This window comes from Onychostoma macrolepis, chromosome 04 (genome assembly GCF_012432095.1).
Source record: "Onychostoma macrolepis isolate SWU-2019 chromosome 04, ASM1243209v1, whole genome shotgun sequence".
In the NCBI taxonomy this organism is placed as follows: domain Eukaryota; kingdom Metazoa; phylum Chordata; class Actinopteri; order Cypriniformes; family Cyprinidae; genus Onychostoma; species Onychostoma macrolepis.
Genome location: NC_081158.1, coordinates 9,954,814 through 10,079,549, shown reverse-complemented (window position 1 = coordinate 10,079,549; position 124,736 = coordinate 9,954,814). Strand labels below are relative to the sequence as shown.

At 37.8% G+C, this 124,736-nt stretch overlaps 4 protein-coding genes and 4 long non-coding RNA genes across 15 annotated transcripts; 2 read left to right on the top strand and 6 right to left on the bottom strand.

Moving 5' to 3' along the window:
* Window positions 1-13,844: 13,844 nt before the first annotated feature.
* Window positions 13,845-17,869, top strand: LOC131538844 (uncharacterized). Of its 3 annotated transcripts, none has more exons than XR_009270701.1 (5): window positions 13,845-14,688; window positions 15,036-15,118; window positions 15,224-15,408; window positions 15,799-16,086; window positions 17,590-17,869. It is a non-coding gene; the product is annotated as an uncharacterized LOC131538844 (long non-coding RNA). The 3 variants fall into 3 exon arrangements; XR_009270700.1 differs by having other exon boundaries at window positions 13,845-14,713; XR_009270699.1 differs by having other exon boundaries at window positions 13,845-15,118.
* An 8,733-nt stretch (window positions 17,870-26,602) lies between these two features.
* LOC131538829 (uncharacterized) lies at window positions 26,603-30,652 on the bottom strand. The gene is made up of 10 exons (XM_058772978.1): window positions 29,776-30,652; window positions 29,576-29,688; window positions 29,374-29,484; window positions 29,234-29,284; window positions 29,120-29,146; window positions 28,926-29,003; window positions 28,817-28,834; window positions 28,665-28,733; window positions 27,925-27,990; window positions 26,603-27,774 (listed from the first exon to the last, which is right to left on the bottom strand). The coding sequence occupies exons 1-10, from the start codon at window positions 29,820-29,822 to the stop codon at window positions 27,734-27,736; spliced, it is 621 nt and encodes a 206-aa protein (XP_058628961.1). The 5' UTR covers window positions 29,823-30,652; the 3' UTR covers window positions 26,603-27,733.
* An 8,056-nt stretch (window positions 30,653-38,708) lies between these two features.
* LOC131538482 (uncharacterized) lies at window positions 38,709-44,320 on the bottom strand. Its single transcript, XM_058772354.1, has 5 exons — window positions 44,303-44,320; window positions 42,170-42,468; window positions 40,332-40,460; window positions 39,613-40,119; window positions 38,709-39,205 (listed from the first exon to the last, which is right to left on the bottom strand). Exons 1-5 carry the CDS (start codon window positions 44,318-44,320, stop codon window positions 38,815-38,817), a joined length of 1,344 nt encoding a protein of 447 aa, XP_058628337.1. The 3' UTR covers window positions 38,709-38,814.
* Window positions 40,877-46,376, bottom strand: LOC131538784 (uncharacterized). 5 transcript variants are annotated; one of them, XR_009270671.1, is made up of 4 exons: window positions 45,336-46,376; window positions 44,303-44,458; window positions 43,540-43,631; window positions 40,877-42,468 (listed from the first exon to the last, which is right to left on the bottom strand). XR_009270671.1 is itself a non-coding variant. In XM_058772902.1 (2 exons), exon 1 carries the CDS (start codon window positions 46,361-46,363, stop codon window positions 45,383-45,385), a length of 981 nt encoding a protein of 326 aa, XP_058628885.1. In that variant the 5' UTR covers window positions 46,364-46,376; the 3' UTR covers window positions 40,877-42,468; window positions 45,336-45,382. The 5 variants fall into 5 exon arrangements, 2 of the variants coding, with proteins under 2 accessions (XP_058628885.1, XP_058628884.1); XR_009270672.1 differs by having other exon boundaries at window positions 45,345-46,376; XR_009270673.1 differs by lacking the exon at window positions 43,540-43,631 and having other exon boundaries at window positions 44,412-44,458.
* Window positions 46,377-52,355: 5,979 nt separating this feature from the next.
* LOC131538840 (uncharacterized) lies at window positions 52,356-56,452 on the bottom strand. 2 transcript variants are annotated; one of them, XR_009270690.1, is made up of 4 exons: window positions 55,516-56,452; window positions 54,522-54,578; window positions 54,297-54,405; window positions 52,554-52,595 (listed from the first exon to the last, which is right to left on the bottom strand). It is a non-coding gene; the product is annotated as an uncharacterized LOC131538840 (long non-coding RNA). The 2 variants fall into 2 exon arrangements; XR_009270689.1 differs by having other exon boundaries at window positions 52,356-54,405.
* Window positions 56,453-57,617: 1,165 nt separating this feature from the next.
* LOC131538862 (uncharacterized) lies at window positions 57,618-63,811 on the bottom strand. Its single transcript, XR_009270723.1, has 3 exons — window positions 63,717-63,811; window positions 61,929-61,983; window positions 57,618-59,878 (listed from the first exon to the last, which is right to left on the bottom strand). It is a non-coding gene; the product is annotated as an uncharacterized LOC131538862 (long non-coding RNA).
* A 42,224-nt stretch (window positions 63,812-106,035) lies between these two features.
* On the top strand, window positions 106,036-107,382 carry LOC131538807 (cerebellin-4-like). Its single transcript, XM_058772942.1, has 4 exons — window positions 106,036-106,473; window positions 106,629-106,682; window positions 106,774-106,905; window positions 107,090-107,382. The coding sequence occupies exons 1-4, from the start codon at window positions 106,149-106,151 to the stop codon at window positions 107,380-107,382; spliced, it is 804 nt and encodes a 267-aa protein (XP_058628925.1). The 5' UTR covers window positions 106,036-106,148.
* A 3,323-nt stretch (window positions 107,383-110,705) lies between these two features.
* LOC131538863 (uncharacterized) lies at window positions 110,706-111,273 on the bottom strand. The gene is made up of 3 exons (XR_009270724.1): window positions 111,156-111,273; window positions 110,882-111,062; window positions 110,706-110,776 (listed from the first exon to the last, which is right to left on the bottom strand). It is a non-coding gene; the product is annotated as an uncharacterized LOC131538863 (long non-coding RNA).
* Between the last annotated feature and the right edge of the window lie 13,463 nt (window positions 111,274-124,736).

Here is a 124,736-nt window from a genome sequence, read left to right as displayed (position 1 = left end):
TCCTTGACTTATACACTTTATATTTTGATTTACTTTATTTATTGAACTATAAAGGGATCTACCCCTTTTCCCCATTGTTCCACTTAACTTGCCAATCTTTATTCACTTTATTCCAGATTTAAAACCTTAATCTCTGATTTACGTAATGGAACTTGTATCTATATTGTTTCTCTCTGTAATGCTTGCTTCTTCATTTCTTCTTATTCCTGTATGTGCTGCTGGGACCCATATAAAACTGACTGAGGTAACATTTTGAACAATTCTTACATGTATTTGTAGGATACTAAAGAGAATATCTTGGTGACTTGATTTAGATCTCAAACTCTTTAAGACTGCAACTGAGTCAGAACAAATTAAAACACGTAAACGAGTTGTATTGATTTCAACACTTTAAATATCTGAATAAAAGCGCTCAACTTTCTTCAGCCGAATCACAGACGCGGCGCAAAACCTTGTTATTACATTTAAAGGGCATATTCCAGGTTAGAGACTCCAGTGAGTCGATGTATAGAAAAATAATGTAGGAACTAGATTTTCTTTAAAATATACTTTAAAATAGTTATTAAGGCTTCTGGAGTCGGAACAAGAGGGAGAGCGGTCCATGTTAACCATTGGAAAATAATGGATCGCAATGATAGTTCGGACGCTGAAATTTTAAATGTTTATTTACACTCATATGACGGACCACAGATACAATTGTGAGCCTGTTATGCAGCCAAGAGAGCAGAGACAGGCCAGGATTAGACAGAACAATGGTCAGAGGAGACAGATTGAGTTGATGTGTGAGGAGAACAAGAGAGACCAGTGTTAGCTTACAGATATACACACGTTAGCTAACGATATGTAATCAAGCAATAGCAAAGCTAGTATTGGTCATCTATGAGTATTGATACTTACCAGTAACAGAAACTAATAAGCGTTGATCAGGCTTGTCACGCTCGTTAGAGAGAGAGATAAGCACGTTTTTGATTCATAGGTGTTTGTGTGGTAAATGCGAGGTATGGTCACAGCTGAGGAAAGTCAGTGCTGCAGGGAGTTACACACCGGGCTTTAGAGGAGAATGTGACCCGCACACTTGATGTGTAGTGCCTGACTCTGCTCCCAGGCTTTGAAGCTTGCTGTCTGAACCCATATGTGCTACAGATAAATACTAAATACTTGTATGTATACGGTAAATACATAGTATATTAAAGATTTGAAAACCATCTGAATAATTTAGTTTTCTTCCATTACAAGTTGCCTATATTTAGGTAACAACTACCTGTAAGTCACACTTTTTGATGCCATTGGTATATAAGACAATCAATATTGACAGCAGACAGACAAGTTGGGCCTGTGGTGTTCTGAGCAGCCCTTACCTGCACGTGTTGAGTCAGACATTAGAAGACAGTTTACAGAGGAAGGAGGACTTTATAAAGGTTTTGAATGGCCCCATTTTGTTGACCATCAATAAAAAATAATCACAATCACAAATTGTCTTAATGTATAAAAACTTGTTTATGAAGTTTACATTAGAAATATATCAAGCAGATCTGCATTTATGGTTAATTCAATTCAGTTAATAGCACTGTTAATAACCAACTCAAAACACAACATAGCAACTGTTAATTAATATATATATATGTATGTGTGTGTGTGTGTGTGTGTGTGTGTGTGGATGCACCAAACATATACTACCGAAAGAAAAATATACCATCTGACCCATTTAAAAACATTTAACAGTCTTTCAGTCTGGGTATCACACTAATGTGTTGTTAGTGTGTTAAATGGTGAATGCTGTGCTAGATACACGCCAGCAGCCTGATCTTGTTAGGGTTAGGATCTGGAGTGATCTGGAAAGAGGAGCAGGTGTAGTGGAAGACAGACAGTGCTGCGTTCTCGTGGAGCCTGTGGTGACCTGCAGTATTCCTCTCTCAGACGGGAGCAGCAAACACAAGTTTAGATCACATTCACTGCTGACCATGCTTCTCCACTTGGCCTCCATCACATCTCCGTCAGGAGTGAAGCTGCAGTCCAGCAGGCCTCCGCTGCTTCAGATCTTCACACTCCCGTCTTCCAAAGCCTTATAAACACACCACATGACAAAACATTACCAATTAGTTGTGCAAACAATGTTACTAAGCTGTCACTAGACTTGATGGTTATAATATTAGCAAACTGAGGTTAACTTACCAGCTATGTCTTCTCATATGGTAACGTTTTTACAAATATAACGATATTGCTAATGCTTACAAGTTAGCTGCGGTGCTTTACAACAACTTAACATTACATCTCGTTGTGTCTCATTATTTAAATAATTATGTTCACTGATTTGGTAGATAGCAACTGTTAAAAACAAGACTTGCGGTGCACAGTTGACATTTTCGTGGAACAGCATCTCTGACGGATCCGTGAGCATCATGTCTCCCGCCGGCGGCCGAACACAGGCGGACCGGGACCCGATGAAGGAACCAGCTCGGAGTCTCACTCGCTTCTTGCTTCGGTATCCCATGTTGAATTGCATCATATCGCCAGGATGATAATCTTCCGGTATAAAGTGATCGCACCACCGTGTTGTTTGAAGCAGATGCATCAGTGAACTCCCGTCTCTTCAGCTGCACAAACGCACCCAGGCCCGGAAGATACCGTTCTTGTTAGGAAACCTGTGGACTCGATGTCCTGACAGGCTGGAGTTTGTGCAACCTCCACATACACAATAATTTACCATGATGATGATAAATTGAAATAAAAATAACTACCGAAAACTAGTGGTGTACCGTGGGGTTTCAGTCAGGGCCTTCAGTAAGCAACTGTAAACTACATGTACACATCTTACACATCTATGTTACAGGTAACGCAGCAATATGCATATAATGCACATAATATGCCACACACAGGCTCTCAACAACAATGACGCTGATCAACAATTTCAACAGTAGGGTGGGTTAAATGCAGAGTAAATTTCCCTACATGGTCAGTAAAAGTAATCCGCCAATACACAGGTCACTATGCACATTCACGTCACTCTAAAATGACGACGCGCCCAAAGCAGCAAAACTGTACAAATGCTGGACATCCACACACCACACCACAGTATTATCAACGCACCACATACACCTCCATAACAATGTGCATGATACAATACTCATCAAATAATAAAGCACTCACCTGTCACTTGTAAATAAAGTCCATGGGTCTGTCATTCCATGTCCCTTTACTCGCATTAAAAAGTAAACATGGCCAACAAAATAACTTGTGCTCGGTGCTAGCTGTTAGCCACTCATAGCGCTCATAGTTGCAATCTTTGAAATGGTGCATAAAACCTCTGCTGGCCCTTGTTAGCAAATTCAGTTTATGTCTTCCTTTCTCAGTTATTCTCTTCCCAGATAGTACGTCTGCAAGATGTCTGTTAAAGATCTCTCCCACCCACTTGTTGAAAAGACGTCGAAAAGACGACAATGCCAGACGTCTAAACAACGTTAAAATCTGGTTGAAAAGTGAAAGGTGAAAAGACGTCTTTTTCGGGTCGTCGAAAAGACGTCTATAAAAAGACGTCCAAATTACATCTCAATGTGGTTGTAAAGTTAAAGTTGAAAAGACGTATTTTCAGGCCTAATTCCAACCGTGAATTCACAATTATATTTATATTTCATATTCATAATTACTGTCAAAATAAGACAATTCACAAAAGAGTACCAAAACATTTATTGACAGATTAAATACATCTTTCACGTAAAAGAAACACTTTCCTGATCACATCTTAAGCCTGCATTTGATTAAACATACAGTAAAAACAGTATTATTGTGAAATATAACTACAATATTAATTATTTTCTATATGAATGCATTGTAAAATGCAATGTATTCATGTGAACTAAATTTTCAGCATCATTACTCCAGTCTTCAGTGTCACATGATCCTTCAGAAATCATTCTAAGATGCTGATTTGCTGCTCAAGAAACATTTCTGATTATTATCAATGTGGAAAACAGTTGTACTGCCCAATATTTTTGTGGAAATCATGATATTTTTCAGTATTCTTTGGATAGAACTTTCAAAAGAGCAGTATTTATTTGAAACAGTTTATATATATATATATATATATATATATATATATATATAATTTAAGTGTTTCTTGTAACTTTTCATTAAATGAATCTCTTTTCTATATAAATATCATTTTTCAAAACAATAAATCTTTAAAATATTGAAAATGTTTATAAAACATAACAATGACCAATTATAACCACATTAGAACATATTTCACCCAAAATGTAAATTCTGTAATTAATTACTTAACCATGTCGCTCCAAACTCATAAGACCCTTTTGTGCAGAACACAAATGAAGATATTTTTAAAAAATGCCTTGTGTACACAAAAAAAGCAAAAAAAAAAAAAAAAGTATGTCTTTATTCACAAATTATGTGTCTCAAAATTATGTTTAACTTTATACTTATTTTGAACTGTACAGTATAACGTTACAGTGCTGACTTTGTAGCATATGTTTGACTGAACTGTTTGCTTTTGTCTTTATTTCCTCTTATATAAGCCTTTTATACTTTGTACTTATACTTTTATAATGGCTATTATTGTTAATTAAAACTGACATAAAAGAGGCAGAGTTGTGCTTATTCTCGCATTTTATCGTCGATCGCTGTTTTCCGGCATACACCACGCCTACCAAATAAGGGTACTATTGGCATTGGAAACGCAAGCCTGATCAGGGTTACCTGTACCGAATCGTACTGTACTGTACCGTACCGCTCAGTGGAAACGAGCCATAAGTGGACCTTGAGAGACAATGTTGAGATCTCCTGCAATATGTTCTGAACATGACAATTCAGAGAGGCAGGATGACTTCTAGATTGATGACTTACAACACTGGTGTCCAGTCCTGGGCATGAAGGACCAACGAGTTTCTGGTGATTCTTGATCAGCTGCTCAGGTCTGCTTAATTGGGGTTGGAGCTAAACTCTGAAAAGAGAAAGAAGACAACCAATATTATGATGTTAAAAAGTTAACCAAAGTTAAAGTTAAAAAATTTGATTCATAAATATGCACAACATCGGAAAATGCACAAAGATGAGAAGAAAGCAATGTGTTTAATGAGAACTTTCAACCCACTGAAAAATAAGAAGCAATATTAAGTCACAAATGCATTTTTATTTATTCTTATTATTAATCTTGAAATAAGTTACAATTACCTTGTGGTTTATCGATGATTTTCAGTCTCTGAAACAGAAAAGTTCTATCAGTTATGGATGGCATCATACATACATCATATGTAACGATATTTAATAAGATTTCTAACACCGTGTCTACACCGGACGGTGCAACAAAATACAATAGAACCTATTATAATCAGTGATGCTGTCTACACTGGATCCGGCACAGCAGGACACAACAAATCCCGACAGTAAACTGATGCCTCGTTCTATTTATGACGTACTGACACAAAGTTCAAATGATTTTCAACAGTCGCTTTGTTGTGTCCAGTGTAGACACGGTGTGAGATTGTGTAGCTTGGGTATAGAAAATGGGAATCTACGTCATTGTGCATTGCATTCTGGGTATACAATACAAATCACCAGAGGAAAAAATTACTATTTACGTCAATATTTTTAAGAACTTCTTGCACTTTATTAGAATAAATGGATTAATATTCGAATCCCTTGTGTTATTAAAGTTTGTTGTCAGTTTTTTATGTTTCTGAATTAAGTCTCATGCTCACCAAGAAAACTGAATCAAAATTTGGTTGGCTGATGATTTTGTCACTAATCAGATGTGACGTCTTTCAACAAAAGGGTAGCACTATAGTGCTGGCCGCAGACTTTTTTTATGTAGGATATTCCAGTTCAACCTCAACGAAACTAATCATAGGCAATTTTGTGAACACTACACAAATGAAAATGATACCTAAATAATCAATAAAAACATTTTTCACACAATTAAATGTTTTTATAGGGCCAGCAGAGAAGGCCCTGCTTCCCCTGACGGCCCACCACTGCCGAAAACACACTCGCGAACACGGCAAAAAAATGTTGAAAAAAAAAATTTGTGTCCTCACGCCTTGTAAAACATTTTCAAACCCTGCAATAATGGTTCATATCATATTTTCATACAAGGTTATATATTCATTTGAAAAAAATTGTAACCTGCAATATGCACTTTAACATCCAAGAACTTATAATTGTCAATAAACAAATCAACCAATGTAGGTATTACAGAAGAATATTGAAATATTCCTTTAATTAAATATCTCAAAGCTACAGGAATAGCTTTTGACAACTAAAAAAAAATTGTCTATATGAACAATCCTAATTAAATGATCATAACTAATGATCATAACTTAATATATTACCATCTTCATCCAAACTCCTTTGTCAAACCAGTCTTTATAAAATAAAGATTTCCTCTTCATGTAAAATACACCTGTTATTCCAAATTATAACATTATGTGGAGTAAAATTATTATAACATTTTCCAATATAATAACACCTGCACATAAAAATAAGATAACTTAATACTAAATGTTATGGTTTGCTATACTAATGAGGCGCACGACGAGGAGTGAAGTCCAATCAGAATCTTTTAATAAAAATCCAAATCAAGAAACAGAAATCATCCAGGAGCAAGGGGTAGCAAAACGCATAGAACAAATAATAGCAGACAAAGAAACAAGTTTGAACACAGGCTTTAAGTACAAAACGTAATCAAGGGGAAACAGGAACAGGTGAGGAGCTAATTAACTAATGAGGAGAACTAAGGAAACTGGGTCAAGCATGTGACATATCGCCCCCTCCCGGAACGGCGCGTCCCTGCGCCGACAAAAACAGTTCAACAGAGGAGGGAGGGTGGGGGTTCTGGAGGTGGGCATGGAGCAGGAGAAGGGCAGGCAATGGGGAAGGGCCAGGGTTGAGTCGATGGAGGAAGGAGCCAGGGAGGAGCTCGGAGCAGGAGGAGCCAGGTGGCAATCCAGAGACCAGCCAGAATGGCGGCCTACGGCGGAGTTGAGCTGCTGGAGGTGGAGACCCAGGTGGAACGGGGCAGACGGAGAGCTGGGGCGAAACTGAGGATCCGGATGGCCAAGGCAGAGCTGAAGGCTCAGGCGACTGAGGCGGAGGCGGGGATCCGGAAGACCGCGGTGGAGCCGGTGCGACTGAGGATGAAGGTGGAGCTGGAGGGAAGGAGGAGCCTGAAAGAGCCGGAGGGAAGGAGTGACAAGGCAAAGCCAGAGGAGTGGAGTCCCAAGGCAGTGGATGGTCGACGACTGATCAAGGCGGAGTCGGAGGGACGAGGGAGCCCAGTGGAGCCAGTGGGATGACGGGCAACGGTGGAGACGAGGGAGCTAGGAGCCGAGGCGGAGCCGATGGGTCGGAGGACCGAAGTGTAGTCCAAGGCTCGGAGGCTGGAAGTGGAGACAGGGGATCCGCATGTCTGGGCGGAGCTGGAGACTGGAAGTCCCGAGGCGGCAGAACAGAGCGCATGGCAGGCGCTGACTGAGGGTGAGCTGAGGGACTGACAGGTATCAGCGGAGCTGGAGACGAGGAACTAGCTAGTTTGAGAGGAGGCGGGAGAGAGAGGCTGGGAGGGTCCACAGGAGGACTTGAGCTGGACGGAACCAGCGGAGACACAGGAGATTCAGGGCTGGACGGAACCAGCGGAGACGCAGGAGATTGAGGAGCAAAGGGTAGTACTTCTCCAAACCAGTCTATCAGGTCCATCTGGAAGATGTCCATTAGTTCCTCTTCATAACTCCCAGAAACCAGATGTATCCCTCAGTCATAGGAGTGTGGGCGGGGCTTCCCTCCAAGCCCTCGTACACCACCAAAACTCCCTCGAAGACGGACGATGTTGCCGGCTCACGCACTTGGTCAGAGGATGGTTGAGGCTCAGTCGCAGCGGACTCAGGCTCTCTGTCTGCAGTGGGCTCAGGCAGTATCTCTGTATAGCGGGGTGACGGCTGGCTGGTCTCTGGTTCGGGAGTGGGGCTGGAGATATCCTCCTCTGAGGGGCTGACGGAGAAAAACAGTCCATTACTCTCCAGCACCCACTCCACACAAGCGGCGAAATCCTCTTTGGGACCGTTCGCTGGCAAGCGTGCCTTACACCGCTCGCTCAAGCTGGTGATGTAGAAGACGCATAGCGAGCGGTCAGGGAAGTGGGTAAGGCACGCCAGATCTAGAAAGTCCCTTGTATGGTCCTCCAGCGAACGGTCCATCTGCTCCAGGCACAGGAGTTGGACAGCTGGCAAGGCCATTCCGGGAGAGGAAAACAAAATAAACAGAAAGAAAAACGCAGCTTTAAAATAACTCACTTTTTCGGTATGCTATTCTGTTATGGTTTGCTATACTAATGAGGCACACGACGAGGAGTAAAGTCTTTTAATAAAAATCCAAATCAAGAAACAGAAAACATCCAGGAGCAAGGGGTAGCAAAACACATAGAACAAATAATAGCAGACAAAGAAACAAGGATGAACACAGGCTTTAAATACAAAACGTAATCAAGGGGAAACAGAAACAGGCAGTGATGGGAATAACGGCGTTATAAATAAATGGCGTTACTAACGGTGTTATTTTTTTCAGTAACAAGTAATCAAACGAATGACTGTTTCCCCCATTACAACACCGTTACCGTTACTGACAATAAAATGTGGCGTTACTATATTATATTATTAGAATTAAATTTTTCAGTTCATTTGAATGGATGCGCAGTGTGTAGCTGTATTTGACCATAAACTCTAGTGTGAAGGCGCACAACTCGCCATCGCTTTCTCTCACATACACGCACGCAAAGAAAGATACAGCGCAAGAGAGTCTTTCATAACATGCAGAAGTGACGCGCTACATGTAAACGATATTCTTTGTTGTATTTTCCTGTCAAAATAACGGAGTTCCTTTGGAATTCTTCAGCTTTTAAGAACTACTGCAGTCACGCCATCTACACCGAAAATTTTGTTGCGCGTCTACATGGCGTTGCGTTGTAGTGATAGCCGTGAAGCTTCCAAACATTTGCAAATCTTTTTTTTTTTTAAAGAGTGGGTTGAATCACTTATCAAACTGAAGCCGTCTGGATAATAATAAGCTGATAAAAAACACATTATACAGGCACTTCTTATTTAATGGTATTTTATTGTTTAATTGTATTTTGAAAAAATTCATAAACAAAAAATTCTAAAAAATAGTTTTCTGCAAATTCTTGTTATGCATCTTCCAAGTACCACAGTAGTAATTTTTTAATCATTTTTTTAAAATTGCATACCAAAGTCATGGCAAATGCTATTTACATTGCTATATAGACATATTTTAAAAATTCATACAAAAAATAAAATCAAATTGTTTTCTGCAAACTCCACCAGATTCTTGTTCTGCATCTCCTCAAGTACCACTGTGATGATTTTCATGTTGTTTTACTGTATCATTTTTTAATAATTGCATACCAAAGTCAAGAAAAATGCCATTTACATTGCTGTATGGACATATTTTAAAAATTCATAAAAATATAAAATAAAATAGTTTTCTGCAAACTCCACCAGATTCTTGTTCTGCATCTCCCCAAGTAACACTGTGATGATTTTCATGTTGTTTTACTGTATCATTTTTGAATAACTGCATACCAAAGTCATGACAAATGCTATTTATTACCTCACTGTATGTTATTTTAAAAATTCATAAAAACATTAAATCAAATTCTTTTCTGCAAACTCCACCAGATTCTTGTTCTGCATTTCAAGTACCACTGTGATGATTTTCATGTTGTTTTACTGTATCTTTTTTTTTTAAATTGCATACCAAGTCGACAAATGTTATTTATTACCTCACTATATCACATATTTTAAAAATTCCTAAACAATAAAAACAAATTGTTTTCTTCAAACTCCAAAAGATTTTTGTTCTGCATCTCCCCAAGTACCACTGTGATGATTTTCACGTTGTTTTACTGTATAATTTTTTAATAACTGCATACCAAAGTCATGACAAAAACAATTTACATTGCTGTATGGACATATTTAAAAAATTCATAAAAGTATAAAATCAAATCGTTTTCTGCAAACTCCACCAGATTATTGTTCTGCATCTCCTCAAGTACCACTGTAATGATTTTCACGATGTTTTATTGTATCATTTTTTAATAATTGCATACCAAATTCATGGCAAATGCTATTTACATTGCTGTATGGACATATTTTAAAAATTCATAAAAATATAAAATCTAATTGTTTTCTTCAAACTCCAAAAGATTTTTGTTCTACATCTCCCCAAGTACCGCTGTGATGATTTTCATGTTGTTTTACTGTATCTTTTTGTTTTTTTTAAATTGCATAACAAAGTCGACAAATGCTATTTATTACCTAACTATATCACATATTTTACACTTATACCCAAGGAATGGGTATGATGAATAAAGTCCAGGAGTCATAGATAAAAAATAAATTGAAGAAAAATTTACTGAAGAAAATAGTTTTTCACATGCAACATGTCTGCAACATGTTTCTCAGAAAGAGAGAAACGGAGAGAAATTAAGACCATATTTAGCTTTTTTTTTTTTTTTACGTACAGACCTAGAAAACCACATAAATGTTCTGAGTAAACGTAGGTCACATAGTCAAAAGGCCCCAATAACCTCTGTGACCTAGACAGTCACATTGAACCAGAGAGGAGAAAACATAAGTTCAACGTATGGAGAGGCCTGTTTCTCAAGGAAAAAGGCACATTCCATTCTTCAGGTTTCTCTGTTTCCAGCTACCCACAATGAATGTTATGAAACGGTGTTTGCCAGTTTGTTGATTATGTGTTATTATTATCTATGTATCTGTACCTGCCTCTCGCAGAAAATTATAAATTTTGTTGTTGTTCATTTTTACTGATGTCAGATTTTATATGTTTTGCTGGCTTTGAGATGACAAATAAGTTTAGATCTTTGACTGTTTTTATGTTTTATGTTTGGCTTAACACTTTGGTATTTCTCCTTTACTCTTATCTTATGTATTGCCTCTGCCTTGTGTGTGACATTCTTACTGTTTGTATTGTAACAATGTAGATATAGAGCAAAAAAACACTTTATGACTCTCTCTCCTCTCCACCTGTAGCTGGTGTGTGGTGAGCGCACTGGCGCCGTTGTCCTGTGGCTGCCATCGTATCATCCAAGTGGATGCTGCACACTGGTGGTGGTTGAGGAGAGACCCCCCACATGATTGTAAAGCGCTTTGGGTGTACGGCAATACACAATAAAGCGCTATATAAATGCATCATTCCTTCATTCATTCATTCAAAAAAATAATAATAATAGTGTTAAGAGTGTATTAGTGTCTTTAGTCTTGACTTTTGACTTCTGACTTTGCTGCACAAAAACACAGAGATAACAGTGCATATTTATGCAAAACAGGATCTCAACTACATTGAAAATCAGCAGAAAGTGATCAGGCTAAGGAATCTAACTTGCTATCCCTTCAAGGAGGCAGCAGGTCGGATGTCATTCTTTGAGTTGGAATGATGATGTGAAGCTGTGGAGCTTCAGAACCATGGACAGCAGCTGACCCAGAGCTCAGAGTATCAGTGGATGTGACAACTACCAAAGCAACAACAGGCATCCTTACATTCTTGTCATGACTTTATTGTTAGTTAACTGCTGCATTTTCTGAAATCTTGATATGGGAAATAAAAACAATTGCAACAATTAGTCATTAATCAATGTATGAAATTATCTCAAACTTATCAGCAATATCTATATCTATATCTCTATGTGTGTGTATATATATATATATATTGTGACAAGTCGGTTGCCCTCCTCCTTATTGTCATCACCACCCCGTCCCTTATTCGTCGCCCTTCAGTTTTATGTTTTGTAGTATTGTTTCTGGAGCCGATAACCTATTAAAACTTAACCTTCCTCGCTTAGCGTTGTTAAGTAAGCAACATTTATACGTTCTTGCGGTGTAATAACACTTGCTATGTAATAAGTTAGGTCAGCCAGATGAATATTGTTAAAACGGCTCTTTTCAAAACCGTTCTCGCAAGTAGATGACGTTAAATTTAATAAAGACGGGGCTTGCCATTGTAGTGTCACATAAGTTAATTGTTAGCCAGCAAATACGTGGAAACGGGATTTCTTGTGTGTTGTGAAGTGTTTTTGTTGAAATGCTTAAGTTCACTGATGAATCAGTATAAAGTGAAAACACCTGCTGCAGTTTTGGCTGGAATGAAAACTGCATGGTGAATCACAAAAGTGCGGGTTGTGTCACTCTTAACAGGTGCACTTCGTCCTGAATAGAGTACTTAATAATCTTACTGAAATATTACACCTTTAGAGAACATGACTCTTTTGGAAAGTGTTGTAAAGTGTTTTTGATCTGATGATGTGTGTAAAGATAAAATTCTTAATTTTTATTTGCTTCCAGCTTCATCCAACGGTTTGTAGGGAAGGTACATTAAAAAATCCAATTTCCAAAGGCCCAAACTACAAATGCCAGTTCTGCAGCAAAATAGGAGAGTATGCATATGTTGTGGCACATATGCAAACCCACGAGAAGACAGCTGTTAAACATGGAGGTATTTGGTGACCCTGCAATCCATACCCTGGCTCTCACATGCACACATTTCTGGAGGATAGTGAGAGAAGAATCCTTCCTGAAGGAAGCACATTTCTGCTGGCTTGACAGTAAGTTTTGTCTCTTTCCTCATGTCCTTCTATCTATCTATCTATCTATCTATCTTATATATCTTTATCTATCCATTTTATCTATCAGTCAATCAATCACTGGGTGCACTCAACTTGGACATGTAGGCTTGCTGCTTTTTATTTTGCATTATGTACACATCTATACATAGTAATATGTGAAAGTGCAACAGATTGTACATTTACAACAGATTAGTAGTGCAATAGATAGTTGCGCAAAGGTGCAACAGATTTTACATATGTAATGTCGTGGATGTGCATTGTATGGTATCCAGTGATAGCAGATAGGTTGTATTATTGCAGTGTGTGCATGTAGTCCGGTAGAACGGTGTTAAAGTGCAGTGCGTGGCATGTTGTGTGAGTGGGAGTGTGCTGTAGGGTGTATTAGTTCTGATTGTTTTGTTTGACAATAAGTGCTTATTGTAATTTCACACAAAAAAAATTACAGGGGTTCTACTCCGACAATGAATTTGCCGGATACTGTAGCGCTGACTGTTTTTATGAAGCCGGAGGCACATTGTAATAACTGTTGTTCTATTTGATGTGATTTTCTATTGTTATATGCCTGTTGGAAAGGCTCAGACTACATGCATTTCTACTTTTTAATTTTTTATTTATCTCAGTTCTGTAAATCTGAAAGCACTTTATATGCCAGTTAATTCAGTATCCAAAGAATCTATGCATTTTATCTACAGATATTGTGTGTTGTAGGTGTCTGTTTCAATAAATCTAAATGCAAAATGGGCTGTAAAGTGTTATTACTATAACAAAACCATTGTTATCATAGGCAATGTATGTTGACAGGCTTGTACTACGATTCACCATGGCAATAGGTAAATTAAAGGCAGAACCTTAATGGACACAGAGATATTAGATTAGATTAGAAATCTTTATTGTCCACACAAAAACATATACCACAAATACACTTGACTTCACAGTCTAATACAACAGACACACAGAACATACAAGAACGTCCTACCCCAAGAATCACAGACACATGAAACACAAAATAAGTATATAGAAATTAGGCCGATAGCACTAAACCTCAAATAGATAACTCAATAATATTAACAAACAACAGCAATTAGTTACATAATATACATAAACCTGATTATATATCATTTATTTAATAAAGTAACAGCAGATGGTATAAAAGATTTCTTGAAGATATTTCTTGTTGCTATGGGTACCCTGTATCGTCTGCCTGAAGGAAGTTTTTCAAATTCATTAATCCATGTTTATGTAGACAGTGGACATTTATCTTTAAAAAAAGACCCCGACTCAGAGCATGGAAAAGTTGTCAATAAGTTAAAGTCTTGAGTCTTGTTCATTAATTCGTCATTAACCAGACTTACATTTCCTTGGGGTGCATGTAGAACATCATATATTATTCATGAAAGTAAATAACACAAAGTCAGAATGCCGAGGAAAGTTATGTTTTTAGGTTACCAGCTCCAGAAACAATACTGCAAAACATAAAACTAAGTTATACACTTAAATTTAAACTATTATCTCGGGAAATATTGTTCTCATCGCTGTCTCTTTGCGAGCGGCCATCTTGCCAAAAAATATCTCGTTTGAACATCTCGCGTGGTTCTGTGTGATTTGGACAACTTCAAGTTACGCCTCCTGCTACACGTTACGCCCCCTTCAAGTTACGCCCCTCTCTTGCAGTCCGCAGATGCTATTGGAGCGTAGAGGGACTTCCGCGCCACCGGAGACGTGAGCCGCCGAACCCGCGGTCCGGAAGAAGCTGCACCCGTGGATGGTCGTCGAGCCAGGATGCCGGGCCGTACAAGTCCCGCCGGACTCCGCGGAAGCCGCCGCTATAATAAAGTCGCCGCCTCTCGCGTCCCAGACCCGAGTGGGAGCGCGTGCTTCCGCCGGACTCCGCCCCTTACCTGGACCCTCCCTTCCAGAACACTGCCCTCGTTCTTTTGGACACTTTTTCTCCTTGGACACTTTATTTTTATTATTTTTGTTTAATAAAAGCCTCTCCGAGGCCTGACGCCACACCCACAATAATTTAGGTGTACAGTTGTAATTGACCGAATAGTATGTTTTTCAGATGTCTTTAGTACTTTTGGACCATTGCTAGGCATGGACAAATAATGTCCATGTGGGTCAGTCAGCTCATCAGATGCTTGCTCCATAGCAAATATCAAAATCTATTAATCAGATACAAATGAAATTTGTTATGCAAATTAATTATTTAAGGGCCGTTGATTTGGTCAGTTTTGGTCTTATAACCTTTCCTCTGCTTTCACCATCAGGGCAAATTTTCAGCTTTGTACAGAGCTTGTGTTGTTCTAAGAAATGTGTCCTTAAACCATGACCAAACAAGATGTACAACTAATGTGTTATACTGTATCTACAGGAGACCTGGGCAAGCATGGTGAAGGACCCCCATACCAGCTATTCTCAAAGAAATTTTCAAAGATTTAGAAGAAAAAAACCCAGGTGTTGAATAATTTGAATGAATATATGCAATCTAATGGTTAAATTTTTGAACCTATTATTTAATTCTGTACTAAGATACTATAATCCTTTTTATTTTCTTATTAGAATTTCACAAAGGACAACAAGACACAAGCAATTATGGAAAAGAATCAGTGGGACTTGAAGAAAATTTGTTTTAAAGGAAGACGACTGACCAGACTTGACGACTTCATAAGGACCTACAGAGACACGCACACTGCACTTCTAAGGGAATTTAATGAGTCAACATTGTTGTATTTCAATGTGTCTTAGTAAGTGTTATGCTTCACACACACGTTAATATATCACAAAGTACAGACATACAAGAAATTACTCATTTGGTAAGACAGGCCTAAGGATGCATTTTCCATCCCTGCATCTGTCCAACTGTCTGTTCACCACCTTGCTGTAATGCAAAAAAAACAACAACAAAACAATCTTATTAGCTCATTACCATGACATTTGGCTAGTCAAATTACATCAAAGTAAACAGAAATTGTGGTCCTTTAGCTTAAATAAAATGAAAACCTATATTTCTAATAAATTTATCAAGAAATATATAAACATATGTAAGAAACGTACTAATGTTAAAGAATGTCTCTACCACACAAATTAATTTGTACAAATAAATAAGAAGTCCTACTATATATTTCATTTCATAGGAACACCATATCCTGAAGGAGAAGTGGAGGCAGCGAAAGCAAAATAGGAGAGGAGTCTGTTACCTCCATCAAAAAGCCATTCCATTTAAAAAAAAAAACAGCGGTCACATGAAGCACATTTGGATACATTACTTAACAAAGATTTAAAATACATTTCTAATTTCAAATGTCTTTCCTGAAATAAAGCAGGTGTCTGCAGCCCCACGGTCAACAAGCACACCTTCTCCTCACAGACAGATACCATTAGTAGCAGCAGAAGACCCAAAGACAGACAAAGATGCTTCTGAGGTGAACTTGAGTGTGCTGTCTTTTTATGTGCTCTTACAATTGCAATAGTTGGACAAAAGTATGGGTAACAGTTTAGAATACTGTTACATCATTAATAAGCAACTACACAAGAACACGTGAATAATGCAATATTAGCACTCTAGAAACTACTAGTAACTAACAATAAACTCTGAGTAATGAATTAGTAAGTAATAGTTCTTCATAAGAGATTACTACTTATTTGGATGGACACAGTGGTGGAAATTCTGGGGGGACTCTAGCTTGGAAAGGGGGCGGGGCGGGGCGGGGGTTAATAATGGTAATTTTAGATGACTTTTCGGATGTATTTAATTATAAAACACTTTATAATCCATAATAGCATTTATTAACAACGTATTTAATATTTTCTCTAAACTTTCTTGTATATTTAGACAAGCACCTGCAATTCTGGCCAAATTAAAGATACGTTGTGTGTGAATTTGCACATATTACTTTGCAAAAACGTTTGCAGTTAGTTTTTAATATTGCATTCTTGAGGACTCTATGCTTACATTTCTTTTCAGGAGCACTAGTGCTCCTACTTAAAAAAAATAAATAAATAAAAAATAGGAACAGACCTTCTGATCAATGACAGGAGGGTCATTCCTGGGATTCGGTAACATTTCAACTTGGAATATACATGTTTTTCAACTACATGTGATTCAACTTCTAAATACCCCACATCATTAGGCACATATCAAACCTCCAACAAATATTCATCATATTTTAATATATCATATTCAAAATATCATTTTCCCACCTCGGGCATTAAAGACCTTTTTTCAATTTGAGTTTTTTTCCAGCTTTTTTTTTTTTTTTTAACCCCGTAACGGACAAAATGGGATTGGTTTAATAAGGATTTTACACAGAAATCTTTATAAAACAAACATCTACCTACTGCTCGTGTCCCTGATAACAATTTAATGATAACAAATGTAACATTTATCATCATTTTCACAATTTTATAGGACTGAAGCTAAAAATACACAAATTGTGTGTTTACAGTCTCTTTATTTTTGTAAAAAATATTTTTAATTTAAAATTTTAACTAAAACCACAATTTTATTGTTTTAGCCCTTAACATGTCAGATGGTAATCAGCAATAAATACTTTTCTTAATTGTCTTCCCTATATTTTTCTAAAAATATTAATGTGACAAGGTGTAATGGGGTTGGAGACTGTAACACATTTGAAGGGATACATTGCCTTAAATTTAAATTTTTGGTTTTGTTTCTCTCTCATATTGTCCCCTTGTTTCTGGGTCAACATATCTGCATGGCCAACATTGTCTTTCTGCTGCAAATGTGGGCACAATTTCTGATGTATGATGCTTGTCCACGTTTAAGTCAGAGGTCGCGTTAACCGAAAATCCGTCATTGACGGAATTTTTTTAGCAGTGACGGAAAAATCTGAAGGCCGTCTGTCACTTTGACAGATTACACAAACTGAGGGTGATCTATTGTAATTAATAACTGTAATTCCCAGCCCTGTCCAGTTGGTGGCGAGTGCGCTCCAGTGAGGCAGCAGAGCGCGCGATCGTCTCCAGAACAAAAATAAAGGTATTTTGCTGTCTTTGATTACTCACAGGCGAATATAGTAAAGCGAATCGCTTGATCTGAGGTGTCTACAGCGATCTATCACGCCACATTAAAGAGCGCCAAAACGGTATTTATTGCTTGAATTTCCTAATAAAATGGACAGAATTTGAAACCTGAGACTGCATTTCATATCAAAAGTAACACACAAAGTTTAGCCGATTGTCTAACGTTACTGTGCATTCATCAAATGAAAACAGGATCGTGAGTTAAGAAATGATCATAAAAATAAGAATCTATTTTTTTTTATCCAGCACTAGCATATTTTGTTGTTTTAAGTGTCCTCCGCTGTCACTGACGCAGTCTCTGTTCATCTGTTCTCTTCATAAATAAATAAATGCATAAGCCAATATCCCAGCAAACAGGGGACGTCCCCCGGACGTTCCGAACTTCCGTTTAGGTCCGCAGTACGTCCGCTTTGTAACGTTCGCGGGCGGACGTTCGGAGGACGTCCGGATTTGGTCCGCTTTGTAACGTTCGCTGGCGGACGTTTTGAGGACGTTCACTTACGTCCGCGTTTGGTCCTCTTTTTGACGTTCGCTGGCGGACGTTCTGAGGACGTCCGGTTTTGGTCCGCTGTGTAACGTTCGCTGGCGGACGTTTTGAGGACGTCCGCATTTGGTCTTCTTTTTTGACGTTCGGAGGACATTCGTCCGAGCCAGTTTGCGAACGTCCCTGTTTCGTCCCTCATCTGCCATTACCATAACAACACTTGAAAAATCCAGTCGCCCATGCGTGGGCTTTTATCAGACCTGACACCTTGCAACTCAGACAAAGAGAGCTGACAAATTTGAACTAAAATATAAACTCAAATTGGATTTTAAAGCTTAGGGTGAAGTCAGCTAAAATGGGCTATCAGGTAAAATGGGTCAAATATTGTAGTTATCTCTTAAAGGGGTCATATAATGGTACATGCACTTTTAAAAGTTGATTGTACTGAAATGTGTGTTAGCAGTGCCTGTACACAACCATCATAAAATGATAAAAATCCATCCAGTGTTTTTTTTTTAATCTCCTTATTTGTTTTACCCTGTCTCAAATCAAGCCGTTCGACCGTGTGACGCCACACGGTCGGACGCCCCTCCCACGATGGTTGATTGACAGCAGTGTTTCAACACAGACCCGCCCTTACTCGTGAGCAAGCTTTCAATCATAGTCCGCGCGTCATTGTTGATATACGCTGGAGCTGTCTATGAGCAGAATGGCGTCTAAGCGATTGTGGTGTTCTGTTCTCGGGTGCAATAATGAACACAGCAGTCATTTTGATGTTCCTAAGTCCGAACCGCTGAAGACACAGTGGCTGAGTTTCGCTTTTGAAGGGAATATTCCCCACGAGCAACGTCAATGTTTTCATGTTTGCGCGAATCATTTTTCACCAGACTGCTTTATAAATGAAGGTCAGTATAAAGCTGGTTTTGCTAAGAAGCTGCCCCTGAAAAAAGAATCGGTACCAACTATTCGTGTTCCTGCTGAACCTCCAGAAGAAGTGAGTGTAACGTTTAATTAACCTTTATATTAATCTTTATATTAATCTTTGCAAATCGCTAGCACGCTTCACGGTGTATGTGGCTAATGTTTACATTCAGGGTACATGCATGTTTTCTATTTACGACGTTCTCAATATAATTAATAATCCCACGTTTATAATGAACAAAACGTTATACGTTCAAAATATACCCTCAACTGTTGTCAAGGCAACACTCCACATGTGTTGTGTCAAAAACGCCCCACAGAACAGAGGGGCGGGGCAAGCAAAGCTCATTAGCATTTAAAAACACGCACTAAAACTGTGTGCTGAAAACAGAGCTGTTTTTGAGCAGGTAAAATGAGTGTTTTATTACAATACTAATGAGAATTTTTAATTAAAGTATATTACAAACTTTCAATTTAGACCCTAAAGAATCATATTAGCTTGTACAAAAATGGCATTATATGACCCCTTTAATTTTTATAGCCAGTCATAATAACTGATCTTGTATTGTTTCTTCAACTTGTTGACATGTAACAATAATTTAGATTGGTCTGAGTTTCTTAAGGCGGGCTGATGTACATGAAGTGTTACATGAAGCTTGTCAGAGAAATTGTAAGGTAAGTGAGCCACATAGTACATTTCATTCATCACTAATAAGGGTACTAAAGCAATTATAAGTATGCTTACCAACAAAGCAAAGGTTTTTGAACAATGTTTTGACATGCCCTTTCAAATAAAAAAAAAGTTTAATTCAATAAAAGAAACTTAAGTTTTTGTGAAAAGGGTCATTTTAGAAATGGCTGGTTAAGCTAAAATGGGCTGCACACACATTTTTTACACAGAAATTGAAGGTGAAAATAGGTTTATAGGCCTAGATATGTATGCACACAAAATCTAGTCTTAAAAAAATACATACACATAAACTACCAGTCAAAAGTTTTTGAACAGTGAGATTTTTAATGTTTTTAAAGAAGTCTCTTCTGTTCACCAAGCCTGCATTTATTTGATCCAAAGTACAGCAAAAACAGTAAAATTGTAAAATATTTTTGCTATTTAAAATAACTGTTTTCTATTTGAATATATTTTAAAATGTAATTTATTCCTGTGATCAAAGCTAAATTTTCAGCATCGTTACTCTAGTCACATGATCCTTCAGAAATCATTCTAATATGTGACCCTGGACCACAAAACCAGTCATAAGTGTCAATTTTTCAATATTCAGCTTTCAGATGATGTGTAAATCTCAATTAATAAGCTTTCCATTTGTTAGGATCGGACAATATTTGGCTGAGATACAACTGTTTGAAAATCTGGAATCTGAGGGTGCAAAAAAATCAAAATATTGAGAAAATCGCCTTTAAAGTTGTCCAAATGAAGTCCTTAGCAATGCATATACTCAAATGAAGTTTTGACATATTTACAATAGGACATTTACAAAATATATTCATGGAACATGATCTTTACTTAATGTCCTAATGATTTTTGGCTTAAAAAAATGTTAAAAAATAAATAAAAAAATAAATAATTTTGACCCATACACAGCAAAAATCAGAGTGTTCAATGTACTCTATAGGAGTACATTGAACACCGGTTTCGGTGTATATATAGGTCCAAGAGTTCGGTGTTCAATAAACACTGTAAAAAGTGTAAAATATACACTCTCTAAACAGAGTTACATTTATACACCTGGAGAGTAAAAATGTACTCTTATAACTACCACTTATTGACACCGTTTCAGTGCTTTTGAACACTTGCAGTGTAAACCTAGAACCCTCAGTAAGAAAAAGAATTACTCCAATGTCAGTGCTTTTGGCGCACTTTGCAGAGCTCATTATTTAACACTTGTAGAGTACAAATGTACTCTAAAGCTTTTCTCTTTTTTTTTTACCATGTTTCAATAGTTTCCAACACCTGCAGTGTAAACCTAGAACTCTTAGTGAGTGAAAAATACTCCAAGTCAGTGCTTTTTATGTATTTTATTTAACAATTGGAGTGAAAATGTACTCCACAGGTCATTTGTGTCACAGTTTTAACACTTTCAAACTTCAGTGTACATTTCAAATCTTGAAAACATGTTTTATATTCAACAATATTTGACACAAAATGACTATTGTGAAAAACAATGTTCACAGATGTTCAAAAACCACACCTCATACAAACAAATGTACAGGAACCACATATTGGTCATCTGTCAAAACCATAAGTAGTTTGCGGATCAAATGGCTTTTTTTTTTGAAGCAGAAACATTAACTTGTTAACATTAACTCCCTGAGAAATTCTGGATATGATGCTCCATTGAGTTTGATGTACTTCTTCTTTCCTTGGTACTGTACTTTGAAAAGCATTGCTGTAGTTTTCCTCACATGTTACTACAACATAAAAATGCAATTTGTTTATTGCACACGCACAATACCAAATGTAAGTTAGTGCAAAAAAAAAAATCAGACTCAATCATTTCAAATAATTAACGTTATGTTAGGCTAGCTTTAGCTAGCCAATTTGGCCTGCACGCGGCCCGAGATTGGGAAAGAGAGGCAGCTAAGTAACAAATGAATGCTGCATTTTCATTTTGAATTAACGTTATCACTAAAAAATCAGTTTTACCAGATTAAACATTCACAATTACTTTAGCTGCCATTAGTATAGTAAATTATCTAGCCAGACGTCACGCCTCTTCACTTCTACATTAGCGTTTTTAGTGTTTTAGTTATTATGAGAATTAAAACAAGAAGATAAACAGGAATATTCGGCATTATTCACTTGATGGTTTCTTAACTTACCTATAACGTAGCTCTGCGGAGTCAAAATGTCGACGTCTTTGGATGCGTCAGTTGGAAACTGGTCTCCACGAGGCTGCTTCATGATTCAACCAATGACAACGCGTAGTCGATCTGATGACGTATCGAAACCTAAACTCATGTGCGGACGGGACAGATTGACTCTCAAAGAGTTCATCATCCCACCATAAACACCACAACAGCTCCACATCAACACTACTCTGACACTACCAATAACCTAACTCTAGAGAGAGTTTCTGGTGAAACCTGATAAGTGTACTTTAAGCCCATTGTACTCCAAAGTGTATAAATTATACTCTGGTCATCACAACTCTGGGATTGTAACACTCTGACATTTGCTGTGTACAATGTATTTTTGGCTATTTCTACAAATATACCCCAGCGACTTAAGACTGGTTTTGTGGTCCAGGGTCACATATTCTGATTTGCTGTTCAAGAAACTTTTTTTATTCAGTTGAGTATTTTTTTTCAGGATTCTTTGATGAATAGAAAGATCCAAAGATCAGCATTTATCTGAAATAAAAAGCTTTTGTACCATTCAAAAGCTTGGAGTCGGTAGTAAATAGTGAAAATATTTCAAAATATTACTGTTTTTGCTGTACTTTCAATCAAATAAATGCAGGCTTGGTGAACAGAAGAGACTTCTTTACTGTTCAAAAACTTTTGACTGGTAGTGTACATGCACACAAAAGGCACCACTGCACAGAAACACACACCTATACAACATGATCAGTTCATTTTAATTGCATTGTTTAATGAAATATTCATTCAACTTTCTATTTAATGAAATGCATATGGTGCTGTTGCTATGGCACACTAAAGACCATAGGTAATTTCGGCTGAAATCATTTTATTTTTAATAGTAAATTGACACGGTGTTGTTCTCTTTTTATATTGGCCCATTTTAACTTAATGTTGTGCCGTGGCTCAAGAATATATACCTGCTGATACTCTAACTCTCTTAATTTTAAAACAATTATACTTTTTGACATTTTAAAAATATATACATATTTAAGAGACCCATGCTAATTTATAAAAATATCATTAGTTCTTATGCATTGCTTATTTGATGGTATTATAAGTCATTTACCAAAACGAGGCCCATTTCAGCTGACTTCACCCTATTCCTTAAAACAAAATCTTTTTTAACTGTGATAATAGAATGCAAAAAATAAAACAAATTTTTGTTTTGCAGATTGATATTATTATTACGTTTACCTTTTTAAACGTTTGCTGAAGTTGTCTGTCATGTACGGCTGCTCGTTAGGCTGTGAACACTTTCGAAGCTAACATTAGCATGTAAAGCTGAAATGATTAAACGTATGTAATATTGACAGATATTGAACTTAAATATTGAATCTTCATATGGTAAAAATACACACTGAGACGCCTATATGAGCAAAAAAGCCCATTTGGGACAGCCTATCTTCATATGTGCGCTAAATTTCGGACCGCTTGGTCTAAATCCAAATTGTCAACAACAACGTTGCAAATCTTTTTTCAATGGATAAATGGTAGTCCTAGACATATTAAATCAATCATAACACTAATGAATTTGTTATAAAACAACGGGAAGAATTGCCATCGGACTAAACCCACAGCTGACAACCAGAGACGCAGACACACACACACACGGAAAGAGCACCGCAACTTTACAATTGTTCAATTAAAATAAACGTATTTTGCTCCATATAACGTGTCTGTTGTCTTTGATTAGCCTAAAAGTAAAATAAAATGACATTCAGAGTACTTAAAGCGAAAGTCCCCTAAACGTCCCGAATGGCCGCTGCACGTCCTGTGAATGTCCGGAGGACGTCTTAACGAACGTCCGCTCGACGTCAAGGAGACCCTACACGCTGACGTCCGGGGGACGTTCGCAGAGGCCGTTTAGGGGACGTCCTGGGGACCTTTTTTTGTTAGCTGGGATGCTCGTCCTTTAGGTTCATTATTAAAATGAAAACGTGAACAAAAATAAAAGCAATTAAATGGGTTATTATAATTATAATACGAAAATTAAAATGACGGGTAATAATAGATTATAACGGAATTTTTACGACCCTGTCCGTCAAAATAACGGATAATATTAAAGTCTAACGCAACCTCTGGTTTAAGTGGACATATTACGTCAAATATTCTATTTAATGATTTTGGAGTATATATATTTACTGAAACCATGACTATTTTATATTTTTTCATTAAAATTATTAATAAATTAAGCAAATAACTCAACCCTGTCACAAGTTTACAACCCTGTAACAATGAGAAATACGTATATTTGTGATGGGGTTGAGTGTGACGGGGTTGTGGCCACTACTGCGTAGCATAGGAGAGTACACCATATATGGCAGCAATAAAATAAACACATTCAATATACTTATAAATTAAAATAAAAAGTTGTAAATGTTGTAAAAGTAATAATTTTCCATCTTAATTTTATATGACGGGTTGAGTTGTTTGACAGCTTGACAGTACCCTCCTGCTATCGGGCCCTGCGGGGTTTATTAAGTTAATTTAGAAAAAACGTTTTGAGCATTTTTTTGTTCGTTAAATAAGTTTATTGTTTCTTAAAGTAATGACCAAGCAGCCAGCGACAGACTGATCATAGCCATGTTTGAACAATTTAGCCTTCTCAAATCATCATGACTTGCCTATAATACAATCTATAGATATACTAAAACAGTTCAAGCATATAACAATGTTTAAACATTAAACCTAGATAAATGTGCGCTGTATCCAGTAGTTTGCGCGGAGAGTCGAAGCTAAAGCGCAGGACGTGGAGGCGCCAGCGCAGTCAATTGCATTGTTTTCAATGGAAACAACTTACGCCGTAATTTTTGCTCATAAAGGTAAGAGTAATACATCATTCGTGTATTGCGTGTATTTGAAGCAGAACTCTTCATCTGCGCTGACGGCACGCTCTCTGCTGCTGCGGGACTCTAAACACCGTCGAGCCGCTCTTCACAGTTGCGGCACGGTCTCATGTTGTTTCCACCGGCGCGGCAATTTTTTTCATCACTAATTGATGGATGTCTAAAATATAAAAATAAGGAGAGGCCCAAAAAGAGGCCCAGCCCGCGTCTGAACTATGACGTGAAAATTGGCCCGATCGAAGCCCAGGGAATGCAGGTCTCTAGCGTTCCCCTCGGTAGAAATCACGTTTCCCCATCGTCGGGCCCTTAGAATCGTCCTAACTCCCCCCCCCCCCCCTGACTATAACATGCCTCAGAAATATGAACAAAAAGTATGATACTACGAACCATTTTCTGCAGCACTATTAAAGAGACCTGAATGAAGTCACATATGAGTGGAGACTGAATTATGGGCGTAGAATGGTTAGTGTGACAGGGTTGAGTTCAGACTGAGAGACATAACTTTAAAGTCTGTTTTTTATCAAATATTTTGCTTTTTTTTTTTAGAAAAATAGTTTTTTACAAGAAAGGAACACAAGTAAATGCTTACATTGTTGCCAAAAATCACAGACAATCACAAATAATTTTCTAAGTAAAAACTCAGGGACATTACAAAATGCTTGGTTCAAGATAGATAAGACATTATTTTATGTTAAAAATATAAAAATGCAATAATTATTTTTATTAATTATAATGGACATCCCAAAGTTTTATGAAAAGCTTCTAACAATTCATTTTGGTGAACCACTTTAGAAACTCTGGGGGACTGAAATATTACCGAATCCCAGGAATGACCCAGAAATTAACCTTCCTATTGTTATTTGACTCCTTAAAGTTTTTTTTTTTTGTTTTTTTTCTTTGTAATGCCATTTTTCTAATTTTATTAAATGTATGTCATCTTTTGTTCCAAAAAATTTAGATGTATAAACTTTTGTCAAAAATGTTTAACTAAACAATAAATTCAATTAAAATAATAAGATATAACAATAACAATCAGGAAGAATAAGTTTCCAGTCAAATGAAATCAGCATCAACAAAGGAATATTTACAGAATTTAAGACATTTTTTGACAAGACTCAGAGGTGGCATTAATGCATCTCATAATAACAATGTTATGAGATTAATGTTTTAAATATATAAATTTAAATGACTCAATTTATACTTTAAAAATTAGACAGAAACTGCCAGTAGGTGGCATCAAGTCACTGTCTTTGTCACTGAATCATCCCAGCCAACATTCTATCATGGGGCCCATGTGGGCCCCATACGGGCTGTAAATATGGGCCCTACATGGGTTTGTCCATGGGTTCCATGTGGGCCCCATCTGAATCAGCCCATATGAATCTCATATGGGGCCTGACTGGGGCTAAAGTGGGGCCCAAATGGGAAACACATACAAGACCCATATTGGTCCCACTTATGAAGCACATGTGGGATATACTAGGGCCCAGTATGGGTACTGGACTGGCCCCACATAGTGTATATGAGTGTTTTGATTAGGGTTTTTTTGAGGCATCTCACCTGGACAGTATAATTATAAATAATTATTTACTATATTGATAAAAGCAACATCAGTATTTCAGTTAGGTAAATGTTAGTTTTCTGCATGAACATTCCACTCTTTATTAATTTACAAACTCGCAAAACATGAAAGAGTGCAATTTGAAAAATCATATATTAAAATGTTGTACAGGTTCAATATAATACTTTATTATCATTTTCTGACACATTTGTTATACTTTAACATGAACATTTTGATAAGCCAACAGGGTCATACCATCTCAACTGGTCTTATGTAACTAATCTTACATAACATAAAAATTGACAGTTAACAGTTAAAAGCTTAATTCACCCAAAAATTAAAATTAAAACGTCATTGTCCGCTGATCAGCGTTTATATGTGCACAAAAGCATAAATTATATCTGTTCATTTAAAGTAACTGTCTCTTCAGAAGACTTGGATTAAACAGCTCAATTCAAATGGATTTTTTGTACGATCTTTTTAAGAACATTTAAAAGTGTCAGTTTTGGGATTAGACTTTTAATGGAGGGCCAGAAACCTCTAAAAATATCTTCATTTGTGTTCCAGAGATGAATGAATGTCTTATGGGTTTGGAACAAGTAAATGAGGGAGAGTAAATGATGACAGAATATTCACGTTTGGGTGAACTATCCCTTTAAGGAACATCAGTGCTCTTCTAAATTTGACACTGACACAATGAAGAAACACAAAAACAACAAACTCACCTGAACTTACAGTATAATAATAAAATATGTGACCCTGGACCACAAAACCATATAAGGGTAAATTGTTCGAAATTGCGATTTATACATCACCTGAAAGCTGAATAAATAAGTAAATAATCTTTCCATTGATGTATGGTTTGTTATGATAGGACCATATTTGGCTGAGATACAACTATTTGAAAATCTGGAATCTGAGGGTGCAAAAAAAAATTAATCAAAATATTGAGAAAATCGCCTTTAAAGTTGTCAAAATGAAGTTCTTAGCAATGCATATTACTTATCAAAAATGAAGTTTTTATATATTTACGGTAGGAAATTTAAAAATATCTTCATGGAACATGAACTTTACTTAATATCCTAATGATTTTTGGCATAAAAGAAAAATCAGTAATTTTGACCCATACAATGTATTTTTGGCTATTGCTACAAATATACCCCAGCGACTTAAGACTGGTTTTGTGGTCCAGGGTCACATATTCTATCTCAAAAACTACACAATTTAGAAACAAACAAGAAAACAACACAAACTGATAACACTCCTGGAAACGGTCTTTCTCGTGCTGTTCTCTGGTCCCAGTACACCACTTGGAACCTTTTCTGCCTCCTGCTTCACATCATTAATCGTAGTACTGTATTCTTCCTCAGTCCACCTGTAAAAGCATAAATTTAGATATAAATGTCCAGCTGCATATTTGGGTTACACTTTATACTGAGTACTTAAATTTGGCCCGCTGTTCCAATGTTGGAAATATTTCTGTTTTAAACCATGAAGGTGATAATAATAGCATTTTCCTTTGTACCTTGAAACTGCTGATTTGTGGAACTGGAATGATGTGTCTCTGACTGGAATGTTGAAACAGAAGGAACTGTAAACACATCACAAAAAAACAAAACAAAACAAGAATATCCATTACAAAACTGTTGGCACAGACTAGCTGGCTATTCAGTTAGTTAACACATTTGATCTATGCCATGGATAACATGAAAATTAATTACCCACCTATTTTCTATAGCCACCTGAAGAACGTGTTATCAGCTAGAGTTTTTGTTTTCGAAAAGTCTCTGATTCTGTATTTATTGGTGTATTTATAAATCAAACTGTTTACTTAAGAGTCATACAGTTTTATACAAGGAATTATACAAGCTTCTGGAGCACCAGCACAATCAGGCATGCTTCGCTCTTTCACAGCACAAACTCCGTCACCCCTGAGCATTATGGGAAATGCATTCTTAAAGCTGAACAATAAATAGCATTATATACTGTTTATGTTGCTATTACTGAAGACAATTAAACATTCATGACTATTATTAATATTTATTTGTTCAGAAATAAAGTCAAACAGTAATATTTTGAAATATTATTAAAATTTAAATAACAGATTTCTATTTAATATATTTAAAATGTAACTTATTCCTGTGATGGCTAAAGCATTCTAATATGTTGATTTGCAGCTTAAGAAACAATTATAATTATTATCAACAGTTAATGAACCCAAACTTCTAAACTATATAAAAATTATATTTAAAAAAATGTACTCACAAGAAGGAGCACTGGGCAACATCAAACTAGATCCTTTTGATTTTTTTCTCTTTGGCTGCAGCTCCTCATCTAACACAGGAAAATACTTGAGTAAAAAATATATCACATCCATTAAAAGCTATGAAAACTAAAAAAAAAAACATTGGCCTTACCTTCATCATCGTCCTCAGCTGAAAACAACAACAATAACAAAAAGAGTAACAGTGATTATGCAAGCATTTGTGACATCTCTAAATGCATAAACCTTGTTTTCCTACTTACTCGCAGGTGCAGGTGCAGTTAATCTTGATCTTTTCTTTTGTTTAGTTCTCTTTGCATGTAAGCTGGTAATTTCATTTTCTGGGTCAAAGGGAATAGTTTAGAAACAAATAATGTTATATACTTCAGAAACACTAGATGCAAAAGTAGTCTTGCTTCTGTTTTGAATCATTCATTATCCTTTTAAAAAACTTCACCTTGAGATGATTCACTGTTCTCATGAACTGCAAAACAAAATAATATTTATAGAAAACATGAATTTTGGCTTTCCCTGATTATTTTAACATCATTTAGTTTATGTGCATACTTACACCTTCCAGCCTGTTTTGCACATCTGGATTGGCTGAGCCAAACCTCTTCTTCTGCAAGAAATAAAAGTTAGTATTAATACTACCTATCATAATAAATTAGCAAGGAAGCTTACGATTTTTATTACAGCAGCTATTAATACCTCTAAATCGTCTTGGAGGAATGACTTTTCTCCCCCCGTTTCCATCAGAGTCCTCAACATGTGACGTTTCCTGGGCTTTTCTTGCCCGGAATCTTGCCATATCATAACTATCTGCTCACAAAGAAATGCAACTTATTATAGAAATCTTTACAATTTTTTATTTAGCTTAAAGAGAATGTATGGATTATTTTGCATATTTCACCTGTGTCAGAAAATATTCGGACGGCATATTTAGTCCACAGCTGCTTGTCTGGCATGGCACATTTTTTTGGCCAAGAAACCAGTATTTGAGTGAGGCCAATAGCAATACAACACCTTTCAGACATTTAACAAATGCATTTGTTTTCATATATGTATTCATATATCATAATATTTTTCATATTATTATTATTATCGTCTTACCTCTTCATTCCACTCCAACCATCTAGATAGTGCCACCTCAACTTCATTGTGCTCAATAAAATGGATCACAACATAACACAGATAATCCTGTTTGAAAAACAGAAAAAAAAAGTTGAATTGCTGAAATGTCATTTGAAATGTAGTAATTAACTGCTAATAGATGGCCATAGGTCACTTGTGCTAACCTCGTGATTAAATCACACATTTGGCATTTTGTTATTGTCCATGCTCCTTTTCTTCCTGTAGGATCCAGCTAGCTCAGATTTGATGTTACATCATTTCAGTTTTATGGTATAAAAAAAGTTCTTCTCCAGACAGGCTTACGTATTGTGATGCAATTGTTGATTTGGTTATAATTCGTCATGTCTGTAAATTTAATTAATTAATAACTATGCACATCTTCTCAGAGCCTACAGTGTATGAAGGAGGGACACCACAATTCTGATTCCATGGTGTTCCTCCACCATGAATGCCCTCCTTTCAAGTGCCTTTCTGTCAAGGTGTTGCATTTGTGAGTGCCTAACGTTAGCAGCATATGTCCCGTAAACACGGGAATCACATGGTGTCATCAGAAATGGCTGTAAATGGTTGAACACTCGGCATAACACTGTGTTGTCCCCTTCTTCTGAAACCACCTCACAACATTCTTCAGAGCTTAAAACAAACACATTGTTCGGGCCTTTCAGTGACAGTGCTTTTTCTTTGTTTCCTAGCTTCAACTTTGATGTTTCCTCCAGACGATTTGCTATTTGAGTTAAGACATTTTTTCCAGAGCGGACCATTTTCTTAATCTGATGAAGATAGCTTTCAAACTTAAATGCACTGCAGTTGTCAAGGCAGCCAAAGTTTTGAGCATCTTCTGAAAGGTGCAGCAATGAATGGACGTTGTACACTAAAAATGTCTCCCATACAGCTCCGTCCTTTCTCCACGAAGTATTTCAGTATTTGGCTGGCATAAGGCCCTTGTTCTTTTGTAAGTTCTGGGTTCACTAAAATGCACAGAGCAGTACTGAAACACAAGAAGTGTTCATACAGGTGATCTTGTAGTGCTCCCTTCAGAACAATCTTCGCTGTGTATAAAGCAAACTGTCTGAACTCTGTTGCTTTCCAACGTTCAATTTCTTGCAACCCCCTTGGCTTTCTGGCAAAGCAGTCAGGAATCGATTTCTTCAGTGTCACCAGCCTCTCGCTTACACGGGCCACATCTCCTGATGACATCCGGTACTCTGACCTACCTCTTGTCACAATAGCAGCATCTTTTTCATGACCCCAAGACAGCTCTGATGCATATAGTCTATGGGGAACAATTTGACCATGTCAATTGGGAGGGCAGAACAAGGTGAAATCTTCTCCTCATGATGGTGTTCTGGTTGCTGGCACTCCCTGAATGATTGGTCTGTCCTCAAGGTCAGATTGTCAACTTCAGGATAGGTCATCCGACCCTCCCAGGATCCCCTCTGGGTGCATCCGTCACATCCATAGTAACCAGAGAACTGTTTCACACACTTGACCATGGCTTTGGCTGGAGCATCACAGGTAACACATCTTAGTTGGATGTTCAAACACTTGCCTTTCCAGGTCAGACCATTCTGCATTAGTTCTGCCAATTCCTGAACAGTGTCACTGACAAAGTCTGGTGTTTTGGGTTTGGATGCAGCAGTGGAGAGGCAGAGGGGGAAGATGCATGCTGGTGTTAAGTTAATGGAACAAAGAACTGGCCAGAGGGATAGGTTTGAGCTTTTAAATAATGGCAGTCCATCAATGTTTAAAGATAGGTCAAGTGACTGCAGATGCTCTGTTCGAGCTGTGGGATATTTGCTCAGGTGTTTTGAGAGCTGATCTGATACGGTCAGTTTTATTATGTCAACACCATCTCTGGTGTTAACTTCATATTTATTTGACCTGTCAAAGAGAGTTCTTGCAGTTTGTGGGAGGTCTGCATGTCCATGTCTTTTGAGGATGGTTAGGAGAGCATCAATGGCATTGTGTTTTACATGAAACATGCTGGCCCATTCTGAAAGTTCTTCCTTAAGCATGGGTGTCATATCTTCTTCGCTTTCAGAACTTGTCAGGGCTGTGTCAGACACCATGTTGATGTCCTCCTCCTCAATGGGCTGGTTGAGGCTAAAGCCCTCACTTCCAGCAGTACTGCCCACCTCAAACAAGGTGTTGCTTTCTCTGGTGGCTGCAATCTTCGTGCCCTAGACACTTTTGCCCAGACTTTGTCATATTGCCTTTACGGTCTTTGGATGTCATCCAGCTACTGTACTGGTGTCTCTGTCAAAAAGTTAAACACTTATTTTCCAATAAATGACTACTGCATCCTTTTCTTTAAAGCTGCAGTCCGTAAGTTTTGCATCTTTGTCGCCATCTCTGTTTGTAAACCTGGAATTGCAGCTGCTTGCGGAATTATCTTGGATGCTTCCACATAGACTGCGAACATGAGAAAGTGTCCGACTTGACGTCTTCATCTTGATGTCTTTTAATTACGCCCCGACTGCAAGTGGCTACTCTCGCCAGCCAGTGGCAGGCTAGTTCATCTCGAACAAGCCTAATAACTAGAGAGCATTAGCATCAGTGGTTCACGGCTCAATCGCGAGTTACTGTCATTACCATTAGTTACTACAGCCTACAGTTTGCTAGCCAGCTATGCCTAAATACCTGGTTGCGATCATTTACAAAACAGCTCGGTCTCCTTATTAAAATAAGCTGCTAGAGGAAGACAGTTGAGAGAGACGGCAGCTTTTCTGCGAGTGGGCGTGGTTAATAACACATTTTTCTGTGGTGTGACAAACTCAGAACACACATTTAATATTGACTTTTTTTATATTGATAATAATATTGATATTAATATTGGTGATCTGAAGAGCACAGTCCATTTTCTTCCACGAGTGTTTATGAGTCAGAGCTCGTTCACTCTAGACCTGTCAATCACGTAATCATATCTCTTGCACTTCCGGATATAAAAAAAGAGAAACATTTTTCTACACATGAAATATGAAAGAAAATAGACCAAGAATTATGAAGATAGGTTTTCTGTATATGCAGGGTCAATATACCGCTACAATAATCCTCTGCTGGCCAAATGGGTATTGTTGTGACTGTATTGCTGTGTTTCTGTGGCTCAGTGGTAGAGCATTGCGTTGGCAGCGCAAAAGATCGTGGGTTCAATTCCCAGGGAACACACATACTGATACAAAAAAATGTATAGCCTGAATGCACTGTAAGTCGCTTTGGATAAAAGCGTCTGCTAAATGTGTAAGTGTAAGTGTCCCCTCTCTCAAAATTATAGAAGTAAAAAAAATATATATATATTATATATATAGGGGTCAAAATAGAACTTTAATAAAATATAAAAGTAAATCAATAAATTGTAATTAAATTGTATTATTTACAAATTACAATTGTAGCTCTAAACAGTTACCCATGGCTATAATTTTATTAATACAGTTGCCTGATTTTATGGTCTCAAGCATTCAGAAATCATACAATATAATACAATAAAACCATGGTTAATTTTTGTAAGAGTTGTGATGTTCACGTTTGAAGAAATTAGAGGCTGTGTCATCTCACAAAAAGGTGGCCAAAAATGAAAGATTAAGTGGATATCTGAATTAAATGTTTGGTCAGTAGGGATTAAACAAAGATTTGATTGTCCTAAGTGTAATAACAGAAATTAGGCCTTTGGCTCCCTTGGCAGGCATTTGTAATAACATGGTAATGTACATAAATTGTTTATTTTGTATTAAATTATGTATTTTAACAGTGTTATTCAGTGAAACCATATTATTAATTATTGCCTCATTGTTTTTATGTAATGCATTTTAAGTCATGTAATTTAATTTCATTCACATGTGTTTCATAAACACATAATCCTTTCTGGATTACAATCCACCATCAAAACGATACATTTAATTATTCTAGCTGCTGTGAGAAAAGGCTATAAATGATCTGCCACCTGCAGGATCCTCACATGTGATAGCCTAGTAGCCAGGACAACTTCTTTATGTTTACAGATGTGACGTAATGACGCAGTGCCATGCTCGAATTTCCTGTGAAAACCTACCCATACCACTCAAATTAGAAAACATTATTATAAGTTAACCGTTGTGAATCGGGCTAAAGTAAGGCAATAGTTTTGAACACTGGCTGGTTATGTACTTGCTCAAATATTGATTTCGGATCATTTTTAACCAAAAAAAGTTACGGACTGCAGCTTCAAGTATGAAAATGGTTCCTGCTTTTTGCCACGCTATTGCAATAAATTGATGTGTTCTATACCCATTATCAAACGTATAATTGAACTTACCTTTTTGGAGGACATAACTGCCAGATGGTCTAAAAAAAACAAATAAACAAAAGTTAATGATACACATCTATAGTAGTGGCAAAATAAACTACTGCTGAATTAGTCGGTTCATTAGTATTTTAAATTAAATTAGTATTATTTAAATAACAAAAAAAATGTATGTGATGCTTTGCAACATATGCAAAATATGCAAGACAAATGCAAATTTCAAAGTCACAATAGTGAACGGCACCTTAAGGTGAAGTCTGTAAAGATAATACAAATGATCACCACTGAACATATTTACTTTACTTAGTTTTGTTGTCATCATAGCATTATGCTTTAAATGCCCATTAACTTGTGGGCATTTGTGGGGAATGTGATAATAAACTGTGGCAAAAGGATCATTTTGTGGAGGTAACAATATCTTTATGTCATGGCCAAGTGTGTAGTCATTGCTTCAAGATCCTACATTGGGAAAACAATATCCTTTTCTCATGGCCACAAGTTTAATACATAAACAAACCTGCTTGACCATAGCAACCTGGGATTTTCAGAAATGGATATTAATAAATACATTAAACTCTAAGACTGATGATAAAAAGTTGCCTGGCAAAATTGCTCAAAAATGTGCCCCGTGTATAATCAGCCTAAGCCACAAGAAAAGGATATTGTTCCATCAACATCTCGAGGTCATGACTTCACACGTGACCACGATGTAAAGATGTTGTTTACTTGACAAAATGATCTCGTGGCCACAATGTACCTTCACATTCCTACAGGTTAATATGTTTTGTCCTAAACAATATTAACTAAACCGAACATGATCCTTCCTGCTCACCATGTAAACATAATGGAACTGCTAAAATGCAGTCTAAACTTATATGCAATTATATCAATAACTTTATTGATTTTTTCAATTTCAATCATCTGAAAACAAAAAATACTTTTTTAGTTGTGTTGACAAGAAAATAACTTAATTTAAGTCAGAAAATAATAAACAAAAGTTGTGCTTAAACACAGCCTGTGCCCAGATAGCTATGTTTTAAAAAATAAAACAGAGGTACAATGCAGATATACCCTGATGATGACTACATGAATAATAATAATAATAAAACTGACTTCATAAAATGACTGGATATTTCAATATTGAATATTACATATCTCTTTATTGACTGACATGTGCAGAAGGTTTTAAAGAATCATTGCAGAAAAATGTATCTTTGACAAATGAACAGTTTATGAACATGTCAAATATGAACCGGTGGTACAACTATCCCTTCAATGTCTTTATTAAGAAATAAAAGACTCTGACTTGCTGCATGATGTAACTTTAATTGATATACTGTAAGCCCAAATACTGAGAAGGTGTCTGACAGTCAGTCAAAACATATACTTACAAAGCCAAAGACGCTCTGTGTTGGGGTGTATGTAGCTGCTGTTGACACAAGCAAAAGAAATCAGAAGAAGAAACATCACTGAATATGTTGTGTGTCTGTAAATTAAAATGTGCCCATTGTTCATCAATGATTATTAACTATAATCAGTGTGTTATGAGCATGGCAAATCACAGATGCAGGATGCTTGATTGGTTATTACAACAATTATCCAATTAATGTCTTAAGACATTACGGATGACTAACTTGCTGCATGATGTTGATATAAACACAAATGCTAAGAAGATGTCTGACAGTCAGTCAAAGCATACTTACAAAGCCAAAGACGCTCTGTGCTGTGGCTCTTAAAAGAGCCTTTGGGGTGTATGTAGCTGCTGCTGACACACAAGCAAAATATATCCAAAGAAAAAACATCACTGAATATGGCCGAGTTGTGTCTGTTCAAATTAAAATGTGCCCATTGTCCATCCATGATCATTGATTAATTAGTAGGCTATGTTATAAACATGGCAAAACACATGCAGTATGCTTGATTGTTTATTACAAAACTATCCCATTAATAGGTGAAGTGTCGCGCCCCGCAGTTCGAAGAATGAAACAAAGACTTGGAGTTTTGATTCTAGAAAAATTAGATTTTATTCGGCCGATATAACACCGAAGCTCTCTCTTCAGAAAAGCTTCTCGACTGTTCTTTGTCTCTGGTTTATATACAAGCCATTTAAGGCGGATTCTAAGGTTAAGTCATATGCATACATTTCACTTGTGTATGTAACTCTATCTGTCCCAGAGGAGAAGAGACCCTCTAGAATTTGTTATGGGGAGAAAGCCCCCTCCTCATTTCTTCCAGATGTGCTTTGCCACGTACACATTTTGACACCGAGGCCTTCAGAATATATTGGAAGATTCAACAGATACCTTATAAGCAAAATTCACCTTGATTATGTCTAAATAATTCTGATTAATATCCATAAAAATCTTCTACATAGGTTATTAAGCCATTACTGATTACTTTAACTTGCTGCATGATGTAACATAAATTGACCTAAACCCAAATAATGAGAAGGTGTCTGAAAGGCAGTCAAACCATATACTTACAAAGCCAAAGACAAAGAAGATGTGGCTCTTAAAAGAGCCGTTGTGGTGTATAGGTGCTGCTGACACAAGCAAAAGAGAAAGAAAGAAACATCACTGAATATGTGAGATATTGCAAATGTCTGAAGAATTAAAATGGATTCAGTTTCCATCAATCATTATTGACTACTCAGTGTTATGAACCTGGCAAATCACAGATGTAGAGAATGACTGCTGGATTAATCACTTACACCAATCAGATGGTAATCAAAACTAGAAAAAAAAGAAAAACAAATCATTTTCATTGTATAATTTCGCAAAGCTCTAATAAAGCTATTATACATATACATCAAACATTGTCAGCTGTCAGTAATAACAATTTTACAAGCAATAACAAATGTTTTTCAGATATGTCTAACAATATTCTGGTACACTGAATAATCAAATGTAAAATGCCAGCCTTGATTGAGTTCATTAAAGATTAATCCTTGTTAAAGCTACACAATTGATCCAGAGATGTGAGGGACTTTCTCTTTAAAGTAATGATTGTCATTTGACAAACCTTCGTGTCGATAGGCAGTCCTTAATTGTTACAAAATCACATGGGTGGCTGATGTTATTATTGAGCTCTCATCTTTGATACACATGCTCGCTCTCTCTCTCTCTCTCTCTCTCGTAAAGGCCCTTTCACACAGGACACGGAATGCGCTACGCTGCGCTATGAAACCCATTAATTTCAATGGCTTGCGCGGCGCGAAGGCGGTCAAAGTTCAAAATAGTTCAACTTTTGCCGCTGCGCTCTGTGACGTTTCCCCGCGCAGCCAATAGAAACGGGGCATCCAAACAAGCGCCAAACTCAAAATGGATGAACAGCTGATTCTCTGTGTGTCTGAATTTCCAGAGCTATACAATACAAGTTTGCGGTCGTATAGGGACATCGGGAGAAAAGCTGTGTCATGGAGACACATCTCTATTCAAGTTGGCATGTCAGGTGTGTTTAAAGTCAGGTAGCTTATTGTAGGTAGGCAGTATGCGTCAGTTTGTTACGTGAAATAGACACGGGCAGCAGCAGCACTGTGTTAAAAGCCATTCCTCCTCTAGCCTCCACCACTACTTTGTTGAAATAAAACTCTGTTGTTATCGAAAATGTGGTATTATAAATAAAGTATACACGTTTCTTAAATGGTGTAGAGGTATAGTTTTCAAATGTGTTCTTACAAAAAAAAAGGTAACATTTTCTCCACTTATTTAGAGGATGAGTGTAAAAGGCGATGGAAAAACTCAGGGACAGATATATTAAGGAGAGAAAGACAATGAGGGAGAAGAAGAGTGGCGCAGGGGCAGAACAGAAGACCACATGGAGGTATTTCTCCAGTATGAGTTTCTTGGAGCCTCATGTCAGAAAGAGGGCCACTTCCTCCAATATGTCTCTGTCCCTAGAAGAGAGATCCTCTAGCCCCCAGGTTACCTCATCACCTCTGGCTGCTCAATCAGCACCACCTGGAACCACAACTGAAACCTTTACCCTTTACCTGACCGATGTATCTCCCAGCTCCCTGTCTACTCCTGCAGTTCTGGCCGCTGAGTCTTCTGAGACTCTGTCTGACCCTCCTGGTGTATCCTCGGAGCCCACATCCATCTCAGCACCCCATGTATCCCATGTCCCTGCAGCATCCAGCACTTCACAGGCTATGCCAGCACCGCAGGGATCAGTGAAGACCAAAAAAAGGCAGGGGCAGAAGGATGAGTTTGAGAAGCAATTAATGAATGTGCTCAACCAGTCTCCAGATGAGGAGGAGCTTTTTCTTTTAAGTCTGGCCCCACGTCTCAGAAAACTGTCACGTGAAAAAGAAGTGAAGTACAAATCGAGTTCTTGGCTGCTTTACACAGGGCTGAGTTTTCGTGAGAAATAAATTCTTATATATCGTTTGTTCCTCGGTGTCAGTTTTTATGTTCAAGTACTTTAATGTTCTTTTTCTGAAAAACAGACACATTCTAAAAACTAACTAAATGTTCCTCTGTACATTATTTTGTAACAGAATTGAGTTCATGATTCGTGTTTTGATTCAGATGTTACAGTGATTAATCTTTGTTCAATGTATGAACTATGCAGTTAAAAATGTTTTTTCAAACAATTAAAAGACATGGCAAATGAAACGTGTATGTTTAATCAGGAATCAGATCTTTTAAGAATAAGTGAGTGGCTCTTAAAAGAGCCTTTGTTTTATGTTGAAGAGGAAAAGCAGCAGCAGGTGAGGGGTGCAGAGACAACAGGTGGGCACATCAGGCTATGTTGTGTTGCCAGGGCACTACACCAGCGGCAGAGGAAAAGTAGCTGGTGAAGGACTCCCGTACAGCTACGGCCTCTCGGGTGGAGTTGTTGGTGCTCACTCTCCTTAAGCGTGAAAGTGCAGGGAAGTGCTGTTCTTCCTGTGGGGCAGGGGCTTCTACTGTGGAGTTCCACCTCTGGAAGTTATGAAGGGCCACTGTTGCTTTCACAATGGCATCCACATTTGCAGGGCTCACTCCAATCACCCGGTGGTAGATTCTCCACTGTGCAGCAAGAATCCCAAAGGCATTCTCAACTACTCTTCTGGCTCGTAAAAGGCGGTAGTTGAAGATCCTCTGTGGTTGGGAGAGGTTTCTTCCAGGATAAGGCCTCAGCACATTCCTCCTTGTAATAAAATGAGAATAAAAAAGATATATGTATAGATACAGGCTACAACTGAATATAAACCAATAATAAAACATTTAAAAGTTTAAAGGGATAGTTTAAATGGCGCTAGGGTGAAGCGGAGGAGAAGAATTGGTGAATAAATGTTTTTTTTTTGTGCACAAAAAGTATTTTCGTAGCTGCATAAAATAAAACCACTGATGTCAAAAATAATGTAAAAACTAGGGACTTTTCCTGTTCAGAGTTAAACTCAAGATCCAAGATAAAACAAATTATATATAAATGTATTGTATAACAAAGAATAATTTATTATAATAAATAATAATTTATTATAAACAAATTTTATATATATATATACACACACACATACAGGCACTAGACCATTAGGTGCAATCAATATAACTTACCTGAGGGGAAAAGCCTCATCTCCCACAAAGACATGAGGCATGGGCCCCAGGTGATCAGTGCCTGGGAGAGGAGCATCTTCTGGGAGATGCAGCTTCTCTTCCCACAGGGCTTGTCCAAAAGCGGAGGCAGCAAGGGTCCCTCCATCACTGTTCCGACCAAAAGCTCCAACATCCACCACCCTAAAAAGATACCTTGCATCCACAACCGCCAGAAGTACAACAGAGTATGTTCCCTTGTAATTAAAATCCTGGGAACCTGAATTATGTGGTGCCTGGATTACCACATGCTTCCCATCCATTGCACCCACACAATTGGGGAAGTTCCACCTCTCCTTGAAGCCAAGGGCGATCTCCTGCCAATCAGCAGTCTCTGGTACAGGCAGAAATTCATCCACCAGACTGTCCCAAATGGCCTTGGACACATCTGGCACAATGCCTGCCACAGTGGAGATGCCTACTCGGTAACTAGAAGCAATGGTGGTGTAGGAGTCACCAGTTGCCAGGTATCTGAAATTAATGACATTATAATGTTCAGTAAAATCTAACTATCAGTACAAATAAAACAGCAAAACTTTTAACCACCTCCAATTAAGAAACTGATGTGTGGGTTGGAGTGGGGTAAAGACATGTATGGGGTATATAGCCTACTGTGTGTGTAGCCTATGAAATAAAATATATATATTTTTTTATTACATTTTATTTCAATATAAATCACCCACCTCAGACAAATTGCCAGATGCTCCATTGAAGAAACTGGCTCTCTGTAATTTGTATGGATCCTTGAGATTCTAGGTCCGACTCTGCTCAACAAGCTGTCGAACTGCTCCCTACTGAGCCGAAAGTACACACTGAAAAAAAAACTTGTTGGATTAACATAAAAGAAATATGTACATCGGTTGCACATATTAAAGTTATGTTTACTCAACATGATTTATATATGCTAAATGAACATGATTTATATATGTTCAAGCTACATAATTTAGGTTTGTTAAATGAACATGATCCATACATGTTAAAGCTACATAATCTGTTATATAAACATATTTATGTTTTTCATTCATGTATGCAATGGTTTCAATAAAACTCACCTGGTTCTAATTTTTTTATAATACCATAGGCTGACTTTCCTCAAATGTATTTTGTACATCTACTGTACTTGTCTTAGCTACAACATTACTACTGTAGTTTAAAAAAGTAATAAGACAAAGAAAACATTTCTTGAATTACTGTATTTTTAACATTACAATTAATTTTTCACAGAGTATTGGATACAGAAATACAGCCTTCTCTGTGTGAAGTTAAAAATAGCATAAATTTCATGAACAATAACAACATATCCACTGTCAGAGTACAAAATGAGACGCCATCAAACAGGTGTAGTGGAAAAGGCAAACAGTAATGATGAGCATGAAGTAGTCCAAAGCTTCCCTTGACGATTTTGTTTTCAGTTTTAAAAGCAGTAAGACAAATCAAATCACTGTATATTTTTAACAGTACAATTAATTTTTCAGAGTATGGGATGAATGGATGACTATGAACTGACATTTCCTGTCAATAGACCAGATCAGATACAGTAAAATGCAACAATTCACCATCAAATAGGTGTAGTGAAAAAGATGAACAGTATTAAGTAACTAGTCCAAAGCTTCCAAGCAAGACAAATCACTGTTATTTTTAACAGAAATTAATTTTTCAGAGTATGGGCTACAAAAAAAATAAGCTTTCTCTGTGATGTTAAAAAAAAAGCTTAAATTCAATGAATAAGAAAAACAACACCCTCCTATTATTAAGTAAAAGACGAGACACCATCAAACAGGTGTAGTGGAAAAGGCGACATTTCCTGTCAATAGACCAGATCAGATACAGTAAAAATGCAACAATTCACCATCAAACAGGTGTAGTGAAAAAGATGAACAGTCATAAGTAACAAGTAGTCCAAAGCTTCCAAGCTTCACTTGATGTTTTTTTTACTTTTTTCTCAGTTTTAAAAGTAGTAAGGCAAGACAAATCACTGTTATTTTTAACAGAAAAATAAATTTTTCACAGAGTATGGGCTACCAAAAAATAAGCTTTCTGTGTGAAGTAAAAAAAAAAAAAAAAGCTTAAATTCAATGAACTAATTAAGAAAAACAACATTTCCTCTATCATTAAGTAAAAGACGAGACACCATCAAACAGGTGTAGTGCAAGAGGTGAACAGCAATGAAGAGCATGAAGTAGTCCAAAGCTTCCCTTAATTTTGTTTTCAGTTTTAAAAGCAGTTAAGACGAGTCAAATCACTGTAGCTTCAAGTATTTTTCAGTTCTGGGTGGAGGTCCTTTTAACCAATCAAATTTGACCAAGGGAGAATAAAAAACAACAAACAAAAAAAACAAAACAAACAAACATCCAAACCACAAAATAAAGTGGCCAACCTACATTGTTTAACCGTTTACGCTGTATGTGTGATGTAGGTTCTCTTTGCGAGTGTGTGATATGAAAAACAAAAAATGGTCCTCATTCCAAGAGGCAGGAAACTACCTTGCATGTCTTCCTGCCGTCCCATGGAAACACCTCACTCAAAGAGTCTGTTTCTGAGAACTTGAGCTTTCACTGATAACGTGCAGCCTTCCAGCTCCATGACGATCTTCTGAAGTACTTCAAAGGTAAATTTCATTTCAGGTGGGTAGTTCAGATTAAGTGCATACATTAGACCAAAAAGCATTGCTGTAGCTAATGCAAAGTTGTCCAAGCCTTGTAAGACTTTCTGGCCTTCGAGGACAATCCCAATGTCCTCAGATCTGTCCTGAGATTTTAGAATGTAGATTCCCACTGTGGTTTCCTCAATGGAATTTTGGATGAAGGCTTCATCAGCAGCCTGCAGAATGCACAGACAAAATGAGATTCAACATAACACTGGGCACAGCTCTGGGAATATTATAACATGCAATTTCTAAAATTTAATAATTAAAAATATGATGGCCTTAAAGGCATTATCGAGGACTGTGAAGACATTTCACTGGAACTTGGTTTTCATTTTACCTATCTATTTTGTGTTTTACTTCCTTATGTATTTATTCATGTTCAGTGTCAACTGTATTTTTTATATATAAAGCTAATAACTTACCTGAGCACTGTCATTTGCGCTACAATTTCAAATGTCAAGTATGTAATTTACATAACATGCTTTTTTTTTTTTTTTTTTTAAATGTAAAACCATATTAGAGGCTACAAGTCACTACAAAACCAGGGGTTTATTCCAGAAAGCATGTAACGTGGCATACCTGGGTATGTTTAAGGGCAAGTAAGTGGATAACCTCAACTTTTGGGTTACAAAAACAGAGGTAACTTTCAGGGTAAGTAAGCAGCCACAGCAACTTGCTCTCTGAAGATAACCTGCTCCGACCGGAGTAGGTTCTGTTTTAAGGTTTATTTTACTTCAGAGCTATTAGCACATGCGTGATCTACTGAGCAGACTCCAGTGGGCATGACAGATTGCACACAATATTATATATTACAATAAAGTTATATATTACACTTTCCAGCAACCTGCCAAAATAAAGATAAACAAATAAATAAAGGGCAAAAAAATATTAAAATGTAAACGTTATAATTGTTATAATCTTTTAAGCATATTGTAAAAAATATTTAAGACTAATTTTTTTGTTTTAAAACTTTTGAATTTAGCAACCTTTTATCTAAAGAGTGAATTTTTTACTGCAAAACAAGAAATGCCACAAATTTTGAGAAAAAGCTGCTGCACATTCAGTCATTCTAGGCCACAGAAATCAGGGGGAAAAAAGCCCTGTAAATTCCTGGAGGGACTGATCAATTATCTAATTAGTGGGTTGGTTTGTTAATGACCAATGTTTTGTATGAAAGAAATGTAATGAGCAATGTTTTAATGAAAGAAATATCTAAATTAATGAACCTTTATAATTGTACTCACCACATACTCTTTCACCAAATTGCCCAGGTCCTCATTGAGGTATACGAGAGCCCCTTGATAATACACTCTCGCCCAACATCGACGCCATCATCCTGGGCAAGGGTGACAAGAGCAGCACAGTTTGTGTTAAATACTAAATCTTTCCCCCAGATCTATATAAATGACTGGACTGCTCATGGAATTCTAAACTCCGGTAGGTAAGAATTTAGAAACTGTTGCTTCGTAAAGTGTTACCCAAAAATCTATTGCCTTGAAATAAAACAAACGAATGCCTAAATAATGCAAACAAGTCATTGGACCTGGCACTAAATAAAATAGTTAAGTTCGCTTGTGCAGCCACTCACTGCAAGTTGGAATATGTTAGTCATGAAGATATAACTGTGTATGCGTTTTTCCCATAATGCGCTGAAACATGCCATTCTTTTATAGTCATGTTCACATTACAATTTTATGTAGCCTATATGGCAGATCTGTTTTGCACATGATGCCCTTAATGGCACCTTCATTTTCAATGTGATTTAAGCAATTCAAAACCATCGTGGCCGTACGCTGCTTTCTGTCTCAGCAGGAAGCAGGGTAGGCCAAGGAGTATCGCAGTACATACCGTGGGTGGTGTATTGTTTTTCCGATTCAGTTTGAATATCGTTACATCCCTAGTGTCCAGATGATGCAACTGGCCTCAGTTCTCTAATAAAGATCAGTGTTTTCCCCAATAAAAAAAATATTATACATACACACACCACAGACAAAAACTCTAACATACTTGAGCCATGGGTTCCATGATGCTCTGCAGTCTTCTTCCTATTTGCCCTCCTCGCTTCTGAAATACCTTTAAAAGTTTGTCAGACAGCATATCGATCTGTGATAAAAACCTGGACTGCAGGGCCACGGTGGTAATGCGCTTAAACTCAGCATTTATCTGAAAAAATAAATAAATAAAAATACTTGTAAAAATACAGCCATACCCAGAGAAAGTGTTAAAAACTATTATCATTAAATTAGTAATTTCAAAATTAAACTAGAATATTATTTGTAATACAACTCTTCTTATGACTTTCCAAGTAACCCAACTCTATTTTTGTTTTGCTGTTAGAACTACCGGTAGTTAACACTTTACATTTACATAACATGAACTAACAATTAACAATACTTTTCTAGCATTTATTAATCTTAAAGTTAATTTCAACATGTACTAACACATTAAAATCAAATTGTATCTGTTGACTGGAGATACAAATACAACCGCATTCCTGACCATTCCTATCACCTGATGGGTTCCTTGCCACTACTCAATATTCAACAATATTATTCATCTCACTACACTAATATTTTCAGAGAATGAAATTAGGCTGGATGACCCCACTTGAAGCACTTTAAAGCATGCATATGCGTTGTGATACTCTAAGACAGTAACTCAGGGGAGAAGAATTGTTGAATAAAGTTATTTTTGTTTTCTTTGCGCACAAAAAGTATTCTCGTAGCTTTCCAAACTGAAGTTGAGCCACTGATGTCACATGGACTGTTTTACCGATGTCCTTGCTACGTTTCTAGACCTAGGAACATTGCAGTTGCATTGCTGTCTATGGAGGGTCAGAGAGCTCTCAGATTTCATAAAAAATATCCTAATGTGTTCACAAAGATCTCGTGGGTTTGGAGCGACATGAGGGTGAGTAATTGTCATTTTTGGATGAACTATACCTTCAATACATTAATGTTAACAAATGCAACCTTATTGTAAAGCAGGGGTTCCCAACCATCCACCCCCCCAACCCACCAAAATTTGTTAAATGACATACCTCGCTTACATCAAAGAGAGCCGGCCATCTTGCCTTGAAGTCTTGGATCATGGGTGTGTCACGAACCACTTCATATCTTCTATGGGAAAATGTCTTCTCATTTTCATCCTAATCACCTCCCTGTTGTTGTTTTTCTTCACCTCTGAAAGAAGTGCCACTCTCAGATTCTCAAGGCTCTCATCAGATTCTCCGGTGGGATGAGGGGGGCAGTAGTTTACTTCAGAACGCCGTGGTTTTTTGATGGCAGCAGCAGCATTTGCTTTGTCTGCTGGTTTGTGCTTCACAGAATTTACAAGTACCTCAGGGCATCCCAGTTTTCTCAAGTGAGTGCGGTAAATTGCGAGTTTATTCTTTAAGCTAGCTTTCCAACCAGCATATCCTGTCAGGGAGCCTTTTTCGGTGAGACAAGGATGTTTAGAGATAAGGGCCTCCCCAACGATGTTGAACTCCTTATCAGTGGCATAAACTTTGTATTTGACAATTTCTTGAACCAGGCCTTCAAGAATGTTTGACTTCAGTTTAGGATCTGGAATAAGAAATGTACCCTTCTCTTTGTATGCTGCATTGCCTCGCTCAAGTTTCAGCTCTGCATCAAAGGAAAACTGAGGGACATGGAAGAAGGTGGGCCAAAATTGTCTAGAGCTGGATGTCTCAAAAACTGTTGTGGAGAGTGTGTCAGTGTCAACACACACACTAGACATGGATGAGGTTTCATCCACTGAGGGATTGCATAAAGCAGTCTCTGAAGTTGAAGGGATATCAGCACACTGTGGAGCCGAGGCCTGTGTTATGGGGATTAGTTTGACGGTCCCTCTGTCCTGTATTTCATTAACTGAAGTGAGGTTCAGGAACTCATTTCCAAATAGTGCATCCATAAACTGAAGCCTAAAGTTAGTGTTAATGCCACACTGTCTTTGTACCTCGGTAACAAGTTCACTGACAGAATCTGGAAGTCCATTTTGAAAGTTCAGTCTTTGACTGCTGTTATCTCCCAGGATCACTTTAATAATGGCTGGAGCATGCGTCATTATGCGTCTCAATCTGTGAAGATGGAGAGAAAAAAATAAAAATAATACATTTTATATATATATATATATATATATATATATATATATATATATATATATATATATATATATTTTGTGTTAGTGGCTGAAAAATGCAAGATAGAAACATGGCCTACAAGGAAGTTAGTAAATAAGAGTTAAATTGATGTTAGACAATAACTCAAAATCAATATGCAACAATGATACTGAGAACGTAAAGTGGCATGCTCATAGAAAGTCAAGCAAGTCAATAACAGAATAAGACAGCTCTTGAAAGTAGTTATGTTAGCATGCACAATACCTTGACTTTGTACTTCAAGGCCAAACTTCACCAAAATATTGCATAGATGTATAAAAATAAAAATAAATTGCCACTCTGTTAACCAACCTTTTATAAGGATATGCCTTTTCAGGGTCACCATCCGGTTTGATCCAACCATGTAATCAGCCAATGGATAGGTGTCAGCGAGTTCACTGAGTGCCAAAAGCTTGACTTCTCTTGAAGGTGACACGTTCAGCTCAAAGGCTCTATAGTGTTCATTGTACCACCCTGACAGCACTTTCACAATGAAGAACAAGTTCTCATTGATGATACAAATCTGAATAATTTCAGCAAACTCCGCTAAGCCACCTGCTGATCCATGAGCAACTACCATACCTTTGCTGTAAGTTATGCCACTAATTGATGCATTCTTTGCAAGATACACTTCACATGCGTTTGGGTATTTAGACCTAATAGCCCGAGCCACTTCCTCTTTCAGTACATCAACTGGGACTGTGGACACATTAGGTACATCTAGGCTAGATTTACCATAGGATGGTGAGTTGATGTGGAAAGCGATCATCAGCTGATGTTTCGAAGCCAAAGTCAAAGGTACATTCTTAAAGCAACTAGTGTGTTTCATAATCTTCTTAAAGAAACCATGCTTGGCTTCGAATCGCATTGTCCAGACAGCCGTTAGAGGGCCAAAATACCTCAACATCTGAGGGTAATGTTCAAGATAGTGGTGCTTTGGTAGAAGTCTGACATCAGGGAACAGTTCTAGGTACCTCTGTCTGTGTTCAACTATTTTACTTTCAAGGTATGAGATGGATTCATCATTATGCACAGGAGCAACCACTAGCTCAACAATATCTTTTAAATGCATCAATACAAGCCATGCTGGTTCATTTTCTGGCACATATTGTCCAATCAGAAATGGGAGCAACATCAGCAAGCTCCAATTCTCATGGGCATTGCCTCCAATGGTCTTCGAGCTAAGAAACTCTTTGGTACAATGTGTGGCTTATTTGTCTTGTCTGACCATTTATAGGGGAATGACAATATAGCTTTATTTAGGTCATCGAGTGCGAATAATTTCTTTGATATCAATAATGCCAAGCAGTAAGCCAGTTCAACTGGCACAATGCCCTCAAATAAATCGTGAGCAATGTCAGGGGGAAAGCCAGTGGCAACGTGAAAATGATTTAGATTTTGGTAAAACACACTCGTTTAACTCCAAAACACTGTTTGCTGTTCTCATAAGCTATTTTAACATGGTCTGCGTGGACCTCTTTAGTTCTTGGGCTAAAAACCAGATGCAACACAGTGAGACCTAATATCACAACTTTTTGCTGTGCAAAACCGACATATGTAATCACCAGAAAAGCTCTCAGTGAAGCCAGCAATACTGTGCGCGCCTAAATTATCTGCCACAACACTGTGCACTGTACCTTTAAGAGATGAACCTAGCAAAGGGACATACACACCATGGTCCTCCAGAGTTTTAAGATCATTCAGAAGAGGTTCCAAAACTGTCATAACCATATGTTTTACATCATCACTTTTGCAAAGCACGGCAAGATTAATAGATGATAAAGTTGAGTGAGAGCCTGGTGGAAGGTTTGCTAATATCCAATAAACACCACAAAGTTTGTGTTTTTTCCTAGAAGTGCCTAAGGGATTGCAAGTCTCAAAATCATCAATGTACAGACAAAGTAAGATTCGTAACTCATCATCATTCAAGAAGCAGTTCTTCTTAAAATGCCAACCATCTTTAGGGGACCTGTATTCATAAGATGGGTCAAAATTAATGTCTTCCTTTCCTCTATGATTTTCAATTACCTTGTCAAGAATGAATTTTCTATTCAAAATTTGCTGTATTGATTTTAACAGCGGGACATATGGAAAGGACCGTTTGGTTTTATGATCAAGTATGTAGGTAACTGGTTCCACAACACTAAATTTTTCTTTGTAATATTGTTTGCGTTGATACGAAGTGGCAAGAGGGCCACCTTTTTCAATAGCTTTGGGAACAGGGTTAGAAGAACAAATTACAGTATACCAATTCCATGCAAATGTCAACCTTGCCATGAAAAAAAATTTTTTTTACCAAAATAACAAAACCCTTTCAAAGTTGTCCTTTAAGGTCTGTATTTTATTGTATTGATGTGCTGTCATGGAAATTTTAAGGAAATTGCTTTGTTTATTCACCACATATGAGGTTTGCACAAAAAGAAAAGTTACATTTTCAGTCAACTATAATTCATGCTTTCAAAAGAGGGATCAAATACTCCCTTTTTTATACTTTATGTTAACAGTAAGCATTTTGCAGAAAGATGGGGGCATGCATGAGAAATAAATACAGTCACTTTGTTATGACAGCACTGCCTTGTAAATTTATAAGCGATATATTTAGGAAGTCATGACGCTTCAGTGCTGTGTCACGTCCGTAACGATTTAAATATAAAGTTTATACTGTATAATAAATATTAATACAAATAATGTCAAACTTCATATACAAAGCCAAAATATGTCCATGCTAATTATGATGGACAATTCATCTCACTTACTCGCTCTTAACAACCTTAATTATGCGTTACGGACGTGACCGTTACGGACGCTTCATATTAAATCATGCAATTGACCAGCTTGTATTTGTTCACCATGCTGTTGCTATTAAAATCACTGGCTCATATTAAATTTATCTCTGTTACTGTAGGCTATATCAGAACATTTCAGAAACCAATTCATTCTAGTAACATTTATAAAAAACAAAAAAAACAAATTTAAATACATTTTTAATAAAGAGAACACATTACATTTTTAATAGAAACAACATAATTAAGATTTACATATCGCCATAATTAAATTATAAATATTATAATTATTACAGTATTTAATAGAGAGAGACGAATAGACGTGAGCAAATGTTTACTCAGCTGATCGCCTGCGTCCTACTGTACCGTAAAGGACACGCCTCTCGTGGTGACGCGTTTTCCCTTTTCCCTCATTTTCTTTCCCGCGCGCGCCCTCTGTTGACCAAGAGGAGTTATTTCTGAGGTGAATGCAGATCGAACTATTTCTGGATAAATATCTACTTTATTTGAAGTAAATGGTAAGTAATTTGATATTTACATGTACATTTTAATTTTGATAAAAGTGTATAAATTACAATAATAAATAAAATATCTTGAACACACTGTTGCCTGTGTATAATGAAAATCAGTTTCAGTTTTAAAAATGTTTTTTATTACACAATATCAATGTTAATAAAAGTAATTAATATAATACAACAACCAATAAAACGATATACAATAACGAACAAAGAAACAACAACAAAGTGTAATTATACTATATAACTCATCCTATAGCGCAATGGCAAAAACTAATACTGAAAGACAAAGGGAATTCAGAGAGAGGAAGAGGAATAATGAAAATTTCAAGGAAAAGGAGAAGAAAAGAAAAAGCAGAAAGAAAGAAACGCAATCAAAACAAGAGTCAGAGAGAGTCAGGAGCTTGCTAGAGAAAGACAGAGGAAAAGGCGTTTGCTGAAGAGGTCACAAGTTCCTGCTTTACTCCAGGAGTCACCACAGAATTCGCCGTTTAAAACAAGACAGTCTCTAGGCAAGGCACTAAACGAGCACTCCGAGCTTTACCTAGCAGCCCTCGAAAAAATGTACAGTTATAAAAAGATTGCAACATCACTGTGCCTTCTTCCAGAGAAAAACAAAATGAATCATGTGACCGCCACCACTACTACATATGATCATGTCAGGGAATACTATGAGAGAGATGACATCTCAAGGCAAGCAGCAGGAATGAGGGATGTGGTCACAGTCAGAGAGGAGGAGTGAAAAGAAAATCCAGAAACGGCATTTAACAATGTCTATTCTAGAGGCCTACCGCTACTTCAAAAATGAACATCCGGAGTCTATAATTGGAAAATCTAAATTTGCTGAGCTTCGACCATCTCATGTGCTCCGGTCTTCAGACACTCCAAGAAATGTGTGTCTCTGCCGATATCATGAAAATGTCAAGTTAGCCCTGGACTGTCTTCAACATGTCATCCCAAGGCAGGTATTCCAGAGCACACAGGATTTTATAGAAGCTGTGGCCTGTAATACAGATAGTCCCCTCTGCATGTTAGGACAGTGTGCTGAATGCAGGAATGGCAAGCTCTTCGAAATGCGTACCCTCTGTAACATCCCAGAAGAAGACAAACAAATTAAGGTGACCTGGTACGCATGGGAAACAACAGAGGGGCTGCCAAATAAGGTTCAAAAGAGTGGCACACTAGGTGATGTACTTGATTTTCTGAAGACAGCGGCAACAAAATTTGTGCATCACTGTTTTGTTAAAAAACAGCAAAGTGGATTTTTCCAGGCCAAAAGACTACAGGCAAAAACAGACCAGGAAACTGTGGTGCTGCAAGTAGACTTTGCTGAAAATTACACCGCTGCCTACCAAGACCAGATCCAGTCAGCGCACTGGCATCAGAAGCAGGTCACAGTGTTTCCCTCAGTCCTGTGGTCTGATGGAGATCCTGAGTCATGTGCCATCGTGAGTGACAGCCTGGAGCACGACAAGAGGTCTGTGGCAACCTTCCTCTCCAAGATTGTGGAGGACATTAAAATGAAACATCCTGCAATAAAAGAGATTCACATATTTAGTGATGGAGCTGCTTCTCAGTTTAAGAACAAGTTCATCTGGTGTTTCATGTCAACTACATTCAGGGAGTTGTTTCCAGCTTTAAGTGTACAGTGGCACTTCTTTGCCACGAGCCACGGCAAAGGTGCAGTGGATGGTGTTGGAGCAACTGTGAAGCGTGCAGTTAACACTGATGTCCTCTGCAGACAGGCAGTCCTTGTGACAGATGCTGCTTCATTTGTAGCTTCTGCAAGGAAGAGTTGCCCAAACATCAACATCAAACTCATTACAGCCAACGAAATCACAGATTTTATACAGCATCATAGGCTAAATGAGAGATGGGCCATTACCTCAGCTGTTCCGGCACTCAGTCAGTACATCACATGCAGCCAGTCTCCTGGGGAGAAGTACGTCACAAAATCTACTCCGAGGCAGAACAGTCAGGTGTCCATACATTTCTGCTCTCCACATCTGCTGAAAGTCCCGAACACCAGTCCTCTGAGCATCAGTCAACAGCTGCAAACAACATCAAAACTGGAGACTGTGTCTTGGTCCAATTCAAGGCAAACAAGTCATCCAGGCAGTTTGTTGGTCTTGTTAATAACCGAGAGCAGGAGGCACTGGAAATAAGGTTCTTAAGAAGGAATGACAGCGCTGGATTTGTGTACATCTTACCTGTGATGGAAGATAAAGCTTGGGTGACACCTGACCAAGTGATTGAGACTTTCATCCCAAAAGTAGACAACAGAGGGAGGTATCACTTTGCAGAATAGAAAGAGAAACATTTTTTTGAAGTCATCCAATTAATCACATTTGTACTAATTTATTTTATATTTTGCATGTTTGTTTTGCCTTGATTGATGTTTTACATTTGATAATTTCATCTTTACAATATTTAATAACATGTAAAAAGTACAGACTGACTATACAATTAATTAATTAAATTTTATTTTATGTCTACAGTGAATTAACTAAATTAATATTTTGTAAGTTTCTTATTCACAATGATTCATGCTCATAACAGTGATCAATATACTCACCTTGCTCACCTTTTTTGGACATCTATTTTACAGAGCTATTGTTGCTACAAAATCCTCAACGCTAGTCAGTTACTAATGTTGACCTATGTAAAAAAGTTCATGTTGTTAATTATTTATCTTTCAAGTATTTCTTAAAGATGTTCACATTAAACATTAAATGAAAATACTGTAAGTACTTTATGCTCACCTTTTTTTGCACATCTGTTTCACACAGATCGTTTTGCTGCGTCTTAATCTTCTTAACATCCAAATGCCAGCCATTAAACTTGGTAAAACACAACTACTAATTAAGTAATCTTTAGAGACTATAAATAATATATTCTAAAGCATTGGCTTACACTGCAACTATTTTGACAAACATAATGCAGCTATTTAGAATCACGATTGCGCATTTAGCAACGCAAACTGGGAATAAACATTGCCATCAAACATACTATTGCGATCATTGTGACACGATTGTATTTTGCATACCACTCTTCACACAGACACAGGCCTACACAGTACACACTAACAAGCGGACAATTCACCGAAGCTTGTTCTGAGTGGACACCGCGGCGACCTCCGGGACTTGGTAAACATTTATTATAGCTGATGATGTATATTAGCAAATTCTATATTATTCGGGGTCTAAAGTAAACACCACATTAGCAAATAATCATGATTGAATTCAGTTTTGAACACATCCGCACTGGTTACATTTTAACACCACACTCGCGCAAACACAAGCTGATCTACAACGCGATGATTTCAGTTTGAACGTTACTAATTGCGCAACCTTACCATGTCTCAGAGGGAAATGTTTGTTGGTTTAAATACCCAACAGAGACCCAGAAATAGATCTCGGTTAAAGTTTTTAAAGCATTTTATCTGATTTGACAGAGTCAGACAAGTGACAATTTCAGATCTGTCACGTCCGTAACGGAGAGACGTCACGTCCGTAACAATGGTTTTTCCTCATAAAAGCAAAAATGAAAAACAAAATAAAATAAATAATTTATGTTCCATGGAGAGACAACCCTTATCCTTTCGGCTGGTATTATTTATTTTGGCTTGTGCATTTGAATTCGCAGAATTTCTACAAAGTATGTCGACTCCCAAAAACTCAAGTCCTTTTTTGTCACGTCCGTAACGCATGCATATTTGCCCGATTTAAAATATAAAACACGTGCACGACTTTTTTTTTTCTGATATCAAAACTCTATGGTTAGGGGTTTAGAAAAATATAAACAGATGTTTCAGTATATTGTTAACATTTACATTCTCTGATCATTTATATTTCAAGTTTTTACTGCAAATGTCACGTCCATAACGCTGGAATTGACCAGTAACGATTTCTTCAACTACAGAATCGTCAATTTGGAGGTTGTGGCTCTTTAAGATGTCGGTTACAAAACCTCTAGATACTGGGACTGATGCAGAGCTTAGCAAGTGGTAAACTTCCTGTAAGAATTCATCAATAGCTGTGCCTGGCACATGAACCAAATATTCTAACTTCAGTAAGGCTGCTGCAAGCTGCTGCTCAATATCACTTGAGAGTGCCTTGTCCTCATTATTCCAATCCAGGGATGTACCAGAGTCCTCCTCTATACACTCATCCAGACCATCAAGAAGTGAATGATCTAATGACAGAGATGCTACTGTAGTTGTTTTCACTATTCCTGGTTTAAAATCAGCTAGAGTGTGTGGTGTATGTTTCCGACTCTTGTGAGCTTTAAAGGTTCCATATATACAAGTGTGAAAACCACAACCAGCAAACATACAACTAACATTTTCATTTTTCTTCAGATGCAAATGGATATGAACAAAGTACTCCCTTTCATTTGACAAGTTTTTACATGAACATAAGTGGCAGCTAAAAACAGATAATTCTTTTAGTTTCTGATTAGCTTGTGTAGAGTGCACTCTGCTGTGATGTACTACTAAAGCATTCCATGTCTTAAATGTGCACGGCATTCTGAATACGTACATGGATACTGGCTTGTACGTCCAAAATGAGGATGCTTGACTCGATAATGGTTTAGTAGTGCCAATCTACTGGAAACTGCTACTGAGCACCCTTTGCACTGCCACATTCACTAGAGAGGGAGACAGAAAAAAAGAAAAAGAGAATTAATTTTTTAAAGAGAGGAATATTTTAAGTAAGAAACAAAAATAAGTCAAATATAATTGCAATATATTGAAAAATACTCACCACTAATATAGAGCCTTTGCCAATTAAATTGCATGTGAATAGATGAATATCCGATATCTGTAAAATATTAAAAACAATGCATTAGTTCTAAAGCATTAACATTTTCTCAGAGGTAGTTAAGGCACCCTAGAACGTTTACAAATGTAACTTTTCATTGAGTGGAGGTAATAAAATACATTAAAAATAAGCCAGTTATCAGGTCTTTCAATAGTAAAAATGACTGTAAATCAAGACTGTGCACTAACACAATGAATGGAAGAAAAGTGCAACATGCAAAATGGCAGAATTTGTCCGTCTTCTAAATAAAAAGGCCAATCATCGCTTTACGTAGTTGGAGGCTCCATTTGCCCGAGACACCGACCTGAAGCTTAACGCCATTTTAGCATAAGACACCACATCTTTAAGACAAAGCATGTAGGATTTTGGTACGGATTTAAAATACTAAAAATGGAGTGTTGGCGAGCATATTATAATATTTAAACGATGTGTAACATACCCTCCCCCAACTCAAATAAATTGGCGCCACCAGTCACTCCCTGACAGGATTTCCACATTCGTTGCAATTAAGGCCTTCCAGTGAAATAACTTGCCTTGAAAGAGAATTTGCAATAAACTCAGTCTACAGAATAACGAATATTTTCTTTACGATAAAATTTAAAAGATACCTCAGCCAGAGGGCATTTTAACTTTTGTACTTAGCATTCCCTCCCCCGCCTCAAATTAGTTGGCGCCACAAATCACTCGCTGACTCATCATACACAGACATTTTTTTTTTTATAACTGCTTGAATGATTGTACACAATTTAAAAAACAAAACGTTAATACACATCATGGTTAACCACCTTAACGTTAAACATTAGCAATAACTTTGCATCTCCATGGGATTGCTCGATACAATCAGTACATAAAAAATTTACCTCAGTGAAAAAAAAAAAAAAAAACCTTAAAAAGGACTAACATTAACAGCTGCATGTCAGTTCAAAGTTTTAATTACCGTTTCACACTGTTGAAATCCACCCCGACGCACCTTCCAGCTCCACAGCGAGAGAGAAAATGGCCTACTGGAGAGCAGTTAATTAGTTTTCCTCGCGCGTTCCAAGGGGGCGGAGTTTCCAGAGAAAACATAACTAAATTATTACATTTCAACATGATTAATTCTAAAAAGTTGAACATCCTTCAACATTAATTGGATGACACAAGACTAAAATATGTTTAGATGAGAAACATAAATTAATCATGTTGGAAATACTAAATGCATTTTTGCAAATTCAACAATCCCCCATTTTCATTTTTTTCAGTGCACCTGGAACCGGTCGCTGTGAGAACGGAGCTCCTTTGCAAGCCTGAATTCCCCAAACTGTTCTCTGGACCTCAGGGTTTCATGCACCCACAGCCTCTTCTTCCTTGCTGCTCTCTTTCTTCTTATTACTAACAGGGCTACTGCTATTGTTCGCTTCTTAGCACGGGACAGATACATGTTTTGCTGCTGACCGAAAGGTGGAACAACAATCCAATGACTAGACGTATAGAACTCCCGCTAAAAATTCTGAAAACTGCGCCTACTTCGCTCTGGCGAGCATAGCGCAAATCGCCTTGTATCTGAAGGGCTGCGCTGAACCCAGCGGCAGGCGCAGCTCGTGCCGCGTCCTGTGTGAAAGCCCCTTTATGCAGCGCGCGCGTGTGAGAGAGCGGCAGCTCGCGCTATTAACGGTCGCAATTATTTCCAAAGATAATTTTAATAGTATTAGTATTAAATAATTCCTTTTTAGATGAAGTTAACATGATAGACGTGATTTTGAAACAAGTGCTTCTCTCAATCTGAGCACATTTGCTCAAATGTCCAAATGAGCGCAAATGACGTCACACACAGGCTATTTAACGGCTTTTAAAGGAAATGGTAGGAAAAAAGACGGAAAACCATTTTTGTGTCAACAAAGAGGCAGTAGGCTACCTCAACCTTTTCACATTTTAACGAGTTCGTATGAGAAAACGTCTGTTATTTTTGTGTTAAAATGACTTTACCTGAGAAAAACGAACTTTTCCCTCACATATGTCCTATAATTATTTTATTATTAACTTTCGTCATATTTTGAAATATAATTGACATTTGTAGCCTAGTTTTACGTGTAATATAAATAAATTGTGTGTGTGTGTTTGGGGTTGGGGGATTACCTCGCAGTCCAGAAAAGGCGCAGTCCACTGTGGCGATCCAGTCAGAAGTGAGTCCGCAGTGCGCGCGCCGGGCATTGGCTGCAGCTTATGCCTCTGCCAGGTTCTTTCGCGGGCTTGGCACGCGAGTGAGAATTTAAATCTTGTGATGGACAGATGTCCAAATACATTTTCTCGATTTAAAAAAAAAATAAATAAAATATGTATACTTAATCATGCCTTGCATTACAGTACCCTGTCATCAAATGACAAATATAACATAAAATAAAATAAAATTGAGGTGGCACTTTTTATCCCATATTCGGGTAAGGGCTCAGCCCCATTAGACAAAAGGCTCCCATTATTGATACCAATACTTTGTTTGCATAATATCGAAGTTAAAACTTCAACACAATCACTTAAGTAGGGTTTGCAGCATATTCTGTTTATTTTAATAATTTCTTTTTTAAATTAAGTATACAGTGCAATTAAATTGAAAAATATATTATCATATTAACAATACAGTTTTTAAATAATAATAAAAAAAAAATCTGAAAGTGTCAAACTTGATTCAGTCAAGAGATATAAGGGACTTTCTCTTTGTCTTTTGTCACATGCAGGATTGCAAATGACAAACCTTAGTGTCAATGGGCCATTTAGGCAGTCCTTGTCGAGCCCTGCATTGTTATTATTAATATTTGTATTATTGTTGTTGTTATTACATGTGGGTGGCTGATTTCATTATAGAGCTACCATTGATACATATGCTCTCTCTCTCTCTCTCTCTCTCTCTCTCAATTCAATTCAATTTAATTCGATTCAATTCAAGTGAGCTTCATGGCATGACTTGCACAGTATTGCCAAAGCATTGACCATTGCTTGAACAAATGATTATATAATACATAAAAACAAGATCTAGAAATCAGTAAACATAATTAAATGAATATTTTTTAAATAAACAAGAAATAAAAAACTCTGTACAACAGGTGTAGATGTAAAATAAAAAAAATATCTGCTTTAGTCTCTCTCTCTCTCTCTCTCTCTGTGCACAAGCAGCTCGCACGCTCGCAAAGCCTGTGAGAAAACACGGTTCTTTCCTTACAAAGATTAATTGTAATAATTTTTGTAAAGTTTTTAGTAAAGTTTGTAAAATATTCTATTTTAATTTTAATAATTTAATTTAGTTTTATTCAATAAATATGTGCAATTAAAATACAGAATAATATTAATTAAAAAAATATCTTGAATGAGATATTGTTTTTCCAAAATGCTTGGACTCATTTCTTGAAACAGTCTTCACTATAAACTATCATAGACTAAAATGACTGGATCATTTTGCATGAATCAAAAATAACTAAATAAAATTAAGAGAACATACTTGTAGCCTACTGAAATAGGCCTACACACTGAAATACACACACACACACACACACACACAACCTACATGGCAAACATTACAAAACAAACCTCGGAGCGTCAGGCAGAGAACATTACAAAGTGGACCAAATGCAATAACTAAAATAATAATTTTCCTAAATAACTTTTCTTGTCGGCTTACCAACAGTTTAATATGTAAATGGAAATAATTAATTTATTTGTCTTACCTGTGTTATTTTCCACTTTTCTTTTCTTCATGTTTTCCTTGGCTGCATTCACTACTCTATACATTTTTTTTAGAGCTCCTGGGATGCAACCTTATTTTCTTCATGTATGGGGAATGCATAAACCTAATTGTAGCCTATATGTTCAATTATATTATTGAAGGGTATCATGATTTTGAGGTTTAAATGCTGAAAACAGACTCCTGATTTGATGACATTTTTAATTACAGAAGTTACTCCTATTTTCTTTTTCAAGAAATTAAAATTATTAATTTAACATTAACTTCATTTTACAATGAATTCAAATAATACTATAGTAAATAATAATAATATCAATCTGCAATTTGCATTCAATCACAGTTAAAACAAGAGATTTTGTTTTAAGGAATAGGGTGAAGTCAGCTAAAATGGGCCACATTTTGGTAAATGACTTATAATACCATCAAATAAACTATGTATGAGAACTAATGATAATTTTATAAATTAGCATGGGTCTCTTAAATATGTATATATTTTTTAAATGTCAAAAAGTATAATTGTTTTAAAATTAAGAGAGTTAGAGTATCAGCAGGTACCTTCTTGAGCCACGGCACAACATTCAGGTAAAATGCACTCAAAAAAATGAAACCTTGAGTTTAATTAATTTTTTCTTGTCAACAGGTTCCACAATTTAATTATGAAAGTTGAAAACAAATATTTCAAGGTTATCTAACTTAATGGAGTTGTTTTAGGGAGAAATAATATTTTTGACTCAAGCCAACTATTATCACTAATTTTTGCTCAACAAGAGACAACTAAAATCAGTTATGTTATATGGACTAACAAAATTTGTTTAGAAGTTGCATATTACATATTTGTCTATTCAAAGTAAGCTAATGATTTTACAACAAAACATTCAATTCAAGCGTAATTAATCAAAATAAAATGCTTTCACTAAATTTAATTTTTACTAGTTAAATTGAATTAACTCTAGTTTGTCAACAGGTTCCACACAAATTACTTCAGTAAACTCAACTCAACATTTGTTAGTTCCTTTATTCAACAACACAAGAGTTCATCAACAATACAACACAACTGTTTATCAAAGACAAAAAAAAAAACGGTTAAACATACCCATGAATGGGAGCATTTAAAGTTCTTTACCTTTATAAAAAAAAATAATAATAATAATAATAATTCACAACTCTGGACACACTTTACATGCATGTAACAAAAAAAGAAAAAAAAGGTATATAATCTTTCAAGTGATTTTCAATTAAATGGTTTCAAGTGCAAAGCAGGCCTTCATGTTAAACGCCACAAGCTCAGTGTTGGCTCACTCATACAGTTTGTTTTTAATCATCTGTACCTTGGTTGAGAGTAGCATCCAGCTGGAGGAAGATTTTCTGAAGCACCTCAAAGAACGTTTTCAGTTCAGGTTCATTGCATATATGACACCCATTAAGAGTGCACATGCAGAAGCGTTGTCTCCCAAGTCGTGAAGCACTTCAACACCCTCAATCACTATTCCAACATCAACTGGAGTGGTGGTGGCATCACCTCCCTCAGCATTAATGCTGTAGATGCCAAAGACAACTTGTTCAAGGTCCCTCTGGGCAGCACAGCCATCTGAATTCCACACACAAAAAAAGGACAACAATGAAATCACCAGCCAATTACATAATTCCAAAGAGCTCATTTGCATTGCATTTTTCACCGTAAATGTTTTAAAATAGTGCTTGATTACTAACTTTTGATCCAATCTGATTCCTCACAATTTGTACACTCACTGGCCACTTTATTAAGAACACCTGTATGATCTGATATCATCTAATATAGCAGCCCTGCCATAAGTACTACTTTTATAAGATAATTTTTCAATTTTTTAAGATTAAATGATCAGAAACATGATTTTTGGTCTAGACCAAAATTGCCATTCCTACAAGCCATATCCCACAATGTTAAATGGATATTGTGATATTCTCTGGCCCTCTTCGTTTAGGAGTCACACTTGCCTCCTTCACGGTCAAAAGTGACCGAAGCCTTGAAATGTAACTTTTTTTTTCCTCAGGAAAATCAATGTAATATATTTTTGTTCAATAATATTTTTTGATTATCATTTATAATTTTTAGGGAATTTTATGATGCTATGCAATATTTATACAATTTTAATGAGCTATTTTCTCCATTAGAATTATTATTATCTATTTCATTCTAAATAGAAAAAAAGCAGCATCAACATACATACTACAAACCTATTACACTTGTATAATTATGTGAAATGGGTGAAGCTTTAAAAGTAGGTACATGTACAATGACCATTTACTTATACAAACATTATCAATGATTATGCAATTGGTCAATTACAGAGTACACTCAAGTAGGGCTGTCACGATAACTACTTTTTGTTGTGCGATATATTGAACCAAAATTAATTGCGATAAATGAAATTATTGCCATTTTAAGACCATTTTATGCCACTGAATTCATATAAACTGTATAATGATAAAATAGCATAATAATGCAAGTACTCTCTTTCAAAGAACATTTTATTCTTAAGAATATTTAGATACTGGAATGAGAAATGTGAACAAATACACTGAACAAAATTATAAATGCAACACTTTTGCATGCCAGTTGCATGCTCCCTCAAAACTTGCGACATCTGTGGCATTGTGCTGTGTGATAAAACTGCACATTTTAGAGTGGCCTTTTATTGTGGCCAGCCTAAGGCACACCTGTGCAATAATCATGCTGTCTAATCAGCATCTTGATATGCCACACCTGTGAGGTGGATGAATTATCTCGGCAAAGGAGAAGTGCTCGCTAACACAGATTTAGACAGATTTGTGAACAATATTTGAGAGAAATAGGCCTTTTGTGTACATAGAAAAAGTCTTAGATCTTTGAGATCAGCTCATGAAAAATGGGGGCAAAAACAAAAGTGTTGCGTTTATAATTTTGTTCAGTGTATATCTTATCCTATAATAGATAAAAATAAATAAAACACCTTTGTTAACAAAAACGTGCACAGTAACAAGAACTAGGACAAAACAAAGTAACATTAATGGTCAGCAGTTTATTTAGTGTTTGGTCAAGCTCATAAATGGGGTCATATTTGAGCTTGACCACATATAATAATTTCTTTGGCATCTGAATGTAGCCAATGATGATGTTCGCTGAGATGAGTCTCTGTTATGGACTCCACAGAGGTGTGATCTAAGTGCATTCCATGACTTGAAGGTACATGGACAACTAGTATATGGGCAAGGATATGGGTGCCTACGCCCATATTGAGGATGTTTTAACCTATAATATTTCAGTAACTGACATCTAGTTGAGGTCTTTGAACCGCAACCTTTACAGTGCCACCTTCAATATCTGTAACAAGCACAAACACCACCAAAAAAATACAACAACAAAAAAAAACCCACCAGTGATTTCAGTTAAAAGAAACTTGACTTGCAAGAAAAAAATTCTCAGAAGAGTTTTACAAATAACATACCATATGACTTAAAATAATAATTTAAAACATTTATATAATCCGTTAACTGAAATTATCAATTGCTACTGATAATTAAAAGTAAACAGGATACAAACAGAAACAAGCTACTCAGAACTAACAAATGAAATGGTCACACGAAACAGTATTCACATTAGTAGATGTTGCAGATCTTACCTATTGTGAGTAAAGCACCTTGGCAGGAACACAAAACACACCTTTCATTAAGGACCTGAAAAATTGCAAAGAATAAAACAAAAACAAAAAAAACAATTAGATAAAGATTGTGAAATTGAATTAATCTGAATTGAAAAACTACAAACCAATAAAATAAATCACACTTTGTAATTTTTATTGAAAGTATCACAACAAATTGGAAAAAAAAACAGAAGTTTCAAACCAAGTTTTAACCCCTGTTAATTTTGACAGAAGATTTTAGTTTAGTTTTAGTCGCATGGACACCTAGTGGTTGAAATTAGTATTGCAGTTTCAATGGAGAATGACTGCAGCATTGTTTTTCAAATTGACATGTATGTTAACTTAGTACGTTTCTTAAATATATCCGCAAACTTATTATTGTATTTTTATGCTTTAGTAGAGTCAAAAACTTACAACAACTTAAATGTTACAGTCAGAAAAATGACAGGGAAGTTACACACTTCAGGTATACATTTTGACATTGTGTAATTCTATTTATTAAACGTGTAGAACAATTTCCAAAACATTACATATAGCATTATAAATGTTGCGTTCAGGCGTTCATGATATAAAAAATAAACATACTAGTATAAGTTTTAAAATGGAGTGAACACGGAGCAGTTTTTCAGTGAGCGGGAACGGAAAACCCGGAGTGGATCCCGAGCGGAGTGAATACAGAACCCTTAGAACAGAGAGAAGAATCCACTCCAGGCTTTGATCACATCCCCCTCAGCAGGCTGAACACACCGCGTCTTTTCAAATTAAAATCAAGACATTTATTACACTATTTGAGAAATGTAATCCTATTTACAGCCTTAAAATGATGAAAAGTGAATATAAGACATTAAGAACAGACAAGAACCCTGCAATTGACGGAAAAAAAATCCGTCGTAGACTCGCTCCAGTTAACGGAAATCCACCGTAGCGACGGAGAACTTTAATCCATGAACTACCTCTTATTACTTATCTTTTCGCACAAATAATGGAAATATGCAGCGGACCAAACTGCGCCACCTGGCTAAGCTAGCGTGCTAACTTCAGCATGTCTAAGGCCGTGTTCACACTTGGCGTCTTTTTTGACTAGAAAAAGTTGACGAGAGCGCTTTTTTAATGAAAAAAAAAGCTGGCAGCGTCTGTTACAAATAGCAGCCGAGAGCGTCTTTTGTTTCCATAGCAACAGCTGTAACGGTAGCTAGCGCTGTGTGCTGCAGAAACATCGGCTTTTGAAGTTAACGGGGAGGGTGTCGGTTCACAACGACGTTTGTGGGAGCGCAACATTATACGGGGAAGGAAACTGTATGGTGCTTCCAACAATTTAGTCCGGTTGGATGATGCACGGTTTCATACTGTTCCTTGTGCTCCGAAACTAGTACGATCTGTCTACCGGCTATCTAATCATTTTTTCTTGTTGTTTTTGTTGTTATGGAAACGACTCGCCACTCGCTTGTCATTGGTCAGCTGTCAAAAAGGCGCTTGACGTAGGGCGTTTTTTTCAGAAAAGTTAAACTTTTTTCAACTTGAAAAGACGCTCTGAGCTGCAGAAAAAGACGCCGGCGGTGGCGTTTTAAAAAGTGCTCAGGACTTTTTTGAAAACACGGTTTACTCCATAGGATTATAATGTAAAACAGACGCTGGCATCTTCAAAAAAGACGCCAAGTGTGAACACGGCCTAACTCTCTAAAACTAAAGCAGGCCAAAAATAAAGAACATATCTCTTATTACAAATAAAAAAGATCGATACTGATGGAAAAACAAATATCCTACTACCTTCACCAGCCGTTGAAAAGGTAAGACGTCCCTCTGTCAAAACCAATCGAAGAAAAACTTTGCAGGGGGTCACGCAGATGTGCAGAGAGTCAAATATCTTTGCGCGCGTGTAGTCCGACCAAGCGGCAACCTCCCGCTCCCTCTAGTGAAACCAACACGGAAGTGACTAAAACTGCAATTCATAGACTGGCCGCTGGAGGCTGGCTCCAAAAGGGAGTCAATCCCATAGACTCCCCATGTTAAAATGCCCAACTTTACAGCAGAAAAAAACATGTTTACAGCCTGGTACAAAAAATTATTTTGGTCTATATAGCTAATTTTGCCCTTCGTGACAACTGTGAGGGGGGTGAATTTTTTTATAACTCATCCGTTTAAATTATATTAAGCCTTAAAGTTCTGCATAATTAAGGCGTGGCCACTTGAGTGACAGGTGGACTGTCATGAGCTCTGCTCCAGAGTGTGAAACTCTCTAGTGCGAAACTTAGAAAACTGGCTTTAATGATTTGTATTTGTACAGAAAAAAATAATTATAGGTAGGACACTGGGAATCTGGCAATTAGATGTTTTTTAATCGTTATTGCTTACAGTGCTTTGTTATATGGAGCAGTTTGTTAGATCGTGATCTCTCATTTGTTTTCTAATGAAGTGCCAACAGATATAGAAGTACACAATAAACGCGGTAGACTTTAATGGACAGTAAAACAAAGGCAGAATACTGTATAACTCCAGGCCGGCACAGTATTGACGAACGAATGCAAACATATGCAGAGCACCGTAACTTATCTGAGCTTTCCAAAACAAAGTCAAAGCGCGGTAACTGATGTTATACTGTGTTCTGCCTTGGTTTCTCCGGGGCTTTTCTCCATGATACTTAAACACATGATAAAGGAGGTCATTAATGTCCCAAAATGATCAATAACTCATTTTCGACCAAAAACGAAGTTATGGTGTTTTGTCTTTGCACGGCAGCACTGCTGTCACTATAGAGGGGCGTGGTTTCAGCTCAGCTTCACCCACGCCCCGCCTTTTGCCCATTTTCGATCATCCGGGAGTGACGCGCGGTGACGCGCTTCCAAGATGGCGGCGGTCGGCTCCGCCCACTTTAGGCTTCAAAAACGCTTTACAGAAACCTACGGGTGACGTCACGGACACTACGTCCATTTTTTTTTTGTCTATGGCTGCGTCCGAAATCGCATACTACTTGTGTAGGTACTACATTTGAATTCGAACGTACTACTCGAACGTTAAAAAAGTACGTTCTATATAGTATGAATGAGGGTAGTATGAATGGAATTCGGACGTACTACATCCGCCATGTTGATGTCACGTGTCATGCGTCTTCACAACAGCGCGAAAATTTAAAGAGCCCACTTCACTGCGCGAACATCGTTAATGGTTTAAATTTTAACCTCTTAACGAACCATCTATTTAAAGAAAGCAGCGTAACAAGCTGATGTACTACATTGAGGTTAACGTAACTCCATCTGATTGGTAATGATTAGATATCTTATTACACCCAATTCACACAATCGTTTCATCTGTTTGTTTAACCCTCAACAAGTCAGTGGTTTATTTGGATGACATTAAACGAGTACAAGTTAACCACAATGAACATCAACAATGTTTTTCCCAATGTTTTTTTTAAAAGGTACTTTACACTTAAAGACAGCCAGCTTTCCGCCATTTTTCGAATATGACGCCGCCTCTCCCGCAGCCTCATGGGATAGTAAAGTGTCCATCGTATGCCTACTACAGAATTCGGAAGGAAGTAGTAGGTCATCTGGGTACTTCTCGCCTACTATTTTTCGAATACTATGAATTCGGACATACTACTCGCCTCGCATACTGTTTTTCGCATACTATATAGTAGGGAAGTATGCGATTTCGGACGCACCCTATGAGTCCGACGCGTCTTGCTCTTCTTCTTTGGGGTTTCATGGCAGTTGGCGTCGCATTATACTGCCACCCTCTGGATGTAAGAATTTTTTGCTCAACATAAATGGTTTGTGTTTAGACAACGCGTTAGGATTTTGTACAGTTAAGTTGAGACATAATTACGTGGACCTAAAAAAAAAAAAAAAACATTTCAAGTCAACAAAGACAATTATTATAAGTCAACTGAATATAAATACATTATGTAAAGAGCACAACCTTCCTTGTTCATTTTTTTGAGTGTGGGCCAATATAAAAAGAGAACAACACAGGTAATTTGGCTGAAATCATTTTATTTTTAACAGTAAATTGACAATATGGTCTTTAGTGTGCCATAGCAACAGCACCATATGCATTTCCTTAAATAGAAAGTTGAATGAGTATTTCATTAAACAATGCAATTAAAAATGAACTGATCATGATGTATAGGTGTGTTTTTCTGTGCATTGGTGCCTTTTGTGTGCATGTACACTACCAGTCAAAAGTTTTTGAACAGTAAGATTTTTAATGTTTTTTAAAGAAGTCTCTTCTGCTCACCAAGCCTGCATTTATTTGATTCAAAGTACAGCAAAAACAGTAACATTTTGAAATATTTTTACTATTTACTACCGACTCCAAGCTTTTGAATGGTATATTGTATAATGTTACAAAAGCTTTTTTATTTCAGATAAATGCTGATCTTTGGATCTTTCTATTCATCAAAGAATCCTGAAATGTACTCAAGTGAATAAAAAAAAAGTTTCTTGAACAGCAAATCAGAATTAGAATGATTTCTGAAGGATCATGTGACTAGAGTAACGGTGTAAGAGTGCTGAAAATTTAGATTTGATCACAGGAATAAATTACATTTTAAAATATATTCAAACAGAAAACAGTTATTTTAAATAGCAAAAGTATTTAAAAATTTTACTGTTTTTGCTATACTTTGGATCAAATAAATGCAGGCTTGGTGAACAGAAGAGACTTCTTTAATAACATTAAAAACCTCACTGTTCAAAAACCTTTGACTGGTAGTTTGTGTGTGTGTGTGTGTGTGTGTGAGTGTGTGTATATTATATATATATATATTTATATTAAGACTAGATTTTGTATGCATACATATCTAGGCCTATAAACCTATTTTCACCCTCAATTTCTGTGTAAAAGTGTGTGTGCGTATGCAGCCAATTTTAGCTGAAAATTGTGGCAAAACGTTACAAAGCGGACCAAACGCGGACGTTAGTGGACGTCCTCAAAACGTCCGCCAGCGAACGTTACACAGCGGACCAAATCGTCCGGGGCACGTCCCCTGTTTGCTGGGGAGCGTGTATGTGAGACCCATTTAAATTCTGGAATTTGTGATCGTCCCTGCTAAAATGTGTAGGCTACAGTAAAAGAAAACAAATACATTTTGATAAATGCATAAGCAGGCTAACATTGTAATATTGATAATTCAAACAAAATGAAACATCACAATAGAAAATAATGCATTTTCATTTAAAAAGTAGTTATATTGATCAGATCCATAAAATCTATATTCTTTGTTAAAAAGTGACTATTAACCAAAAAAATTAAAGGTATAAGGATGTATTTTAAGTGTGAAATAATTTTGCCCACATAGATCCCATAAAGGTCCCATATGTTCAAACCTATATGGGACCCACATTGTGAAACACACATGGGACCCACATAAATTGCCCATTTTCAGCCCATGCCCACATGGAACCCATGCTGCAATGCAGAATGAAAATTCTGTCATCATTTACCCTCAAGTTACACAAAACCTGTACATGACAGAATTTTCATTTTTGGGTGAACTATCATTTTAAAGCAAAACATTTACTCTGTATTATTTGTATTTCCTCCTGGAGTATAACATCGATCGAGCAACTGTGTGTAGCTTGTTGATAGAGGAGGCTGTTGGTAAGGAGAAACCTGAAGGAGTGGCTGATGTGGTGCTGAATGCTCCACATACTGGGAGAATGTAGGTGGGCCTTGAGGATAAGGTACTTGCTCCCTACACTGCGCAGACATGAACCTATCTTGTGCTTCATATAAAACTCTCATTATTGCTCGCCTAGTCTGCATTTTCTCTGTTGCATTTTTAATAAGACGCAATTCACTGGCTACTTGTTTGCCAAAAATGTCATCAGAATCTTCAGTGTTGCAAAAGACACTACTAGCAACTTGTTTAAGGATGTCCACCTTCTCCCTCTCGAGCTTGTCCTCCTCTCTCTGTTTTGGCTTTTGACTCTGCTTGCGCCAGATTGTGGAGCTTCTTGGTTGTGATGGTGAAGGATCATGCAAAGAGGACTCCGATGCAACTGTATCTGATTCCTCTTCCTCATTCAGCAGCACTTGGTCATCTCCACTGTCATACGTTTCATCCAGCTAGATGCAGAATTTTTAGAATTTTTATTTTATTTTTATAGAATCAGTGGTATGTGAAACTCATGTTTTAAAACAAGGCATGTAATCTCACCTGAAATTTGTATTTCCAGCGCTATCTCTCTCCAAGCCGCTTCCTTTTTAACCCTGTCATGGTAGAGCTGTGACGACACGTCATACAAGCACTCTTTTTCTCTCCATAGCTCAATAAATTTTTCTTCCTGTTGTACGGTCCACCTGACTCGTTTCGACATTTTCGTCGTTTGAAGTTGTCGCGCTAATTGCGTCATCAGGTTCGGCGCTCCTATTGGTTCTTGGTTTGACAGTCGGCGTAGGAGATGTCACACTGCAGGAAAGTGTCTGAAATCTTCTGACACTGCCAGAATTTAATCGGAGGAAAAAATTTAATCGCAACTGCCATTAATCGGCTGTCGGTGGACATGTCAAACCAGCGATCAAAGACAACCGATTTTAGCTAGGATTATAGGAATCTTTTAGGATTTTCAAAATTTGTCTCAGACGACCAAATCGTGGCCAAAATCGCACAGTGTGAGGCGGGCTTTAGTTAATAGTAGTTAGTACAATGTTAATAGTGCATTAGTCATTTGTTCCTGTGTAGTTATTCATTAATGATGGAACAGTATTGTAAAGTGTTGCCTAAGCATGTCAAATTAAATATTGTGATGTCCTCTGTTTTGTAATTAATAATAATAATATTCTAAACACAGATTTATCCAAAGATAACTTAACTGATACCATCCACAGCCCTAAATCTAGTAACAAAAGAGTGTTGTGCCAGAGGACTGAATATTCAAAGGGGAGGGGGAGTTGGAGATGCCTATTCAGGTCAATTAATTAATAAATAATAATAAAAATTTAGGCCTACTTAAGTTTTCACAGTAATAATTAGTCTACTGCAATGTCTTAAGTCCCAATTATAGGCTATACTTTGGAATTATGAACTGAAGGGATGTACATGCATACAAGGTGTTTAAGGATAAAACAATTAATATTAAAGCATATTCCAATTATTAACCCATGACAAAAAGAGACAAATCTAGCTTAATTTCTGTTAAAATGACCAGAAGGTACACGGACCTGGGAGAGTATCCTATAAAAATAAAATAAACAACAAAACTATTTACATCTCATTACATTTATTCGCCTACTTAATGACACCATAAACTAAAGCAAGCATTAATATGAGGGTAATATAGATTGTAATGCCTTGTTAAAATTGCCACCTTAACACGGCCAGAACGTGCGCGTTGAGAAACACGTTCAAATATGTCGTCTTAATGCGGTCAAACTGTGCATCTTTACACGCACCAAATAAACGCGGCAAAAATCGCCGCCTTAACACCGTTCACTATCATTGATTCTTTTCTATGAAATAAAATAAATTAATGGTGACTGAGACTATGCCACTCTCTCCTTTTGTGTTCCACAAAATAAAGACATATGGGTGAGAAGATGATTTATAAAGAATTATTACCCTTGAAAATAGAAGACAGAGGAACATAGCAGATCTATCAGTTTCCCTGCAATTAAAACTTAAGTTCTTAAAACGTAACCCACAATTGTAATATCAGTCATAGTGTCACGAATCTGGTCTGTGAACTTCCATTCACTCACCACCAGAGGTCACTCACTCACCACTGTATTCATTGCACTGATCACATTACTGTTGCACCTCACCATCTACTACATTTCCCATCATGCATCGCACAGATCACACAGCTGTCACAGATTACACATTGCACTGATTATACAGCGGTGTATAATGAATGCACAAAGATGAATAATGGAAAACAGTCTTTAATAAATCCATGGACACTCTTTATAAGCTTTGGACTTTCTCTCCCTCTCTGCTGAGTATTGTATGCATTATCGCTGCCCTACAGAGCCTTGTTAGTTTCCCTAGTCTTGCCTGTTTTGGATTGTGTTTTCCCCTGCCTGGACTTTTGCTTACGTGTTGGATTACCTCTCTTGTCAAGCCCCTTTTGATACTGTTCGCCGTCATTTTACCCACGCCCGTTTTAGATTACTCTTTGCATTGCCTATATATATACACCTGTCTGCCATTGTTCCTGTTATGACCACGTCTCTTGTCAATAAAAGCTTGCATATGGATCCGCACGTCTCACGTCTCGTTAGCCCCATATCACATAGACAATAAAGTTCATTTTTAATTGCTTTTTTTATACATGTAATATCACTCCATTATTACATTTTCTTTAAGAATGAGTTAGTAATAATGTGCACAACCTAGTCATTACATAATGGTGCATGTCATTACATCATGTAGATGTCTTTAAATTATTATCTAAAATATTAACATGCTTTTCTAAGATCTGATGATTTGAAAATTCACCTGCGGTTTAAAATGAGAGCAAAATTCAAAGGTAAAACAAACCTTTAATTTGACAAAACTCCTTAAAGCTTCAGAACACCTCACATCAAGATGTTTAAGTGAACCTGTATTTACATCAATCACAGCATAAAATGTTCAGTAGATTGTACTCTAAACAGGAAAAATGATAGCCAATATCTTTTATATGGAGTCCAAGGGCACCTGCTTACGTTTCTGACCAAGCGGTGAGTCCACTCTATGAGTGTGAGACAGGCCCGGATTGGCTAATCTGGATTGGAGCACCAGGAAAATACCCAGTGGGTTGGTCAGTTTTTTTTTGGTCGCGAGGGCAGTGTTGTTATTCCACTGGGTTGAAATATGAATGCTTTCCCTAAGCTGCCTGCACTCACAACAGCCCCACTTTTTTATTTATTATTTTACCGCAGCCCCACTCTTTTTTTTATTATTTTTCGCAGACCCACTCTTTTTATTTATTATTTTCTCGCTGCCCCACTTGCAGAGTGCAGCCTGCTGGTTAATGATGACGTAATTATTTTTTGACTCCCCAGACAGCGGCACCGAGTAAAAAAAATAAGAGATAAAGCATAATAGAGAGCGCAAAAGCAGTGCAGAAAAGGACAGAATAAAAAAACAGAAAGCTCTAGAAAAAATAAAATCAATTACGAGGCTGTTGTCACGGGTGCGGTGTATATTGAATGCACGAAGATGAATAATGGAAAACGGTCTTTAATAAATCCATAAAGATAGATGATTTAAATTGCAGCTTATTTACAGTTTTGTACAGTTGACCTTGACACTTCAGTTTACATGGTCGGTGCTTCAATCTGGTTTCTGCTAGCTTCACCACTAACTCAATGACTTTACTGTTCATATATATAAGTGTCGCGTCTCGAATTCAAATGGGCTTTTTTATCGCTCATATCATTTGGACTGAAATAGCAGAGACACTAAATATGGATTAATCTTTCTTGTGCGCTTGTGTCGAGAGCTAATGTAGGCTACATGAATCCTTTGGCTTTAATAACAGCAATATATGTAGGTGTGGTGGGGTTTCGGCAATCGGCACACCAAGAAAAGCTTGCGTGCTCCCGATGGCCAATCAATTCTAGGTCTACTTTTCCTTTCCTCCACAGCCAATCATGGGCCCCCTCAATCCGTTGGCCCTGGGGCTTCAGCCCCACCTAGCCCTTATGTTAATCCGGCCCTGCGCATAGCCTATGGCGTAAAGGCTACGGCGTAGGTCCGACGCAGGTCCGACGCAGAAGTATAAATCAGCCTTGAGTCCCAAGTCAGATGTACAAGCCACAAACATGTGTGATGAATTAAAATGGTCAGTTTTGGGTCACTACCATGATGAAGCAACACTTCTGCTGAAGCCCAGCACCCTGTGTCCTCAAAACACAATTTTCTCATAGAATAACACAGCTGTGACCTCACTCACTTCAGTGCACACTGGTAAAAACCACAGAAGCCTGCATATTTGCTCTGTAGCTGCACCTGCAAACAGCAAGACAGAGCCAGACAATGCATGCAAGGGCACAGCGGGGAACACAGATGAAGCTCAGTGGTAACTCTATTAAAGGGGTCATATGATGCGATTTAAAGTTTTCCTTTCTCTTTGGAGTGTTACAAGCTGTTTGTGCATAGATAAGATCCCTGAAGTTGCAAAGACTAAAGTCTCAAAACCAGAAAGATATTCTTTATAAAAGTTAAGACTCAACCACGCCCTCCTAAAACGGCTCATTCAAACACGCCCCCACATGTCTACGCCACTGTGTGGGAAGATTTGCACTGCCTAAATGTATACGCAAAGAAAGGGGACATGATTTTTATTCTTGCTGTAGTATTGTTGCTGCTGCCGGCACCATGTCCTGGAGACGCTGTGTTTCGTTGTGAAAGCGAAAGTACTTTGTTTGGGCTTCCAAAAGAGGACACAACTAGAAATCAGTGGTTAAGTTGTATTTACAACACTGTTCCAGAACAGTTCAACCCAAATATTAGAGTGTGTGCAGAGTATTTTACGGAGGACTATTTCCTGAACCTGGAATAGTAGCCTACAATGCTGGCTTGCACAAAGGCTGTTTCTATAATGTGGGGCAATTCCAAATTTGCAAGGACAATCTGGCGCTTCTGACTCACAGCCTGTAAGTACATTTTCTTATTTAAAGAATTTTCCACTGACGATTCAAGCGTGAGTTTTGAGCAGTGTAGGGTAGCGCTTGGTTGTTGTTTCTCCAATCACAAATACAGACATGGTAATGTTTACGTGGCGTGATGCAACGCGACGCGTAAAAAGATAGTATAAGTCATTATAATCAGTGATTATGTCCCCACTAGATGCAACGAATGCCTCGTTTATAATGGGTTTTATTGGTTTTGTGTCGTCGCGCCGGGACACGGCCTCACAACATCACAACAGGGGCGTAACATTTCCGCCTCATGCTTGAGGTATTCGGCCAATCACAACGCACTGGAGAGCTGGCCAATCAGAGCATGCCTCGCTTCTCAGAACGATGAGCTTTGTAAAAATCGTCGCGTTTCGGAAAGGCGGAGCAACAATAATGTACAGTATGTGAAAAATGTTTTTTTTTTTAACCTTAAACCGCATAAACACATTGCATTACACCAAATACACAAAATAATGTTCTTTTTAGTAACGTCATCTAACCCTTTTAAGATACAGTGCCCTCAACTAATATTGGCACCCTTGGTAAATATGAGAAAAGGTGTCTGTGAAAATAAATCTGCATTGCTTATCTGTTTGATCTTTCATTCAAAAAAATTCACAAAATTCTATCCTAACACTGAAGTAAAACAATTGAATGTGGGGAGGAAATCTCATGATGAAATAAATGCTTTTCTCCAATGCATGTTGGCCACAATTATTCGCACCCCTAGAAATTCTTATGAGTAAAATACCTCTGAAGTATATTCCCATTCATGTTTACATTTTGTAGCACACCAGGGTGACTAGGAGAATGAAATTGCCCAGCCTTGACTTCCTGTTCCACAGGATTATAAATATGAGGAGCACAAAGGCCAAATTTAGTTCATCGCAAGGAGTAAAACCTAAGAATATAGTTCTGATGTACAGAACAAGATTGTTGAGCTTCACAAAACAGAAAGTGTCTGTAAGAAAAGAGCTAAAGCATTGAAAACCCCTATTTCCACCATCAGGGTAATAATTAAGAAGTTCCAATCAACTAAAGATGTTACAAATCTGCCTGGAAGAGGACATGTATCTATATCGTCCTGATGCACGGTGAGGAGGAGAGTTTCAGTGGCCAAGACTCTCCAAGATCACAGCTGAAGAGATTAGTTTAGTCTTGGGGTCAGAAAGCCTAAAATCAAACAGCCCCTACATCACCATATTAACACACCACACCAAACTCCAGCATATTCAGTTGTCAGACAGGACTGGAACTTCAAATGGCACTGGCTTCTATGGTCAGATGAAACTTAAAAAAAAAAAAAAAAAAAAGAGCTGATGGGTTTAGTACAAACAGGGATAAAAAGTCCCCCATGCCCACGGTTAAATATACTGCTGGATCTTTAATGTTGTGGGCCTGTTTGTCTGCAGGAGGTCCTGGACGTCTTGTTCAGATACATGGCATCATGGATTCTATCAAATACCAACAGATAAAAAATCTAAACCTGTTTGCCTCTGTTAGAAATCTTATAATGGGTTGTGGTTGGATCTTCCATCAGGACAATAATCCAAAACAAACATCAAAATCAACACAAAAATGGGTCACTGAGCACAAAATGAAGCTTTTGCCATGGCCGTCCCAGTCCTCTTGACCTGAACCCTGTAGAAAATGAGTGGGGTGGACTGAAGAGAAGAAGTACTAACATGGAGCTGTAAATCTGAAGGATCTGGAGAGATTCTGGATGAAGGAATGGTCTCCGATTTCTTATCAGGTGTTCTCCAAACTCTTATTATAGGACAAAACTCAGAGCTGTTATCAAGGGAAAAGGATGTTGCAATAATTGGATGCCAATAATTGTTGCTAACATGAACTAGAGAAAGCATTTATCTCACAATGGGATCCCAAATGTAGGCTACTAAACAAAAGGAAAAAAAAATCTATTAACGCTTTTAAAGACATTAAAGTATTTTTTAAAGATATTTAAAAATGTTTGCTGCATTGCAAAAAAATGCTACTCTATAAAATTGCGTTTTGAGAGGGAAAAAAAAAAAGTTGCGTAGGCTCACATTGCATTTTATTAGGCTACATTCAGAAATAATGTGCTAAAACACCGGTAAAGCAAAATGTTTACAAACATTATAAACACCACAGATAGCCTATATATAGGTTACGTGTACATATCTAAACACGGTTATTGGTTTCCTTCTCCACAACAAATCCTCTAAAGTTAAGGCTATATAAAAACGTCAATCCAAAAACAAAGTAATTTAAGGTGAAACTGATGCCATCATCAGTGAATGTTATAATAAATGTATTAATATAGCTGTTGTAATTATTATTATTATCATTATTATTGTCTTACTTTTTAATTTTATTTTACAGAACAACAGTAAAATTACAATACCAACATTTAGGCTATGAATGTTGATGGAGCTTTTTTTGTTGTTGTTGTTGACAACAGCAGATTTATAAGTGATTGTCATTAAGATATTGGGAAGATGTTTGTTGCATGTATCACATTGTCACATCCATGCCTTGTAAAAATTCATAAAAATATTACTGAGCAACTGACGAGTAACTGTTTCAGCACAGATATTCCTTGCCCTTTGGACTTTGAACCCTGGTGACACGAGCTTGTGGAGCGCTGTTTGAATACTTGCAATTTGTGCGTGTATTAGAAAAAATAACGTTCTATGTTCTAATTTAATTGTTTAAGGCAATTTTGCAATTTCATTCATCATACAGTAACCAGCATCAACCACCTCTTCTTTCTCTCATGGAAGGCATGAGATGCAGCACTAAGCAGTTCTTTTTATTCTCATAATTGTTTTATTTTTCTCAAAATATTATCTTAGTTTTTTTTTTTTTTTTTACGTGGCGCTGTCATTCTCAAAATATTATGACTTTAATCTCATATTGCTGTGACTTTGGTGTTTAACTGCAAAATGTTAGTCTGGTAGGCTACATTTGCTGTTTAGTCATAGCCAATAAAGCATTACGTTTTATAATATTTTGGCCAAATGAAAGGAAAACTGTCAACGGTTTAAAGAAATTAAAGTTATATTAAAATGTTTGCTGCAATGTTAAAGAATACGCTACTATATATATATATATATATATATATATATATATATATATATATATATATATATATATATATAAAAGTCAAGTCACACATGTCAAATTTTGCATTTAGAAATCATTTTAACACTATAAACATATAGCTATAGGCTATATTTCCCTCACTACTCAAATTGTCTAAAAGTTTATATACAGGTGCATCTCAGTAAATTAGAATGTCGTGGAAAAGTTCATTTATTTCAGTAATTCAACTCAAATTGTGAAACTTGTGTATTAAATAAATTCAGTACACACAGACTGAAGTAGTTTAAGTCTTTGGTTCTTTTAATTGTGATGATTTTGGATCACATTTAACAAAAACCCACCAATTCACTATCTCAACAAATTAGAATATGGTGACATGCCAATCAGCTAATCAACTCAAAACACCTGCAAAGGTTTCCTGAGCCTTCAAAATGGTCTCTCAGTTTGGTTCCCTAGGCTACACAATAATGGGGAAGACTGCTGATCTGACAGTTGTCCAGAAGACAATCATTGACACCCTTCACAGGGAGGGTAAGCCACAAACATTCATTGCCAAAGAAGCTGGCTATTCACAGAGTGCTGTATCCAAGCATGTTAACAGAAAGTTGAGTGGAAGGAAAAAGTGTGGAAGAAAAAGATGCACAACCAACCGAGAAAACAGCAGCCTTATGAGGATTGTCAAGCAAAATCGATTCAAGAATTTGGATGAACTTCACAAGGAATGGACTGAGGCTGTGGTCAAGGCATCCAGAGCCACCACACACACGTGTCAAGGAATTTGGCTACAGTTGTCGTATTCCTCTTGTTAAGCCACTCCTGAACCACAGACAACGTCAGAGGTGTCTTACCTGGGCTAAGGAGAAGAAGAACTGGACTGTTGCCCAGTGGTCCAAAGTCCTCTTTTCAGATGAGAGCAAGTTTTGTATTTCATTTGGAAACCAAGGTCCTAGAGTCTGGAGGAAGGGTGGAGAAGCTCATAGCCCAAGTTGCTTGAAGTCCAGTGTTAAGTTTCCACAGTCTGTGATGATTTGGGGTGCAATGTCATCTGCTGGTGTTGGTCCATTGTGTTTTTTGAAAACCAAAGTCACTCGTTTACCAAGAAATGTTGGAGCACTTCATGCTTCCTTCTGCTGACCAGCTTTTTAAAGATGCTGATTTAATTTTCCAGCAGGATTTGGCACCTGCCCACACTGCCAAAAGCACCAAAAGTTGGTTAAATGACCATGGTGTTGGTGTGCTTGACTGGCCAGCAAACTCACCAGACCTGAACCCCATAGAGAATCTATGGGGTATTGTCAAGAGGAAAATGAGAAACAAGAGACCAAAAAATGCAGATGAGCTGAAGGCCACTGTCAAAGAAACCTGGGCTTCCATACCACCTCAGCGGTGCCACAAACTGATCACCTCCATGCCACGCCGAATTGAGGCAGTAATTAAAGCAAAAGGAGCCCCTACCAAGTATTGAGTACATATACAGTAAATGAAATTTTTTTGGTTTTTGTTAAATGTGAGCCAAAATCATCACAATTAAAATAACCAAAGACTTAAACTACTTCAGTCTGTGTCAGAGTCCTGCACGGGTCCTGTTTGATAAACCCGAACCCGCCCCGCACCCGCAGTAGTTAACCTAATACCCGACCCGTTATCTGACAGCAACACTAATTTAATTCCGAACCCGACCCGACCCGTTTGACATAAAAACCACGACCCGAACCGCACCCGCATTAAATCTACATAAGAGACAAAACACAAAACACCTTTATTTTATTTTTAATGTAACAAGCAATTAACAAGTCATTCTGAGTTAATGCGTTTAAAAATTAGTAATAACATTTAACACACGCAGCCCAACAAGTTGACAGAGAGAGAGAAAGCAACATTCAACGTGTAAACAATATAAAACTATTGCGTACATGTGAACAATCTATTGTAAACAGGTCTAAAGGGCTTAGATTAATAAGCCAAATATGAGCTTTTCCTTCATAACCTATAAAAACAATTAACTTTATAGGCTGCATAAAAATATGTAGGACTGGCAGCAGTGTCGAGAGAGAGAGCGCGCACAACATCCAACGTGTAAAAACAATATAAAACTATTGCGTACATGTGACCAATCTATTTTAAACAGGTCTAAAAGGCTAGCTGTCAATCAATGTCAATACAGCTGTCAATTGGCTACAGTGCTCAGTGTTTGCAAATCCCGCTGTAGAAGCAGGTCTTCAGACAGAGCACGCGAACACAAGGACGGGACAATTTGAAAGGAGCTGCCTATCAACGTGTACTGGATTAAGTCGAAATAGTCTTGGTTATAATTGTACCCGCAACCCGCCCGTGCCTGTCACCAGACCGACCCGCACCCGCACTGCACCCAACACATCAATTTTTGCGGTTCACCCGTCGGTGATATAAGGCAAGAGGAGAACTGAGATTTTTGCGCGCTTCTCCCCGGAGCTTACATTGCGCATTTCGCTGCGCCTACGTCACAATCTCAACCGCCTTGTCGGGAACGCGCCTGCTCGAGACAGGAAGCTGGACTAAACGGTTTATAAAGTTTTAAGAATCTACATTTTTCTTAAACTAATACATCGTTTCGCTTCAGAAGTCCTTTATTAACACCCCGGAGCCGTGTGGAGTAGTTTTGCGATGGATGGGTACTTTTTTTCGGATTCAGAAACGGGCACCATTCACTGCAATTATACAGATTGGAACAGACAGGACAATGTTGAATATAACTCCGAATGTGTTCATCTGAAATAGGAATATCAGACACGCCTAGGATGACCTGAGATTGAGTAAATCTTTGGCTAATTTTCATTTTTGGGTGAACTATCCCTTTAAGGCCACACACCCACCTTCCACCTTGCCCCGCCTCTCTCCTCCTCATTAGCATTTAAAGCTACAGACACAGGAATGGCACGTCCTAAGGAAAGCTCATTGTGGGACTGAAAATTCTGCACCAAGGCTGAATTTCGGGAAACAGACTTCAGATACAGTACTAGAGACCACTTAGGCCTATATAAAAGCATCCAAAAAGCAGCATGTCATGGGACCTTAAGCAGATGTACAACAAAAAAAAATCCTGAAAAATGTCATTATCTCTCAATTCTGGGCGTCTAGATGAAAAGCGGTCTGAAGGCGCGTTCCCTCTGTGTTGGTCCTGCAATTAATACGCACGCACCATAATTTCAATCGCAGCTGGCTTGACCGCAGTTAAGATGCAAATGCATGGGGGTTTGCAGGTTACGTCACAATACTGGAAATATTTCTGTTTTAAACTATGAAGGCGAGCCAATGGATATCACACAAGCAACGTGCAAACTTTGCGCAATACTTATGCTGGTGAACGTCTTAACTTCAGTCATACAGAAAGTGAAAGTAAAAGAACTAGAGTTTTAGAGTGTGTGTGTGTCTAACGCTGCATTAATAGTGCATAATCTCTACGAGACGAATCTACTTTAACATGTACTGATAACAGTATAAATGAATAGACCTGTTTTAAAGACCCCAACCGTGGAGTAAAAAAGGTTGGAGACCCCTGGTGTAGAACATGAAATTTACCTCCGCTTTCAGGTTCACTTGCAGCCAGTGTTTGAAAAGATGTGTCATATTAATACACAGTTTTGTTTCATCTTCTCAGCAACAATATATTTTTGCAGCACTGCCACCCAGTGGATATACAGTAATTGCCATTAGACACTCTATTCAATGAGGGGTGTAAGGACAAACAGCCAAAATGGGGTTCAGTGAATTTTAATTACAGCAATTTGATGGCAAAATAAAGGTAAACTGTGTGGTTACAATGCATGTTAAAGGGTTAATGTTACTTTAGTTTAGTCATCACTCTAGAATTAAGGAGAAAGTATAGAGTTATGGTGGGATACAGGATCCCATGGAGCAGTGGTTCTCAATTTCAGTCCTCGTGTACCTGCATATTTTGCATGTCTCTCTTAGTTAACACACCTGATTCAGATAACCAGCTTGTTAGAAGAGAGCTCCATGCATGAACTCTGTTCCGATTGATAGGGTCCCTACACAGAGTTCATTGCTCCCTAAATACTCCCATAGAGTATTTATTTTCAGGTTGTATCCTGCACATTTCAGCCAATGAGTCCATCAGTGAATAGTTATTTAAAAAAAAAAAAAAAATTGTTTTTTTTCTCAGTGTGAAAAACATTTTAATAACATGAAGAACCTTTTTTCCACTATAAAGAAACTTTTGTCCAGGTATATAAAATCTAAATTATAAAATGACGTTTTCACATCTTCAGCCTTATACGAAGATTAAAGGTGTGAAAACATAAATTACATATTTGAATAACAGCAAGTAATTTTAAGCAAAAATTAAATTTTGAATGAAAATTAAATTGAAATAAAAACAATTAATACTACTACTACTACTACTACTACTAATAATAATAATATAAACTCTTATTTGCCTATGAAGCTAATTTTGAATAATATATTGGAATGTATCTTTGGTAAATTCTAGTGCTTTCCCTTTATTAGGCGTGCACTAAAAAACAGGGGCGGTTGCCAGAATACAGGCTATTTAACCAGGACTGGACCAAATGAGTGAACAGACTGAAACTGAGAAGTCAAGAAGCCAGTTACTTAGACACTCTTATATACCATCCAGATTCTCTCTGGGACAAAATAACAACTTGGACAAGGTAAAGTTTTCCTGATTTCCTTACAAAATAAGAATGTTTTCATTATTTCATTATTATTTAGTAATGCATTGAAATATCTCTCTGAATTTGAAAATAAGTCATTAATTATCATGTTTTTTGTCCTCTACATCGACATTATTTTTTGCATTTCAATATTTGGGTGTATATAATCTTCATTGTAATTGAACATATTCTTTCTGACAGTCATGGCGATATTTTATCATCTCCGGCTGATGTCTCTGGCTGTGCTGATGTTGGCGTCTCGGCTGGACTTTGCCAGTGCTGCTGTTCGGGTGTATAATATAAAAGCCACTGACCTTGCTGCAGATAATATATTTGGAAACAGACCCGATCCATACGTCAAGGTGTGGTGCGGCTCTTCTTACGGGGGGTTGACAGATTTTCAGCAGAGTACCCGTAATCCTATGTGGATTGCAGAGTTCAATTTCCCAATCTGCACAATCAATGACAACCTGAAGCTGGAGGTGTGGGACAAAGACCGGACATCTGATGATCTCCTGGGCACATGCACCACATATGTGCAAAACGGGCATTACAGTGTGCCTTGTTCTCTGAAAAAAGGAACTCTGCATTACACCTACACTATGAATTAAATCAGAAATCAATCTGTTCCACTCAGAAATTGTAAAGCTGCTTTTAGACAAACCTTCATTGTAACAAGCTCACTAGTAATAAAGTAGATCAGTATGCAGTGAACACTATGCATGTGTTGTATTGATTGTGTTCATCTAAATTTACCCACTGCTCACATAATTTGCTTTTTTACCAAATTGCTTTTAGTCTATTTACTAACAAGAAAAGAGTACTTTGTGCACTCACAGTACTACTGACACAAGTGGCCTTAAGACAGGAAATAAAACTATGAGTGAGAAGCACAGACAGAGATGTAAAGAGTACTCAAAAAATAAAATAAAGTGAAATTACAGACACTCAGTTAAATGTTTACTAAATTAAAAGCACAAGTATATGGCCAAAAACGTACTTGAGTAAATGTAAAAAAGTACAAATTAAAATTTTACTCCAAAAAACTAGAAGTAATCAAGCAAAAGGAAAAAAAAGAAAGAAGATTCTTGTAACACTTTAAAATAGTGGTCAGGAAATAATTGTCAGACTTTGTCTCAGTGTCTTGTTTCTTCCTCCTCTCGTGCCCTTATTTGGAGTTCCTGTCCTTGTTATGTCTTCATTAGTTAATTAGTCCCCAGCTGTGTGTTGTTAATTATCTAGTCTCCCCAGCGTTCATAAGCCCTGTGTTTCCCTGCCTCAGTGTCTGGTCTTAATTGTCATTTTGTGATTGTTGTTCTGTGTCGCCAGTGTTTGGCTCAATAAAGTCTATTGTTTAAGAAGTTCCTCGCCTCCTCGTTTCTGGCTCCTGCGTGGATTGTGACAGAAGACTGGCCCAAAACAAAAGATGGAAGTCGCCGCTCAGATCGTCGCTCTTGCCCGCCAGGATCTCCCCTTCTATGAGTTCGCAGGGGAGTTCAGCAAATTGGCTGCTGGAAACGCGTTGGACGACGCAACCATCCTCCACCTGTTCCGGCTCGGGGTCTCTTACCACCGCCCCGTGGACCTCCCAGACAAAAGTAGCTCCTTTTTATGTATTCAGTAACTCCTAAATAAAAATATCCGCATTGAAAACTACTTGCTAACTATGACCAATTAATAAAGAATAACCAATTCTACCATTACTAATAAAGTAATGAATAAAAACAAAGCATAATGTACAGATATAAAAGCTGTAACACCTATATATATTCGTTCAAAAACTGATTCATTCACGGAATGAAACACTGTGTTGCTATGCACTGCTATATAAAACTAATAGCACATTCATGTTCGTGGCCTTGTGCACGTGCTGATATACAGAAAAGTACATTGAATGTGCAATGAATATAAAAACGTAAAAACTCATACATGGGTATTCTTAGTTTCATTGCTGGAATTATAAGGGCATTCTAACTGTATTCTAATGGGCTTCATAGCGCAGTGAACGCTTTTGGACTCAAGACTTTTTTTTTTTTCTTCTCAAATAATTGAATAATGTCAGCTCTCCTACAGTCAAACATACATTATGTCAGGAGAATGTTTTTAAATTCTAATCAATGAAAAGTCATACCTTCTGTTGTCTTCTTTTTAAAGAACTTCAAAAGTTTGAAGTTGAACCATTTTGTGCGAAAAATGGTGAAATTGCTTCTGCTTGTGCACAGCTTGTTACAGTTCAATGTAGTTTGGTAAACACACATCAAATCATGAGGGTGAGTAAATTATATAATTTTAATTTTTCAGTGAACTATCAGTTAGCTATCCCTTTAACAATAACAAAAAGGAACAGACTGAAATGCATAACAGCATAAAGTACAGACAGGCACGGACAGCTGATTTGGCCCACTGCCCTATCTTTTTATTATTATTTATTTTTTATTTTTTGCCTTCCCAATGTGCCAAAGTGATCATTTCTGATTGTGGCATTCCCTAATAAATCATAAATCGGTTAGTCTTGACTGGCAGTGCCGCACTTCACATCTGTTCCTTGCTTCCATCAAACGATTTTGAACAGAGTTGATGCGCGGGACTCAAGGAAGGAGAGGAAACAGCCAGAAGAAACAGTTAAATGTAGAGAAATTAAAAACCTGTTCAGGGCTTCAAGTGCAGGTCAGTTTCATCTGCAATACGCTACTGTAGTATTAAACTGCTAGCACCTGTTAGACTGTCAGTAGCACCCGATTATTATCATCAGAGTCAGAATACTGTGCTAAAGGACATCATTATCGATTGAAAAGTTACATTAAATCCATGTGAATATCTGTCTGCTAAATTTTGTTATTGTATAGAAAGGGAAGGAGCTAGAGAAAAGAGCAACACAAAAATATCAGTCAGCCCAAAAATACGTAAGGGGTAATCAACGGCTAGCCGTGCATTAAACGATTTGAATGCACGACGTGGAGGCGAAGAACCACCCGACGCGCAGTGGAGGTTTATGCCATGGTCATTTGCCAGCATTCACATATTTAAGTAAGGAATAATTGATGACGGGCCATTGATTTATTATAAAAATAATGCACACCCGAGGTGGTGATGCGATCACGACACGAAGCGGAGTGTGCATTATTTTTATAATAATTCAACGGACCGAAGTCAATTATTCCGCTTATACTACGGTTGCCACACCTCAAGACATCGATCAGATGATATATTTCAAGGCATTCGTTCGTATTTCTACTTAAATCGCTATTGTGAGTAGGATTATTTCTTCCGCATTTCATCCAACGCCTCTGTTGCTAATTCCAAAACGTCATTTTAAACCTAGTAACGGAGGCTTGAGCCGTTGATAACAGATTAATGCAGTTAATAACTAAGTTATGAGAGAGAGAGAGAATTACCTCTGTGTGTCTCTCAATAGTGTTCGGCAGCAATGTCTCTAGTTATAGTGAAACTTAGTTCCTTTTGTTCACAAACAGCGCCGTTATTGTTACCTCGCTTGTGAGAAGTCATGTAGTTTTTAAGTTGTTTACTGATAAAATCATCAGAGTAGCGCTAACAACATTAGCGCGATGTATGTTAGTGTGTGCAAACTGTAACTGTTATGTATGTGCGGTCTGTGAGGGAGAGAGAGCGGGAGAGAGAGTATGTGCTTTCCGTACATAATAAAGTGTAATTTTGTGGCAAAAACATGGACATGATCTGTCGTTTTTATCATATTGTTTACTATATTTATTTGTTTGGCCAGTGTCGTTGTGGGTCTTGGTTATTTTGCTGTTGTAAGACCTTTGAAATAACAGAAATCATTTGGCGAAGTGATATGGTCACGTAATGCGGTCAAGAGCTGCCTGTAACTACGTTCACCGTGCGTTTCCCTGAAAATAATTGCACACCTCAGAACGTTTGGCAGCCAATCAGATTCAAGCATTCAACGGCCCCGTAGTATAAGATGTTAATAATATTCGCGCTGCAATATTTGACCGGAACGATAAAAATGTATTACTATTCAACTGTAACCGTATGTTACTATGGTTACCAATGTTTATAGGAAGCACTGACCTCGAACTACCTGTGCAGTTCAACGAATTTAATCAACACCTGCCAGCCAATCAGAATCCAGTATTCAGACAGACCATGGCATAAAATAGTGTGTTTACTGTTCAGTATTTCAATGTACTAATTTAGGCATTTAGGCACTTTAGAAAATTTGTTTTAATATATTTGTATGGATTATAAGTTTGCTAAATCTTGGGTATTTAAGTCATTTTAAGTAAAATAACAACATTATGTGCAAACAAATTGCAATGAGGTGGTTGTTTTGCAACAAGGTGAACACAGTTCTGTTAATAGACCTGCTGGTAAAGAAGTGACAGGTACAAGAAAAAAGGGAGTGACCGAGATATTGGAGAAAATGAAGAAAAGGGAAGTGAAGGTGCAGTTCAAAAGAGAACCTTTAATTATTTTCCACGGCCCCGACTAAAGACTTAGACCTTTTTATGTGATGGTCATGCATACAGGCTAATAGGGTTATCCATGTTTCAGAATTTGTTATGGGTGTATGCAGGGCCGTAGCTGGGGCTTGTGGGGCAGGTTGTACCAGGGGCCCTGTTTGAAATTGTTTAATTTGTATGTTCCTTCTATTTATTTGTTTGTGCTATTTACACAATGTTTAAGTTTTTTTAAGTTTGTAGGTGTCCAGGTACAGAAACCGAATAATCAAATGTAAAATAGCACTGCATAGTCTTCACTGTAAAAATTAAATATACAGTCAAACCAAAATTTATTCAGACACCTTCAGCATTTCTCACATTATCACAGTTTATTTGCTATAGTTTAGAAAATGGTAATAAAATATGACAAGAACTCAGAGTTAAACTGTGTCAGAACAAATGAATCTTGATAATGTTAGATAACTTTGATAGAAAGGTATGTAATGGATTACAATCTACCAAAAATTCAGACAAATGTTAGTATGACAATATTAAAGACCATTTTCTGTGTCAAGAACAACTGACTTCTCAGTTCATGACCCCATTTCATTCTTCTTTGGATTGAAAGTGTTTTGTCTTTGGGGAAACATATAGACTATGGAGTGATTTATTTTTTAACCAATATATATTTGTAGCCATTGTGATATTTCCTAAATAACCCTTTCCAGATTGTCTGACCTTCTTCATGAAAAAGACCTACGGAAACACTCTAAGACATGTAGGGGACAGCAGGATGCGAAAAAAACAAAAGGTGAGCGAGTGAGATCAGCTCCAGCCTTTCTGATTCCAACTCCAGCAAAGTGCTCTGCTGGTATTACATCTCTCTTGCAAGGTATGAGGCAAGATGAAATCACAGAAACAATTATGAAGGACAGTTTGATTTGTCTCTATGGTGAATCACTTTATACAAAGTCTGGTCATGAGTAGTTATATCCAATATCATGTGTCAGATTGATGACTTATGACCTGATTTATGAATGAGGCATTTATATAGCGCTTTAATGTGTATTGCAATACACCCAAAGCGCTTTACAATCATGTGGGGGGGGTCTCTCCTCAACCACCACCAGTGTGCAGCATTTATGACCCCTCTGACATGACAGTAGGGTGTGTAAATCATAATATCAAAACCGATGTTAGATCTGACTTTTGATGGATTTATGACAAATTTATGATGTTTTTATCTCTCACCTGTGCCATGGCGTTTTTATGGAGTTCCTTCCTGACCCGTTGCTAACTTCCAGTCTGGAGGTGTTGGGTTCGTCATGATTGTGGAAAAATGGCTGAGCAAAGGGTGTGCATTGTCACCTTAACAGGATCAATGTTTGATCTATATGGTATATGTTAATGCCTAGACAGGGGTTCTTCCTGATTGTGGTAAAATAGCTTAGCCAAGGGTATGTATTGTCACCTTAACAGGATCAATGTTTGTTTGATCTATACGGTATATGTTAATGTTGAGTCACCAATTTGTCCCTATCGGCCCGTCTACATCCACCTGTGAATACGGAGGTTGTCTGGATGTCTGCCTCTCCAGGTGAAGATAAAGAAAGGTGTCATGTCTGAGGGTTGTTCTTTGTTTTTGGGGGATGGAAGACATCCAAACACATGTCTAATGTCAAACCGTTAAACGGTTCAGTTCTGCTTGATCTTAGGCTAAATGTCAATAGCTAAGACATCACTGTTTTGATTGTATGAAAACTGAAACATAGAATTCACCAAGAACATATTTCTATATGCTTCTGAAAAGGTGCTATGTCCGGGCATGTTTTTCTTTATCATCTCTGTGTATGCTAACACCTATGTAGGATCAGAACGACCTACAGTAGGTGTACAACCAAAATGCCTATTACTGCCGCCACAGGGCCACGGCGCTAACTACAAGTCAGTCACATGTTAAAGTCGCCAGGTGGCACCAAGGGACAGATTGCAAACTGACTGTAATTACGAAATACGAAAAATAAAACATAATTATTTTGTTTTGTAACGATGTTCAACAACAGTAACATTATAATATAACATTATAACATCCTCAAATTTACAGTGAGGGTTCATTTCAAAACGTATAACGTAAAAATAAACTTGAACAAAATAATCTGTGAGAAATCGAGATTAATGGACTAAAACTGTGACATGAAAAACGCCAAAAAATACTACAAAAAGTAGGATATTAACTTGGAATGTTTAGATTACGTTTAAGGAGGTGTGCATTATGCCATAAAAAATAAAACGATTGAGATTGAGGTGGCTTATTGTTGAGCGTTATAGGCTAGCTAGGCCAACACATATTTTGACACTCACATTAATGTCACAATGAAAGGCTTGAAACTTACATTTAATAATTCTCTGATATATTTCAGCAGGTCACACATACTTATTTGTTATCTGGCCTTTTTTAACACATTTATTCCAGTATACAGAGCCCATGACATGCCGAAAATTATGGACATGAATTAAGAAATTGATCACTTTCTACGATTCATTCCTTTTTATGCCATGGTCTGTCTGAATATTCGATTCTGATTGGCTGTTAGGTGTTGATTAAATTCGTTGAACTGCACAGTGTCAGGGTATTGTCACAACAGTTTACGAGAGAGAGACCCAGATGCAGGATTATCAAGGGGGTGACATTTATTGACAAAAATGGGATAAACGGGGCTGAAGTGAGAGTCAAAACAGTAGGAAAGGGCAGTCTGCTGGAGCACAGGAGGATGGCCAAAGTCAGACCTGGACAAGGCTTGGCTGGAGAACAAAGGAGATAGGGCAGCACCAGTCAATAAGACCACTGTCACCCCTGACTGACATGACAGTAGGGTGTGTAAAACAATACAAACGGCAGAGAACAAATAAACAAAATGGCAAATTCCAGGAATCGATAACTGGAATATAAACTGGCTAAGACAAAATCAAAATAAAGAAAGAAGCCAAACTAAAGGCTAGAAAAAACTAGTCTAGTTCCTGGCTTTATTTTTGCTCTAGAGCAAAATAACAAAAACAAAGAAATCCAAATAAACTTCAAGAAAACTAAATGCAAAGCTAGACTGACAAGGAAAGTAAAAACAACACCACTAATACGACCAGTTGACTGACAATGAATTATCTTAAACACAAGGAACTAACGCAACAAACCAGCAGAGACATGAGGGAAAGGGGCTCAATATAAAGGAGCAGAGCACATGAGGATCAGGTGGACACAATCACGTAAACGAGGACTAGACCAGGACTAAACAAGGGGGCGGGGTAACTGGAAACCAGGAGGCAGGGCAAGCGGAGCACATGGCCGACAAAAACAAAGACAAAGCCATGACACAAGACAAACAAGGACACATTAAACAAAGACAGAACAGACATGACTGTCAGGGCAGGACCCTGACACACAGGTAGTTCCAGGTCAGTTTAATCATGTTCTATATTAATGCGCTTCCTATAAACATTGGTAACCATAGTAACATACAGTTACAGTTGAATAGTAATACAGAATAAAATAACCGTCATTTTTATCGTTCCGGTCAAATATTGCAGCGCAAATATTATTAACATCTTTAATATGTGAACGCTGGCAAATGACCATGGCATAAGCGGGATAATCAACTCCGCTGCGCGTCGGGTGGTTCTTCGCCTCCACGTTGTGCATTCAAATCGTTTAATGCACAGCTAGCCGTTGATTATCCCTTACGTATTAATTAAAACGTGTTTAAATAGTAATTAAACCATATTTTAAATAATAATAATAATACGGTTTCGTATTTCGGTATGCGTGAGATTGGGTGAATCCATATTAAACAACACAGTACAACTTAAGAATTTTGTCATTTAGCTAGAACACAACCCCTGATTTACAACATTCGTTTCCAAACACAGAAATCAGGTAGAGCCTTGCACGGGCCTTAAATCTAGGCCCAAGCCTGACCCAATTGGCCGACAGCTTACCAGTATCCTCGGCCTGAGTCTGACTGCAGCCCGTTTCATTTCTCTCTCTCTGGCTTCTTTTTTTTAAGTGAGGACAAAGCGGATAGCGGCTGACAGTTGTCAGGAGTTGATCATGTTTGATCAATTTAGCTTTCTCAAATCATCACGACTTGCTTAAAATAAAATCAATGGATATAAAACACTACAAGCATATTACAATGTTAGTTTAAACATTTAGATAAAAGTGCGCTGTTAGGTGTAGGATCTAAGCGGAGAGTGGAAGCTGAAGCACGCTTAATGCATTGAGGCCTCAGCACGATCACTTGCATTTTGTTCTTCAGTCGAAATTTTTCAGTTGAAAAATCTTCACAAGCAACGACTGAGAGACTGTTTAGTTTGCATGTATGTCATCAAAAATCTACATCCGAGACAGATGCAGTTATTACCTGTAAATTCCCTTACAAAAAATTACTGCAGTTTTTAAAAAAGTATTACTGTAGTTTTTTAAAAACTAATACTGCAGTTTGTTACATGTAGAAAAATGCAGTTTTTTTTGGACTTGCACAATACCATGCATTACCCCTTTACCCCTTGCACAATAACATGCATTTCTGGGAAAAAGCATAGACACAATCATGTTTAAATACTGTACAGAGTCCTCCACAATTATTTGCCCTCTTTATCATTTTGGTTTTTCATTCAAAATTTTAACCTTAAATTAAAAAAAAATAATAACAATAATAATAGAAATATATAATTTATAAATATATGTAAATATACTATTAAAATACAGTATATAGAATGTATGTGTTCCACAGTTATTGTTCCACTTCATTTAATACTGTGTGTAGCCTATAACTCTCTTCACACATAAGTGCTAATCCATGGCTAGGTGTGCATTACATGATTTTAATGCATGAGGTGGAGGCAAAGAACCACCCGACATGAAACGGGTTGCCTCCATTGAAATCAATTAAAATTGTGTAATAAAAAGTTAAGTTAAAGCTACCCTTAAAGAGATAGCTAACCCAAAACTGAAAATTCTGTCATTAATTAGTCACCCTTGTGTGGTTTCACCCCCGTAAGACCTTCATTCCTCTTTGGAACACAAACAAAGATATTTTTAAAGAAATCAGAGAGCTTTCTGACCCTGCATAGACAGCAACGCAACTTACACAATCAAGTTCCAGAATGGTAGGAAAGACATTGTTAAAGTAATTCATGTGACTCCAGTTAAAAAAAAACTTATTTACTACTTATTTACAAAAAATACTGATCTGTAATGTGCATTCATGAGAGCATCACAACGCATGAGTGTTGTGTTCATGTGACAGAAGACTAAACTGAGGTTAAACCACTGGAGTCACATGGATTACTTTCACAATGTCTTTCCTATTGTTCTGGAACTTAAATGTGTAAGTTGCATTGCTGCCTATAGAGGGGTCAGAAAGCTCTCAGATTTTATCAAAAATATCTTAATTTGTGTTTTGAAGATGAACAAAGGTATTATGGGTTTGGAACGACATGAGGGTGAGTTTAATGACAGAATTTTCAGTTTTGGGTGAACTATCCCTTTAATGTTTGTGGAGTACAATTTGACTGGAAGCGTAAAACTAAGTATATTTTCATTAGTTTGTTTGGTTACAGGTCTTTAGATCTAGCGTTTTGACTTTATGTGTGTGCTACAGTACAAGCAGTGCATTGATTTAAAATGGTGATTGAACTGATTATAATTATCTGCATTCGCTGTTTTAATGCACACCTTCCAGTCAATCAGAGAGAATCAAAGAGTCCTCAAGCAAACTGTTCAGCGCTGATGTTTAGCATTGAGAATAATTGCTGATATAACTACATTTCTTTACCTTTCCACTGCCTCAGCTCTCTCTCTGTTTTCATGCTAAATTGGCACTAATATTGTAGATCTTTTAGCTCTTTGACTTCATTTAACTCCTCAATCTCTTCATGTCTGAAGATCTCTTCCATGGCTGCATCACAATTTAGTGTGAAATATACAGGACTGTAGGCCTACAAGTAGCTGGAGTTATTCATCTCATTTAAATACTATCTAAAATCAGGTTTACATTTGTGGCTAACTAGAATGTGAGTGACCTTTGAATGAATGCAGTTGCAGAAATAAAGTCTTACCAACATCTGTTGAGAGCCTTCTCACTTTCTCTCTTCTCCTCATTTTTTCCCACGTCAATTAATGGATGATGCTCTCCTAGAAACAAACAAACAAATTCACAGAATATTAAATGCAATTTAGTTTATTCCATTATTGTAAATGATATACTGATGCTATTGAACTGAACTGAGCTGGACAATGACGTAACTAATTTCTACAGAACTGCTTATAACAAATTGCTGAGCCATAGCAGAATTAAATGCATCTATACACAGGGTTGTCACTAGTTGGATGTTTTATTAGATTAATTTTGAGATTTTATAATGTAATTGTAATTTGTTTTATTATAGTAAAAACAGCATTAAACCAGTTGTTTTGTCTTCCTCTCAGACTTCAGTTCTGTGTGTTCTGCGCACAGACCCGCGAGCGCTACAGATCAGCACTGAAGCGGCGTTTCCTCTCATTTTCTTCTCATCTCAGCGGGTCAAGTCTTTTTACAGCTCTCTAAAGATATACTGTAATGGGGCTGACGAGACGTGATACGTGCGGATCCATGTGCAAGCTTTATTTAAAGACAGAGACGAGGTAATAACAGGCAGGGTCAAACAATGGCAAACAGGAATATCACAGGCTAGGCAAAGAGTCATCAAAAACGGGCATGGGTCAGACGACAGCGAACAGTATCCAAAGGGGCTTGACGAGAGATAATCAGAAAACGTAAGCAAAAGTCCAGGCAGGGGAAAACACAATCCAAAACAGGCAAGGCAAGGCAAGACTAGGAAAACTATCAAGGGCTCTGTAAAGTAGCTAAAGCTAGGGGAGCGATAAGCGCATACAATACTCGGCAGTGAGGGAGAGAAAGTCCATGGCTTAAGTACGGTGTGCAAATGGGAATCAGTTGTGTGTGTGATCAGTGCAATGAACTGTGTGCATGTCGTCAGTGCAATGGATGAACTGTAGTCCGGAGGTGACGTGCAACAGTTAATGTAGTGCAAGAGTAACTGTGGTGGTTGAGTGACCTCTGGTGGTGAGTGAATGGAAGTTCACAGACCGGATTCGTGACATATACGAGGACATTAGACATTATACTCACCGCTAAACTTGATGAGTCGACAAAGTCAACGCTCCAACTCACCTGATGAACTTCTTCCGGAAAGCATTTCTTCTCTTTTGTCACACTTGTGAATGGTCTCGGAGTGTAATATTGTTATGTCTTTGTGCTTTAATTGTAATAGTTCACATATGAACAATGTTGTCAAACCAAAACATATTTTATACTTTTATATCCATCCTGCAGTAGACACTACGGAAAAGACGCCGTTACAAATAATCAGCTGCTCGCGATACTCGTTGTAGGGTGGGCGTATCGATCTTAATATCGATAGTATCGATACCAATGTTGGTATTGGTATCGGATCGATACTAGCCTGATAAGATATTTTAGGTAAATTTTTTCTCCTATACACTTAATACATTGTTTAATACGTTCAACAAAGTGTAGACATGTCTGTGGGTGTATATTCCGCTCTTTGTTGTCATGCCATCACGTGATCCAGCGGCTCAAGCGCACGTGGATACAGCGCGAGATGGAACGGTAGAACTCGAGCTACAAAAGAAATGAAAAGGGGAGGAAGGAAATCCTTCACATAGTGCATATTGTATATAATTGTATACCGAATTTGTCCTTTTTATGCAGTATCACTGTAAGGTGTATACTGAGTTTGGCCTTTAATATTATTTTCTAATGCATTAAGTCATTATGGTTTTCTATGGGAGTAAAATGCTTAACATGTAATTTAGCATGTTTACATATATATTCTCTGCTCAGCTGCTTGCCACATATTATATTTTATTAACAAACTGTATACCGAATTTAGTCTATTTATTTATTTGGTCTTTAGCACTGTCTTCCTCCATTGAACCATATGTTTTATATTGCAATGAGAGAAAATGAAATTCACCGTGTGCCATTCATGTTCTGGGTTCATCTGCTTACCTGTACATACATAGTAGGCCTATATATTTTTATAAACTATACCGAATTTGGCCTTTTCATATCACAGTTTTTTTATTGCAATAATAACAAACAAATATTACAGTATGTATAAAACAAAGAGAAAATACAGTATGAACATAACATACGAAAATCCTTTCAATACTAAACTAGTTATGGTTTAATAGGCCTAGTTCTTTTTCATATCACTGTCTTCATTCAATAAGCCACTTACGTTAAACTTTTCTTTATAATGGTTTTCTATGGGAGTAAAATGCATAATGTGAAAACTTTGAGAGTTGTTTTCATATGCTGGGCACATGCTAACTTGTAGGCCTATATCTAGTTTGCAACATTAATAAGGTGTATACTGAGTTTTGTCTTTTAATATTACGTTCTTTGTTTATTAAGCAACGTTAAATATTTTTATAACTCTTTTCTATGGGAGGAAAATACTTAAAATGAAACTGTGCATTGCTTTCATGTTCTGGGCTCCTCTGCCTGCAAAGTCCTTTTAGAAAGGCAAATAATATCCACGTAGCTTTAAGGTGAAATATAATATTAGTCACATCAACATTAGTATTGTTAATTTTTTTAATTGTTGTTGGTCATTTCAATGTATGTTTTTTATTTTTTTTAAATGACAAGTATTGGTATCGGCGATACTGGCCCTGTATTTACTCGGTATCGGATCAATACCATAGGTCTATTAATCTATGCGGGTGAAATATTCCATAGGCTTTTTTTTTTTTGTACAAAAATATTTTTGTACGAACATTTAATAGGAAGTCTACATTACAAAAAATTAAAATGATAAATAAATTAATAAAAAAAACACTTGCCAAGTCTACTGTAACCACAGCACTTGCTACATGTTGCACAAATTAATACAGTATAACTGCAGTACAGGGCCTATACATGAAGACTTTAAAGGCAATGAAAAGAACCTCATTGCCATTAAAGTGAAATTACTGAACCTAATCGTAGGAGCGTTTTTAAAAAATGCTCATAAAAATAAATTTAATTTAATCAGACAGACTTAGAAGTTTTTGCATGTGAAATCTTCACCTGCATTTCAGCGTATCACTGAACTGCAGTTATATTGTATCTGTACTTCATTATACAGTAAATCTACAGTTGCACTTCATTGCACTTCAGTTTTACTGCTGTTGAACTTTAATGAACTGCAGTTATAAACTTCATTATACTGCAACTCTCCAGTTGTACTTCATTGTACTGCAGTTATACTACTTTGTACTGCAGTTTCACTGCACTTGTACTTCAATGTACTGCAGTTATTTTTTGTAAGGGTTGAAGGCTATTTGATGTTTTAAAATGATCTAACAGCCGATGCCGCTCCAATTTGTTGATCATTAGTTGTTCTTGATCAAGATTAAACGGATGTATGACTCTCATAAACCTGTTTTAATAAATCGCTTTTGCATTAAATAATAAAGATACGAAGCAGGTTAAGTTAAATATCATTGTACAAATAATTATAAAATGCTATAGACTGCGAATAAGATTGCAGTTTCACATTTTGCATATGCATTACAAAGTGAATTATTTTTTTACATGCAATGATACAAAATAAAACTAAATAAGATTTGTAATGAAGAACAAATATGTAACCCCACAGCATGTGCACCGTGCAAATCATGCACTCTGAAATTTTAACGAATACGATACACTCCTGCATTTAAATGTGGCTGCAATTGTTTTTTTTGTTTGTTTTGTTTTGTTTTACTCAAATTGTACGAAAGCAAGTAAAGAAGGCTCCCTTTAAAATCACTGAAGTTGTCAGTTAATGAAGCTCTTTTTTACATTGTGTGCACTTTGTTGATTATAATGAGAGAACTTGAGTTTAAATGTGAGGACGTTATATTAATCCGTCCCTTCTTTTCAGTTTCAATGATTTAGCTACATCATGGCCAGGTTTAATTTATTTGTTTGTTTTAGTTAGGCCTAAATAATGGGAGCGAAATTATACAGTGCATCACGTTTTACTAAAATAACTTCATCAGTACTAAATTTGCATCTGTTAATATTAAATATTTTAACGCAAGTAGGCGGTAAAAAGCATGATCTGGTTGGCCACCTACTGTATGTGTGTTTCTTTTTATGATAAATACCATTCCACGCATGTTCTAGCTCAGTGGCTACACACACAGACACTAACTTTTTGTTGTTCCATACCTCTTGTTTAAATTCAGCCATCATAAATATGGCCATGTCACATGTGTCTATACACACAAGTAGTGTGTGGCCAAGTATGGGGTCCCATACTCGGAATTTGTGCTCTGCGTTTAACCCATCCAAGTGCACACACACAGTAGTGAACACACACCTGGAGCAGTAGCTGTTGCTTGTTCCATGCTTCTGGTTAAGCATTGCTCTTGTTTTCTAGTTATGATGAATAAATATCATGTGCAACCAAACGCTGAAGTAATTTCATGCTTTAGAGCAGGGGTGGCGAACGTCGGTCCTGGAGCGCCGCAGCCCTGCAGAGTTTTGCTTCAACCCTAATCAAACACACCTGAACAAGCTAATCCAGGTCTGAAGGGTTGCTAGAAAGCTACAGGCAGGTGAGTTTTATTTAGGGTTGGAGCTGCTCTCCAGGACCGGAGTTCATCACCCCTGCTTTAGAGGTTTTTGGTGAATTTTTAATTAGTATACTTTAAGATCATTTCTTTAGAAAGATTTAGTAACACTTGAGTCATTACTAGTGGGTTACCATGATTTTCACAGTAGAATACTGATCCAAATAATTAGTAATTCCTTTAGAAATATGTTTTTTTTTTTAGAGTATAATGGAATTTGGATGACTGGAATTTGATATGCATGTGTTTGTCTTCATATGATACGCATTCGAAATGCATTTGGCATACATATGATATGCAAAAATTGCTTGTCATATCCATGCAAAAAAAAATTTCTGCGTATATATAGCACGTCAAACTTGAACAGTAATAGGGTCCAAGTCTGCTATTAGGTTACTGATAATGTAAACAGTCTTGCGAATTTGTTTATGGTAGCAGTTCAAATGTTAATGTACTGCTAGTTATTTGTCCTGCATTACTTTTAGTTTTGCATGAATTATGAAACTTTCTCATTACTTCTCTGGGAAGAATGAAAAAAAAAAAGTAGTTATTGATTAGTTAATACTATAGTGTGATCGGTGTGCTGTTACTTACTAATTAGTTCATCAGAGTTTCGTGTCAGTTAACAGTAGTTACTAAATTGTTAATATTATGTTCCTGTGCAGTTATTGATTAATGACGGGACAGTATTCTAAAGTGTTACCCAAAAATGTTCATTTCACTCCAGCGCATACCTATAAATAGTAAAACCAGAGAAACCGATCATTTTGCAGTGGTCTCTTAATTTTTTCCAGAGCTGTATATTGCATTTAAACATGTTTATGAGAATTTTGCTAAGCTGCTCAAGTTGTGGTTTATTTCCCATCCAAATGCTTAAGGTTACTGATTGCACTTAAATCTGTGTTATTATAAAAAATGACCAGAGACCAGCAATTATGCATTGTAGTTATGCATGTATGTATTTATGCTTATCAAGTTGTTAACAAAGCATTATCGAACTCTTTACATACGAGCTAATTAAAAAAAGTGACGATGAATGAAGAACTCACTACTTGTCTATTAACGTATTACAGTTTATAAACTATGAATTAACTAAAAACTAATAGTTTGCAAATTATTTGTAAGTACTTTATTAGCATATATTTATTATAAAGTGTTACAGAAAAGATGAGGAAAAGAAAATGCCACACTAACGTCTCTTTATTCTCTTTTTTATTTATGTAGGACGAAGAGACAGATCCGGGATCAGTAACAAGTTACACTTAAAAAGGTATTAACATTCTGGGTTTACTACTATAACAAAACACTTCAATATACAGGAATATCAAACACGTATTAGCCATTCAAGTTCAAGGATTCTTCGCGATTTTCATCTGAAATCATATGTTTTCAGATGAAAAATATTTGAGGCATATGAAGTTACTGTTCTCTTAAGGGAAACAGTAGGTAGCCACTGAATGTGTTGTGGTTACTCTGGCTATCCGATATCCTCCTGTTAGCCAAAAGTGTCACATAGACAACATCTCCGACCTCTAGGAGCAACACAGCTCCGTTTGAGGAGTTCACTACATTCCCAGCCTGATGAGCGTGTGCGATAACTACATGCTGTCCATTCTTGATAATAGAGACGGTTGATGGGGTTGCTTGACTAGCTGGACCATAGACAGAGATTCTGAACATGTACGCTCCTCTCAGTGGGGCTGTGAAAACACCTGAATCAAACAACAAGAGACACAGGAAAGATTCAGCCGTTACCAAACACACTGTTTAACAGTTTTGAAAGATGACCGATTATTTGGTTTTCTTATATAAATTACAACATCGCAGAGAGGTTTGACTGGAACGGGAGGTTTCTCATTACTATAAGTTTAACGACTCCATTTGATTGATAATTACCTGTAATTGGGCTGTAGGCGTTTCCTATGTTTGTGAAGACGTTCCTGTAGGTTAGTGGGATGTCGTGGTAAAGGGACCAATATTTCCACTGCTAGATTGCATCAGTCCAGCTGAAAAAGCTATCTGTCTGTCTGTTAATGAAAAACAAACAATACGTTTCACAACATTGCTTACTACGCTGAGAACACGACTGAACTGAACATAATTCAAGCACTGTTTCACCTCTGTTTTCCTTTCTCAGCTCCTCCACTTGACTCTGAGTAAGATTTGACATTTCTGTGGAGGAATAAAGATTCTGTTAAATGACATTTACAATGACACAATTTACACAGTATTTACACCCAATTTTACACTAACATTTACACTATGTATTACTTATGTATTGCATTGCTTGGATCATTGATAACAGAGTGAACATTTTCGTGAGATACCATCATTTTTCTTGTTCAGCTCTTGCAGGAGGAGCGTCTGTTGTTCTGCAGCTTGCTCAGCATCACTCAGTCGTGTCTCTAAAGCTCTGATGTTGGCTTTCTGCTCTGTAACGGTGGCGGTCAGCTCTCTCAGTGCCGCGTGGATGTCAGGGAAGTACAGATGGCAGTATTGGCCGTCAGTCGAAGCATCATCTCTCACAGTGTCTGTCTGAGGTGGATTCTGTCTGCTGTCCTCAGATCGGAGCTGTTGACTGATCTCATTGTTACCGAGTACAGCAAGCACAAAGGTTTCCAGCAGCAGCAGTATACAAACTAAACTCTTCATTCTTCAGCGATGTTTGCTTCCAGCTCTTGCTCTGTTATCTCTCGCATCTCATGTTCTTTTATAGTGTCCCGACCCATTGCCTTATATTTCTTCAGATAAAAAAGTAGATAAACAAGTTAATTGTTAATTTCAATCAAAGGAAGGATGTTCCGGGTCCAGTAGATATTCATCTGTATCCACAACATTTGTGACCCAGATTTTTTCCCCCCTGGAAATTAATAATGAAATCCCAGATTTTATTAAAGGTAATACTGTGGATGGTTATACCACTTTCAGGTATCCTTGTCAAATTTAATAACGAATGCTGACGTGTAAAGTATAATGTTTAGGTATTGTGGCTATACCATTCAAACTGTGTAGTTTGTTTACTGCTCGGCCCTTTAAAAAAAAAAAATCATCACAATTTTTTTAAAGAAAAAGTTGTAAATATTTTCTGTGGTGACTGACCTGATGGAGCTTAACTTACATCCCTCTAAATATTATTTCCCCTCACATGCAAGAACATCAACTATTAAGAGAAGCAGAACTGACTAATTGCATCAATAAATAAATACAAAACAATAATTTGAGGAATAATATTACTCTTTGCATGCCATTACTTTATAATTAAATTATATATTGAATTTACTGAAGATAACAGACTATATGTTTCTATATGGTTTACACAAAACAGCACAAACACAAAATTATTTTTTTTAAATGACGTGCAAAAACATCAAATGTAATCTGTCACGTTGTGTTGTAGTTGGAGTGGGGAGACGTGAAGTCGAGGAATAGCGCAACCAATACTATCTTTAATGATAAACTTCAAGGAACACTGAACATACCAACACATTGACGATCTATACAACATAAGACAGAACACAGAAGTCAAGGAACACAGGACTTATAAACACACGGAAATCAAGGGAGGAGAACTGAAACACACACACAGCTGGGGACTAATTAACTAATGAACATGAAACTAGGACACAGACAGGAACTCCAAATAAGGACACGAGAGCAGGGGAAAACACAGGACGCGGAGACACAGTCTGACAGTAATCATTAACCCAATTCACTACTTTTTCACGTGCAAGAACGTCCTAGGTTTTGGCAGAGTGGGTTTATGCACTTATGATGACATGTGCATTGGCTTCTTTTACAGTACCACGAGACTGGAATGACATTTGTTATCTGATGTGATTTGTGCTTTTACCTTTTGTTAATTATTACTTACCCAATTTTACCTTTTATACATTTGGCAGATGCTTTAAACTCAAGCAGCCAAAGGTAAAATCTCACAAGCTGGCCTCTGTTACACATTGAATGCAAGAGTGGATGTCTATTTATCATAGCAGACACGCAACAAAATAATGCTTCACCAAAAATAAAGCGCAGGTGATGAACAAATAACAAGGAAGTACAAAAAAGTAATGTACAGTACACAACAGTAAATACAAACAAGAGTTTGTTAGCCGCCAACATCACAGCAGTTTCCAGTGATATTTGTCAAATCTCCCTCTCGCTTATTCTCTCTCCTCCACCATCACACACCCCCTAATGCTGATTGGCTACACGTTCGTTGTTGTGTCCGGTCTGAGTAACTTTTTCAAATACCAGGGGCCTGTACCATGATGGTGGCTAAACAAACTCAGGGTTACAGGATTAGTTTTGAGTTGACAAAACCAAACCAGTCCAGTCCGGCTTTGTTGGTACCATGAAGCTGATCATCAACTTTCTCTGTCAACTCAGGCTTTATCCTGAGTTAATGGAGCACGTGCACATGAAAGTGTGACATCAGTAATGAGCAGCCAATCACATGCCTTAAAACTATGATTCACTTCTTGTGAGAGTCAGTGCGAAGATTAAAAGATTGAACAATATGAAGAATTTAAAGACATTTACACAGCACGATCATGAAACTATCTATCCATGAATGAGGAAAACTTAAAGAAAAAATCTTACCATATAAGTGCAAGTAAAAGTTGTAAAGTTAGTTTATAGAGTTGATAATGTTTATAGGTATAAAAACACTTAAAAATCGAAGCTCATATGTAGTCATGCTTAAAGCTATTGATTCTAAAACGTATTTATATTGCATATTATTTATATGTTTACATTGATTTTAAATAAAAGCTTAATAATTACTACTAAACTAAGCTGGCTTGTGTAATGAATTAAGGGTATAATAATTATATAAATAATATAAAATAATTATAAAAAATAATCATCTCTAAAAAATCTGATGATTTTATCTTTTAAAAGTGTTTTACTATGTAGCGTTCTTTAATTTGGAGTAAGAGAAACTGGAGGAGTGGCTTTATTGCGTCACTTTGCTTTAAGCTGATTGGTCAAATTTCGGTTTGAGATCTCTCTAAACCAGAACATAACCTGCCCCGGAGCAGGTTAGCTGTGGAGCATAAGTTACTATGGTGATGAACACTGCTAAAAGCCAAACCACTTTCATGGTACCTAAAACCCAGAGTTGGGGCAAACTAAACTGAAACTTACCTGGCTAGCCAGCTAAACCGGCTTCATGGTACAGGCCCCTGTTCTCCTTGTATCTCCGTTGTTAAAAGTGAGGCTCCCGTACTGCCTCTCTTGCACCACCAGAGGCAGCTTTCACCCGAATATTGAAAAAATTTATAATTATTAATAATTAATAATGTCCCACAAATTCTGTGGTTTTTCAGCATTTTTGTGTATTTAAACCCTTTCCAACATGGACTGTATGATTTTGAGATCCATCGTTTCACACTGAGGACAACTAAGGGACACATGCAACTATTACAGAAGGTTCAAACGCTCACTGATGCTCCAGAAGGAAACTTTTGAACAGAATGAAGCTGTGCACATTTTTCCTATTTTGCCTAAATAAGATACTTACATGTTTCCCGGAAGACAAAATAAGTGAAATTTACCCTGATTGTTACCCTTATCTTCAAATTCAAAATGTTTTTTTGAACACCAGTCCAAGAATCAAGTCCCTTGATTCATAACACCAGTGTTAAGAATCAAGTGTATGTAAACTTTTGAGTGAGGTCATTTTCATAAATCCAACTATTATTTTCTCTTGTGGACTATATGTAATGTAGTCAATCAAAAATGATGACATTTGCTGAATCATAAGAACTACTCAGGTGTGTTTGATTGGGGTTGGAACTGAACTTTGCAGGTAGGTAGATCTCCAGGAACAGGCAACCCTGGTTCAAAATGACTCCACTGCTAGGCTAAAACTAACCCAAATTGAGCTGGACATTAAACCTATGAATCTTGTTTATTTTGAAATCCCTCCTACACACACACAATGACCATCTGTTGGTCAGAACATGAAACGTGCGGATCCATCTGCAGGGTTTTATTCAAAGACATGGTCAGAAACGAGCATGGGTCGATACATAGCAAACAGTCACAGATGAAGCAAGACAAAGAGTAATCCTAGGACAAGCGTGGGTCTTCGATCGGCGAACAGTATCCAACAGGGCAAGGCAAAGAGAGATAATCCAGGTACACAACAGTAATCCAGGCAGGACAAAACACAAGAAACAGGCAAGGCAAGACTATGACTATGAAAACGAAGACAGGCTCCGTAAAGTAACTATCAGCTAGGGTAGCGATATGTGCTTCCAATAGAGGAAGTCCATGGCTTATGTAAGGTGTCTGATGGGAATCAGCTGTGTAATCAGTGCATTGAGTTGTGTGCGTATGATCAGGTGAGCATGTGATTAGTGAGATGGCAGATGGGAAATGTAGTGCAAGGTAATGTGAAACAGTCTGTGTGGTGCGAGAGTCAATATGATGGAAGGGTGACCTCTGGTGGTAATCAGACGGAAGGCCACGGACCGGATTCATGACACATCAAAAGATAAACATTTATTAAAAACTACAACAAGTTTTGCGATGCACTCATCGAAGCAGGACGTGTCGTTGAGCTCCAGGTGCGCCTCGTCAGTTGCTACTATTTTATAAGCAATAATTTATCTCCAACTGTACTACAGGTTTTTAAATATATATATATATATATATATATATATATATATATATATATATATATATATATATATGTAGACCCTTTGTTACCTACTGGAAATTGCACAACTTATAGTGTGAGGAACTCAATATAACGATTCAGTATACCTCTACAATCCCCAAAAGATGGCGGCTGACCAACAAAAGCTAACGCTTAAATCTCTCATGAAAGCGATTCGTGACTCTAATCAAGGTTATTTTCTTAAACGAAAACTGAAACCAAGACTAAAACTATTGGTCAAAAAACATTTTAGTAAACTAAAATAAAATAAAAATTTCTAAATAAATGAAAAACTAAAACTAAACGAAACTAACAACAGTAACTGAAAAACTAACGAAAATAAAATAATAATTAGCAAAAATAAATAATCGTGTTTCTGTGCCAGAAAATCGGACCTGTGGTTGTTGAGGGAAATAGATGCGCTTCATGCACGTGAGCTGCGTCCTATAATCACAGAGAATGCGTTTTTTGCATTTAAAAAACAAGACGCGGGCTATTAAATGGGAAATAACTATAAAATATGAAATGGAAAATAAAAATAATGCACACCTTACAGCGCACGAACATTTAAAAGCGTCCTTGACGTGCAAGAACAACATGTTTTGGATGAGCTGACTTTACTATGGTAACGTCCGCCTGGAGTCCATGACACGAGCACCACCTTGACTGTATAAAACACATCCGAAACGGGAGAAAGCGATAGCCGCGCTGTGTTTCTGTGTAAAAGGGTAGGTTTAGGGTTGGGGTAGGTGTAGACATTAATAAAACACAATCTAATAGGTAGAAAAAAATTATTCATTGTTGGTTTCCGGTAGCTGTATCCCTTCTAGTCACAACTGCGAATATAACACATAATTACTGTATTTGCATTACTGTAAGGGTAGGTTTAGGGTTGTGGTAGGTGTAGACATTAATAAATCATAATTTGACAGGTAGCAAAAATAAAGTTTACAGAGTTTCAATGACGATTGCAAAGAACATGACTGCGTCCCAATGTGCACACTGTCCATGCTAAATTCTATCTGATATTAGTCATGTTTAGTCATACTATTTAGGGCAGATAGGGTGGATAGTATGCACAATGGGACGCAGAGCATGTTTCCTCAAATTGATTAGCATGTTGTTTGTAAACTATATGCATATTAAATAAGATGAATGAATATGAACATGAATATGAATTAATAAATTGTATACATATAAGTTGCATTTTTTTTTTTATTGTAAATAATTATTTTATATTCATTATTAAGAGGTTTGCACAGGAGTTAATTGTAAACTGCAAACATTTAACTTTGCTAAAATGAAATGTCTTGTTTGGTCTACACCGGAAGTGTTCCATTAACTCTGTTAAGCTATAATTACTAAAACTGAAACTGAAATATACAAAAACTAAATAGAAATGTGTTCACAAAATTAAAACTAAACTGAAATTATAGGAAATTTGAAAACTGTATTAAAATAAAAACTAATTAAAAAATTCAAAACTATAATATCCTTGACTCTAATGACAAACTGACTTCTCACATAAATAAGACAACCGACATCCAAAATTCTCTGACCAAAATAGAACTGCCACTTTCAACTCCAAGCAGGCCGACGAGATGCAGACCAGGACAGGTTCTAATGAGGATCATTTGAGAGATATCTGCACACGAATTGAAAAGATGGAAAAGGAGATAATTTTTTTGAAAGATAAAACAGATGATCTAGAAAACCGGAGCACGAGATCAAATACAGTTGAAGTCAAAAGTTTACATACACCTTGCAGAATCTGAAAAATGTTAGTTATTTTACCAAAATAAGAGGGATCATACAAAATGCATGTTATTGTTTATTTAATACTGACCTTAATAAGATATTTCACATAACAGACATTTACATATAGTCCACAAGAGAAAATAATAGTTGGTTTTATGAAAATGAGTTTGAAAAGTTTGCATACACTTGATTCTTAATACTGGTGTTCAAAAAAACGTTTTGAATTTGAAGATAAGGGTAAAGATGAAGGTAAATTTAACTTATTTTGTCTTCTGGGAAATGTAAGTATCTTCTGTAGCTTCTGAAGGGCAGTAGTAAATGAAAAAAAAAAAAATAAAAAAAATCATATTTAGGCAAAATAGGAAAAATGTGCACAGCTTCATTCTGTTCAAAAGTTTACACCCCCGGCTCTTAATGCACTGTTTTTCCTTCTGGAGCATCAGTGAGCGTTTGAACCTTCTGTAATAGTTGCATGTGTCCCTTAGTTGTCCTCAGTGTGAAAAGATGGATCTCAAAATCATACAGTCCATGTTGGAAAGGGTTTAAATACACAAAAATGCTGAAAAACCACAGAATTTGTGGGACATTATTAATTATTAATAATTACTAATTTTTTCAATATTCAGGTGAAAGCTCCCTCTGGTGGTGCAAGAGAGGCAGTACGGGAGCCTCACTTGTAACAACGGAGATACAAGGAGAACAGGTATTTGAAAAAGTTACTCAGACCAGACACAACAACGAACGTGTAGCCAATCAGCATTAGGGGGTGTGTGATGGTGGAGGAGAGAGAATAAGCGAGAGGGAGATTTGACAAATATCACTGGAAACTGCTGTGATGTTGGCGGCTAACAATCTCTTGTTTGTATTTACTGTTGTGTACTGTACATTACTTTTTTGTGCTTCCTTGTTATTTGTTCATCACGCTTTATTTTTGGTGAAGCATTATTTTGTTGCGTGTCTGCTATGATAAATAGACATCCACTCTTGCATTCAATGTGTAACAGAGGCCAGCTTGTGAGATTTTACCTTTGGCTGCTTGAGTTTAAAGCATCTGCCAAATGTATAAAAGGTAAAATTGGGTAAGTAATAATTAACAAAAGGTAAAAGCACAAATCACATCAGATAACAAATGTCATTCCAGTCTCGTGGTACTGTAAAAGAAGCCAATGCACATGTCATCATAAGTGCATAAACCCACTCTGCCAAAACCTAGGACGTTCTTGCACGTGAAAAAGTAGTGAATTGGGTTAATGATTACTGTCAGACTGTGTCTCCGCGTCCTGTGTTTTCCCCTGCTCTCGTGTCCTTATTTGGAGTTCCTGTCTGTGTCCTAGTTTCATGTTCATTAGTTAATTAGTCCCCAGCTGTGTGTGTGTTTCAGTTCTCCTCCCTTGATTGCCGTGTGTTTATAAGTCCTGTGTTCCTTGACTTCTGTGTTCTGTCTTATGTTGTATAGATCGTCAATGTGTTGGTATGTTCAGTGTTCCTTGAAGTTTATCATTAAAGATAGTATTGGTTGCGCTATTCCTCGACTTCACGTCTCCCCACTCCAACTACAACACAACGTGACAGATTACATTTGATGTTTTTGCACGTCATTTAAAAAAAATAATTTTGTGTTTGTGCTGTTTTGTGTAAACCATATAGAAACATATAGTCTGTTATCTTCAGTAAATTCAATATATAATTTAATTATAAAGTAATGGCATGCAAAGAGTAATATTATTCCTCAAATTATTGTTTTGTATTTATTTATTGATGCAATTAGTCAGTTCTGCTTCTCTTAATAGTTGATGTTCTTGCATGTGAGGGGAAATAATATTTAGAGGGATGTAAGTTAAGCTCCATCAGGTCAGTCACCACAGAAAATATTTACAACTTTTTCTTTAAAAAAATTGTGATGATTTGTTTTTTTTTTTTAAAGGGCCGAGCAGTAAACAAACTACACAGTTTGAATGGTATAGCCACAATACCTAAACATTATACTTTACACGTCAGCATTCGTTATTAAATTTGACAAGGATACCTGAAAGTGGTATAACCATCCACAGTATTACCTTTAAAAAATCTGGGATTTCATTATTAATTTCCAGGGGAAAAATCTGGGTCACAAATGTTGTGGATACAAATGAATATCTACTGGACCCGGAACATCCTTCCTTTGATTGAAATTAACAATTAACTTGTTTATCTACTTTTTTATCTGAAGAAATATAAGGCAATGGGTCGGGACACTATAAAAGAACATGAGATGCGAGAGATAACAGAGCAAGAGCTGGAAGCAAACATCGCTGAAGAATGAAGAGTTTAGTTTGTATACTGCTGCTGCTGGAAACCTTTGTGCTTGCTGTACTCGGTAACAATGAGATCAGTCAACAGCTCCGATCTGAGGACAGCAGACAGAATCCACCTCAGACAGACACTGTGAGAGATGATGCTTCGACTGACGGCCAATACTGCCATCTGTACTTCCCTGACATCCACGCGGCACTGAGAGAGCTGACCGCCACCGTTACAGAGCAGAAAGCCAACATCAGAGCTTTAGAGACACGACTGAGTGATGCTGAGCAAGCTGCAGAACAACAGACGCTCCTCCTGCAAGAGCTGAACAAGAAAAATGATGGTATCTCACGAAAATGTTCACTCTGTTATCAATGATCCAAGCAAAGCAATACATCAGTAATACATAGTGTAAATGTTAGTGTAAAATTGGGTGTAAATACTGTGTAAATTGTGTCATTGTAAATGTCATTTAACAGAATCTTTATTCCTCCACAGAAATGTCAAATCTTACTCAGAGTCAAGTGGAGGAGTTGAGAAAGGAAAACAGAGGTGAAACAGTGCTTGAATTATGTTCAGTTCAGTCGTGTTCTCAGCGTAGTAAGCAATGTTGTGAAACGTATTGTTTGTTTTTCATTAACAGACAGACAGATAGCTTTTTCAGCTGGACTGATGCAATCTAGCAGTGGAAATATTGGTCCCTTTACCACGGACATCCCACTAACCTACAGGAACGTCTTCACAAACATAGGAAACGCCTACAGCCCAATTACAGGTAATTATCAATCAAATGGAGTCGTTAAACTTATAGTAATGAGAAACCTCCCGTTCCAGTCAAACCTCTCTGCGATGTTGTAATTTATATAAGAAAACCAAATAATCGGTCATCTTTCAAAACTGTTAAACAGTGTGTTTGGTAACGGCTGAATCTTTCCTGTGTCTCTTGTTGTTTGATTCAGGTGTTTTCACAGCCCCACTGAGAGGAGCGTACATGTTCAGAATCTCTGTCTATGGTCCAGCTAGTCAAGCAACCCCATCAACCGTCTCTATTATCAAGAATGGACAGCATGTAGTTATCGCACACGCTCATCAGGCTGGGAATGTAGTGAACTCCTCAAACGGAGCTGTGTTGCTCCTAGAGGTCGGAGATGTTGTCTATGTGACACTTTTGGCTAACAGGAGGATATCGGATAGCCAGAGTAACCACAACACATTCAGTGGCTACCTACTGTTTCCCTTAAGAGAACAGTAACTTCATATGCCTCAAATATTTTCATCTGAAAACATATGATTTCAGATGAAAATCGCGAAGAATCCTTGAACTTGAATGGCTAATACGTGTTTGATATTCCTGTATATTGAAGTGTTTTGTTATAGTAGTAAACCCAGAATGTTAATACCTTTTAAGTGTAACTTGTTACTGATCCCGGATCTGTCTCTTCGTCCTACATAAATAAAAAGAGAATAAAGAGACGTTAGTGTGGCATTTTCTTTTCCTCATCTTTTCTGTAACACTTTATAATAAATATATGCTAATAAAATACTTACAAATAATTTGCAAACTATTAGTTTTTAGTTAATTCATAGTTTATAAACTGTAATACGTTAATAGACAAGTAGTGAGTTCTTCATTCATCGTCACTGTTTTTTTTAATTAGCTCACATGTAAAGAGTTCGATAATGCTTTGTTAACAACTTGATAAGCATAAATACATACATGCATAACTACAATGCATAATTGGTGGTCTCTGGTCATTTTTTATAATAACACAGATTTAAGTGCAATCAGTAACCTTAAGCATTTGGATGGGAAATAAACCACAACTTGAGCAGCTTAGTAAAATTCTCATAAACATGTTTAAATGCAATATACAGCTCTGGAAAAAATTAAGAGACCACTGCAAAATGATCGGTTTCTCTGGTTTTACTATTTATAGGTATTCGCTGGAGTGAAATGAAAATTTTTGGGTAACACTTTAGAATACTGTCTCGTCATTAATCAATAACTGCACAGGAACATAATATTAACAATTTAGTAACTACTGTTAACTGACACGAAACTCTGATGAACTAATTAGTAAGTAACAGCACACCGATCACACTATAGTATTAACTAATCAATAACTACTTTTTTTTTTTCATTCTTCCCAGAGAAGTAATGAGAAAGTTTCATAATTCATGCAAAACTAAAAGTAATGCAGGACAAATAACTAGCAGTACATTAACATTTGAACTGCTACCATAAACAAATTCGCAAGACTGTTTACATTATCAGTAACCTAATAGCAGACTTGGACCCTATTACTGTTCAAGTTTGACGTGCTATATATGCAGAAAATTTTTTTGCATGGATATGACAAGCAATTTTGCATATCATATGTATGCCAAATGCATTTCGAATGCGTATCATATGAAGACAAACACATGCATATCAAATTCCAGTCATCCAAATTCCATTATACTCTAAAAAAAAAAAAAACATATTTCTAAAGGAATTACTAATTATTTGGATCAGTATTCTACTGTGAAAAGCATGGTAACCCACTAGTAATGACTCAAGTGTTACTAAATCTTTCTAAAGAAATGATCTTAAAGTGTACTAATTAAAAATTCACCAAAAACCTCTAAAGCAGGGGTGATGAACTCCGGTCCTGGAGAGCAGCTCCAACCCTAAATAAAACTCACCTGCCTGTAGCTTTCTAGCAACCCTTCAGACCTGGATTAGCTTGTTCAGGTGTGTTTGATTAGGGTTGAAGCAAAACTCTGCAGGGCTGCGGCGCTCCAGGACCGACGTTCGCCACCCCTGCTCTAAAGCATGAAATTACTTCAGCGTTTGGTTGCACATGATATTTATTCATCATAACTAGAAAACAAGAACAATGCTTAACCAGAAGCATGGAACAAGCAACAGCTACTGCTCCAGGTGTGTGTTCACTACTGTGTGTGTGCACTTGGATGGGTTAAACGCAGAGCACAAATTCCGAGTATGGGACCCCATACTTGGCCACACACTACTTCCCTTTCCCTTTAAAGTGAAAGTGTGTATAGACACATGTGACATGGCCATATTTATGATGGCTGAATTTAAACAAGAGGTATGGAACAAGAAAGAGTCAGTGTCTGTGTGTGTAGCCACTGAGCTAGAACATGCGTGGAATGGTATTTATCATAAAAAGAAACACACATACAGTACGTTTCTGGACTTTGACCGTGTTAATTATATTGCTGTCTGTGGGAGGGTTAGAAAGCATCAAAAATATCTTAATTTATGTTCTGAAGACGAACGAAGCTTTTACGGGTTTGGAACGACACGGGGGTAAAGTAAGTAAAAAAAAAAAAAAAAACAGCAAGCCAGATACATTGAAGCAGTTTGAAGTTCTATTGTAGTAAAAAAAAGATTTAGCTTCATCAACATGAACCATTTGTGTTAAACTAGTGTCTTCAGGAGGAATAGAATTGTAATGGAACTGAAAGTAAGAGGTACATTAACAATGACAAGTACACATCTTATCAGGCTACACATGCAGTGTGAGATTTTGCAGTTTATTCCCATTTTATTTACAAATGAGAAACAAGAAACATTTAGTAGTCAATTTACAGTTTAAGAAAGTTGGAAACTGCTTGTAGATTAGTACATAAGAACTGAAAAGATGCCAAACATTACATGAAATTAGAAAATGCTTTAGTAAAAGCCAGTTAAAGTCATTCTACTTGAAGATGGAGCCCTTTACATCTTAAACAGTGCATGTATAAACATGGTCAACGAAAGCAGGAGAATCAAAAATAATTGTAGGAGGTTTATTAGTTTTTAGCCTGGCACTGGGATAGGCTTAAGGAATCATACATAGGAAAGACTAATCAAATACAAGTCATTTTTAGACAATGTCAAACAGAAATAACTCAAATGAACATTAAGGACAAATAAAAACACAAGTAGTCAATTCATTGTGTGTGAATGAGTACAGGTATGTATGGTTCTTTGAAGACACCACTTCCCAGAACCTCACTTTACATATGCATGTATTAATCATGTACATAGGTGGATGAATGTGCGCGTGTATGCATTATGTACCTGTACATAAATGTATGAATGTAAATGCATGTATTACGTACGTGTACATAAGTATGTGGATGTGCATGTATGAAGCATTTTCTGGAATGTCAATTATGGATCTAAAGAGAAAGTTTTCAATATGAACAGTTCTAATACCAGTTTGAGTGTATTGCATGTAGTGGGTTATGCATGAGCATTTTTCACAGAGAACTTTTGAGTCTGATAATGGCATATCTGGGACCTTGTGGTTTTGTGGACAAATGTGCAAACTGTCAGTGCTTGCTCAAACTATATCTGCAGTGAGGTTCTGGGAAGCGGTGTGGTCTACTGGACATGTGTCTTCATTACAAGTGAGCAGAGTCAGTTCAGTGTCTTTTGTTGTGGAGATAAAGGTTCTTTCTTTAAATTGATGAATGGAAACATTTGAAATCAAATATCAGCATTCAGTGGTAATGTTGTCATTCCACACAGTTAAGTCGATAGGTATGCTTTCGTCACAACGGTGTAGGTGGTATTCAGGAGAAAGGTTCCATCTTGAACAAAGTTGTGGTCTTTGACTCTTCTGTTGCATTCTCTTTGCCTTGACATTCATCTGCATTGGGGAGGGGAGAATTAATAAGAACTTGTATTAATGCCAACTTCAAATTCATTGAACATGCATGCATTTTATTTTATTTTTTTTACAGCTTGTACTTACTCTATAGTATGAAGTGTTAATTTTGATTATTTCTGAGATGGGAAGGTCTTTTTCTTTTGAGGAAATATTTGGATTGTAGGTGTAGTCAAGCTGACTTAAACAGCGAGTATATAGGATGTCATGTACCCCTTCACTGAGATGTGATGGTTGTAGATGGATATCATGTAGGTGTACTGGACTTCTGTTTTAAGGAAAAAAATAAGATTGTAGATTTAAGATGCATTAGTTTAACAGATGTAAAGGGGCAGGGACTGATTTTAATTAAAAGTCATACCTATCATTGTTTACTGCCTCGAACTGAGCATGGAGTTCTGTTTTGAAGACATTAAGTTTCCGAACTTTGTTTTTGTTGAATTTCTGCTTCAAAGTACGGCTGTTTTGATATTTTTTTCAGTTGAGATAGGTTGTGGATGTAGCCCACTACTGTCTGGGAGGGCAGGGTTTTTTGGTGTGCCATCCATCTCTAAGAGGTTAAGAAGAGATAAGTTTAGTCTAAAAGTGAATTAAGTGTTAATACTTAGAGCTGGTGCTTTGATCTTGTGCGTCTACGGCCCTGCTCTGAGAAAGGAATTCTTCAGTTTTTGTAACATCTGGTCTCTGGCTGCCTCTTTGATCTTGGTTTGTTTTGCCTGAAAAAAATGTAGGGGGTAATAAATAAAAAAATTGTTAACATCTTCACAATGTCACATTCATGCTGATATACTGAAATTTGATGCAGATTGTTTTTCTAATTAGAAAATATTTTGGCAGCAGTCGCAAGGAATCTTTGTCTGGCCAAAAGCTTTATTTGATCATTTATTGTAATATCTGAGATTACTGCTTTGCTGGAGATGGCAGCATGACACTTTATTTATAAGCTTAATGTGATTAGAACAGTGTGAATAAAAATGCTGCATGTCTTTTATGAAACTCATAACTTAATATTTTTTGGCTTTTTATGAAATGGCCTTCCAATGAAAAAATACTGTATTTTTTTAATACTGTAATTTTTTCCCCTTTACTTGTATAAGTCTTATTTGTGGACTTTCTGCATGAGAGAGGTCTCTATAGCTTTGACTATGAATGTAACATATATAGCGTTTATTGCTCCATAAATTTGGGGTATTGTATGCATTGAGTACAAATAGAGGGGAAAACATCCTCAGGAAAGAATTTTAAAAATGAATATGATAATGCATCTGTTTTTTTCCCCAAGTGAGCACAGTTGTGAACTACCTGAGGTACAGAGTTTAGTTTGGGACTCTGATGACAAGTGTATAGGAGATTTTTCCTCAATGGATGTGTAGATAGGCTCATATTTAATATTACATGCATGGAATCAATTTCACATTTAGTATATCTTCTGTAAAATTAAGAAATTACTATCACTATGAGATCAAATTGTCAATATTACATACAGACTTATCCATATCCACTCACCAGCCTGGCTTTTTTAGCCTCCACCTCGTTGGTGTCAGGAATCAGACCTCTGTGGCTCTCTCCGATGGCCACCGGAGGCCACCCTCACCTGAGTATTGACCTTCTTGGACTCTATTTCCCATACGCCCCGTACTGAGACAAATCACCTGCACAGGTGTCGCCCATCTGCTTCTCTACTTAAGCAGCGTTTTCATTCACACTCACTGCGAAGTCTTGTTTTGCCCTGGCTAACACTAAGTGTTTCCCCTGTATTCTAGTGAGTATTCTGTGTATGACCTTGGACTGTTTAACCACTGTTGATTCTCTGCCGCCTGCCCTTGTGATCTTGCCCTCTGAAACGCTGATCGTTTTGCTGCTTGCCCTGACTTCTGCCTGGTATTGTTTCTGTCTCTGTTTTGCCTCTGATATACGTGCCGCTGTCGTTTGACCATTGTCTGTTTGACACTGATCAAGATTATTAAAGTGAATCTGCAAATGGATCCACACACTTCTGATCCTTCATTACAGATGGTGTCCAACATTTTCTTTATGACACGAGCACCCCTGCTTTCATCCTTGTTCTGTATGTCCTTTCCCAAAATAAGTTTTTCTTCAAGATGAGGTCTTTGAACGGATCTGATATAACAAGTGCAAAAAAAGTTTAGCCTACACCTGCTACCAAAAAAAGCGACACAATAGCGCAATAAAACACTGGTAACACTTTACAATAAGGTGTCATTTGTTAACATTAGTTAATGTATTAACTAACATGAACAAACAATGAACAATACATTTATTACACTATTTATTAATCTTTGTTAATGTTAGTTAATGAAAATACAGTTGTTCATTGTTTATTCATGTTAGTTCACAGTGCATTAACTAATGTTAATAAACACAACTTGATTTTAATAATGCATTATTAAATGCTGAAATTAACATTAACTAAGATTAATAAATGCTGTAGATGTATTGTTCATTCTTAGTTCATGTTTACTAATGTTGTTAACTAATGAACCTTATTGTAAAGTGTTACCAAAACACTTGAAAGTGTAACTTATACAAGAAATGTAAAAAAAAACAGACAGACCTCCAAACAGCAGGACTTTTGCAGGCATTGTCTTCTCTGGTTGTGTAGGCCACTTTATTTCTAGCCAATTGTTGTCTCCATCAAGGTCAGGTTTTGACGTAACTTGACTAAGCTGGTCTATATTAGCTAGAAGGATCGACATACTCTCCACTTTTAATGACTTCTCATATAAGTAATAAATTGCAAACTGGAATGGCATTGTGTCTTAGTAACGTCTTCTGCTGCAAAATGTCACACAGCACGGGAGCATCAAGCGAAGTGAGTACCATCTGCTGCTCTGATTGGCTGAATGCAACACTTGGTTGGTCCCATACCTTGGCGCAGATTTTCTCAAAGTATCCTTGGAATGTGCTGAGTTGAGATTATATGTGTGTCCTTTTCGAGAAGGTTCTACATGGGTATCAACATGTAATATACACTCTGGATTAGATCATCCGAAGACGAATTCATAGATACTAAACATGGCATAGGTAAGGTTACATGAAAGATTGGTTCTATCATAAGCATGCATAAAACAGTATAAAATACAAAAGGCAATACACAAGAACAGTAATAATATACACAATGACCTGAGGATATGTGATAGGAAGGTCAAAGAAAAATCTGTTTTACAAATCAATGAAAGAAGTCATTTCCTATAGCGGTTTGTGTCTGTTTTAGAGAGAATTGAGTAGGTGGGGAAAACTCTCTCTACTTACTTTTAGGTCATAAAGTTTATCTGATCTGGCTGAGGTGTCCTGGTTGCCATGGTAACCATTGCGTACGCACTAAAACTGCCCTGAAAGAGGCGTACGCCACTTCCTATGCAAAAGGTGGGATTTATAAAAACAAACTTAACGGGAAAATTTGCGCACATGCACGCAAACTCTGACCCATGCGTGCAGACTTTTTGGAGATAGAGCAGTTTGGCGACACCCGATTTGTCGAGGGACTGACGCCAGATGATGGAAATGAAACATATTGAACTTGAAAAATTCTTCATAGATCCCTATTACAATAAACAGACAAATCAGTTTTAATTCTCATTGTGCGTCCTAATCATAAATGCATGCATTTTCACAATACCAATTTAAATAAATAAAAGTACATCAATTGAATTTCCTTAACTTTCATTTTCTAATGATCTCAAGGTGTATGGGTTTACCACTCATTGTTTGATTTGTATGACAAGGTGTAAGGGATTGAATCTGATCGCTGTAAACATATAAATTCTGCGGTGACACTTCTGCATATAGTATTGCATGATGGATGCACTGGCATTGCTGGAGGACTATGTCAATGGCAGACTTAGGAGGGAAAGAGTGTTTAGAGACCATGAAGATTTCCTGGCCCACGATGATGAATGGCTAATAAGCCGATTTAGGTACCCTAGAGCCATGCTCTTGGATCTGTGTGCTGAATTGGGCTCAACATTACAAAGGCCAACTATGCGAAACCACGGCATCCTAAAGTCCTTTCATTTTTAGGATTTTTAGCAACCGGGAGTTACCAGCGGGAGTTAGCCAATAGGTAAATATACAACTATCATGATGTGATTTGTTTCTGCACAAAGTTTCTTTTGAAAATGTATTCTATTCATTTGTCATGGGTCTGGGATTTCCCAGCCATCCCTGAGCTCCTTAAGGTTTCCTTACACTGTTGGAGAAAAGGCCAATATCAAAAGGCAATTTGCAGCAATGTCCGGATTCCCAAATGTAATCAGCACAATTGACTGCAGTCATATTGCTATAAGGGCTCCACATGAGAATGTGTTCATTTATGTGAATCGAAAACATGTACATTCCATAAATGTGCAATTATTTGTGAGCCCAACATGATTCTGACAAATGTCATGGCACGATCAACACATGACTCGTTTATTCTAGCGCACAGCAGTGTAGGGAATAGACTTGAGGCAGGCGCCGTGCGCGACGGCTGGCTTCTTGGTAAGTTAAAACTACATATAATGTACATAATGTGACGGATCGGTGGCCCTCCCCTCATCATCATCACCACCCGTCCCTTATTCGCCGCCCTTCACCAGGCTCCCGACTGGAGTGGGTGGATGAGAGGAGGCGTGGGATCAACGCGGGCTGGCGGCGTGTGATGAGGCACAGCTGGACTGAATGAAGCCTCATCACCGCCGCTGTTAAATGCCCAGCGCGCCTCTCCTCGAGACCGGTCTCTTCCCCGTGCATGCACGCTGGTGTCCTCGTGGGTCCAGGAAGGGGCGTGGGGACTTCCGCGCCACCGAAGGCGTGAGCTGCCGAACCCGCGGTCCGGACGAAAGCCGCACCCGTATTACGGCCGTCGGACCAGGATGTCGGGCCGTACAAGTCCTACCAAAGGCCGTGGGCGGCGTGTAAGAGCCGCCGCTATGATGAAGCCGCCGCCCTCGCGCCCGGACCAGTGGGGCGCGTGCGGCCGCCGGACTCCGCCCCTTCCTGGACCCTTCCCTCCTGGAACACTGCCCTCCTTCACGAGCCCCGCAGCAGCGAGGACACCAGACCCCTGTTTATTTTGGACACTTCTTTCCTGGACACTTTATTTTGTTAATAAAAGCCTCTCCGAGGCCTGACGCCACACCACTGTGTCTGTCGTTGGCTCCTCCCGTCACAGTGGTGGAGAATGCGGGCAAGGCGGAGCCTGAACAGCGCAGTTGGGCAACACCTGAAGACGTCATCCCCTCTCGCCCGCAAAAGTTCGTGGAGAAGCGCGTGGGACGGAGAAACGACGGAGACGGCCTCCCAACCACCAAAGGGGTAAGTGACGTTTCCCCACTTGTCATCTTACCCTGTGGTTGGTTGAGGCTGTCGACTAATACCGGTTTCTCTGTCCCTGTTCCGGTAGCGGCGAGAGGGAGGATCGCCCGAGAGGAATCCCTGCCCGCCCACTCCGACCGTATGGAGCCTGGTTGAGGAAGGTAGCACTCCTGCGTGGGCGGCGACCGATGACGGGGATGTCGCTTGGGGGAATGTGACGGATCGGTGGCCCTCCCCCTCATCATCATCACCACCCCGTCCCTTATTCGCCGCCCTTCACCAGGCTCCCGACTGGAGTGGGTGGATGAGAGGAGGGGCGTGGGATCAACGCGGGCTGGCGGCGTGTGATGAGGCACAGCTGGACTGAATGAAGCCTCATCACCGCCGCTGTTAAATGCCCAGCGCCTCTCCTCGAGACCGGTCTCTTCCCCGTGCATGCACGCTGGTGTCCTCGTGGGTCCAGGAAGGGAGCGTAGAGGGACTTCCGCGCCACCGAAGACGTGAGCTGCCGAACCCGCGGTCCGGACGAAAGCCGCACCCGTATTACGGCCGTCGGACCAGGATGTCGGGCCGTACAAGTCCTACCAAAGGCCGTGGGCGGCGTGTAAGAGCCGCCGCTATGATGAAGCCGCCGCCCTCGCGCCCGGACCAGTGGGGCGCGTGCGGCCGCCGGACTCCGCCCCTTCCCTGGACCCTTCCCCTCCTGGAACACTGCCCTCCTTCACGAGCCCCGCAGCACGACGAGGACACCAGACCCCCTGTTTATTTTGGACACTTCTTTCCCTGGACACTTTATTTTGTTAATAAAAGCCTCTCCGAGGCCTGACGCCACACCCACTGTGTCTGTCGTTGGCTCCTCCCGTCACAGTGGTGGAGAATGCGGGCAAGGCGGAGCCTAGACAGCGCAGTTGGGCAACACCTGAAGACGTCATCCCCTCTCGCCCGCAAAAGTTCGTGGAGAAGCGCGTGGGACGGAGAAACGACGGAGACGGCCTCCCAACCACCAAAGGGGTAAGTGACGTTTCCCCACTTGTCATCTTACCCTGTGGTTGGTTGAGGCTGTCGACTAATACCGGTTTCTCTGTCCCTGTTCCGCGGTGCGAGAGGGAGGATCGCCCGAGAGGAATCCCTGCCCGCCCACTCCGACCGTATGGAGCCTGGTTGAGGAAGGTAGCACTCCTGCGTGGGCGGCGACCGATGACGGGGATGTCGCTTGGGGGGGGGAATGTGACGGATCGGTGGCCCTCCCCCTCATCATCATCACCACCCCGTCCCTTATTCGCCGCCCTTCACCAGGCTCCCGACTGGAGTGGGTGGATGAGAGGAGGGGCGTGGGATCAACGCGGGCTGGCGGCGTGTGATGAGGCACAGCTGGACTGAATGAAGCCTCATCACCGCCGCTGTTAAATGCCCAGCGCGCCTCTCCTCGAGAGACCGGTCTCTTCCCCCGTGCATGCACGCTGGTGTCCTCGTGGGTCCAGGAAGGGAGCGTAGAGGGACTTCCGCGCCACCGAAGACGTGAGCTGCCGAACCCGCGGTCCGGACGAAAGCCGCACCCGTATTACGGCCGTCGGACCAGGATGTCGGGCCGTACAAGTCCTACCAAAGGCCGTGGACGACGTGTAAGAGCCGCCGCTATGATGAAGCCGCCGCCCTCGCGCCCGGACCAGTGGGGCGCGTGCGGCCGCCGGACTCCGCCCCTTCCCTGGACCCTTCCCCTCCTGGAACACTGCCCTCCTTCACGAGCCCCGCAGCACGACGAGGACACCAGACCCCCTGTTTATTTTGGACACTTCTTTCCCTGGACACTTTATTTTGTTAATAAAAAGCCTCTCCGAGGCCTGACGCCACACCCACTGTGTCTGTCGTTGGCTCCTCCCGTCACAATATGCTTTCTAACAGTTCAAGCCTAGTGTACAATTAATCTGTTATAATGTGCAGGTGACAGTGGTTACCCCCTCAGACGCTGGCTCCTCACCCCATTCCCAAACGCTCGTGTGTGCTCTGTAGTTGAGAGAGCCATTGGCCTCCTCAAGTGTAGATGGCGTTGCCTTGATGCTTTGGGTGGCAGACTTTTATATGAACCAAAAAAAGTCTGCAAGATCATCATTGCATGCGCCATCCTACACAACATGGCACAGAGGAATGGTCTCCCTCTTCCTCCTGACCTCCCTTACCACCAGCATGAGGATCCTGACCCACACCCCCCTCCTCAACATGAATGGCATCATCAGGGAGCAAGGCACTCGTGCTGGGGACCTCCGGACAGTCCACAGCCGCTGCAGACTCCGCACTGGGAGTCTTCTCACCACCCTGTGCTCCCCTACCCTCTGGAAAAAACAAGGACATAATAACCTATTGTGATATTTCTATTTTGTTTAATTGTACTCCTGCAATAAATGATTTACCTCGTTCCTCTGTCTCCAGCATGTCTGTGTCTCCTTCATTCTCTCAAAAAAATGCTGCACACCTGGTTTCTCCGATGATTGAAGCCAGCCAGGTCTCCAGTGGAAGACCCCCCACTAATATGGCTCCATGACGCCCTCGCACAAAAAATCCACATATCCAGTCACAGAAGTAGAGGAACTCATGAAGCTCCAGGAAATCCCCAATATGGACAAATGCATTGCTATGGATGTAACTGAGTAAACAAGATATGAACGTTTTGACTGACAAAACAAATACAATAAACACTCGACTACGACAATATATAGTTTATCTGTGTTATTCAAGCCATCTCAGGTATTTTCATAATTAAGTATATTTATAATCCATTGCTAATCGATGCATTAGTAGCCTATGGAACATATTTTCTGCCTCATTCTGTGACAAGAAGCTACATCAGATCACAAAAGGAAGCATTTAACGTAATTTTTCACATGAGGTGCCGGTGATGATGCTTCTTATGTTCGTTTTGGAGAAACAAAGGACAAATATTTCAATCAATCGCTCAGGCATGGCACTGAAATCAGGCACCGAAATCTGCGTTCTGATTCAGTTCTAGTACATACCGGTTACATAGGTACCGGTGCCTTGTGAATTTCACTTTTGTGAAACACACCAAATTGAGAAACTAACGGAATGCATAGTCGATATAAAAAACTGGATGACGAATAATTTTTTACTGCTAAATTCTGAAAAAACAGAGGTGTTAATTATCGGACCTAAAAACCCCACATGTAATAACCTAGAACATTATCTAACACTTGATGGCTGCTCTGTCAATTCTTCTTCATCAGTCAGGAACCTAGGTGTGCTGTTCGATAGCAATCTGTCATTTGAAAGCCATGTTTCTAGCATCTGTAAAACTGCATTTTTTCATCTCAAAAACATATCTAAATTGCGACCAATGCGCTCAACGTCAAATGCAGAAATGTTAATTCATGCGTTTATGACCTCAAGGTTAGACTATTGTAATGCTTTATTGGGTGGTTGTTCTGCACGCTTGATCAACAAACTACAGTTGGTCCAAAATGCAGCAGCTAGAGTCCTTACTAGAACCAGGAAATATGACCACATTAGCCCGGTTCTGTCAACACTGCACTGGCTCCCTATCAAACATCGCATAGATTTTAAAATCTTGTTAATTACTTATAAAGCCCTGAATGGTTTAGCTCCTCAGTACTTGAGCGAGCTCTTATCACACTACAGTCCTCCACGTCCGCTGCGTTCTCAAAACTCTGGCCGTTTGATAATACCTAGAATATCAAAATCTACTGCGGGCGGCAGATCCTTTTCCTATTTAGCACCCAAACTCTGGAACAGTCTACCTAACACTGTTCGGGAGGCAGACACACTCTGTCAGTTTAAATCTAGATTAAAGACCCATCTCTTTAGCCTGGCTTACACATAACACACTAATACGCTTCTATTATTCAAATCCGTTAAAGGATTGTTAGGCTGCATTAATTAGATCAACCGAACCGGGAACACTCCCCATAACACACGATGTACTCGTTACATCGTAAGTTGAATGGCATCTACGCTAATATTTGTCTGTTTCTTTCCTAGTCTGTTTCTCAGTCCGTATCCGATCAGATGGTGGATCAGCACCAAGAGATGATGTCTACAGCCCTGATCGTCAGCGGAGACCAGGACACCCAGATGACCCCCAGAGATATATCCCCAGATATATCAACCAAAATAACAAAATAACTAAAATATAATAAAATACCTAACTACATAATACTACTATTGTTAGAAATTGCAACAAAATTAAAATAGAAATATAAACTTTTGAACTGTGGGTTTCGTCTGGTCAGAGGAGAACTGGCCCCGACTGAGCCTGGTTTCTCCCAAGGTTTTTCTCCATTCTGTCTCAGAGGAGTTTTGGTTCCTTGCCGCTGTCGCCTCTGGCTTGCTCAGTTGGGGACACTTAATTTCTAGCGATTATCGCCGATTTGATTGCACAGATACTATTTAAACTAAACTGAGCTAGACAATGACATCTCTGAATTCAATAATGAAATGCCTTTAACTGAAAATTGAGTGTTTAATCTTATCATTATACATTACTGACACTCTATCCTCCAATTTGATACTGTTAAGTGCTTTGACACAATCTGTATTGTAAAAGCGCTATATAAATAAAGATGACATGACTTGACTTGACTTATTGGTACCAGGTTTTGGTACCCAACCCTAATAATAACTATGTTGAGAGGTCAAGTTCTTAGTTTGTCTATACAGATTCTAGGCAGGGATGGTTCTATGGTGAATGGATACCCGGGTCTTAGCCCATAGACATCAATATGTGGCAGAATACATACAATTTAAAAACATGGACCGTTCACAATTCGCATCTAAAAACGCATGGAAACGCAGAGCTTTTCTGCTTTCTCTTCTTCTAAATGAGACACAGCCATACAGTAAATGAACATACTTTCCAGAAGGCCAACAATTCACTAAAAATGTAGTTTTTTTTTTTATTGGTCTTATGAAGTATTTTTAATTTGTTGAGATAGTGAATTGGTGGGTTTTTGTTAAATGTGAGCCCAAATCATCACAATTAAAAGAACCAAAGACTTACACTACTTCAGTCTGTGTGCACTGAATTTATTTAATACACGAGTTTCACAATTTGAGTTGAATTACTGAAATAAATCAACTTTTCTACGACATTCTAATTTATTGAGATGCATCTGTATGTGTGTTTCAATAGGTTTAGTTCATGTATTGTAGAATAACAGTTAGCAAATAAACTTTTGTTTTTCATTTATATAGAAGCATAGATCTTTGTTACCTTGCTCACAAAATTGATAAGATTACCATTTTGTTTGTGTTATCGTTGGCCACGAAGTAATACGAGCAGAATTGTTGAGATACACTAAAATCCTTACAGGCTTTCCTGTAGCTCAAATAGTAGAGCATTGCGCTAGCAACGCCAAGATCATGGGTTCGATTCCCAGGGAAAGCAAGAGCTGATAAAAAATGTAAAAACTGTAACTTGAATGCAATGTAAGTCGCTTTGGATAAAAGTGTCTGCTAAATGCATAAATGTAAATGTAAGTCGACAAAGATGCTGGACGTCCAAGTTGATAAAGTGTAAATTATTTGAATCAGATCAGTTTAAACAAATCAACCCGAATCTTTAAGATTCGATTCCCCAATCAGATGACACATAAGCCTACATTTAATAGGGTTACGACAAAATGCCCTTAATAAAGGTAAAAATGTACTAGAAATCAATTTAAGATGGGTTAGGGTTAGATAAAGATGCAACTGAGGGACAGGAAGACAGTGAAGGGAGAGAAGGATATACTGGAAGAAGAAGGTGGCCCTGATGAAGAGCAAAACAGAGAGGCAGAAGGCAGCATTAGGCAAACAGAAACATCTTTTGCATGCCCAGTAGGACCTGATGGTATCCCCATTGTCAGCAACATTGTCATGATTCTTAAATTTGGTTAAGTCATATTTAAAGGGATGCTTAACCTAAACATGAAAATGCTGTCATTTACCCAGATTCAGAGTTTTGCTTCAATCCTAATCAGATACACTAGAAGCAGATAATGAAGTTGCTATGGATTACATGCAAAGTGCAGCTAGATCTGTTTTCAGAAGCAGAGATATCCCTATTGTACAGTAGAGGAATCAAGTAACTATGTAATGAGTGTACAGTAATTTTAAGTTATTGTGTTATGAATTAAAAAACAATATATCTCATCCTTAGATATATCCAGATTCAGAAGTGAGGGACCCAACCAGCCAAATTTGCAGACATTCCCTAAAAGTATTCAAGGAGCTGTAAAGAGAAGTTTTCACAGTGAGTGGTACAAGGCATACACATGGCTTCACAATCCAAGGATGCTGCATACTGCTTCGCTTGCAGACACTTCTCACTCCCTAATGCTGCTAGTAGTGTGTTCACATCTGTAAATGGATACTCAAACTGGAAGAAAGGCACATTTAGAGACAGTGGATTCAGTCTGCATGCAAAGTCAGATGTCCATATTAATGCAATGACTGCCTGGCTTGAGAACAAAAGAATGGGGGAGAACAACTCACCACTGTTTGCTCTGATGGATCATGACCATAAAAAAAAGGTTACTGAAAATCAGAATTTTGTGAAAACTTTAGCTGAAGTTCTCCTCCTGACAGCTACACACAGAACATTGCCCAGCGAGCCCACGATGAATCAGCAGCATCATCAAACAGAGGGAATTTTTTAGAGATTTTACATCTAATTAGTAAACATGATGCAAACGTGAACAAACAATTGACACAATGTGCAAAAAATGCAAAATACACAAACAATACAATTCAAAATGAAATCCTGGAATGTTTAGCCGGAATGGTGCGTGATGAAATTATTGAGGAGGTAAAGAATAGTGAGGAATTTGCTGATATAGCAGAGACAAAGGATCTGGGGAAAAAAAGAACAGATTGCCTTTGTGCTGAGGTACTATTATAGTGGAATGGTGCATGAAAGTTTTTTGGAATTCCAAGAAGCGGGGAAATTAGATGCTGCAGGGTTAACAAATGTAATAGTTGGGATCTTAGAGAAATGTGGATTGGATTACAGGAAAAACCTTGTTGGACAAGGGTACGATGGTGCCTCTGTAATGAGTGGTCAGAACACTGGAGTACAAACAAGAATTACAGAGGTAGCCAAACATGCATTCTATGTACATTGTAGTGCGCATTGTTTAAACCTAGTTCTTGTGGACTGTGCACTCTAAAAAATGCTGGGTTAAATATGGACAAACCCAGCAATTGGGTTGTTTTCAACCAACAGTTGGGTTAAATGTTTGATACCAGGTGGGCGTGCAGATACATAACTTGTCGAAACTTAATGGATCGATTGTCAGCTGTCAAGAGAGTGCTTGAGGACATTTCAGAGGAAAGGCATCATGATAGGGCTGTAGAAGCGAGGGGCCGTGCTAAAAAAAAAAACAATAGAAGCCCAATAGAAACCATCACAGAAATTCTAATGGTTTCCATTAAAATACCATTATAAATCATTAGCTTTTTCCAGTAAAACCATTACAAAATTCCTTTTTGTAGTGTGTTTTGGGCATTTTTCCAATAGGATTTAACATCCCACCAATAGAATCCATCACATACCAGTAGACACCATTATAGTTTCCATTAAAACCAATACAATTCCCATTATAACCATTAAAGTATTTCTTCAGACATGCCACTCCATAAGCGAAAAAACAGCTATCTAGAACACTGCAGGGTCGTGTCATAACATCTACGGTTGGACAGGATGTGGAGATAGACAGTAAGGAAACCTTTAAATTGCATGTTTACTACCCAATCATTGACTGTATGATTGGAGAAATAGAGCGGCGTTTCACAAAGTTAAACTGTGGGATCATGAAAGGGATCCAAGCACTTTACCCCTCAGTTAGCAACTTCCTGGATGAAGAAAGCATAGCCCTCTTAGCCAAAGCATATGATGCAGATATGGAGGATCTAAAACATGAGCTACATCAGACCAGACGAATTATAAGCAGGAAAAAGTCAGATGGACAGAAGGTTCCTGTTACTTTGATGGAAATCACTAGGTTCCTTAAACCTTTTAAAAAGTCTTCTTTGAGCTTTTCCGTCTGACAAAAATAGCTGTTGTGCTACCGGTGAGTAGTGCCTCATGCGAGCGCAGTTTCTCTACATTGAAACTTGTAAAAACTCACTTGCGTTCCACTATGTCAGACAGTAGACTAAGTAATTTGGCAGTACTTAGTATTGAGTCTGAGCGTTCAAAAGCTCTAGACATGGACGCTTTCATAAAACGGTTTTCTGCACAGCATGGAAACGGCCGAATTCAGCTCTTCTGATTTATTGTATAGAGAGTGAGTTAACAGCTACTGCTTTACATGTTTGACTATTTGTGTGACTTATGTAACTAGGTTCATAATGTTCAGTTACAATTGTATATATCTACTGCATTGTGGCATTGTGTTTTATCTTACAGACTTCATGTATTTCTTTTAGGGCTAAATATTTTCTGGAATTTTCCAAATAGGCATTGTTTAATTTTTTTTTAGTTATCAGCATGTTATTGATTCCTTACCTTACTTTGGAAAAAATATGAACTAAAAAATAAATCTTTACACTTAAACAAAAAATGTATTTGTACGCCATAGACACCTTGTAAACCTTGTGTACAAATTTAGTAAAC

Bases quoted from the DNA above. Each gene is read 5' to 3' on its own strand.
- LOC131538807 (XM_058772942.1), top strand. From the start codon at position 106,149: ATGAAGAGTTTAGTTTGTATACTGCTGCTGCTGGAAACCTTTGTGCTT. The intron at 106,474-106,628 runs GTATCTCACGAA...ATTCCTCCACAG, and splicing joins GCTGAACAAGAAAAATGATG to AAATGTCAAATCTTACTCAG. The intron at 106,906-107,089 runs GTAATTATCAAT...TGTTTGATTCAG, and splicing joins CGCCTACAGCCCAATTACAG to GTGTTTTCACAGCCCCACTG.
- LOC131538482 (XM_058772354.1), bottom strand. The intron at 40,120-40,331 runs GTGGGTGATTTA...CATTAATTTCAG, and splicing joins CATCTGGCAATTTGTCTGAG to ATACCTGGCAACTGGTGACT. The intron at 39,206-39,612 runs GTAAGTTATATT...TTTTATTACAAG, and splicing joins GATGAGGCTTTTCCCCTCAG to GAGGAATGTGCTGAGGCCTT.
- LOC131538829 (XM_058772978.1), bottom strand. From the start codon at position 29,822: ATGAAGTTGAGGTGGCACTATCTAGATGGTTGGAGTGGAATGAAGAG. The intron at 29,147-29,233 runs GTAAGTATGCAC...TTTGTTTTGCAG, and splicing joins TGCAAAACAGGCTGGAAGGT to TTCATGAGAACAGTGAATCA. The intron at 29,004-29,119 runs GTGAAGTTTTTT...CCTTTGACCCAG, and splicing joins GAACAGTGAATCATCTCAAG to AAAATGAAATTACCAGCTTA.
- LOC131538784 (XM_058772902.1), bottom strand. From the start codon at position 46,363: ATGACGCATGCTCCAGCCATTATTAAAGTGATCCTGGGAGATAACAGC.